Genomic DNA, 129,098 nt, shown 5'->3' with positions numbered 1-129,098 from the left:
TACCAACAACACCACAGCCCACACCATAGAATGGGCCCAGCCAGCACCCACAACCCAGACATGATGACCTACTACCCCCCTTGTTACCCCAACTATGGAACACCAATGTATCCAGTTAGTATGCATCAGTACAGCCACCCCAGTGACTTCCAACAGCAGGGCAGGGTCCACCGTTCACAGCAGACCTTCTGGTCGGACCCGTTCGGGACTTATCCTCAGACTCTCCATAGCATTGCTCAGGTGGAGCAGCAGAGACACTGGCCCCCTGCCCGGACACAGCCGAGCCCCCATGGGGAGGGCAGGGAGAGGGAGGACGGCAGGGAGAGGGAGGATGTCAGGAAGAAGCTGCTGGCCATCTTTAATGGCCGTCTGGTGGACAGGGCCATGGACATGTTCCCCCATCTCATGGACCCACAGAGACTGGCTGCTGAGATCCTCACCCTGAGATCCTCTCAGGGCCTGTGATTGGCTCGTTGCTCTGAGATGGAGGGATTTGTAGTTTTTTTCAGCTGAAAGAGTCTCTCTTGAAAAACTGTCCAAGCTACTGTAAAGATCTGTGTTTCCACTTTAGGGAAACATTGATCTTCCTACTGTATTTGCTTTGCCAAATGTGTTCTTGCCAAGTGTTTCAGGAACTAGGTCGCTTATATTGCCTCTAACATAAAACCGGAGGCAATTGATTGTTGATGCAAGTTGTATCTATTTAATAAATCTTTCTAGACCCTTGAATGTATTCGATGGGTAAAAGTAATGTATTTGAGGAGCAATATTCTTACAGAATGCATGTACATAGGCCTTAGGGCACTAATATAGACACATGTATCAAGATGAATTATGGCAAAAAGAGTTATCGGCACAGTGTGCCATAATGGTGGTCACAGCTAACTGTCTAGTACGGTAGTGAAGTAGATGCTCTATGGGTCAAGTTCATTGAATAACATTAATGTCCAGAGAAGAAGTATAATTGCATTCTTAATAAAAAAATACCTCCTATAATACAAAAACATACAAAATAGATCTAAAGTCAATAGAAATAGACCAGTATAATATTTTTTGCCATTTCCACTATCTACTTTGTATTCATACTGTGTGCAGCAATGTGAGAGCAGATGGCTTGTGTATTATTGTTATAATTTCAGATCGTTGTTTAGTGCCCCGCTACGATGCATTCGGAAAGTATTCAGACCCCTTCCCCTTTTCCACATTTTGTTACGTTACAGCCTTATTCTAAAATTGATTAAATAAATGTTTTCCTCATAAATCTACACACAATAAACAATAATGACAGAGCAAAAACAGGTTTTTAGAAAAATATGCAAATTTATGAAACAAAAAAACAGATACCTTATTTACATCAGTATTCAGACCCTTTGCTATGAGACTCGCAATTGAGCTCAGGTGCATCCTGTTTCCATTGATTATCCTTGTTGTTTCTACAACTTGATTGGAGTCCACCTGTGGTAAATTCAATTGATTGGACATGATTTGGAAAGGCACATACCTCTCTAGGTAAGGTCCAACAGTTGACAGTGCATGTCAGAGAAAAAACCAAGCCATGAGGTCAAAGGAATTGTCCATAGAGCTCCGAGAAAAGATTGTGTCGAGGCACAGATCTGGGGAAGGGTACCAAAAAATGTCTTCAGCATTGAAGGTCCCCAAGAACACAGTGGCCTCCATCATTCTTCAATGGAAGTAGTTTGGAACCACCAAGACTTCCTAGAGCTGGTTGCCCCTGTCAAACTGAACAATCGGGGGAGAAGGGCCTTGGTCAGGGAGGTGGCCGAGAACCCGATGGTCACTCTAACAGAGTTCCTCTGTGGAGATGGGAGAACCTTCCAGAAGGACAACCATCTCTGTAGCACTCCACCAATCAAGCCTTTATGTTAGTGGCCAGACGCAAACCACTCCTCAGTAAAAGGCACATGACAGCCCTTTTGGAGTTTGCCAAAAGGCACCTGAAGACTCTCAGACCATGAGAAACAAGATTCTCTGGTCTGATGAAACCAAGATTGAAGTCTTTAGCCTGAATGCCAAGTTCACGACTGGAGGAAACCTGGCACCATCCCTACGGTGAAGCGTGGTGGGAGACTGGGAGACTAGTCAGGATCCAGGGGGAAATTAATGAAGCAAAGTATAGAGTGATCCTTGATGAAAACCTACCCCATAGTGCTCAGGACCTCAGACTGAGGTGCAGGTTCACCTTCCAACAGGACAACGACCCTAAACACAAAGCCACGCTGGAGTGGCTTCGGGACAAGTCTCAATGTCCTTAAGTGGCCCAGCCAGAGCCTGGACTTGAACCCGATCGAACATCTCTCGAGACCTGAAAATAGCTGTACAGGAATTTAATCCACTTTAGAATAAGGCTGTAAAGTAATAATGTGGGGTCTGAATAGTTTCTGAATGCGTAGTAGGTCTTAATTAGCTGCCAAGGTAGTTTTTTAAATATTCTTCAGTGTGCATGGAGTTATGGTGTGGATACAGGCAATTAATAATTGCAGTTTTCGTATCAAGAACTGAGATGGGTTAGATAATGCACAGTGTGACCCAATAGCAACACCGAGACATGAAGTGATGAAAGAAACAAAACAGCCTAAACAGATGGAATCTGATGTGGAGTATCAGAATGAAATGTTATTAATTAGTCTGTGATAGTATATCTCCCCAAATGTTTATAATGTTTTAGACAAACCTTTACAGATGAAACATGATTTGACAATGGATAATATGTAGGAAAGTTATTTTGTTTTGTCACAGTTTTGGTAGTGGTACTGATAAGCCTTCATCTTTTGGGGGAGTTGTAAGTCTTTCTACTGCAATACTTCTCTTGTGACTCACTGTGCTGTGAGCTGTTCATACGTGCTATTCACTGCTATTATTACTGATGGGAAAATATAATGGTTATTTTGAGAAGGAGGAAATTCACCGAACTGCTGTTGTGGAGAGAAGCAGGGGTTTAATAAATTCATGACTAATTTTGAGGAAATGAGGCCAGAAAACGAAAGGTTGCTGACTTGCCTAGTTTAATAAAGGTTAAATAAAAAATAAAATATTGACTAGGTCGCTTGTCAATACACACACACACTTTTTCTCTTGACGAGGAACTAGCCCAGGGGTGTTTTTTAATCAAACTCAACTGTTATTTTTTTTCAGTGATGAAAATATGGATGTCTCAGGGTGGGGTATTCAAAATCTCCTGAATGTTTTGGCAAATGTCAGGTAAAAAAAAAAAAACTTTCTGACCACTTCTGCCATGGGCACATATTTATGGATGGTTTAGTTCAAATTAAAGGTTCAGTCAAAAAATGACTGAAAACATATGTAACGACCCTATTGTGAGCCAGTTTTTCCCGTTGTGTAATATCTAAATGGGGCGCCAGGGGTGTTTTTTGGTTTTTTGGAAAAACAATGAAGGAAGTAGATCTCTGACAGTGAAATGACTCTACTGTTCTCTCCAATCATTCAATACACCTCACTTTAATTACATATATACTGCTCAAAAAAATAAAGGGAACACTTAAACAACACATCCTAGATCTGAATGAAAGAAATAATCTTATTAACTACTTTTTTCTTTACATAGTTGAATGTGCTGACAACAAAATCACACAAAAATAATCAATGGAAATCCAATTTATCAACCCATGGAGGTCTGGATTTGGAGTCACACTCAAAATTAAAGTGGAAAACCACACTACAGGCTGATCCAACTTTGATGTAATGTCATTAAAACAAGTCAAAATGAGGCTCCGTAGTGTGTGTGGCCTCCACGTGCCTGTATGACCTCCCTACAACGCCTGGGCATGCTCCTGATGAGGTGGCGGATGGTCTCCGGAGGGATCTCCTCCCAGACCTGGACTAAAGCATCCGCCAACTCCTGGACAGTCTGTGGTGCAACGTGGCGTTGGTGGATGGAGCGAGACATGATGTCCCAGATGTGCTCAATTGGATTCAGGTCTGGGGAACGGGCGGGCCAGTCCATAGCATCAATGCCTTCCTCTTGCAGGAACTGCTGACACACTCCAGCCACATGAGGTCTAGCATTGTCTTGCATTAGGAGGAACCCAGGGCCAACCGCACCAGCATAAGGGGTCTGAGGAGTGTGAGGATCTCATCTCGGTACCTAATGGCAGTCAGGCTACCTCTGGCGAGCACATGGAGGGCTGTGCGGCTCCCCAAAGAAATGCCACCCCACACCATGACTGACCCACCGCCAAACCGGTCATGCTGGAGGATGTTGCAGGCAGCAGAACGTTCTTGAGGATTCTCTTGAGGATTGACCACAAGTTCTCAATGGGATTAAGGTCTGGGGAGTTTCCTGGCCATGGACCCAAAATATCGATGTTTTGTTCGCAGAGCCACTTAGTTATCACTTTTGCCTTATGGTAAGGTGCTCCATCATGCTGGAAAAGGCATTGTTCGTCTCCAAACTGTTCCTGGATGGTTGGGAGAAGTTGCTCTCTGAGGATGTGTTGGTACCATTCTTTATTCATGGCTGTGTTCTTAGACAAAATTGTGAGTGAGCCTACTCCCTTGGCTGAGAAGCAGCCCCACACATGAATGGTCTCAGGATGCTTTACTGTTAGCATGACACAGGACTGTTGGTAGCGCTCACCTTGTTTTCTCCGGACAAGCTTTTTTCCGAATGCCGCAAAAAATCGGAAAGGGGATTCATCAGAGAAAATTACTTTACCCCAGTCCTCAGCAGTCCAATCCCTGTACCTTTTGCAGAATATCAGTCTGTTCCTGATGTCTTTCCTGGAGAGAAGTGGCTTCTTTGCTGCCCTGCTTGACACCAGGCCATCCTCCAAAAGTCCAGATGCACTCACATCTGCCTGCTGCCATTCCTGAGCAAGCTCTGTACTGCTGGTGCCCTTATCCCGCAGCTGAATCAACTTTAGGAGACGGTCCTGGCGCTTGCTGGACTTTCTTGGGCGCCCTGAAGCCTTCTTCACAACAATTGAACCGCTCTCCTTGAAGTTCTTGGTGATCCGATAAATGGTTGATTTAGGTGCAATCTTACTGGCAGCAATATCCTTGCCTGTGAAGCCCTTTTTGTGCAAAGCAATGATGACGGCACATGTTTCCTTGCAGGTAGCCATGATTGACAGAGGAAGAACAATGATTCCAAGCACCACCCTCCTTTTGAAGCTTCCAGTCTGTTATTCGAACTCAATCAGCATGACAGAGTGATCTCCAGCCTCGTCCTTGTCAACACTCACACCTGTGTTAACGAGAGAATCACTGACATGATGTCAGCTGGTCCTTTTGTGGCAGGGCTGAAATGCAGTGGAAATGTTTTTGGGGGATTCAGTTCATTTGTATGGCAAAGAGGGACTTTGCAATTAATTGCAATTCATCTGATCACTCTTCATAACATTCTGGAGTATATGCAAATTGCCATCATTCAACCTGAGGCAGCAGACTTTGTGAAAATTAATATTTGTGTCATTCTCAAAACTTTTGGCCACGACTGTACAGTGGACTTTACTGTGTTACCGTAAGTGTTTGATTCTGGTACTTCAATAGAATACTTTTAGGCCAGGCTCCTATGTGGCTACATCCCTCTGATGAAAGATATGATTTGAATCGTGCCAACCTGAAACATTTTGTGTCCTGTCATGCCAACCTCAAGCTTTGTTAACAAAGATGTTCTCACCATCAATGAGATGCCACTCAACGTCATTCAGACACAGTCATCACTGAGAGGGTGTCTGTCTAGATCTCACACACTATGCAAGTATGCAAACAAACATTCTCATGTCACCAAACACACCCGGTTGCACACAGATGTACACCTGAACATACACACATCCAGACTTGACCTGTCATTTTTCCAAAGAAGGCAGAGAGATGTTTGTTACAGTTTTAAAGGTTTAAAACATAATTACTGCCGTAGGGTCACATGAGGACAAAGTGGGGAACAAAGGTTACATCTCAAATGGCACCCCTTTTGCTATATAGTGCACTACTTTTGACCACAGCCCTATGGGCCATGGTCATTAGAGTGTAATTTGGGGCACACACTTCTCTAGATAAGGTCCCACAGTTGAAAATGCATGAGGTCGAAAAAACCCCCCAAACCATGAGGTCGAAGGAATTGTCCATAGAGCTCCGAGACAGGATTGTGTCGAGGCAGAGATCTGGGGAAAGGGTACCAAAACAATTATGCAGCATTGAAGAAGAACACAGTCCCCAAGAACACAGTGGCCTCCTTCATTCTTCAATGGAAGTAGTTTTGGAACCACCAAGACTGTTCCTAGAGCAGGTCGCCCCTGTCAAACTGAGCAATTGGGGGCGAAGGGCCTTGGTCAGGGAGGTGACCAAGAACCCGATGGTCACTCTAACAGAGTTCCTCTGTGGAGATGGGAGAACCTTACAGAAGGACAACCATCTCTGTAGCACTCCACCAAGCAGGCCTTTATGGTAGAGTGGCCAGACGCAAGCCACTCCTCAGTAAAAGACACATTGCAGCCCGCTTGGAGTTTGTCAAAATGCACCTAAAGACTCTCAGACCATGAGAAACAAGATTCTCTGGTCTGATGAAACCAAGATCGAAGTCTTTAGCCTGAATGCCAAGCTTCACGTCTGGAGGAATCCTGGCACCATCCCTACGGTGAAGCATGGTGGTGGGAGCATCATGCTGTGGGGATGTTTTTCAGCGGCAGGGACTGGGAGACTAGTCAGGATCCAGAGAAAGATGAATGGAGCAAAGTACAGAGAGATCCTTGATGAAAACCTGCTCCAGAGCGCTCAGGACTGGGGCGAAGGTTCACCTTCCAACAGGACAACAACCCTAAGCACAATGCCAAGACAACGCAGGAGTGGCATCGGGACAAGTCTCAATGTCCTTAAATGGCCCAGCCAGAGCCTGGACTTGAACCCGATCGAATATCTCTGGAGAGACCTGAAAATAACTGTGCAGCGACGCTCCCCATCCAACCTGACAGATCTTGAGAGGATCTGCAGAGAAGAATGGGAGAAACTCACCAAATACAGGTGTGCCAAGCTTGTAGTGTCATACCCCAAAAGACTTGAGGCTGTAATCACTGCCAAAGGTGCTTCAACAAAGTAGAGAGTAAAGGGTCTGAATACTGATGTAAACATTTTATTTTTAATACATTTGCAAAAATTCTGAAACACTGTTTTTGTTTTGGCGTTATGGGGTATTTTGTGTACAGTAGATTGATGAGGGGGGAAAAACTATTTAATCCATTTTAGAATAAGTCTGTAACGTAACAAAATGTGGGGTCTGAATACTTTCCGAATGCACTGTGTGTGTTTATTAGCTGCCAAGGGAGTTTTTTTTTATTTTCCTCAGTGTGAATGGAGTTGTGGTGTGAATACAGGCAATTAATAATTGCAGTTTTCGTATCAAGACGTGAGATGGGTTAGATCATGCAGAGTGTGACCCAATAGCAACACAGAGACAGGAAGTAGCAACACCGAGACATGAAGTGGTGATGAAAGAAACAAAACAGCCTAAACAGATGGAATCTGATGTGGAGTATCAGAATGAAATGTTATTAATTAGTCTGTGATAGTTTATCTCCCCAAATGTTTATAATGTTTTAGACAAACCTTTACAGATGAAACATGAATTGACAATGGAAAATATGTAGGAAAGTTATTTCATTTGTCACAGTTTTGGTAGTGGTACTGATAAGCCTTCATCTTTAGGGGAGTTGTAAGTCTTTCTACTGCAATACTTCTCTTGTGACTCACTGTGCTGTGAGCTGTTCATACGTGCTATTCACTGCTATTATTACTGATGGGAAAATATAATGGTTATTTTGAGAATGAGGAAATTCACCAAACTGCTGTTGTGGAAAGAAGCAGGGGTTTAATAAATTCATGACTCATTTTGAGGAAACAGTTTCTCTATTAGTGCATTGTCTTACTTTATGTTGTCACTCCTTCGCAATGCTCGTCCCTCAATCAGTGCAGGAGGAATAGTTGTGCTATCTGACATAAGACAATGCACTAATAGAGAAACTGTTTCCTCAAAATGAGTCATGAAAATCTAAATTTTTCCTGGCCACTGTGCTTTCACATCTGCTTTGCTTGCTCTTTGGGGTCTAAGTCAAGTAACTGTAAAACACTTTGTGATTACTGCTGGGCTTAATGAAATGCATGCAATTGTTTTAATTGATTTATCAAACACATCTATAGCCTCTTCAATGCACATGATAAGTGTGTCATTGTGAAATAACCTAAATATATGTATTTCTTAGTTCTCGGGGGCTCTTGGTTTGACCATGTTGCTGATTGGTATGCTCAGAAAGATGAATGTGATACCCTTTCAATGACATATGAGGATATGGTCAAGGTAAATTAATTTCCATAATGATAAGATCACAAAACAGTGGATTGCATATTGGCAAGACTAATCAAACAACAACACAACAACAATTGCTTTCAGGACACACGAGGTGCAGTTGTCAGGATAACAAACTTCTTGGGTAAAAACCTGGATGACTGAACCATTGACACAATAGTGGACAAATCCTCCTTCAGTAACATGAAAGAAAACCCACAGGCTAAAAATGATATACAGCATCCTGCATTTTTTAAACAAAGTGGATCCTTGATTTGAAAAGGTATGGTATATTAATAATGCTCATGCTTGGGTTAATCATTAAGTTAATTTCAATTAATGGTAAAAAAATTAACCAAAGAAAATATAAAAATACTAGTCGATAGTTAGTTGAAATGTTGTTGACAGTTAGTTGACTACTGAACATACAAATAATCTATTTGGGACTATCCAAATACTGTGCATTCACACTGCACCTTATCCCAGGGCTAAGAGCCTCTAAGCCCTGGGCTAAGGGAGATTTTAGCCCGGGGCTAAGCAAGTGTTGCACATTCTAAAGTGGGATAGCACCAACCTTAGCCCTGGGCTAATACCAACTTTTTGGGGCTAGCCCCAGAAACACGGTGCCAAAATATCCAGTGAAACTGGATTGTTCTACGTCTAGAATGCTCACTGTCCAATTACAAAATCTGCACTGTTACTTAATTTACATATGCTCGTGATGCCTGTAATGTGTTCTGCACGCTATTTTGATAAGGAAATTGGTACTATTTCATCCTGAGGACAAAAACCCAAATAACGTGCATAGCGGGCCAGATCGAAAAAATAGCGGGCCAGATCGAATTTCAAAAGTGAAACATATTGATTGTTTCCGAGGTCAGATAGGCAGACAGCAAGGTTTATACAAACAAACCATCACTGTTGGAAACTAAATGCTAGGCTAAAAGCAAGAGCAAATAATGTGCTAATAAATGTCTTATTGCTTATAACATTGGTCACGTGTCAGAGAAAGAATGTTGGTAGCATGTTGTTTGTCCGTTAGCTCAGGGTTTTGGAATACAAGCTTAAATCCTTAGCCAGGGCTAAAGCTTAGTCCAGGCTTAATAAATGCTTGTGCGAACGCAGGCTAAGCTAGCCCAGGGCCAGTCTAGCCTGGGGCTAAGACCAATGCAGTGTGAAAAGGCCTATAAAGTGATACCATACTGTCTGTTATGTCTCTAATCAGGGAAGGTGGGGGACTGGAAGACTATGTTCACAGTGGCCCAGAGTGAGATGTTTGACAAGATCTACACGGAGAAGATGAAAGACCTTCCCCTTGAATTTGACTGGTAGCTGTGAAAAGAGACGTGTCCTGAACACAGAATGGTAGTGAAAGCTTTCACCAGCTTGGTTGAAGATGTCAGAAGAATGGATCCAGATACTTGTTGTTGTGGATCTGACTTGTCAAATTGAACTCCAGTTGTGTGAATTACTCTAAATATGTCACGTTTTGGGGGATCTAGGTCTAACTAGATTGGAAGAAATAACTCTCAAATGACATTGGAGGCGGCTTATGGTAGAGAAATTAAATTATCTGGCAACAGCACTGGTGGACATTCCTGCAGACAGCAAGCCAATTGCATGCTCCATCAACTTGGTTATAAAAAGATGCACATGCAAAAGTTTAACATACATATACACTATTATTAAGATGCTTTCATAATTCATATATACATACTATGCTACAAGAAAATGTACTTTAGTAGCCATGGTTTGCTAGACAAAGCCTGTGGAGATTAATGGTGTTTTTGTATAATGGCCAAAAATAAAGTCTGTGGTACACACAGGTTTAGGAGATCGTATACGTTTTGTCCTATGAGATCATCTTCATCAGCTAACGTCCCTTTTAGTAAATTCTGATGCATTTATGTAGGGTCGGCAGGTAGCCTAGCGTTGGGTCAGTAACCGAAAGGTTGCTAGATCGAATCCCCGAGCTGACAAGGTAAAAATCTGTTGTTTTCCCCCTGAACAAGGTAGTTAACCCACTGTTCCTAGGCTGTCATTGTAAATAAGAATCTGTTCTTAACTGACTTGCCTAGTTAAATAACATTTATCATTTATAAATGTCATGCTTGATATTATCTCATAGAACAAATCGTATAAGATCTCCTAAGCCTGTGTTAACCTCAGACCTTATTTTCGGCGTTTATCCCAAAACCCTATTCTTTCCCCATTAATTTTCACATAGGAACGGCTGAACGAACCAGAGGTAAATCATTTCCGGGTTTTAGAACTGAAAGCTAGCGAACTCTATTGAATACAGTACCCAAAATGCAACGCGTATCTTGAGCCTACTGCGCATGCTCACACCGATTTTGTAATATCTGCTTTTCTTCCCCAAATGTAATCGTTCAGGTTGCAATAATGCAGCTAGATATGAACGGTACTTTATCCGTCCATGATTTTGGCACTGTAAACCGACGTTGACATTTTTGCAGGCGGCGAGACCGCATCACTCAGCAACGAAGGGTTTCTTTTCCTTCGCCGCACTAGCTAGTTAGGTATCCTCCACCCATGTTGAAGCAAGGAATTATGTTGTAACGTTATTTCTGTGGCAAACAACAGTTGTAAACTGTCAGTCTGGTGAATGAGTTAATGGACTGAACGGTAAAGCGAATTGGGGAGTTAACGTAGCTGTCAACAACTTTGACTTTGTAACGCGTTAGCTAACTAGAAGCTAGCTGGCTAGTTAGCCCTGACAAGAAGACAAACATGTGGCAAAGCGTTGGTCTAACTGTGCTGGTTATTGTGGCCACCCTTGTGTGCGCGTTGCTCTTCATGGTGTTTGGTAAGTAACATAATATTTTGCCTTAAATTTTCCGTTTTCTTGAATGTAATGTGAAATATGACTACTCGGACACAGCTGTGAAACGTATTAGCGGTTAGGTACAGTAAGCTAGCTAGCATTCAGCCATGATTATACTTAGTGCTTGCCATGGTGTTGCATATCCAGCTACATGCCATCCATCTTTCTTTAGTGAGCAGTCTTGACCTTTTTCCTTCTCAAAATGTTGAGTAGGTAGATCAAAGTTGTCTATACAAAGAATAATCTCTCAAGCCCTCAATACATCATGTTAGAAGTTTGTCCCCCATAGCTATTATTCATTGGATCAGTTTAAATAATTGATACATATCAGTTGAGTCTCTTTTTTGTGCTTGACCAGTGTTCAGCAGGATTGTCTTGCAACATCATCCAGTCAGGCAGTCCCCTCTATAAAGGGGAGGAGACTGAAGGAGCGTAGCATGGCAATGGCACTAATTTGACCTATAATAATAACCCTATCTGTCTATAATAATCCCAAAGTGTGATGATCAATTGTTGAGGCCCAATTACATTAATTTATACATACCTGTGTGTGGAAAACAATGACTTACTTGATGTTAAGTTTTGGACTTTATCTTGTGTTTTTACACTGAACAAAAATATAAATGCAACATGCAACAATTTAAGATTTTACTGAATTACAGTTCATATAAAGAAATCCAGTTAATGAAATACATGAATTATGCCATAATCTATAGATTTCACATGCCTGGGAATACAGATATGCATCTGTTGGTCACAAATACCTTTAAAAAAAGAAAGAAAAATAGTCAGTATCTGGTGTGACCACCATTTACTTCATGCAGCGGGACACATCTCCTTCGGTTGTGCCAACCCACAGTTTCATCATATGTCCGGGTCGCTGGTCTAAGACGATCCTGCAGGTGAAGAAGCCGGATGTGGAGGTTCTGGGCTGGTGTGGTAACACGTGGTCTGCGGTTGTGAGGCCGGTTGGACGTACTGTCAAACTCTCAAATGATGTTGGAGGCGGCTTATGGTAGAGAAATTAAATTATCTGGCAACAGCACTGGTGGACATTCCTGCAGACAGCAAGCCAATTGCACGCTCCATCAACTTGAGACATCTGTGGCATTGTGGTGTGTGACAGGACTAAACATTTTAGTGGTGTTTTATTGTCCCCAGCACAAGGTGCACCTGTGTAATGATCCTGCTGTTTAATCAGCTTCTTGATATGCCACACCTGTCAGGTGGATGGATTATCTTGGCATAGGAGAAATGCTCACTAACAGTGCCGTAAACAAATTAGTGCACACAATTTGAGAAGCTTTTTGTGCATATGGATCATTTGTGGGATTATCTATTTCGGCTCATGAAACATGGGACCAACACTTTTTTTACATGTTGTGTTTATTGTTGTTCAGTGTGTATATAAAAATAAATTACAACAAATGAATTGTTTGATTCATATACGGTCACTGTTCACTTTCTATTGAGGACTTTTGTTCTTTTTGGCACCTCAGGTTGGTATGTTGTCTGGCAGCTCTTCCTGTCCAAGTTCAAGTTCCTGCGTGAGATGTTGGGCGACACCGGATCTCCACAGACAGAGACCCAGCCGTCCGAATCAAAGAGCAAGCGTACCTCTCCTCCAACCCAACGCCAGAGGCGTCAGAGGGTCATTCCTCCTGAAAGCACTACATAGATGACCACACCCATCCGCTATCAGTCTCACCCTGTCCCCCTATTCACCAACCCTCGTCCCTCTAGGAAACCGTGGTGGACAAAATGAAACCCCTTACTAAATGGCATGATGTCGAATGTCATACTATTCCAATGTCCATGCATACTACTCCCCTTTCCACTACCTTACGACGTCCTCGTCGTAGACACTTGATACTCTACTTTTCTCTCCTGGACACTCTTACTAGACTACGCATAGCTGCTGATGTTATAAAGGCACAAGCCATCAAATCATGGGACGTTCTGTGTACAACTTTTTCACATTTCAAATATGTATTTTAGCTGTTCACAGTATATGTACTGAGCAGCACGTCCAGTCTCTTCACCTGGCCTTAACTGACACTGCAACATGGTCAGCTCTGACTGGCTGACACTGCAATATGGTCAGCTCCCACTGGCTGTCATGCTGCTAACACCTGCACAGGGAATCGCTGCTAACACCTGCACAGGGAATCTGTTTCTCCATGATCACACAAGTGAATTCTCTGTCATGACTGTGTATGTGTGCATTTTGAGAGTTTGTTTATTTGAACATACATGTTTTTGTAGCAAAGCCTATATACTGACAAATCTAGACAAACTGTTGTATAAAACAGGCTCATTTGTTAGCATTTGCTTTCAGAAGCAAACAACTGCTAGAAGAAAAAAAACGGAATGAAACAATTTGTATAACTGACAAAGTTCCTCGTCGTGTTCATTTCACTTTATTTGTAACCAAAGTGCAATGAAAGGAATGTTTATTTTTGTGGTTATTTTATTGTTGGTCAGAAATTAATACATATACAGTGCATTCAGAAAGTATTCAAACCCCTTGACTTTTTCCACATTTTGTTACGTTACAGCCTTATTCTAAAATTGCTATACATTTTTTTTTTTACCCTCATCAAGGGGAAACACAGATCTCCAGATCTGTGCCTCGATACAATCCTGTCACGGAGCTCTACGGAAGATTCCTTTGACCTCATGGCTTAGTTTTTGCTCAGACATGCACTGTCAACTGTGGGGCCTTATATAGACAGGTGTGTGCCTTTCCGAATCATGTCCAATCAATTGAATTTTCCACAGGTGGACTCCCAAGTTGTAGAAACATCTCAAGGATAATCAATGGAAACAGGATGCACCTGAGCTCAATTTCGAGTCTCATAGTGAAGGGTCTGAATACTTATGTAAATAAGGTACTTCTGTTTTTTCTATTTCATCAATCTGCAAAAATGTCTAAAAAACAGTTTTTCTTTGTCATTATGGGGTATTGTGTGTAGAGTGATGAGAGAAAAATGTATTTAATCCATTTTAGAATAAGGCTGTAACAAAATATTAAGTCAAGTGGTCTGAGTACTTTCCGAATGCACTGTATAACGGTTGTTATGGAATGGTGGGGTTACAATAACACAACAAAGATGATATCCAGGCTCCGTATGTACAGTTGAAGTCGGAAGTTTCCATACACCTTAACCAAATACATTTAAACTCAGTTTTTCACAATTCCTGACATTTAATCCTAGTAAAAAGTCCCGGTCACCACTTTATTTTAAGAATGTGAAATGTCAGAATAATAGTAGAGAGAGTGATTGATTTATTTCAGCTTTTATTTCTTTCATCACATTCCCAGTGGGTCAGAAGCTTACATACACTCAGTTAGTATTTGGTAGCATTGCCTTTAAATTGTTTAACTTGGGTGAAACGTTTCGGGTAGCCTTCCACAAGCTTCCCACAATAAGTTGGGTGAATTTTGGCCCATTCCTCCTGACAGAGCTGGTGTAACTGAGTCAGTTTGTAGGCCTCCTTGCTCGCGCACGCTTTTTCAGTTATTCCCACAAATGTGTTATAGGATTGAGGTCAGGGCTTTGTGATGATCACTCCAATACCTTGACTTTGTTGTCCTTAAGCCATTTTGCCATAACTTTGGAAGTATGCTTGGGGTCATTGTCCATTTGGGACACCCATTTGCGACCAAGCTTTAACATCATGACTGATGTCTTGAGATGTTGTTTCAATATCTCCACATAATTTTCCTACCTCATGATGCCATATATTTTGTGAAGTGCACCAGTCCCTCCTGCAGCAAAGCACCCCCACAACATGATGCTGCCACCCCCGTGCTTCACGGTCGGAATGGTGTTCTTCGGCTTGCAAGCTTCCCCCTTTTTCCTCCAAACATAACAATGGTCATTATGGCCAAACAGTTCTATTTTTGTTTCATCAGACCAGGGGACATTTCACAAAAAGGTACAATCTTTGTCCCCATGTGGAGTTGCAAACTGTAGTCTGGCTTTTTTATGGCGGTTTTGGAGCAGTGGCTTCTTCCTTGCTGAGCGGCTTTTCAGGTTATGTCGATATAGGACTCGTTTTACTGTGGAAATAGATACTTTTGTACCTGTTTCCTCCAGCATCTTCACAAGGTCCTTTGCAGTTGTTCTGGGATTGATTTGCACTTTTCGCACCAGAGTACGTTCATCTCTAGGAGACAGAACGCGTCTCCTTCCTGAGCGGTATGACGGCTGCATGGTGTTTATACTTGCGTACTATTGTTTGTGCAGATGAACGTGGTACCTTCAGGCGTTTGGAAATTGCTCTCAAGGATGAACCAGATTTTTTTCTGAGGTCTTGGCTGATATCTTTTAATTTTCCCATGATGTCAAGCGAAGAAGGCGCCGAGTTTGAAGGTAGGCCTTGAAATACATCCACAGGTACACCTCCAATTGACTCAAATGATGTCAATTAGCCTATCAGAAGCTTCTAACGCCATGACATTTTCTGGAATTGTTTAAAGGCACAGTCAATTTAGTGTATGTAATCTGACCCACTGGAATTGTGATACAGTGAAATAATATGAAACAATTGTTGGAAAAATTACTTGTCATTCACAAAGTAGATTTGCCAAACCTTGTTTGTTAACAAGAATTTTGTGGAGGGGTTGAAAAATGAGTTTTAATGACTCCAACCTAAGTGTATGTAAATTTCTGACTTCAACTGCATCAAGCATCTCAGAGTAGGAGTGGTGATCTATGATCAGGCTCCGCCCTGTCCAAATAATCTTATTCATTGTGATCTAAAAGGCTAAACTGACCCAAAGTCAGCAATCCTACTCTGATATGCTTGATACATACTGCCCCAGAACTCCCTATTAAGGCAACAAATAAATAAATAGGCTATTGCTCTGGCTAGCTAGCATCCCAGAGGTGATAACTGGGGTGTATTCAATAGGAACCAAATGGAAGCGAAATGCAGAAACGGGGAGAACCTAAACTTGTCCAAAAATAATCCTTTGTTTTCCGTTGTAAAGTATTTCGCTATGGTGTGCCCTAATGACTACACCCCATGTTACAGGGTCGTCACTAGCTTCCGTAGTCATAAATATGGCATCCTTCCCTGTAGTTCATTACATTATCTCTGATCCAGCTATAAGCCTATAGCCGCCTGACATTGTAAAACAAGTTAATTCTCAATGTAATGGTTTAACGTGTGATTGTCCACATTTCAAGTTTGTTTTGGGCTATTGCTGTAATTTACATTCAGAATAAATATATTTCTTAACTCTGTAAAGAAATACATTTCTTTGAATTGCATTGTTTCAAAGCTGAAACTGGCTATTCAAGAATATAGAATTGACGTGGGGGGGGGGTTGTAAGCATATTTGTTTAACTGTATGTTCAATTTGATGTCACAACACAGACACATTTTAAGGCTTGTACAGCTTTGAGTGTATTATTTTGTCTTGCACATGTGTAGCCAGACGTGAAAGTTATCATTTCTTTGACCCTCCACACTTACTCTGTCATATCTGTATACAGTGACTGAACAACAGGGGGCAGTGTTGCCCAACATGAAACAGTGATGGAGTAAATAACTGTTTTCCAAACTGTAGTCAAAGGGAGTATTTGAAGAGTTTAAAACCAGCCAACTTACATTTCAGATGTAGCTGTATTTAAAGTCTATCAAGCCATGTGTTGTGACTGTGTAATCCCAATTAACCCAGAACTAAAATCTAGAATTTAGTCAGATTGGTAGTCTGTCCATGAGAGATTACAAATGGAATCACAGCTGGGAGCTGCCCAGTGACACGAGTCTACCAGACGAGCTAAACTACTTCTATGCTCGCTTCGAGGCAAATGGCACTAAAACATGCATGAGAGCACCAGCTGTTCAGGAAGATTGTGTGATCACGCTCACCGCAGCCGATGTAAGACCTTTAAACAGGTCAACATTCACAAGGCTATAGGGCCAGACGGATTACCAGGACGTGTACTGCGACCATGAAAATGTCTTCATTGACATTTTCAACCTCTCCCTGTCCGAGTCTGTAATACCAACATGTTTTAAGCAGACCACCATAGTGCCTATGACCAAGAACACTAAGGTAACCTGCCTAAATGACTACTGACCCGTAGCACTCACGTCTGTAGCCATGAAGGGCTTTGAAAGGCTGGTCATGGCTCACATCAACACCATTATCCCAGAAACCCTAAACCCACTCCAATTTGCAAACTGCCCCAACAGATCCACGGATGATGCAATCTATTGCACTCCACACTGCCCTTTTCCACCTGGACAAAAGGAACACCTATGTGAGAATGTTATTCATTGACTACAGCTCAGCGTTCAACACCATAGTGCCCTCAAAATAAGCTAAGGACCCTGGGACTAAACACCTCCCTCTGCAACTGGATCCGGGACTTCCTGACGGGCCACACCCAGGTGGTAAGGGTAGGTAACAACACATCCATCACGCTGATCCTCAACACGGGGGCCCCTCAGAGGTGCGTGCTCAGTCCCCTCCTGTACTCCCTGTTCACTCATGACTGCATGGCCAGGCACAACTCCAACACCATCATTAAGTTTGCTGATGACACAACAGTGATAGGCCTGATCACTGACAACGACGAGACAGCCTATAGGGAGGAGGTCAGAGACCTGGCCATGTGGTTCCAGGACAATAACCTCTCCCTCAATGTGATCAAGACAAAGGAGATGATTGTGGACTACAGGAAAAAAAGGACCAAGCACGCCCCCATTCTCATCGACAGGGCTGCAGTGGAGCAGGTTGAGAGCTTCAAGTTCTTTGGTGTCCACATCACCAACAAACTAACATGGTCCAAGCACCCCAAGACAGTCGTGAAGCGGGCACGACAAAATCTATTCCCCCTCAGGAGACTGAAAAGATTTGGCATGGGTCCTCAGATCCTCAAAAGGTTCTACAGCTGCACCATCGAGAGCATCCTGACTGGTTGCATCACTGCCTGGTATGACAACTGCTTGGCCTCCGACCGCATGGCACTACAGAGGGTAGTGCGAACGGCGCAATACATCACTGGGGCCAAGCTCCCTGCCATCCAGGACCTCTATACCAAGCGGTGTCAGAGGAAGGCCCTATAAATTGTCAAAGACTCCAGCCACCCTAGTCATAGACTGTTCTCTCTGCTACCGCATGGCAAGCGGTACCGGAGTGCCAAGTCTAGGTCCAAGAGGCTACTAAACAGCTTCTACCCCCAAGCCATAAGACTCCTGAACACCTAATCAAATGGCTACCCAGACTTTTTGCATTGCCCCCCCCCTTTTTTTTTTTACACAGCTGCTACTCTCTGTTGTTATAATCTATGCATAGTTACTTTAATATTAGAGAGGCCTGAAACTTTTGGAAACCCTATATATACTAAACAACAATATAAACACAACATGTAAAGTGTTGGGTCCCATGGTTCATGAGCTGAAATAAAATATCCCAGAAATTTTCCATACATACAAAAAGCTTCTTTCTCTCAAATCTGGAGCACAAATTTGTTTACATCCCTGTTAGTGAGCATTTCTCCTTTCTCAAGATAATCCATCCACCTAACAGGTGTGGCATATCAAGACACTGATTTAACAGCATGATAATTACACAGGTGCACCTTGTGATGAAGATAATAAAAGGCCACTAAAATGTACAGCTTTGTCACACAACACAATGCCACAGATGTCTGTTGCCAGAGAATTGAATGTTAATTTCTCTGTCATAAGCTGCCTCCAACGTCGTTTTAGAGAATTTGGCAGTATGTCCAACCGGCCTCACAACCGCAGACCACGTGTATGGCGTCGTGTGGGCAAGCGGTTTGCTGATGTCAACATGATGAACACAGTGACCCATGGTGGCGGTGGGATTTTGGTATGGGCAGGCATAAGCTCCAGACATAGAACACAATTGCATTTTATTGATAGCAATTTGAATGCACAGAGATTCCGTGACGAGATTCTGAGACCCATTGACGTGCCATTCATCTGCCGCCATCGCCATGTTTCAGCATGATAATGCACAGCCCCATGTAGCAAGGATCTGTACACAATTCCTGGAGGCTGAAAGTGTCCCAGTTCTTCCATGGCCTGCATACTCACCAGACATGTCACCCATTGAGCATGTTTGGGATGCTCTGGATCGACGTGTACGACAGCGTGTTCCAGTTCCTGCCAATATCCAGCAACTTCGCACAGCCATTGAAGAGAAGTGGGACAGCATTCCACAGGCCACAATCAACAGCCTGATCAACTCTGTGCGAAGATGTGTCACGCTGCAAATGGTGGTCACACCAGATACTGACTGTTTTTTTTTATCCACACCCCTACCTTTTTTTAAAGGTATCTGTGACCAACAGATGCATATCTGTATTCCCAGTTGTGAAATCCATAGATTAGGGCCTTATTTCTTTATCTCAATTGACTGATTTCCTTATATGAACTGTAACTCAGTAAAATCTTTGAAATTGTTGCATGTTGCATTTATATTTTTGTTCAGTATATCTGCCTTCATGAGCACCTAGCTTGCCTGTGCTACCCGCTCTTCCTACACTGTGGGTTAGTGGTGAGCCAGAGGCAGGCATTTATAAGTTGTTTGGCAAGCAGCCTCTCTCACCATCCCACACAGACACAGATAGGAGCGACCAGGGCTCATAGGGCTCTGGTCAAAAGTAGTGCCCTATATACAAAATCGGGCAACACAGGACCAACCGACCTCCAGTCCTGAAATAGCTCATTCATTCATCAAGCGCTCTCAGTCTCCAGATCTGCAGCGTTAACTCAGCCAAGACTCTCAGTCTCTAGATCTGCAGTGTTAACTCAGCCAAGACTCTCAGTCTCCAGATCTGCAGTGTTAACTCAGCCAAGACTCTCGGTCTCCAGATCTGCAGTGTTAACTCAGCCAAGACTCTGTCTCCAGATCTGCAGTGTTAACTCAGCCAAGACTCTCAGTCTCCAGATCTGCAGTGTTAACTCAGCCAAGACTCTCAGTCTCCAGATCTGCAGTGTTAACTCAGCCAAGTCTCTCAGTCTCCAGATCTGCAGTGTTAACTCAGCTATAACTCTCAGTCTCCAGATCTGCAGTGTTAACTCAGCCAAGGCTCTCAGTCTCCAGATCTGCAGTGTTAACTCAGCCAAGACTCTCAATCTCCAGATCTGCAGTGTTAACTCAGCCAAGACTCTCAGTCTCCAGATCTGCAGTGTTAACTCAGCCAAGGCTCTCAGTCTCCAGATCTGCAGTGTTAACTCAGCCAAGGCTCTCAGTCTCCAGATCTGCAGTGTTAACTCAGCCAACGCTCTCAGTCTCCAGATCTGCAGTGTTAACTCAGCCAAGGCTCTCAGTCTCCAGATCTGCAGTGTTAACTCAGCCAAGGCTCTCAGTCTCCAGATCTGCAGTGTTAACTCAGCCAAGGCTCTGTCTCCAGATCTGCAGTGTTAACTCAGCCAAGGCTCTCAGTCTCCAGATCTGCAGTGTTAACTCAGCCAAGACTCTCAGTCTCCACATCTGCAGTGTTAACTCAGCCAAGACTCTCAGTCTCCACATCTGCAGTGTTAACTCAGCCAAGACTCTCAGTCTCCACATCTGCAGTGTTAACTCAGCCAAGACTCTCAGTCTCCAGATCTGCAGTGTTAACTCAGCCAAGACTCTCAGTCTCCAGATCTGCAGTGTTAACTCAGCCAAGACTCTCAGTCTCCAGATCTGCACTGTTAACTCAGCCAAGACTCTCAGTCTCCAGATCTGCAGTGTTAACTCAGCCAAGGCTCTTAGTCTCCAGATCTGCAGTGTTAACTCAGCCAAGACTCTCAGTCTCCAGATCTGCAGTGTTAACTCAGCCAAGACTCTCAGTCTCCAGATATGCAGTGTTAACTCAGCCAAGGCTCTCAGTCTCCAAGGGCCATTTCTTTCTATTGTTTGTTTTGGAGCCAACCACGAGATGTGCCTGGATGCCATTATTAGCTGACGATAAAGCAGTACAGAGTCTTGTCACCCGGGACCTGAGACTTGGGGGGGAATGACACATCTTCCTGATTTACCGTGTCAATCCGCATTCTGGGTTAAATTAAAACCTTTTAAAAGCCATTCCAGAGCGGATTCCGTTTTCTCGTCTCGTCCCCTGGGATAGCAGTGAATGGAATGCAGCAGGTGATAATACCACTGATGGCCTGTTAAGACCCAGGCTCTGTGAGTTAAGTTTTCTGATTGGGAGCTGATAGGGGTTTGGCATAGGCATCTCCTCCATACCCCTTTACCAGTCCCTTATAGCCACAGGCCCACCTCTCCACAGGGAGAAACTACAGTATATATACAGTGTATTTCAGTCAGGCTGTAATGAAAAGGAGGGTCAGGAGGGGTAGAGGGAAAATAAACAATGAATGTTTTTTAGCTGTATTTTAAGGCTCTGTGTGCATATCCAACCCACAATGCCTTTCATTAGATGCTGTTGCACTATACAGTATGCCGTGCCATAATAGATGCTTCATCTGTGTACAGTGCATCAAGAACTATGTTATGACCCTTAACCACTGTGTTATGACACTTTCTAGATGAAAAGAGATAATGCTAAAGATTGTTTCCAGATCAAGACCAGTTGGGCGTGATGTTCTGTCCTCCTCTCCCACCTTCCTAACTACGCCATAAAGGATGTTCCACAGGCTAACTAAGACTGATCATTTGGCATGGATGGACTCCTTTGTGCTGGCCCTGCCCCGCTTACCATGAAATCCTTTTAGCCCCGTCTTTCATCGTCCCATCCGAGGCTTAGATGGCATTAAAAAATCCTCATTGAATATGACGTGGAATGGAAAATAACATGAGGATCCAGGAGAATACAGTGGGGGGAAAAAGTATTTGATCCCCTGCTGATTTTGTACGTTTGCCCACTTACAAAGAAATGATCAGTCTATAATTTTAATGGTAGGTTTATTTGAACAGTGAGAGACAGAATAACAACAAAAAATCCTGAAAAACGCATGTCAAAAATGTTATAAAATGATTTGCATTTTAATGAGGGAAATAAGCATTTGACCCCTCTGCAAAACATGACTTAGTACTTGGTGGCAAAACCCTTGTTGGCAATCACAGAGGTCAGACGTTTCTTGTCGTTGGCCACCAGGTTTGCACACATCTCAGGAGGGATTTTGTCCCACTCCTCTTTGCAGATCTTCTCCAAGTCATTATGGTTTCAAGGCTGACGTTTGGCAACTCGAACCTTCAGCTCCCTCCACAGATTTTCTATGGGATTAAGGTCTGGAGACTGGCTAGGCCACTTCAGGACCTTAATGTGCTTCTTCTTGAGCCACTCCTTTGTTGCCTTGGCTGTGTGTTTTGGGTCATTGTCATGCTGGAATGCCCATCCACGACCCATTTTTAATGCCCTGGCTGAGGGAAGGAGGTTCTCACCCAAGATTTGACGGTACATGGCCCCGTCCATCGTCCCTTTGATGCGGTGAAGTTGTCCTGTCCCCTTAGCAGAAAAACACCCCCAAAGCATAATGTTTCCACCTCCATGTTTGATGGTGGAGATGGTGTTCTTGGGGTCATAGGCAGCATTCCTCCTCCTCCAAACTCAGCGAGTTGAGTTGATGCCAAAGAGCTCCATTTTGGTCTCATCTGACCAAAACACTTTCACCAGTTGTCCTCTGAGTCATTCAGATGTTCATTGGCAAACTTCAGACGGGCATGTATATGTATTCTTGAGCAGGGGGACCTTGCGGGCGCTGCAGGATTTCAGTCCTTCACGGCGTAGTGTGTTACCAATTGTTTTCTTGGTGACTATGGTCCCAGCTGCCTTGAGATCATTGACAAGATCCTCCCGTGTAGTTCTGGGCTGATTCCTCACCGTTCTCATGATCATTGCAACTCCACGAGGTGAGATCTTGCATGGAGCCCCAGGCCGAGGGAGATTGACAGTTCTTTTGTGTTTCTTCCATCTGCGAATAATCGCACCAAATGTTGTCACCTTCTCACCAAGCTGCTTGGCGATGGTCTTGTAGCCCATTCCAGCCTTGTGTAGGTCTACAATCTTGTCCCTGACATCCTTGGAGAGCTCTTTGGTCTTAGCCATGGTGGAGAGTTTGGAATCTGATTGATTGATTGCTTCTGTGGACAGGTGTCTATTTTACAGGTAACAAGCTGCGGTTAGGAGCACTCCCTTTAAGAGTGTGCTCCTAATCTCAGCTCGTTACCTGTATAAAAGACACCTGGGAGCCAGAAATCTTTCTGATTGAGAGGGGGTCAAATACTTATTTTCCCTCATTAAAATGCAAATCAATTTATAACATTTTTGACGTGTGTTTTTCTGGATTTTTTTGTTGTCATTCTGTCTCTCACTGTTCAAATAAACCTACCATTAAAATTATAGACTGATCATTTCTTTGTCAGTGGGCAAATGTACAAAATCAGCAGGGGATCAAATACTTTTTTCCCCCACTGTAAGAGTGAAGGTGAGGCAACTTATCTTGATGTTAACATGATTGACTGCATCTACTACTAAGTATTCTAAGAATTCCAAGTCTACTTCTTCAACACACCGTACATTTCTGTTGTTGTTACGTTCTCATTTATATTCAAACATGACTAGTATCTTCGTCCGTATGTGAAAACGTGAGCGGTTTACCATCCGGTCGTTATCATATCCATTTTATTTATTTCCACCACACCCAGCACTGGGTGAATGTAAGAGATGAATACCAGGCTTTAGCTGTGAGTTTCACTGTTGGTGCCAATATTGTGTACCAGTCCAGCCATTTTGGTCTGTAGTTACTGCTGTACAATATCCAGTTAATAATATCTCTGACTGGTCCACCTGTTTTTTTTGTGTGTGTGTGTGTACGCTTCTGTGTGGGCAATAACATGGTCGGTGAGCTTTTACAACGCATGGTTATGTCATGTCATGTGCAATGTCTGCAAACAAAGTGGAGCCCACTAGTCTTCCAGCAGTTCTTTTTTTTTAATAAAAAGACAGTCATATGGGTAAGAACAGTCCTTTACTTTGTCTGTTGAGAACCCTACCGCCTTCAATAAAAGAAGTACGACATCAAACCATTTACACAAAGTACTACTGTCATTTCCAGCAGTAGGGTGCCTCAACAATCTACAGGTGAAAATGAAAAGAAAAATGGACAATGTCATCATAAGTTGCTTTATAATATATGAAATTGGAATGTTACGAAAACATGTCCAAGTAACCCTAAAAAGCCACGGATATCACATCTATATATTCATATCATAATTAATTATATAAAACAATCTACACAAAAATAGAGCCTAATATTTACAGAACAGAGAAAACGATACTATTTACAACAGCCCAAAAATGTACTTTTAAGATTAACCATAAGCTATATATATATATATATATATATATATATATATATATATATATATATATATGGTATATAAACGGTATATAAACAGGTTGCTGTGGTGAAATAGGCGGGACCAGGAAGTGACAACGCAAACTATCACAAAGCAGCCATCTGCAGCAGCTGTTCTTTGAACTGTTGAGCGTGGTGTGAGAGATCCGTGACTCTGTCCACCATGTCCTGCACGTAGGCTGTGTTGGGGTAGTGCAGCGCGGCCGTCTTGGTAGCTCCCACCACTGTCTTCAACAGGTCACATAGCACATTGCTGGAGTTCATCACCCGGTTGGCCACTTCGGGCGTGGCTGCTTGCCTGGACAGGGTGTCACCGATGAACACCAGTTTGTGGGCGCTGAGGATGACGAACTTGCTGTGCGCCACGAAGATGCGCGGCGGCTGGCCAGCGCCCACGCAGCCGAAGAAAGCGTCCACTGCGTTGAGCAATGTGACAAAGTGCTGCTGGCACTGCTCCGCATAGAAGCCCAGCAGCTGACGGTCCCGCCCACACAGCTGGGCCCCGCCCCCTGCCAGGGAAGGGGAGGGAGAGGAGGAGGAGTCTGAGGGGGAGGAGGAGGGGCCTGTCGGGTGCTGGTGGGAGATCCACTGTGTGATGTCATTCTCCACTGGTTTGATCACCTCTTGCTCCAACTGTTTGAACTGGTTAATCTGTGACATGAAAGAGTAAAGTGATCAATATTTTTGTTTCCATTTCTCAATTGTCTTAAAATGTACATAACTAGATAAACTGTGTGGTATTATGGAGACGGACATCTCTAATGTACACAATAAACATGATGAAAATACATCCTACATATCAGTTTCATCATGTTAGTACAAGCCACATGGAATTCTCATTCTTCTTCCATAGAGAGCATAACATAATTGCTGCATGATTACAGGAGTGAAAAGGTTAATCTCCTGTTCTATGAGAGTATGTTTGACTGCTCTGCCAGAGTGGGCCAGATGTGTCCTCCTGGCTCTGCTCTACTCTAGGAGGTAGGCACTGTCTCTGAACCCATGAAGGAAAGGTCATCCACTGTGAGCGTTTGAATAATATTGTATGTTCAATAAATTATGTGAACAGTATGAAAAGTCTGTTTGAGAGTGGATACATTTCTCTGCCCACATCTATCAGTTTTATAGAAAACCAATGTGGCGGAGCAACCATTTTTTTGTTTTTCAAATTGAGGAGTGGGCCTTTAATACTGTAAATCTAGTGCATAGAAACAATACTAATACATGAATAGGCATGACTAAGTATGGTGGCCCAGATTGGCCAAAAGAGGAAAGAAGCCTTTACCTGTTCCTGTCCCAGCTGTACCTTGCTCTGCTTAATGATGTTCTCTTTCTCCAGGAGCTCCTTCTGCTGCCGCTCAAAGTCCTCTTTGCCCTGAGGAGAAACAAGAGTGTGACTGAGGAGAAGACCAACCAAAGCAGCAGATTCACACAGCTGAGGGTAGGTACACGTGTAATTCCCAATGCATAACCTGTGATACTATTCCTGCAACTCAGATTAGGATTGAAAACATAGTCCCTCATACAGTCCTACATGTTGATGCTCAGTAAAACATTTGTATGTTAGTTATTCCTTTCTAATCTATCTGTTGTCTTCCTGGATGAACAGATGGGACTACCCAACAGGCAGATACAGCCTGGCTTTACCCACTCTTAGAAAAAAGGGTTCCAAATGGGTTCTTCAGCTGTCCCCAAAGGAGAAGCCTTTTTGGTTCCAGGTAGAAACATTTTTGGTTCCAGGTAAAACTCTTTTGGGTTCCATGTAGAACCCTCTGTGGAAAGATGTGAATCATTCTGCAGAAAGGATCCTACATGGAACCCAAAAGGGTTCTACCTGGAACCAAAAAGGGTTCTTTAAAGGGTTCTCCTATGAGGGACAGCTGAAGAACCCTTTTAGGTTGTAGATAGCACCTTTTTTTCCTAAGAGTGTACTGATAATGCAGCTAGCATGCTCAACACCACCTGATCAGCATTTCCCTCAAAGGTTAAATATTGTGTCAACACACCTAAGACACGGTATAGGAATCTAGTGATTCACATTTAAACTCTCACGCATAGATCAGGGATTATATGGTGATGTGAGGGGCTAACATTTGACCTAGCTACCGTTTGTCTTACCATCTAAATTGAATGCTCGACTGTAAGTCGCTCTGGATAAGTGTCTGCTTAATGACCAACGTTTTATGTACAGTAAATGTAATCTGTGTGGTAGGTCAGGCTAGAGTCAGAGTCAAACATACCTGCAGATGGACGTAGTCATAGTCCTCCATCCAGCTCTTCACACATTTCTCACTATTGTTCATGTTGCCTTTGTCTTGGTTGGAGGACACAGGAAAGGGCTTGGTCTGGCCTATGTAGTTGTCGCTGTCCGAGGACGGGGAGGTGAGAGGATGGATGACGGCTTCCTCTGGCGTGCCCCCCCTGGGGTAGGAGGACCCATCCACGGTTGGTGCCCGCCTGAAGAGCAGCTCGGCGTTACCCCCCACGGAGGAGGCCAGCTGTTTGGCATCGTCGGGCACCGTCCTGGACACCATAACGAAGCGGTCCAGGTTGTCACTCTTGATCTGGTGCTTGGTGCTGCTGGAGGTGGCCAGGGCGTTGAGGGCCCAGCCGCAGTTCTCCAGGCTCTGGTAGGTCTGCAGGATGATCTGCTGGGAGTCCTCCAGCCTTCCCAGCTGCCTCCTCAGCTTACTGTGCAGGCTGGGGTCCGACAGGGCTGTGGCGTTGGCCACAGCACCCCTGCCAAATACCACAAAGTCCGCCAGGGCCGCCCGCACCCTGTCCAGCACGGTGCGCACCTCGTTGGTGTGGCGCTCCATGAAGGGGTAAGTCCTCCAGTGGGAGGAGGAGGCCAGGGTCTGCAGGGCCCCCACAGAGGCCTCCACGGCCTGCTGCAGGCGGTACAGCCTCTGGACTGCCTGGTCCACATCTAGGGCCAGCCGGCCCTCAGCGCTGGAGACCGTGGAGGTGGAGGAGGTGGACATGGAGCTGCGTGTGGAGCCCGTGCTGGAGAAGGACAGGCGGTTCACTCCGTCTGTCATGTCCCCCAGAGCAGGTGGGATGTCATATATGCCCTGGCCCTTCCCCCTGTCCCTGTCCCTGTCCTGGGGGGTGGAGCGGTGCTGGGAGGGGGGCTGCTGCATCCCCCTGGGGATATCATACAGATCGCCACGAGGCCCCGCCCCTGAGAGCTGGTGGGCGGGGGGCGGCACGTCGTAGATGCCTTCGTGGTCGCTGGCGACAGGACATTGGAGGTGGTGGGGTCCGATTGGCTCGGAGCTGGGGGGAAAGTCATAATTGGACTGGGGGGATGGGGAGGGTTTGGTGAGGGTGGGTGGGGGTACGTCGTAGATGCCCTCCTGTTGTTTTTGTTGTTTGAGAGGTTGGGGGAAATCATAGTTCCCCTCCTGGAGGGCTGGGGTGTTCCGGCAGGGAGGCACAGAGTACACCTGTACAGAAAATACAAGCGTTTGGTTGAGTGCCTCATAGACTACAGTATTTAAAAAAAAATGTATTTAACCTTTATTTAACTAGGCAAGTCAGTTAAGAACAAATTCTTATTTACAATGACGGCCTACAGTAAGGAGGGGAGTAGACAGCGCATCAACCAGCATGCAACATAGCTACAGAAATACAGCTTACCATATCAATAACAAACAAGCTTTGCACCACATTATTTCAATTAGATATTGAGGAACTGACAGAACTGACTGTTTCGGTTGATACTATATTTGCAAACCTCAATGCTCAGCCTCCTATTCCTTCCCCATAACTCAGTATCAGCCTGAATACGGCAAAACGCATAAGCAATAAACATCTAGCATTGTCCTGACAGTGTGGAATATGGATTGTGACGTAAATGGCACGTAGCGTGAAAGCGGAGCTGGATAAATAAAAAGAGTGGGCTGTAAGTGATTTCAGTCAGGCTTGAAATCTGCTCCTCACTGCGAGACAGCCGAACCCAACCGTAATTAGGAGCGACGCAAATAACGGGTTCCCACATATTTCACGTTATTACAAACAAACTGATGGCCCTAAGCCTTGGCTGGGCCTAGAACACTGTATCCAGGGTGTAATGTAAGATGGCCCAGACTACATCCCAAATAGAACCCTATTCCCTACAAAGTGCACTACTTTTGACCAGAAGCCCTATAGGGCCTGGATAAAGTAGTGCACTATATAGGGAATAGGGTGCCATTTGGGAAACATCCCCAGAGATGTAATAATTTAGTCCTTGACTTCCCTGCTGGAGTGTTAACAGACAGAGAGAACGCTACTCAGCGAGTTTTGCTCGAACACTATTGGCAGGCAACGCTTTCATTTAGGGAACCGCGAAAATGTCATAAATATGATAATTTGACATATTATTCATTTATTACCAGGCAATTAAGAGGGATAATAGGGCATATATCAATAAATATATAGTAACATTTTCCTTACCTAAATGGCTACCGCTTCCTTTTGACTTTATTAGAATGTAGAATGACCAGGTTATAAACCTTCTATATGTGGTCTCAGTGTGGGTAGTGTTTCTCTGTGTAGTTTGAGTGGTCTCAGACATACCCTTTGCGTAGAGGGAGGGATATCGTAAACCCCTTGTGTCCGGGGGTCCATCTGAGTGGATTGGGGAACATCATAGACTCCTCCTTGGGAGGGAGAATTGCAATGTTGTCCAGGATAAGGCGAACCCATCATTTTCCCAGGAGGAATGTCATACACCTGGAAAACAGAGTGACATTCCCAAATCAGGATACCATAGATTACATTGAATGGCAGAAATAGCAAAGTAAAACACTGAGGCTGTGTCTAAAATGGCTCCCTGTTCCTTATATAGTGCACTATTTTTGGCCAGGGCCCTGGGGTGCCATGTCAGACAAAGCCTGTGTTTTATACAAAGTAGCTAACTGCATAGAGAATAGGGTGCCATTTTAGATTTTCCCTGATGGATTGACATAAGAATTTCTATGTTATGTGTAGAGGTAGTGACACTTACCCCCTGTGGTCTCATGGGAGGAACGTCATAGAGGTCCTGTTGGGTGTGCTGACCAGGGCTGTAGGCGTACGACTGTCCCACTTGTGTTGGGGTCACCACCTGTCCACACCAGGACACACACAAGAAACGACACTATAAGGACCTCTGTCTTGACAACTGGTTCATGACAGTTCCACAACAGTGAGTCTTACAAATTACACACAGTGCACACAGTACCCACAATTCACCTCATACGTCCAATGACTTGTTACTGCAGGCCCTGAGTCATTCTGACTAAACTTATGTATCTCTCTCTCGTGGCTCCAATAGTTGGTTTGTATTCATTAGTGCACAATGGAACGGCAAGTGAAAACCAGCGTTTCTTATTGGAAATGTTCAGGTAGTCCCTCCCTGGACTCCCTTTAAGTATTCTTCTGTTTGGTGCCTAGTGAATACGACCCTGTTCTCTCTGGGTACATCCCAACTGGAAACCTATTCCCAATAGGAAGCTATTTGGGATGTAGCCACGGAACCGTGAAGTAGGGGACTGAGCTGTCATGAGGTGTGGTGCTGCGAGAGAACAGACGTCCCAGAAACATGGGTGTCACGTTGGCTCCTCAGGAGAAGGGAGATGAGAAAGAAAGGAACAGACCGCTTTTTCCTCCCTTTCCATCACTTTTTCACTCGTGTCACATTCCTCCACCTCTCTCTTTCCCGTAAGTGTTAATCACCCTCCCAATCTCTCTTTCTCCCTCCCAAACCTCTGTCAGTTCTCTACTCTTACCCTGTATATCCCAGCCTTCCGAGCTCCAGACTTCCTAGCTGCGTCAGACAGACAGAAGAATGTACGGAATGCTCTTCCCCCTTCCCTGTATCCCGCTACCCCCTCCTCTCTCTCCCTGTCCCTTCCTCCCCCTCCATAGACACACCACCATCACCACACTGGAACATGCAGGGTTCACTGACAGGGCTGGAAAATGGGAACCATACGTATGGCTTCCTGTTCTAAAGACAGAAAGACTCCAGGGAGGTAGCGAGAGGCTGCTTCCCAAATAGAACCCTATTTCATAGGGCTCTGGTCAAAAGTAGTGCACTATATATTGGGAAAAGGGTGCCATTTGGAATGCACAGTGGCTACACTGAGATCTCTATGGTCTCTTCTTTAGTCCCTGTGTAGCCTCCGCTTTTTGAGAAGTTATGAGCTGAATGATGGCATCCATAACCCCAGCATTAGACCCCATCCATCCACCAGACTAAGATGAATGTCTCAGTGGAGAGAGAGAGAAAGAGAGAGAGAGACAGAGAGAGATACAGAGACCGAAAGAAAGAGAGAGGTATAGAGAGATACAGAGAGAGATATATCTCATCTTTATCAAAGAAACATGGTTATAAAGGAAACAGATCCAATGGTTACAAAGATATGGTAGTCCCATCCACAAAACTACCAGGTGTGAAACAGAGAAGAGACTCTGAGGGTATGCTAATTTGGTATAAAGCAGACTTAACCCACTCTATTAAATTAGTCAAAACAGGAACACTTTACATCTGGCTAGAAATTAATAAGGAAATGATCTCAACAGAGAAACATTTCCTCATGTGTGCTACCTATATCACCCCAATAGAATCCCCATACTTTAACGATGACAGCTTCTCCATCCTAGAGGGGGAGATCAACCATTTCCAGGCCCAGGGACATGTACTAGTCTGTGGCGACCTACATGCCAGAACTGGACAAGAACCTGACACCGTCAGCACACAGGGGGACAAACACCTACCTGGAGGTGACAGCCTTCCCTCCCCATATGCCCCCTTAGACACAACTACGACAACATAACCAACAAAAACGGGTCACAACTCCTGCAGCTCTGTCAGAGGCTGGGAATGTACATAGTTAATGGTAGGCTTCGAGGGGACTCCTACGGTAGGTACACCTATAGCTCATCTCTTGGCAATAGTACTGTAGACTAATTTATCGCTGACCTCAACCCAGAGTCTCTTAGAGCGTTCACAGTCAGTCCATTGACACTCCTATCAGATCACAGCAAAATCACACTCTACTTGAACAGAGCTATGCTTAACCATGAGGCATCAAAGCCAAAGGAAATGAATAATATTAAGAAATGCTATAAATGGAAGAAAAGTAGTGTGGAAATCTACCAAAACAACAATTAGGCAACAGCAAATTCAAGCCTTCTAGACAATTTCCTGGACAAAATGTTTCACTGTAAAACGTGGCAGTAGAAAATCTGAACAGTATATTTGACATCTCAGCTTCCCTATCAAATCAAAACATTTCAAGCAGACAATCTAAGAAAATTAACAACAATGACAAGTGGTTTGATGAAGAATGAAAAAACTTAAAGAAATTGAGAAACCAATCCAACCAAAAACATAGAGACCCAGAAAACCTGAGCCTACAGCTTCACAGCACGTCAGAAATCAGCTCAATGTAATTGAAGAATCCATAGAATGTAACCACTTCTGGGAAAATTGGAAAACTCTAAACAAACCACAACACGAAATGTTATCTATCCAAAACCGAGATGTATGGATAAACCACTTCTCCAATATCTTTGGCTCTATAACAAAGAACGAACAGCCAAAACATATACATGATCAAATACAAATCTTGCAATCAACTATTAAAGACTACCAGAACCCACTGGATTCTCCAATTACGTTGAATGGACTACAGGACAAAATACAAACCCTCCAAATCAAAAAGCCCTAGGGGGTTGATGGTATCCTAAATGAAATGATAAAATATACAGACCACAAATTCCAATTGGCTATACTTAAACTCTTTAACATCATCCTCAGCTCTGGCATATTCCCCAATATTTGAAACCAAGGACTGATCACCCCCATCCACAAAAGTGGAGACAAAATCGACCCCAATAAGTACTGTGGGATATGCGTCAACAGCAACCTCGGGAAAATCCTCTGCATTATCATTAACAGCAGACTCGTACATTTCCTCAGCGAAAACAATGTACTGAGCAAATGTCAAATTGGATTTTTACCAAATTACTGTACAACAGACCATGTATTCACCATGCACACCCTAATTGACAAACAAACAAAAACAAAGGCAAAGTCTTCTCATGCTTTGTTGATTTAAAAAAAGCTTTAGAATCAATTTGGCATGAAGGCCAGCTAAACAAATTGATGGAAAGTGGTTTTGGGGGAAAAACATACAACATTATAAAATCCATGTACACAAACAACAAGTGTGTGGATAAAATTGGCATGAAACACACACATTTCTTTTCACAGGGCCGGGCGGTGAGACAGGGATAAGCAGCTTGAGCCCCACCCTCTTCAACATATATATCAACGAATTGGCGAGAGCACTAGAACAGTCTGCAGCACCTGGTCTCACCCTACTAGAATCTGACGTGAAATGTCTACTGTTTGCTGATGATCTGGTGCTTCTGTCCCCAACAAAGGAGGGCCTACAGCAGCACCTAGATCTTCTGCACAGATTCTGTCAGACCCGGGCCCTGACAGTAAATCTCAGTAAGACAAAAACAATGGTGTTCCAAAAAAGATTCAGTTGCCAGGACCACAAATACAAATTCCATCTAGACACTTGCCCTAGAGCACACAAAAAACGATACATACCTCGGCCTAAACATCAGTGCCACAGATAACTTCCACAAAGCTTTGAACGATCTGAGGGACAAGGCAAGAAGGGCCTTCTATACCATCAAAAGGAACACAAAATTCAACATACCAATTAGGATCTGGCTAAAAATACTTGAATCAGTTATAGAACCCATTGCCCTTTATGGTTGTAAGTTCCAGGGTCCGCTCACCATCCAAGAATTCACAAAATGGGACAAACACCAAATTGAGACTCTGCAAAAATAAAAATATCCTCCGTTTACAACGTAAAACACCAAATAATGCTTGCAGAGCAGAATTAGGCCGATACCCGCTAATTATCAATATCCAGAAAAGACCCATTAAATTCTACCACCACCTAAAAGGAAGTGATTCCCAAACCTTCCATAACAAAGCCATTACCTACAGAGAAATTAACCTGGAGAAGAGCCCCCTAAGCAAGCTGGTCCTGGGGCTCTGTTCACAAACACAAACAGACCCCACAGAGCCCCAGGACAGCAACACAATTAGACCCAACCAAATCATGAGAAAACAAAAAGATAATTACTTGACACATTGGAAAGAATTGACAAAAAAAGCAGCAAACTAGAATGCTATTTGGCCATGAACAGAGAATACCTGACCACTGTGACTGACCCAAAATTAAGGAAATATTGACTATGTTCCGACAGTGAGCATAGCCTTGCTATTGAGAAAGGCCGCACTGGCAGAACTGGCAGTCAAGGGAAGACAGGCTATGTGCACACTGCCCACAAAATGAGGTGGAAACTGAGCTGCACTTCCTAACATCCTGCCAAATGTATGACCATATCAGATTAGACAGACCCATAAAGAATTTGAAAACAAATCCATTTTTGATAAACTCCCATATGTATTGGATGAAATACCACAGTGTGCAATCACACTAACAAGATGTGTGACCTGTTGCCACAAAAAAGGGCAACCAGTGAAGAACAAACACCATTGTAAATGCAACCCATATTTATGTTTGTTTATTTTTGTTACATCTGCCCCTGCCACACCCTCTACTTCTCATCCTGGGTCTCCCTAACTTGCTGCCATTCCCCCAGTGTTATCTCCCTCTCTCTCTCTGAGTGGGTGCATGTGATTGTGTGAGTGGAGACAGGTGTGCTGGAGGCAGAGCAGATCCCCACCAGCTGCAACCTGTTTCATAATCAAGACCTCTACAAATAATCAGCCCTGCAACTTCCAAGCTGCCAGATCTGCCTCTGGTCCCTGTCCCTCGTCTCGTCAGTCCTGCTTCCCTGCCCTGGACCCCCGCTCTATGGCTTCCTTGGATTCCGCTATGGACCTGCTTACCCTGCCCTCGCTCCACTTGCCCCAGCCTCAGCCTCAGTCCTTGTTTCCCTGCTATCTGCCCGAGGCTCCCCTGGCCACCCCATTTTCCCCCCGCTGTTCAATAAATACCTTAGTTACCTTATCCCTGTCGCCTCGTCTGAGTCTGCACTTGGGTTCACTTGCTCCGCCCCGCTTATCAATTTTTATTTTTGTACTTTAACTACTTGAACATCGTTTCAACACTGTATATAGACATAATGACATTTGAAATGTCTCTATTCTTTTGGAACTTGTGAGTGTCATATTTACTGTTTTTTACTTTTTATTATTTATTTCACTTTTGTTTATCCATTTCACTTGCTTTGGCAATGTAAACATATGTTTCCCATAGAAGGAGGGAGGGAGAGAGTGAAGGAGGGAGAGATCTGTAAATACCCTCCCAGTGTGATTTAAGGTGCTCATTGTTGGCATTCCTATCCATACATTCAGTTGAAGTCAGAAGTTTACATACACCTTAACCAAATACATTTAAACTCAGTTTTTCACAATTCTTGACATTTAATCCTGGTAAAAATTCCCGTTCTTAGGTCAGTTAGGATGAACACTTAATTTTAAGAATATGAAATGTCAGAATAATAGTAGAGAGAATGATTTATTTCAGTTTTTATTTCTTTCATCACATTCCCAGTGGGTCAGAAGTTTACATACACTCAATTAGTATTTGGTAGCATTGCCTTTAAATTGTTTAACTTGGGTCAAATGTTTCAGGTAGCCTTCCACAAGCTTCCCACAATAAGTTGGGTGAATTTTGGCCCATTCCTCCTGACAGAGCTGGTGTAACTGAGTCAGGTTTGTAGGCCTCCTTGCTCGCACGCACTTTTTCAGTTCTGCCTACAACATTTTCTATAGGATTGAGGTCAGGGCTCTGTGATGATCACTCCAATACCTTGACTTTGTTGTCCATAAGCCATTTTGCCACAACTTTGGAAGTATGCTTGGGGTCAATGTCCATTTGGATGACCCATTTGCGACCAAGCTTTAACTTCCTGACTGATGTCTTGAGATGTTGCTTCAATATAGCCACATAATTTTCCTACCTCATGATGCCATCTATTTTGTGAAGTGCACCAGTCCCTCTTGCAGTAAAACACCCCCACAACATGATGCTGCCACTCCCATGCTTCACGGATGGGATGGTGTTCTTCGGCTTGCAAGCCTCCCCCTTTTTTCGCCACACATAACGATGGTCATTATGGCCAAACAGTTCTATTTTTGTTTCATCAGACCAGAGGACATTTCTCCAAAAAGTACGATCTTTGTCCCCATGTGCAGTTGTAAACCGTAGTCTGTTTTTTTATGGCGGTTTTGGAGCAGTGGCTTCTTCCTTGCTGAGCAGCCTTTCAGGTTATGTCAATATAGGACTCATTTTACTGTGGATATAGATACTTTTGTACCTGTTTCCTCCAGCATCTTCACAAGGTTCTTTGCTGTTGTTCTGGGATTGATTTGCACTTTTCGCACCAAAGTACGTTCATCTCTAGGAGACAGAACGTGTCTCCTTCCTGAGCGGTATGACGGCTGCGTGGTCCCATGGTGTTTATACTTGCGTACTATTGTTTATAAAGACGAACGTGGTACCTTCAGGCGTTTGTAAATTGCTCCCAAGGATGAACCAGACTTGTGGAGGTCTTGTCACGTCCTGACCAGTATAAGGGGTTATTTGTCATTGTAGTTTGGTCGGGGCGTGGCAGGGGTGTGCTTGTTTTGTGTTGTCGGGGTTTTGTTCTATGTTTTGTTTTTCTATGTTGTATATTTCTTTGTATTGGCCTGGTATGGCTCTCAATCAGGAACAGCTGTACATCGTTGTTGGTTATTGGGAGTCATACTTAGGTAGCCCTTTTTCACCTGTCGTTTGTGGGAAGTTGTTTTTGCATAGCTGTGTGTGTAGCCTGCAATACTGTGCGTTCGTTCGTTCATTTTCTTGTTTTGTTTAGTGTTCAATAAAAGTTAAGATGAGCACTCAACCCGCTGCGCCTTGGTCTACTCCGTACGACAGCCATTACAGAACTTCCCACCAACAACGGACCAAGCAGCGGGGGAAGGAGCAGCAGAGGAACTATGTGGACTACAAGGAATCATGGACATGGGAGGAAATTCTGGACGGGGCTGGACCATGGCACCAGGCTGGTGAATACCGTCGCCCACCGGAGGAGATAGAGGCAGCCAAGGCGGAACGGCGACATTATGAGACATTTTACGCGCCGATTGGACAGTGTGAGAGGTAGCACCAATACATTTTTTTGGGGGGGCACACGGGTAGTTTGGCTGGGCCAGGGTTGAGCCCCAAGGCAACTCCCCGTGCTTACCGGAGGCAGCGTGATACTGGTCAGGCCCCGTGCTATGGGGTGATGCGCACGGCGTCGAGGCCGAGCATTCACAGGCCGGTGTGCTCGGTGCCAGCGTCCCGCATTTGCCAGGGGGAAGCGGGCACCCAGCCAGTACGGGTGGTGCCAGTCCTGCGCTCGAGACCGCCAGTGCGACTCCACGGCCCAGTGTATCCTGTTCCCGCTCCTCGCACTAGCCTTGGGGTGCGTGTCTCCAGTCTGGTACCTCCACTACCAGCCCCACACACCAGGCCTCCAGTGCGTAAGCCCAGTCCAACTCGTCCTGTTCCTGCTCCTCGCACTAGCCTTGGGGTGCGTGTCTATTGGTACCTCAACAGCCCCACACACCAGGCCTCCAGTGCGTCAGCCCAGTCCAACTCGTCCTGTTCCTGCTCCTCGCACTAGCCTTGTGGTGCGTGTCTCCAGTCTGGTACCTCCACTACCAGCCCCACGCAGCAGGCCTCCAGTGCATCAGCCCAGTCCAGCTCATCCTGCTCCTGCTCCTCGCACTAGCCCTGTGGTGCGTGTCCTTAGGCTGGCGCTTCCTAAGCCAGCCCCACGCATCAGGCTTTCAGTGCGCAGTCCCCGTCCAGAGCTTCCGACGACAGTACCCCGTCCAGAGCTTCCGGCAACAGTGCCTCGTCCAGTGCTTCCGGCAACAGTGCCCCGTCCAGAGCTTCCAGCAACCGTGCCCCGTCCAGAGTGTCCGGCGACAGTGCCCCGTCCAGAGTGTCCGGCGACAGTGCCCCGTCCAGAGTGTCCGGCGACAGTGCCCCGTCCAGAGTGTCCGGCGACAGTGCCCCGTCCAGAGTGTCCGGCGACAGTGCCCCGTCCAGAGTGTCCGGCGACAGTGCCCCGTCCAGAGTGTCCGGCGACAGTGCCCCGTCCAGAGCGTTCGGCGACAGTGCCCCGTCTAGAGACGGCCCACTGTCTGGAGCCAGCAGAGACGGCCCACAGTCCGGAGCCAGCAGAGACAGCCCACAGTCTGGAGCCTGCTGAGACACTCCTCAGCCCTGAGCCAGAGTCGCCCTACAGTCCGAAACCGGCGCAGCCAGAGTCGCCCTACAGTCCGGAACCGGCGCAGCCAGAGTCGCCCTACAGTCCGTAACCGGCGCAGCCAGAGTCGCCTTACAGTCCGGAACCGGCACAGCCAGAGTCGCCCTACAGTCCGGAACTGGCGCAGCCAGAGTCGCCCAACAGTCCGGAGCCGGCGCAGCCAGAGTCGCTCTACAGTACGACGCAGCCAGAGTCGCCCTCCAGTACGACGCAGCCAGAGTCGCCCGTTGCGAGGGTCCCCAGTCCGGGGTCGACGGAGAGGGACCTTGCTCTGGAGACGTCATGTAAGTGGGGTGAGCCAGGGGTGGAGCGGGGTCTGCGTCCCGCTCCTGAGCCACCTTCGTAGGGGGGAGTATTGGGAAGGGGGGGGGGGGTGTTGCAGAAGCCACCCTCCCTTCCCTCCCATGTAGTTTTGGGATTTTTTTGTTGTTGTGGTTATTTGTTTTGTTGGGCTTTGTTTCAGGTGCATCTGGGGTCTGCACCTTTGGGGGGGGTACTGTCACGTCCTGACCAGTATAAGGGGTTATTTGTCATTGTAGTTTGGTCAGGGCGTGGCAGGGGTGTGTTTGTTTTGTGTTGTCGGGGTTTTGTTCTATGTTTTGTATTTCTATGGTTTTTCTATGTTGTATATTTCTTTGTGTTGGCCTGGTATGACTCTCAATCAGGGACAGCTTTACATCGTTGTTGCTGATTGGGAGTCATACTTAGGTAGCCCTTTTTCACCTGTTGTTTGTGGGAAGTTGTTTTTGCATAGCTGTGTGTGTAGCCTGCAATACTGTACGTTCGTTCGTTTTCTTGTTTTGTTTTGTTTAGTGTTCAATAAAAGTTAAGATGAGCACTCAACCCGCTGCGCCTTGGTCTACTCCGTACGACAGCCGTTACAGGTCTACAATGTTTTTTCTGAGGTCTTGGCTGATTTGTTTTGATTTTCCAATGATGTCAAGCAAAGAGGCACTGAGTTTGAAGGTAGGCCTTGAAATAGATCCACAGGTCCACCTGCAATTGACTCAAATTACGTCAATTAGCCTATCAGAAGCTTCTAAAGCCATGACATCATTATCTGGAATGTTCCAAGCTGTTTAAAGGCACAGTCAACTTAGTGTATGTAATCCTGTGACCCACTGGAATTGTGATACAGTGAATTATAAGTGAAATAATCTGTCTGTAAACAATTGTTGGAAAAAGTACTTGTGTCATGCACAAAGTAGATGTCCTAACCAAATTGCCAAAACTATAGTTTGTTAACCAGACATTTGTGGAATGTTTGAAAAACAAGTTTTAATGACTCCAACCTAAGTGTATGTAAACTTCCGACTTCAACTGTACATCACCCTGTAGGACCTACAGACTAAACTTTTACTCACTACAGGTTAGTGTGAGTCAACCAAGCTATGACAGACTGAAAAAAGCCATGATTCTATTATTAAGACTAGGCATGGGAACCAATATCCATGCTACATTCTATTCTTCTCACTCACACACGTGTATCTTTGGTTGGGTACAAGCTCCCAGGGCATGTGTAACCAGACACACCAGCATAGCTTCCCTTCACACAACGACAAAGGAATGTCCTGGACTAAAAGGTCCTTGTTGCTTTATCTGTAGTTCCTTTACTCACTGTGGTGTGGCTTGTGTGGGAAAGTTGCAGTGAATGTGCATTGCACAAAAGGAGATCTCTGTTTTTGAGTTACTCTCTCTCACACACAGTCCAGAGATGGCTAACATGGTACCTATGAAAGCCAGAAAACCACAGTGACCAATCTGGCTACTCAACAGGTACATGTCAGGCTATGTCCCGAATGGCACCCTATCCATTTTGTAGTGCACTACTTTTGACCAGAGCCTTTTGGACCCTGGTCAAAACAAGTAGTGCACTATAAAGGGAATAGGTTGCCATTCCTTGACGCAGACAGCCACTCTCTACTCCACTCTTCCCATAACGGGGTCTTGTCATTTACTGCCAGACAAACACTGCTCATTTATTTCCCATCTTCACCCACTGTTTACCCAGCAGGCCTTGCCGCTGCGGCGGGCTCTGCCGGGGTACTTGGCGCTCCTAATGGTGGTTGGGTAAATATTGACCTGACTGGTTCCTTTATGGGAATGGGCAGGCGGACGGTGGCATCAGAAAATAGAGTCTTGGTGGGTGAGTGCTGATGACATCATATATGCCAGGGGCCTGTGTAAATACTTGTTCCCACTCAGGTGACGGGATCTGTCCCAAATGGCACCCTATTCCCTATATACAGTAGTACACTACTTTTGACCCGAGCCCATAGGGAATTGGGTTCCGTTTGGGATGCAGACAGGCTCTTTGGGTGGATTCTATCATGGACTAGTCACACAGGACTGTGGGTGTCTACAGAAGGATCAGGTTCAAAATGGTGTCCCCAAGGTGCTGCATGCATTGTTGAGATAGTACTGGGTTGTTCTGAGTGACTCATTGTCCTTTCAGCCCACACCACATTTACTTTAATGTGCTGACAGATTCTAGTTGGGACAGGTTGGGTTTTTTCCCGCATATGATTTCAGTGGTAGTCATCGTGTCATGTTGCCAACAATGACTTCATGGGTTTGATAAATACATACATAGCCTAGCATTATAAGTAGATTTAAAATGTCATTGTCAACTGTTCACTACGACTTTGACCTTTATAAGTTAACCCTGCATTGTGATGACAGTGCTGCTTCAGCTCTGAAAGAAAGCTAGTTTGAGTGTGAATGTTTGTGTAGGTTTGTGTGTGTGAACACTGGAAGGTGTGAGCGTAGGTGCAGAAAGGCGCACTAGGTTGTCATTTCACACCTTCTCATTGCTCATTCACACGCTGATGACTTGATGACACATGTAAACGGTGGCCAGATCACCCTAATGGTGACAATCATATTGCCAGGCAGCCATTGACCCCTGTTAGAACAGGATGGGGTGATTCCATCCATCCATTCCCCCCTATATCACCATCCTTGTCCTGACATCACCACTGTGCCCTTACCCACTCCTCAGTGTGTGTGTGTTGTGTGTGTGTGTGTGTGTGTGTGTGTGTGGCTGGTGACACAGTAAAGCCACCATTCTCTCATATAACTTCCCCGCCCCATCCCTCCTTCATCCCCCTTCATCCCTCCCTTCACCCCCCATCTTCTCATTAGCAGTTGTCAACACAATGGTGTTGTTTCAGCTTTCAGTCACTGAGGGTGGGCAGAAGCCACACAGGGAGCCATGTCAGTACCAGGGAAATTCAATCCGTTGCCATCCAATACACATTATTAATGATATGACTAGTAGCGTGTAGGAGAGTGGCATTAGTGATGTTATTCTTTGTAAATGTCACTCAAAAGGGAAGGGGTGTGGCAGAGTTCCTATAATAGCCTTTCAAGAGGGCACCTTGGTTTACAGAGGGCACCTGCCGTGCTGAATCATGGGCTACGTCCCAAATGACACCCTATTCCCTACATTGTGCCCTGGTCGAAAGTAGTGCACTACATAGGGAATAGGGAACCATTTGGGATGCTACCCTTGTCCTCTTGGTTTCAAGGGGATTTCAAGGGGGCACCTGCGGTTGCTGACTCACAGTCGTATAGCTTTACAGTGTTATTCTAGGTTATTTCTCATCAACGTTCACTTCAGCTGAACACTAATGTTCCCTTCCACAGCTCAGAGCGACGGTGGCCTATATAACAAGGCAAACTAATTAATGCAGGTAATTAAGTGGCCAATCCCACAAGGCCTCAATCAGACATCTCCATGATGACGATGTGACCATGTGGTCAAAGCCAAGTAAAGATTGGGCATTACCAGGGGCGTTAAAAGAGCCCTCACACACACACTTATGCACACATGCTCACTGATTCCATCACTAATAAGGATAATCTTTTATTCCCTCTGATCTAAGACTTTGTTCATCTCAAAATGGGCAGAGATTATACTAATAGGGGTAGTTTTAATGATGGAATGGCCTTTTTCTGTTTACTTTCCAGGAATTTATTAATTATTAAGATGTCCTTTTTGATTTGTGAAAAAGCGGGGAGAAGGGAGACGTAGAATGTGACCTACTAGCTGTCCCTGTCAGGATAGATTTTAAACCGGGGAAAATGGAAGTTACCTTTCAGACAAGCATTTCCTGTCCTCCCTTTCTCCCTCCACTTTCTTACTCCTTGGCACTGCAGAAAGAGCTTTTTTTTCTTCTATCTTTACTTTTCTGTAAGGATTCTCTCTCTCTCTCTCTCTCTCTCTCTCTCTCTCTCTCTCTCTCTCTCTCTGTTGGTGTGCGGAGGATGGACACCAATTCCCTTTGATACAATGGGATTTATGACCTTGCCCTGGGTCAAATCACACAGGCCAGTGATTCGTCACCGCGGTGACAATAGAGAGCAGACACGTGTCTAAAGGAGTGGAGCGCCACAGGAAGGAATAATTCATTTTCCACACATGATTAGAGGGAGAAAATACTTCTGCGTCCCAAATGGCACCCTATTCCATATAGAGTGCACTACTTTTGATCAGGGCCAATAGGACTGGTCAAAAGTAGTCAAGCAATGTCTTGTAAACCTCACAAACAAGCCATTTATTGGAGCTTAACCAGGTTACCTCCACTCTTAATGGCCAACTCAGTTACCCAAGCAGTTCACTTCCTCAATCCTCTGTGACTTGTGGGAGTTTATTAACTCAGTCACACTGTGTTTCTTACTGTTGATCACAGTCCACATCAGCGAATGATAGGATCTCTACATGGGTATAAGACAGAGACAGGAAGTGGCCATAGAAGGAGCGAGCCTTGTCTTGCTGAGGCAGGATGTGAGGAAGAGGACTGGTAGGAGTAGATAAGAGGCTCGGCGGGGCCTTTGAACACAGAGAGAGAAACAGACGCACCTTTGAGAATCAGAAGAACCAGGGCCAGTGACTGATGATAAAACTGCCATCTAACACCAGTGTGACAAAGGGTGGTGCAAGGCAGCTCCTGGCCCCTGTGAGGTGCTCTTTGTGTGGCAGAGAGCCCCAAGGATGGCTCCCAGCTTCGGCCAGCTCTGGGCAAACACTGGGGCCTTGAATGGGGCAGCTGTGGTTGGGGCGCTTTAGCTCACCCTCTCTGAAGGGTTACACAAGGACAGGCAGCCAGGGCCGCAGCATCAAACTGAGTAGCCTGAGAGAGCTAGCTAGAGCCAGTGCCAAACCTCAGTGTGCATTTATATACCAAAGCCCTACGTCACATGAATATAAAATAACCAGTTGCCAATCTGGAATTTCACAGCGGGGTTGGCATGCTAGACACACACACGCACACATACACACACACCACACACACACACACATACAATTAGTTTCGTTCATCCGGATCCCTATGAGCTTCTGCACATGCAGCAGCTACTCTTCCTGGGGTCCACATAAAATGTACAAATGCATGTCAAAGTACAGAATAGTTATAGACAGGAAAAACAGATATTACATTTAATTCAAAATAATACAAAAAGTTAGATATAGGAATGACACCAAGAGACAACAAAAATACTATTTACACACTATTCATATTCCTATTCTTATATACAGTACAGTTAAATAGATCTTTAGAGAGAGGAGAGGCACTGTGATACAACATGTTTATGATCTGTTTTTAAAGCTAAACTTAGTAACAAAGCTGTGTCCTTACACAGTGTCGACACATGGTGGGATATGAGAGGGGATTCTCAGTATAGGAGGCTGTCTGCCTCAATGCCCATAATCATTTGACTCCTTGGAAGGAGGAAGTGTGTCTGTGTGTGTGTGCGTGTGTTCGTTTGTGTTTGTGTGTGTGTGTGTGTGTGTGTGTGTGTGTGTGTGTGTGTGTGTGTGTGTGTGTGTGTGTGTGTGTGCGTGTGCGTGTGTGCTTGGCAACCAGGAAATCCCCCTAACCTCCCTTTTAACCAGCTTAATTAGCCAGAACACCACACCTGAACAGCCCGTAATGCAGTAACCACTCAGCCAGTCAACAACAGAGCTGGCCTGCCTCGTTCTTCATCAACCTAGACCAGGGTAATGTCCCAAATGGCACCCTATTCCCTATGAGCTAGTCAAAGTAGTGCACTATATAGGGGATATAGTGACATTTGGGCCCAGCACAGCTCTGTGTTGGCAAATCAGTGAGTCACTCAGAACTCAGTGGAAAACAACACAGCCCTGTCTGTCTGGACTCCACAGAGCACACAGAGGCATCCTTTGCGGCTTTCTTTAATGGCCAGTATTCAGGAACACAGCTGAAATCTGCAGTGTCACCACTTTGCTAAACATAGATTGAACTTTTCTCCGTTGACACAGTCTCAATTTAATCTCAAACAAGTTGATTATATATTGTAGCGTGTAGACACGAGGTACATTCATATAGACTTATTTAATTGACCTTTTCACCAAAGCCTTAATTCCATTCCCTTAGTAAACTCCTTATCAGTGAGAGGGGAGTGATAGCGATGGTAGGACTGAGTGTGATTATGGTTGTGCCTCAGAGCTCTATGGGTCCTGGTCAAAAGTAGTGCACTATACAGTGAATAGGGTGCCCTTTCAGATGGAGGCTGCATGTTTGCACAGTACAGGTGGGATTGATTGACAGGCCTTTCTGTTCTGAGCTAGTGTCTGTTCTCTGAGTCTCTTGCTCAGCCCCCTGGTGCCTCCTGATTGGCTGACTGGCTTATCGCAGCGCCATTCCTGGCTCCGAATGTGTATCCCAAATGGCACCATATTCCCTACATAGTGCACTACTTTTGACCATGGGCCCTGGTCAAAAGTAGTGCACTATAAATGGAATAGGGTGCCATTTGGGACGCATGGCTAAGCTCCAGGCGCCTGCTCCCTATTTACCCCACAAACACACACCTTAGTTTGGTAACGTCTCTGTTAACTCATGCCTTCCTGTTGAAAATACCCCCGGATAGAAGAAATAACACCAGGTCATTAATCTCCTAAGGGGATGGAATAGAGTGTCTTATCCAGTTTTTGAAGATTTTGAATAAACAAGAAAATATATATATATTTTACATAACTTCCAGTGATGTACCTCCGCCACTCCCTTTCCATTGACTTCCATATGTTGTAATTATTTTTTAAATGTTTTTAACGCGATGTGAAACTACCTCAGAGAAACAGCCAGATACAGTGCATTCGGAAAGTATTCAGACCCCTTAACTTTTTCTACATTTTGTTACGTTACAGCCTTCTGACCATAAGGAGCTACAGAGGGTAGTGCGAATGGCCCAGTACATCACTGGGGCCAAGCTTCCTGCCATCCAGGACCTATACAAGAGGCGGTGTCAGAGGAAAGCCCATAAAATTGTCAAAGACTCCAGTCACAAGTTATAGACTGTTTTCTCTGCTACCGCACGGCAAGCGGTACCAGAGCGCCAAGTCTAGGACCTACTCAACAGCTTCTACCCCCAAGCCTTAAGACTGCTGAACAATTAATAAAATCACCACCGGACAGTTTACATTGACCCCCCCCCGTTTGTACACTGCTGCTACTCGCTGTTTATTATCTATGCATAGTCACTTCACCCACACTTACATGTACAAATTACCTCAACTAACCTGTACCCCCACACACTGACTCAGTATGGTGCCCCCTGTGTATAGCCTCGTTATTGTTATTCTTATTGTGTTACTTTTTATTTTAGTCTACTTGGTAAATATTTTCTTAACTCTTCTTGAACTGCACTGTTGGTTAAGGGCTTGTAAGTTAGCATTTCACAGTAAAGTCTACAGTTGTTGTATTCGGCGCATGTGACAAAGTTTGATTTGATTTATTCTAAAATGGATTAAAACTATTTTTTTAAATCCTCATCAATCTACACACAATACCCCATAATGACAAAGCAAAAACAAGTTTTTTTTTTTTTTTACCTTCGAGAAGGACAACCTTCTCTGCAGCACTCTACCAATCAGGCCTTTATGGCAGAGTGGCCAGATGGAAGCCACTCCTCAGTAAAAGGCACATGACAGCCCGCTTGGAGTTTGCCAAAAGGCCCCTAAAGACTCTCAGACCATGAGAAACAAGATTATCTGGTCCGATGAAACCAAGATTGAACTCTTTGGCCTGAATGCCAAGCATCACATCTGGAGGAAACCTGGCACCATCCCTACGGTGAAGCATGGTGGTGGCAGCATCATGCTGTGGGGATGTTTTTCAGCGGCAGGGAGTGGGAAACTAGTCAGGATCGAGGGAAAGATGAACAGAGCAAAGTATAGAGAGATCCTTGATGAAAATCTGCTCCAGAACGCTCAGGACCTCAGACTGGGGCGAAGGTTCACCTTCCAACAAGACAATGACGCTAAGCACACAGCCAAGACAACGCAGGAGAGGATTCTGGACAAGTCTCTAAATGTCCTTGAGTGGCCCAGCCAGAGGCCGGTCTAGAACCTGATCAAACATCTCTGGAGAGTCCTGAAAATAGCTGTGCAGCGACGCTCCCAATCCAACTTGACAGAGCTTGAGAGGATCTGCAGAGAAGAATAGGAAAAACTCCCAAATACAGGTGTGCCAAGCTTGTATAGTTATACCCAAGAAGACTCGAGGCTGTAATCGCTGCCAAAGGTGCTTCAACAAAATACTGAGTAAAGTGTCTGAATACTTATAGAAATGTGATATTTCAGTTATTTATTTACACATTTTTTCTAAAATGTCGAAAAACCTGTTTTTGCTTTGTCATTATGGGGTATTGTGTGTAGATTGATGATATTTGTATTTTTAAAAAATCCATTTTAGAATAAGTCTGTAACGTAACAAAATGTGGAAAAAGTCAAGGGGTCTGAATACTTTTCCGAATGCATGTATTTATGTGCTTTTATTGATATACTGTAGTGTATAGGTTATTACACGACAGAAATACACAGCTATACTGTACCGCATGGAACATAAATAGACATATAAACAACTGGTGAATCCATTTGCACTGGGCTTGGTTGTTGTCTGTGACCTGAGTATTGTATTTGAGTGCAGAGACCTAAGTACAGGCATCTGGTGCTGCACTGTTTGCTTTTCCATGAGTTGTGCCCCGTTCAGTGCCCTTCTGTGGCTTCCCTGGCCCTACACACAGCTCGCCAACACACAAATAAGCCAAATGGGAGTCTTGCTCTCTCTATGCATAAAAACACTGACCTGTTCTGTGGTGAACTAACATCAGGCCACACCCTGTCCACATTTCATTTACATTTGCAGCCCTGCAATCCCTCTGGCCTGTGACTATGTCTGTGTAATGACTCTCATAAGACAGGTCTGAGGCCAGTGGCGTTGCAGGAGAACAGAACAGCCCATGGTTTAAACTGTAAAGCGTCAAGCCCTGTAGTATTTAATGTCTCCTGTGTCTGCTGGTGTTTATGGGGTTTCAATCCCCTTTGATAATCCCAGAACCCTGAGGTCAGGGGACCAGCTTTAGCTGAGCAGTAACTCGGTCTCTCTCTCCTTACACACACACACACACACGCACACACGCACACACACACACACATGCAGACTCACACGCACGCACACACACATTTGTTTTACTATCCTTGTGGGGACCAAACAAATGATTCTCATTCAAAATCCTATTTTCCCTAAAGCTAACCCTTAACTTATATTAATATTTAAGTTAACCTTTATTTAACTAGGCAAGTCAATTAAGAACAAATTCATATTTTTCATTGACAGCCTACCCCGGCCAAACACTCCCCTAACCCGGACAACGCTGGGCCAATTGTGCGCCGCCCTATGGGACTCCCGATCACAGCCGGTTGTGATACAGCCTGGGATCAGGGACTGTAGTGACACACTGAGCACTGAGATGCAGTGCCTTAGACCGCTGCACCACTCGGGAGCTTTAACCTGCTCCTGGTACAACACCAGGAGCGCTCGCTCACTCACTCACTCACTCACTCACTCACTCACTCACTCACTCACTCACTCACTCCTTCAATTCAATTTAAGGGGCTTTATTGGCATGGGAAACATGTTTACATGGCCAAAGCAAGTGAAATAAACAATACAAAAATGAACAGTAAACATGACTCAAAAAAGTTCCAAAAGAATAAAAAAATGTCAAATGTCATATGTCTATATGCAGTGTTGTAATGATGTGCAAATAGTTAAATTACAAAAGGGAAAATAAATAGACATAAATATAGTTTGTATTTACAATGGAGTTTGTTCTTCACTGGTTGCCCTTATTGAATATACACTGCTCAAAAAAATTAAGGGAACACTAAAATAACACATCCTAGATCTGAATGAATTAAATAATCTTATTAAATACTTTTTTCTTTACATAGTTGAATGTGCTGACAACGAAATCACACAAAAATAATCAATGGAAATCCAATTTATCAACCCATGGAGGCCTGGATTTGGAGTCACACTCAAAATTAAAGTGGAAAACCACACTACAGGCTGATCCAACTTTGATGTAATGTCCTTAAAACAAGTCAAAATGAGGCTCAGTAGTGTGTGTGGCCTCCACGTGCCTGTATGACCTCCCTACAACGCCTGGGCATGCTCCTGATGAGGTGGCGGATGGTCTCCTGAGGGATCTCCTCCCAGACCTGGACTAAAGCATCTGCCAACTCCTGGACAGTCTGTGGTGCAACGTGGTGTTGGTGGATGGAGCGAGACATGATGTCCCAGATGTGCTCAATTGGATTCAGGTCTGGGGAACGGGCGGGCCAGTCCATAGCATCAATGCCTTCCTCTTGCAGGAACTGCTGACACACTCCAGCCACATGAGGTCTAGCATTGTCTTGCATTAGGAGGAACCCAGGGCCAACTGCAACAGCATATGGTCTCACAAGGGGTCTGAGGATCTCATCTCGGTACCTAATGGCAGTCAGGCTACCTCTGGCGAGCACATGGAGGGCTGTGCGGCCCCCCAAAGAAATGCCACCCCACACCATGACTGACCCACCACCAAACCGGTCATTCTGGAGGATGTTGCAGGCAGCAGAACGTTCTCCACGGCGTCTCCAGACTCTGTCACGTCTGTCACATGCTCAGTGTGAACCTGCTTTCATCTGTGAAGAGCACAGGGTGCCAGTGGCGAATTTGCCAATCTTGGTGTTCTCTGGCAAATGCCAAACGTCCTGCACGGTGTTGGGCTGTAAGCACAACCCCCACCTGTGGACGTCGGGCCCTCATACCACCCTCATGGAGTCTGTTTCTGACCGTTTGAGCAGACACATGCACATTTATGGCCTGCTGGAGGTCAATTTGCAGGGCTCTGGCAGTGCTCGTCCTTGCACAAAGGCGGAGGTAGCGGTCCTGCTGCTGGGTTGTTGCCCTCCTACGGCCTCCTCCACGTCTCCTGATGTACTGGCCTGTCTCCTGGTAGCGCCTCCATGCTCTGGACACTACGCTGACAGACACAGCAAACCTTTCTGCCACAGCTCGCATTGATGTGCCATCCTGGATGAGCTGCACTACCTGAGCGACTTGTGTGGGTTGTAGACTCCGTCTCATGCTACCACAAGAGTGAGAGCACCGCCAGCATTCAGAAGTGACCAAAACATCAGCCAGGAAGCATAGGAACTGAGAAGTTGTCTGTGGTTACCACCTGCAGAACCACTCCTTTATTGGGGGTGTCTTGCTAATTGCCTATAATTTCCACCTGTTGTCTATTCCATTTGCACAACAGCATGTGAAATTTATTGTCAATCAGTGTTGCTTCCTAAGTGGACAGTTTGATTTCACAGAAGTGTGATTGACTTGGAGTTACATTGTGTTGTTTAAGTGTTCCCTTTATTTTTTTGAGCAGTATATATATATTTTTTAGGGGGTAGATCATTTCCAATCCCCCATATATTTTTGGGGTAAATATATATATCTATATATACACATACAATATATATATATATATATATATAAATATACATACATAAACACATACATACAAATACACATGGAGGGTTTGTATTTTGTCCTGTAGTTCATTCAATGTAATTTGAGAATCCAGTGTGTTCTGGTAGTCCTTAATAGTTGATTCCAAGATTTGTATTTGATCATGTACATGTTTTGGCCGTTTGTTCTTTGTTATAGAGTCAAAAAGATTGGAGAAGTGGTTTATCCATACATCTCCATTTTGGATAGATAACTCTTTGTGTTGTTGTTTGTTTAGAGTTTTCCAATTTTCCCAGAAGTGGTTACATTCAATTGATTCTTCAAATACATTGAGCTGATTTCTGATGTGCTGTTCCTTCTTTTTCTGTAGTGTATTTCTGTATTGTTTTAGTGATTCACCATAGTGATGGTGTAGGCTCAGGTTTTCTGGGTCTCTGTTCTCTCTCTCTCTCTCTCTCTCTCTCTCTCTCTCTCTCTCTCTCTCTCTCGCTCTCTCTCTGTCTCCCCCCAACCCTCTGTCTCTCCAGGTCTCTTACCTTGCTGGGGGTGTTGTCTGCAGCCAGGGCGCTCCTCTGTGGGGGGACCTGGTAGACATCCTGCCCTGGAGGCACCTGGTAGATGCCCTGCTGACCCGGGCTCTGGGAGGGCGGCACCTGGTACAGCCCCTGGGACGACGACATGCCCACCTTCTGCTGGTAGGCTGAGCCCGTAGGTGACGATTGGGCAGCCGGAGACTGGGTATCGAACATGGGACCAATCAGCAGCTTGAGGCGGTTGCCGGGGGCGATGCCCTGGCGCCCATGCAGCGAGCAGAGCCACCAGCCCTCAAGGCCGCCCGTGTTTTGCTCAATGATCGTTAGGATGTCTCCCTTCCGGAAGGCCAACTCCTCCGGGGATTCCGGCACGTTGTCGTACAACGCCTTGGCCATCAGGTTCTACAGAGAGAAGAGAGGAAGTCAGTCTACATTTAGCAACATACAGTTTATAGTCTTTTAGCCTGTCACTGCTTAAAGAAAAAGACTGTAGGTTGGACTATATGCTAGTCTACAGTGAGCATTGAGCAACATACAGATGAGTTTATAGCCTAGTTTTAGCCCGTCACTGCTTTTAGCAACACGTCTACGGGCTTGAGCACATAGTGAACATTACTACATGTAAAATGATGGTCTTCTAGTTTAACTAGGCAAGTCAGTTAAGAACAAATTCTTATTTACAATGACTGCCTACTCCAGCCAAATCCAGATGACGCTGGGCCAATTGTGCACCACCCTATGGGACTTCCAATCACGGTCAGATGTGATACAGCCTGGATTCGAACCAGTTACTATAGTGACACCTCTTGCACTGAGATACAGTGCCTTAGACCGCTGCGCCACTCGGGAGCCCATATTTCTACTGTTCATAACACAAACTGTTCACACTCCTCTTGTTAGTATAGAGAATTTTGCAGTTTTAAAGCTTATTTCCTGCAATTGTACACATTTTGTCATTGGATGCAAAGAAAATGTTGCAGTTTTAACGCACATTTCCTTACAATTCTATACATTTTGCCATGTCTAATGTGTATTCATATGATATTTGAGTGACTAATAACAACAATATCTATGGGCTAAAAAACCAAAGTAAAAAAGCATTAGCTGACATGGGCTAGTTGATCTGGACATTTATGTCAAGTTATAAATACAGTAGCTCTCCAAGGTATACAATGACTAATATGACAAGGGGAACTAGTGATGCACTATCCAATTTCAACATAGCACCTTGTGCATTCTACTATTACAACTTTCAAAAGTACGTTTTTTTTATGGGGGGGAGGCCCCCCCGCCAACCCCTCGCGCCGCCCTGAGGGAGTGCTCCCCACAGTTTGGGAACCACTGTTCTAGTCCACGAGGTTGTTATGTACAGTAAGTCTTAGAGTGAACTGTCACAACTGTTCAATGTGTAACTTGCAATTACCATGCAAAATTCTATTAGGTCCCATGCCAGATGTCTTTTTGACTGATTTGAACTTGATAGGATTTTCTCAGTCTTTGCTGTGTGTGCTCCAGGGCACGGTTACCCAACCGGTTGGTTGGTGTGCAGTGGTTAAGGATAATGGTTCCCAACCACAGCACTTGAGATATGAAACCCCCACTATTGTGTCTATAGGGGACAGGCACTTAGCCCAAATTGCCCTGGTAAACACATCCATCTGAGCAAACGGACATACAGTATAGAGCAAAATAAATACATCATATAGATATCCTCTGCGCTAGTAAAGCCACTGTGGTGGTATTACTATCTCAACATACATCCACAAAAATGATTCTCATCATCACATCCCAACCAGAGATAAACTGCCACAGAGGGACTGTCGGGATTGAGGTCACCGTGTAACACACAGTGTGCTTCTGCTTTTCACTCGCTATGACACCAGAGAACCCTTAGCTGGGTTGGGCTGGGCATAAAATCTGACACCAAATCTGATACAGTACAAGACCATTCATTGCAGTAACAAACAGCTCGTTCTACAGAGCAATGAATAGAATACAAAAACATATAGGCAGTTTTTAGGGAACACTTGTATGCTATTCCTGCATATAGCCTCTCATTTAAGAATTCAGGCTAAGTCCCCTCTCTCACACACACTCTTTCTTTCTCTCGCCCTCTCAAGCACACGTTATCGGACCCTTTGCTCTGTCACTCAGGACGCCTTCCTTTCAGCCTGACCGTTCCCTGAATGTTCCCCGACCGTTCCATGGCCTTTTCCTTTTTCCCACCCACTCTGATTCACAGGGTTCCCATGTGAACCTTTACTAGACTGGTGGAATCGTTATCTCTCACTGGGCATCTGGCTTCACTAACCGTTGTGTCAGTGCTCTGTCAGAGCCACCAATTACCCCCCACCACCCGGCTGCTTGCCTGCACGCCTGAAGCTCCGCAATACTTGACCCCTTAATGTCACGGCATGCTGCTGGCCAATGGGAGAGGATCTGCTGGGATCTGTTCTTGTTCATTGGTAATCTGATGATGAACGTATTACTGTTTTATAAGAGGGAGGAAGATAAATGCTGATTATTTTGAGTATGAACCGCCTTGTTAACCCCTTATATGAATATAGACATCTACATAAATCCAATTTCATCTATGGATGAAGGTTTGGTCCATTGCTGAGACAACAGTTCTATAAGTAAACTCTTGGCTATAGTGGTGTTCACGGTGCATTTTAATATTTACTGGGTGAGGAGGACTGGAGAGGTATCATTTCTTTGAGGTCACTGCCATAACAGACATGATAACGTCATCATCCTTTGCAGACTGTTGATCTTCCACTAATTACACAGATTAATGCGATCATCTGCCAACACAAATGACCAGACAGTTCATTTTAGCACAAACACAAACAATTACACACACAGTGAGAGAGCTTTGCTCAGCTAAGCTCTGAGAGTGTGAAGATAAGAGCAGTGAGACGCTGATGAAAAACGCTCCACTAATCCCAACACTTCCAAACCACCCACAGTCTGCTAGTGTTCATCTCTGACTGCCAGCATTCAGTTTCCTCTACTGTAGGGGTGTCAAACATATGGCCCGTGAGGGGGTCCAATCCGGCCAGCGGGTGGTTTGAATAAATAATAATAATACAAATATTTACTAATGAATATAAAATGACTAAAACCAAATCCAAACTGTGTAGAATGATAATGGACCTACATTCATACAGTTTCTTGACTGTTTCCAGCTCGCTAATAATCACCCAAATGAAAGCTAGACAGTCAGGGAGCATCGGAAATTCCAAAAATGATGGATAGACTTTGTGATGGTGTTTTTGATGGTGAGGAAATACAACACATTTTCAGTGCAGCCCTTCGGTGGAGAATTTGACACCCCTGCCCAAGTGTCAACAGCTCAGCCTCACACACATTGCAAACACAATCACACCTTTGTTTTTTTTGCAGGTCTGAAGCACCACAAGGACTTACACAGACATGGTATGCTTTAAACTTATTTTCAATTGTTGTTGGCCTAGTACTTCATCTGAACAAGTGATCCCTTATATGAGTGATTCCATAAACCTCAATTTGTTCAAAACACTTTATCTAGATGCAGTCTCTCCCTGCTGTTTGATATCGATCATCTCTCTCTCTCTCCCATAGATGGACGAGACCGGGTACAGAAAAATACCTTCACAAAATGGGTCAGCAAGGTCTTGATGAAGGTAAGAGGTCTTGATGGTTAGAGGTCTTGATGAAGGTAAGAGGTCTTGGTGAAGATAAGATCAGGACACAGAAGACGGCCAGTACATTAATACAGTAGCACAAATCCAACATATACAGTCTGTCATCAGCAGTCATCACTGCTTACTGACAGTGAATAAACTCAAAGGTTAGACTTCTTAGGAGGTCTGACAACTGGGTGAATGAGCGTGTGGAGAAATGCCGTGACAAACACTAGGTCTAACTAACACACATCACCTGGAACACAGAGAACAGGGTGAAACATACACCCACTCACACAAATTCACACTACTACTACTGATGTGTAATTGGAGCAGGTGTGACTGACCAATCAGCGCATGTGTACATATATGCCCGGCATAAACATTGGTTAGTCATAACGAGGTGACTCAGCTGGCTGCTTATCCTCCAGTAAACACGTGTTTGCCATTTGTCAGAGTGCTGGGAGGCCCCGGCTCCTAGGCTCCGACGTAGCCTTACTCTACATGGTGAGAACCAACAGGCTTACTGTAACTTGGTAGTTATCTTTAAACTAGCTGTTAAGTAGCTTGGTGAGAGAGGCATTCCACCGCCTCTCATGACACCAACCATGACCAGGGGCTTTCTAGTCCTTCCCTTACCTAACGTCCCTAACGGCATGGTAACACAGAGTGACCGAGGTTTACTAGAGTTGGAGAGAGATAATGAATCACCTAGGTTTCTCACCAGGTATCTACAACAAACATTCTTCAGTGTGTTGACTGTGTCCGTCGCTTGGCAGGTGGCTTCATCACAAACTGATAACGAGTTACTATCCAGCACCAGTACTTAGATACGACTTTTAAGATAAGAAGTAAACACACACAGAAACAGTGTGTGTTTAGAGATACGTACGCTAATGACTGAAGTGAAAGGAAACCCTGACACCACCTCGTTGGAGATGTGCTTCATGTTTCTCTGTCCTTGGCTAGCTACATCTGGCTAGTGATATATATACTGTAGCCTTGGCCTCATGCTGTTGTCAGTAGAAAGTGTGGAATAGTGATACGTTGAGCTATCCAGACCCACACCTGGAGGCTGGAACACACACACACACACACACACACACACACACACACACACACACACACACACACGCGCGCACGCACACACACACACACAGCCCTCCACACACACACGCACACACACACACACACGCACACGCACGCACACACACAGCCCTCCACACACGCACGCACGCACACGCACACGCACGCACAGCCCTCCACACACACACACGCACGCACGCACACACGCGCACGCGCGCACGCACGCACGCACGCACACACACACAGCCCTCCACACACGCACGCACGCACACACGCACAGCCCTCCACACACACACACACACACACACACACACACACACACACACACACACACACACACACACACACACACACACACACATCTAGCTGTCTAGCCCCTTTCATTCCCCTTAACTTAGACCTAACACTTTTCCATTCATTCTGGAGTGTTCTATGACTCACACACTTCTATATCAACAGGGGTATTTTTCACTGGTGTGTCTCGCCGAAGCACAAATAACAGTTCTCTCATTTGAGTGTGGGAACACGTATACTGAGTTGCTGACCAACCGAAAATAAAAAGCCCTTACGTAACGTTACCACTGAACGGGGCCCCAGCTTTCCTCCCAGTCAATAAGTTTACAGGAAGGGCTCACTGGGTGGTTCTGGCTCAGCCTCCAGAGTACACATCAACCTAATGAAGGTGGCTTTGGGTATATGAGCTCACAAATACGACAGTCCAAATTCCCCCTCTGCCGCAGCCAACTTCACCACCACGACCACACCGCAGCACAGATCTGTGTCCCAGGGCAATGGGAAGGAGGGAGCAGCAGCCCTATGCTGCGTTCATAACCAAGTGGGAAGTTGTAAATACCAGTTGGAGGCATTCACGTGCTTTCGAATTCGTTGAGAAACGCCGGAATGACTAATGGCCAACATGCTGTCAACCATAAACTAAAAGTGCAGCTATCATACTTGTTAACAAATAATAGTGTTAAAAAAAACATGTTAATAGATAGCTTTATATAAATAATGTTTTGTTGTTGTGTTTAATTGCCGAAAATGCTCTAATCAAGGTCATTTCCTTAGTATGTGATGTCAGAGGTCAGCATGTGGGAGAAGTCGGAGCTCAGGGATGATAGACGAGTTTCCCAATAGTAATTACCATTTGGAGGGGCATTCAAGGAGATTTTTCCCAATCATGTGGTATATACCACCTTCCAACTTAGTTATGAACGCAGGGTTAGCTGCATTTAAAGAGACATGATTTAAACCTCTCCCAAGTCCCAACAACAAGTGCCTCCCCCCAAATGTGAGAACATCGCGGTGTTCCCATGAAGTCCAGATGTGGTACCCCAACCCCAGCAATGGGCTGCTAGTGTGAAAATTAGGGCCAGCCCACTGTAACACGTGCACCCGGGGGTGATGGTGGCACATACTGCATAAGAACGGGTGAACCAGCACATCTCATTTGGCCTCATTACCATAGGTAAATATAGAAAATAATTATAGTAATGACGGTAATGAGGACCTGATGACTATGAACGGCCTGTTCCTCTGAGTGTACCCTGCTGCTGAAGCTGAGGGTGAGAGCCAGTTCAAGGCTGTGTCCCAAATGGCACCCTATTCCCTATATAGTGCACTACTTTTGACCAGGGCACATAGGGTTCTGGTCAAAAATAGTGCACTATACAGGGAACAGGGTGCCTGCCATTTGGGACGCAAAGCGAATAAATGGGCCTTGTGAAGGGTTCTAGGTAAAACCGACTAGTGGGACTGGAAGGAAGTTCAGAGATCATGGTAATTTCTTCATTTGGACCGATCCTAGAGCACACTGCTGACCCTCTGATTACTAAGGCTGTTTAAACGCGAGCCAATGTGCTTGTAATAACATAATTACACAGGGAGACTGGGTAAAACCTCACGTCCTGAGATTCTCAGATTCTCTTAAGGCCAGTAAGGGCTATACCACCTCACAACTTAGACTTTAACATTTCTAATGTAGCCGACAAACCTACAAGTCTGTATGTAGGCATTACCAACCATCTATCATGGCATGCCACGTTTCCTTTCCCCTTGCATTAGGGTATGATGCCACGTGTATACAGACAGTACAGTAGTGAATCAATACTACTGTCCAGTTACAGACTACAGTAGTGAATCAATACTACAGTCCAGTTACAGATTATAGTACAGTAGTGAATCAATACTACAGTCCAGTTACAGACTATAGTACAGTAGTGAACCAATACTACTGTCCAGTTAGACTACAGTAGTGAATCAATGCTACAGTCCAGTTACATACTATAGTACAGTAGTGAATCAATACTACTGTCCAGTTACAGACTACAGTAGTGAATCAATACTACAGTCCAGTTACAGACTACAGTAGTGAATCAATACTACTGTCCAGTTACAGACTACAGTACAGTAGTGAATCAATACTACAGTCCAGTTACAGACTACAGTAGTGAATCAATACTACAGTCCAGTTACAGACTACAGTACAGTAGTGAATCAATACTACTGTCCAGTTACAGACTATAGTAGTGAATCAATACTACAGTCCAGTTACATACTATACTACAGTAGTGAATCAATACTACTGTCCAGTTACAGACTACAGTAGTGAATCAATACTACTGTCCAGTTACAGACTACAGTACAGTAGTGAATCAATACTACAGTCCAGTTACAGACTACAGTAGTGAATCAATACTACAGTCCAGTTACATACTATACTACAGTAGTGAATCAATACTACAGTCCAGTTACAGACTACAGTAGTGAATCAATACTACAGTCCAGTTACAGACTACAGTAGTGAATCAATACTACAGTCCAGTTACAGACTACAGTAGTGAATCAATACTACAGTCCAGTTACAGACTACAGTAGTGAATCAATACTACTGTCCAGTTACAGACTACAGTAGTGAATCAATACTACAGTCCAGTTACAGACTACAGTAGTGAATCAATACTACAGTCCAGTTACAGACTACAGTAGTGAATCAATTCTACTGTCCAGTTACAGACTACAGTACAGTAGTGAATCAATACTACTGTCTAGTTACAGACTACAGTAGTGAATCAATGCTACAGTACCGTTACATACTATAGTACAGTAGTAAATCAATACTACTGTCCAGTTAGACTACAGTAGTGAATCAATACTACAGTCCAGTTACAGACTATAGTACAGTCGTGAATCAACACTACAGTCCAGTTACAGACTACAGTAGTGAATCAATACTAATGTCCAGTTACAGACTACAGTACAGATGCCCTTCCTCTATCTGACCTAAATAACTTGTATGTATATGTCAACTGATATATATGTACTGTATGTAAGCATGAAATTGATAGATGTGACTGTAGGCCTATGGTATAGGTATCTCTGTCTTCTCAGTGTCTTGTCAGTACAGAACCTTTTGTATTTATATATTTATTTTAAATGTATGTAGCTCTGTCCTTGAGCTGTTATTGTCTGTTATTGTTCTGTATTATGTCATGTTTCATGTGGACCCCAGGAAGAGTAGCTGCTGCTTTCACAACACCTAATGGGGGTTCTAATAAAAATACAATAACAAAATAACGCACAGTTCAGACATCGAATTTATGGGAGTCAAAACTAAATAGAAATTAAGAGCGGGCTGGCACAGTTAAAAACTTTGCTTGGCGTACTGATTGGTTTATACGGTTAAGAACTTTGCTTGGTATATTGATTGGTTCATACGGTTAAGAATGTTGTTTGGCGTACTGATTGGTTTCATACAACCACTCAACACTGCAGCAGACTTCCTCATTGTTTTTGGATCGTATTCAACCATAACAGTCCTTCACCTATGAATCCAAGTCCATGATTGTGCTTCAGTTTTGGGAGTGGTAGAAAAGCAACCTTTATTTGCATGCAACTAACATATATTAATATGCATTGCCATTTCTCCCAACAGTGGAAGAACTGCTCTGGCGCACTCCAAGAAAAGGCGTGCATTATCCGCAACGCACCGAAAGAGCGGCAGAGGCTGCCGAATTATCGTCAAAAGTCCAACGAGGCATACTTAATGTTTTCAGATGGTACTTTATCCCCAAAGACAAGTATTTTTTTAGTTCGGTGTAGCGATAGAGCGGTGTTTGAACTAACAGTATTGAGATAATCCATAAATGACAAACTCCAGGCTGAAGCTAGCATCTCTGTCAAACTAAGTCAATAGTCTATGAGAGGTCGGTCCAGCCACAGTCATGATACTGAAGAGTCTATTGAGTTGCATCTTGCTAGAAAGCTGAAGCAACACAGAGTAACCACAGCCAAACATACCATGTTCTGTATAGTCAAGATATGAGGGACTCCAGCCCGAGTATAGATGTCACCCACCAACTTCCTTCTCTCATCTGTGATTCACACTATTCCGCCACACAAAGGGTCATAACACCTAGCGATACTATCACTGAAATCCCCACCACCCCCACATATAACAGCATGGCAACTGTACCTTCAACAGGATATGATATTCCATGTTGTGTCTAACTGCAATGCATGCTGGGACAAACCACATGCCATACATTTCACCTTGATATTTTGGCATGATGTCTTCTAGCACCAAACTGAAGTCTCAGTTAATACAGCCTGTGGGTCAAGTTTCCGAAGAAATGTCACATGCTCCGAATACACCTTACAGTGAAATGCTTACTTACAAGCCCTTAACCAACAATGCTTTAAGAAGTTAAGATTTTTTTTAAATAAGTGTTAAGTAAAAAATTGAAAATAAAATTAAGAAATATTTCAACAGCAGCAGTAAAATAACAAGCGAGGCTTTATACAGGGGGTACCAGTACAGAGTCAATGTGCGGAGGCACCGGTTAGTCGAGGTAATTGAGTTAATATGTACATGTAGGTAGGGTTAAAGTGACTATGTATAGATTATAAACAGAGAGTAGCAGCAGAGTAAAAGAGGGGTCTGGGTAGCCATTTGATTAGCTGTTCAGGAGTCTTATGGCTTGGGGGTAGAAGCTGTTTAGAAGCCTTTTGGACCTAGACTTGGCACTCCGGTACAGCTTGCCATGCGGTAGCAGAAAGAACAGTCTATGAATAGGGTGGCTGAAGTCTTTGACAATTTTTAGGGCCTTCCTCTGACACCGCCTGATATAGAGGTCCTGGATGGCAGGAAGCTTGGCCCCGGTGATGTACTGGGCCGTACGCACTACCCTCTGTAGTGCCTTGCGGTCGGAGGCCGAACAGTTGCCATACCAGACTGTGATGCAACCAGTCAGGATGATCTTGATGGTGCAGCCATGCCATTCAGTCTCCTGAGGGGGAATAGGTTTTGTCGTGCCCTCCTCGTGACTGTCTTAGTGTGTTTGGACCATGACAGTTTGTTGGTGATGTGGACACCAAGGAACTTTAAGCTCTCAACCTGTTCCACTACAGCCACGTGGATGAGAATGGGGGCGTGCTCGGCCCTCCTTTTCCTGTAGTCCACAATCATCTCCTTTGTCTTGATCACGTTGAGGGAGAGGTTGTTGTCCTGGAACCACACGGCCACGTCTCTGACCTCCTCCCTATAGGCTGTCTTGTCGTTGTTGGTGATCAGCAAACTTGATGATGGTGTTGGAGTCGTGCCTGGCCATGCATTCATGAGTGAACAGGGAGTACAGGAGGGGACTGAGCACACACCCCTGACCCCCGTGTTGAGAATCAGCGTGGCGGATGTGTTGTTCCCTACCCTTATCACCTGGGGGCGGCCCGTCAGGAAGTCAAGATCCAGTTGCAGAGGGAGGTGTTTAGTCCCAGGGTCTTTAGCTTAGTGATGAGCGTTGAGGGCACTATGGTGTTGAACGCTGAGCTGTTGTCAATGAATAATATTATCACATAGGTGTTCCTTTTGTCCAGGTGGGAGAGGGCAGTTTTGAGTGCAATAGAGGTTGCATCATCTGTGGACCTGTTGGGGAGGTGTGCAAATTGGAGTGGGTCTAGGATTTCTGGGATAATGGTGTTGATATGAGCCATGACCAGCCTTTCAAAGCACTTCATGGCTACAGACGTGAGTGCCACAGATCGGTAGTCATTTAGGCAGGTTATCTTAGTGTTCTTGGGCACAGGGACTATGGTGGTCTGCTTGAAACATTTTGGTATTACAAACTGTCAGGGACAGGTTGAAAATGTCAGTGAAGACACTTGCCAGTTGGTCAGCACATGCTCGCAGTACGCGTCCTGGTAATCCTTCTGGCCATGTGTTCTTGTGAATATTGACCTGTTTAAAGGTCTTACTCACATCGGCTACGGAGAGCTTGATCACACAGTCGTCCGGGACAGCTGGTGCTCTCCTGCATCTTTCAGTGTTACTTGCCTCAAAGCGAGCATAGATGTAATTTAGCTCGTCTGGTAGATTTGTGTCATTGGGCAGCTGGTGGCTGTGCTTCCCTTTGTATTCTGTAATAGCTTGCAAGCCCTGCCACATCCGACGAGTGTCGGAGTCGGTGTAGTACGATTCAATCTTAGTCCTGCATTAACATTTTGCCTGTTTGATGGTTCGTCGGAGGGCATAGCGGGATTTCTTATAAGCTTCCGGGTTAGAGACCTGCTCCTTGAAAGCGGCAACTCTACCCTTTAGCTCAGTGCGGATGTTGCCTGTAATCCGTGGCTTCTGGTTGGGGTATATACCTACGGTCACTGTGGGGATAACATCATCGATGCACTTACTGATGAAGCCAATGACTGATGTGGTGTACTCCTCAATGAAATCGGAAGAATCCCGGAACATATTCCAGTCTGTGCTAGCAAAACAGTCCTGTAGCTTAGCATCTGCTTCATCTGACCACTTTCTTATTGACCGAGTCACTGGTTCTTCCTGCTTTAGTTTTTGCATGTAAGCAGGAATCAGGAGGATAGACAAATGGTCAGATTTGCCAAATGGAGGGCGAGGGAGAGCTTTTTACATGTCTCTGTGTGTGGAGTAAAGGTGGTCTAGAATTTTTTTCCCTCTGGTTGCACATTTAACATGCTGATAAAAATTAGGTAAAACTGATTTGAGTTTCCCTGCATTAAAGTCCCTGCCACTAGGAGCGCCACCTCTTGATGAGCGTTTTCCTGTTTGCTTATGGCCGTATACAGCTCATTGAGTGCGGTCTTAGTGCCAGCATCGGTCTGCGGTGGTTTATAGACAGCTATCAAAAATATAGATGTAAACTCTCTTGGTAAATAGTGTGGTCTACAGCTTACCATTAGATACTCTACCTCAGGCGAGCAAAACCTTGAGACTTCCTTAGATTTCGTGCACCAGCTGTTGTTTACAAATACACATAGACCACCGCCCCTTGTCTTACCAGAGGCCGTTGTTCTATCCTGCCAAAAAAGCTTAAAACCCGCCAGCTGTATGTTAATAACGTCGTCCTTCAGCCAGGTCTCAGTGAAACATAAGGTATTACAGTTTTTAATGTCCCGTTGATAGGATATACGTGCTCATAGTTCGTCTATTTTATTATCGATTGATTGTATGTTGGCTAATAGGACCGATGGTAAAGGTAGATTACCCTCTCGGCGACGGATCCTTACAAGGCACTTGGACCGTCGTCCACGATATCTCTATCTTTTCCTCCTGCGAATGATGGGGATGAGGGCCTTGTCGGGTGTCTGGAGTAAATCCTTCCCGTCCGACTCGTTGAAGAAGAAGAATTCCTCCAGTACGGGGTGAGTAATCACTGTCCTGATATCTAGAAGCTGTTTTCGGTCATAAGACACGGTGGCAGAAACATTATGTGCAAAATAAGTTACAAATAACACGAAAAAACATACACAATAGCACAATTGGTTACGGGATCGTAAAACGGCGGCCATCTCCTTCGGCGCCATTATGACTACCATGAGATCTTTTCACATATCAAAGGTCAAATCTTCTATGGTTGATAGAACCCTTCCAATTTGATGTATCAGGTATTTCACAACTTCCAACATTCCACCAAGACAGCAGTAAAAGTCCAGATGAATGTTGTGGGCAGGGCCAGAATGACAAGTAAAACAACATCTAAAGAGCTCCACTGACCCAAATCACAGAGTTGAGTCAGACAGCCTATTACGTAAAACAAACGTCTTCCAGACCCTTAGGCTAGCCCTCAGTTCATTAGTGTTGGGTTTGTATTGTCATATTGAGGTAACTCGATGTCGACCGCTCTCCTCTCCGTTTCCTCCCCACTCCTCCTTTAACCTGCAGCAGTACTGAGGGATCTACTGCAGTCAGACCAGGGCCCACCTTGCCTAGTCATCTCACGACAACACCAGCTGCCCTGCTCTCTTTCTGTCTGGACACGTAGTCAAAAGACACTCTCTACTACAGAAAACAAGATAAGAAAGTTACAATGGAGTATATTCTTTCAAACGTGTATTGAATGGCCTTCTCCGGAAGGGCTTAGCCTAGTAGTATATTGTGTAATGCAGTCCTTGACATAATTGCAAGTCATGCCAGAGCTATTTCTACTCTCAACTAATGTTACGGTATTCATGTGGTCAAAGATAGGTCTCAGCTCTGGAGAGGGAGGGGGTACTATTGAGAGGAAACGGGGGTGTGGTAGATGCCAAGGGGGAGGGAGGGGATGTGAGTGTATCCCTGTTACCCTTGGAGACATAATCCTTCAAAGCTATTGGCTAAGACGTACGATACGTTTATGGTATCTCTACAGGACCACAATTCATGGCTTTACATAGAAACGAGCTCTAGATTCACTTCACACTGCCAAATCAATTTCACACTCCTCAAAGAGGTCACAAAAATATAAAACGACCTCCTCCGCCATAAACGACCTAGAGCATTTACTCTGTGAAAAAACAAGACTTGTTTGTCAAGTTAAACGAGTAGAAATTATGCAAACAACTAATTTGATAGAACCCAAAATCTATCTGCAATATTAAAACTGTATACAAGACATTGTGCTGTGAAAGCTGAGATTGAAGAATGCCAGCAGGGTGGACCCCCATGTTCGCAGCTGACAAGGTCCTTGTAGTTTGACATCAAGACAGAGTCACAAATGGCTCCCTATTCTCTATATAGTGCACTACTTTTGACCAGGGCCCATATTCACAAAGTGTCTCAGAGTAGGAGTACTGATCTAGGATCAGTTTTGCCTTGTAAGTTATAAGTAATAAGAGCGGGGACCAAATCCTAGATAAGCACTCCTACATGACGGCGCTTTGTGAATATGGCATCTGGGCCTATAGTGCTCTGGTCAAAAGTAGTGCACTATACAGGGAACAGGGAGCCATTTGGGAAACACCCTAATGGCTGTCCAATCTCCACAGGGATTAACTAAGCTGACAGGGGCCTTGCTAGCTAGACTACCCCTGAAAGGATCACCCTGTGAAATGCTTGGCATTCTTAAGGGAGAAGAGCTCTTTCTGCACAATGCCACACACACACACACCACACACACACACCACACACACACACTGAAAAGACTGTGAACTCTTGGTATGCCCCCTGGCAGGGGACAACCCTTGTAGCCAATGAGAGGAGGCACCTTGAAACAATCAAGTGCATCTTTTAACTAACCTTTCCTCCAGAATGTTTTTTCTCATAGGAAGCTCCTTGACCCAACTCCCCCAACCCACCACCATCCCTCTATACACCCAACTCTATTTACACTCCCTCCGCCTACCCACTTCCTATTTCTTTCATTTTCTTTCCCTTTCAATATTAGAAACCCCCCTCCTCCCTCCTCAATCACTCTCTCACTGAACAATGTTTTCTCTCCGCTCTCCTCCGCCCCACTCTCTTTGGACCACTGCCTGGAACCTGAGACTGTAAAAAAAGAGACCGAGACAGAAAAAAAACACACACCAGAAGAACTTTGGTTCACCTAATCACTCTTCACTGGTTTTGGAGCTATTTCTGCCACGGTTATGTAAGTCTCAAAAGAACCAGTGAAAAGGGGGTGGATGGTGTAAGACTATGGGACGGGTGTGTACTGTGTATATGTCAGTGTGTTTTGGATAGGGTGGGAAGGGGTCTCCTTTCCTCTCGTCCCAGAAAAGAAAATTTGTGTCGTAACACCCTTAAATGCCAAGGGCCACATCATTCAAACTCTCTCGCTTTCTCGCAAATACATTAAAATGGGCTTTATTAGCATGGGAAACATATGTTTACATTGCCAAAACAAACTAAATTAATATTAACAAAAGTTAAATAAATAATCAGAAATTAACAGTAAACATTGCATTCTCTCTCGCTCTCTCATTCTCTCGCTCTCTCATTCTCTCACTCTCTCTGTCATACAAAAACACCCCCCCTCTCTCTCTCTCTGTCCTCTCTCCCCCCGTTTCCGTGTTATGAATCCCTTAACCCTACTCACTTAGTCAGTGAGGCAGCCAGAAGTCTCTGTCTGTACAGACTCGTCCTGGGGGGGATTACGTGCATTAGAGGACCTATGAAACTGAGCCCTTCCCCTCACACCTGCCCACCTGTTGGAAAACATCTCTGATGTCACAGACAAAGGCTACTGCCGGATACACCGACCAGGAGCGGTGTGTAGGTAAAAATCAACGGGGAAGCTAAGTCAGGAAAAAAAAAAAACATATTACAACATATGTTGTGATAATTGCGTTGTTGGCTCTATAACCTCTTAGTTCATATGCCTTGTCACCGTCATATATAGGCCCAAGGTCGAGACAATAAGAAGACACAGTGAGTGGCTGAATAAATTCAACCACAGCTTTGTTTCATCACAAAACCGGAGAGCAACCTCTGTCCGGTGAAGTCCACAAAGCATATTGCATGTAACAACCAGTTACATAACCTACAGCATGGTCAAGCAAGTTCATGTTTACACAACTTTTGATTTCAAACACTAGAGTTAGTGCAAGTCGCAAAGAAAACAGGAGCTGCCTCCACTATTCCAGCACCATTTCAACTTCAACATTTCAACATCATCGAATCACCTCTGCTTTGTTTAATACAGTGACAACTAAAAGATTCCTAAAACGATTTAGTCCAATCAACATAAGTTAAATAGCATATGTGTGTGTGTGTGTGTGTGTGTGTGTGTGTGTGTGTGTGTGTGTGTGTGTGTGTGTGTGTGTGTGTGTGTGTGTAAACACAGCTGTGTGTGTGTGCGTAAGTAGAAACACAACGCCAATGCCATTCTCCTCTCTTTCATGTTGACGAAACGGTCTATGACATACAATACACGCTTTTAGTTTTTGTTGTCCTAGGCTACCTGGCTAAAATGCTTGCTCGCTAGCCTAACTTCCTTTCATGGGCAACGATTAGCTAGTTAACATCAGCATATTACATATATCTACATATTGAACCTCCATCCTTTCAGGCCAGAAGCACAACAATGTATGAATTTATGGTTGGATCAGAATCGCCATTATAATCACTGGCCAGTACAGAGAATTACGTAAACCACAAGTCCAAATCCCTATCTCCATCCATGGCTAATTTAGGAAAGGGACAATTTTAGCTAGCTAGCCCACGGAGGACAACAACACAGCAAGAGTTTTGTTCTGTCAATGACGTTTGGCTTTTGTAACCTTTATTTAACTAGGCAAGTCAGTTAAGAACAAATTCTTATTTACAATGACGGCCTACCCCGGCCAAAACCGGACAACGCTGGGCTAATTGTGCGCCGTCCTATAGGACTCCCAATCACGGCCAGATGTGATACAACCTGGATTGATGTGATCTGATTGATATGATCTGATTGGATTCCATTTATACTTTTTTGTTTGTGCCAGGACCATTCACATTTGAGCTCACTCAGTTTAGCTCAACGCTGATTGGCTTTTCTTGTATATTTTTTTTAATCAAGGGATGCCAAATGCTCGCTGGCTTCCCTTACATCCAGTGATACGTGCAGCAACAGTGTCATACTATTTTTGACCAAACGTGATCCAGCCACTTAAGCTCTACTTGGACACATAGGATGCATTCCAAAATGGCACCCTATTCCCTATATAGTGCACTACTTTTGATCAGAGCCCTATTCCATATATCGAGAGTTTGGAACTATAAGGTTCTAGCTGCATTTTTGTCAAAATGTAGTTATTGATGTAGCCTTTTTCAGTTCAATGTTCTCTACCTATATAGTACTCTAAAAACCTAAATTCATGTTGTTAAGTTCAAAAGAACACAGATTAAAATTGCTGACACAAATCAAACCAACGAGGGTTGGGAACTTTGAGGTAAATTATCTCAGAATCATCTTTTTGCAGATAGAACCTTATAGTCCCAAACTCTCGATACAGTCCACTACTTGTGACTGGCCCATGGTCAAAAGTAGTAAACTATATAGTGGAGATGCACGATATATCGGTGAACATATTGGAATCGTCCGGTATTAGCTAAAAATGGCAACATCGGTATCGGCCGATGTCTAGTTTATCCTGTTGGGGATAGGGGGCAGTATTTACACGGCCGGATAAAAAACGTACCCGATTTAATCTGGTTACTACCCAGTAACTAGAATATGCATATAATCATTGGCTTTGGATAGAAAACACCCTAAAGTTTCTAAAACTGTTTGAATGGTGTCTGTGAGTATAACAGAACTCATATGGCAGGCAAAAACCTGAGAAGATTCTGAACAGGAAGTGGCCTGTCTGACAAGTTCTTGTTCATCTTGGCTCTTTTTATTGAAGACTGAGGATCTTTGCTGTAACGAGACACTTCCTACGGCTCCCATAGGCTCTCAGAACCCGGGGAAAAGCTGAATGATATCGAGGCAGCCCCAGGCTGAAACACATTAGCGTGTTTGGATAGTGGCCTGTCAGAGGACCATTAGACTGGGACTCGTGCACGAGGGCACGAGATGTTATTATTTTCCCTCTCTTTGAACGAAAACCACCACTCCCGGTCGGAATATTATCGCTTTTTTTACGAGAAAAATGGCATAAAAATTGATTTTAAACAGCGGTTGACATGCTTCGAAGTACGGTAATGCAATATTTAGAATTTTCTTGTCACGAAATGCGTCGTGCTCGTCACCCTTCTTTACCATTCGGATAGTGTCTTGAACGCACGAACAAAACGCCGCTATTTGGATATAACTATGGATTATTTGGGACCAAACCAACATTTGTTATTGAAGTAGAAGGGAGTGCATTCTGACGAAGAACAGCAAAGGTAATAAAAATGTTCTTATAGTAAATCTGACTTTGGTGAGTGCTAAACTTGCTGGGTGTCTAAATAGCTAGCCCTGTGATGCCGGGCTATCTACTGAGAATATTGCAAAATGTGCTTTCACCGAAAAGCTATTTTAAAATCGGACATAGCGAGTGCATAGAGGAGTTCTGTATCTATAATTCTTAAAATAATTGTTATGTTTTTTGTGAACGTTTATCGTGAGTAATTTAGTAAATTCACCGGAAGTGTTCGGTGGGAATGCTAGTCACATGCTAGTCACATGCTAATGTAAAAGGCTGGTTTTTGATATAAATATGAACTTGATTGAACAAAACATGCATGTATTGTATAACATAATGTCCTAGGGGTGTCATCTGATGAAGATCATCAAAGGTTAGTGCTGCATTTAGCTGTGGTTTGGGTTTATGTGACATTATATGCTAGCTTGAAAAATGGGTGTCTGATTATTTCTGGCTGGGTACTCTGCTGACATAATCTAATGTTTTGCTTTCGTTGTAAAGCCTTTTTGAAATCGGACAGTGTGGTTAGATTAACGAGAGTCTTTAAAATGGTGTAAAATAGTCATATGTTTGAGAAATTGAAGTAATAGCATTTCTATGGTATTTGAATATCGCGCCACGGGATTACACTGGCTGTTGAGTCCCACCTAGCCCAGAGAGGTTAACGCCCCAATGTGCAAAACCAATGTCAAAGCTGACGTGCATACCTATATAACGTAGGTACATGACGTAATGACACCACGTATAATGTTGTCCTATACCTGCAACACATCATTCCTAAACTAGCCCACAATGTCTGTTGTGTGGATCGAGCAGTCATTTGAAAGAGTAACAAAATTTCAGCAAGACAACTCAAAGGCGAAATCCATTAAAGCCAAGATAATGGAATTAATTTCCCTTGACAATCAACCGTTCTCTGTCGTGGGTGATGTTGGCTTTCGCCGACTGGTCGAGCACACACTACCAAGTGCGCTATTTTTCAGATGTTGCCCTACACAGTAATGGCGTCACTGCTATTAGCTTCACAATATACATACTATGGAACACCGTTTGGGTCTTTGCATTTCAAAAAAGATACAGTAGCACTGTCAAAGCTGTACAAAAAAGTCTGCAAACAAGCAAACACCGGCCACGAACGATGTGTTTACAATACCGCGAGAGGTATGTGGCAGGGTCTACAGTCAATCACGGACTACAAAAGGAAAACCAGCCTCGTCGCGGACCACGATGTCTTGCTCCCAGACAAACTAAACAACTTCTTTGCTCGCTTTGAGGACAACACAGTGCCACTGACACGAGCGGGGACCAAACTGTCAAGAAAACAAAGGAGATGATCGGGGACTTCAGGAAACAGCAGAGGGAGCAGCCCCCCATCCACATCGACGGGACAGTAGTGGAGAAGGTGGAAAGTTTTAAGTTCCTCGGCGTACACATCACGGACAAACTGAAATGGTCCACCCACACAGACAGCATGGTGAAGAAGGCGCAGCAGCACCTCTTCAACCTCAGGAGGCTGAAGAAATTTGGCTTGTCACCAAAAACACTCACAAACTTTTACAGATGCACAATCGAGAGCATCCTGTCGGGCTGTATCACCGCCTGGTACGGCAACTGCTAGCTAACTAGCTAGCTAACTATAGCTACTGAAACAGATGTTGTGTTATTTGACACGTCAAATAGTGTTATTTGACGTGTAGCTTTTTTGACACACAAAGACTCAAACGGCGTTCCATATAAATCCTGGTTGAGAATGAAATGACTGAACAAATGAACAACAAAACAGCACAGCAAGTAAGTGAAAGAAATAGGTTTTGATGATATTTTACTGGTAATGGGGACATAAGTAAATGCCAACAAAATAACTTTTTGGTCAGTGTGGTGTGTGTGTGTAATTTAACTAGGCAAGTCAGTTAAGAACAAATTCTTATTTACAATGACGGCTCGGACGACGCTGGGCCAATTGTGCGCCGCTCTATGGGACTCCCAATCATGGCCGGATGTGATACAGCCTGGATTCGAACCAGGGACTGTAGTGACGCCTCTTGCACTGAGATGCAGTGCCTTAGACCGCTGCGTCCATGTGTGTGTGTTAACTATTTAACTGTACTAGAATGCTTAAAAGGCCGCTAAAATTGTAAATATCTGTTATCGGTATCTGGGTTTTGGAAAGGAAAATATCGGATATCGGTATCGGCCAAAAATGTCATATCGGTGCATCGCTACTATATAGGGAACAGAGTGCCATTTGGGACACATCCAGGATTAATTTAATACTTAATACTTAACTTCAGCGCTATGAATAATTCACCCTCAGTAAGAGCGTATAGGGACATCTGATAGAGAGGACATAAAACTTCCTGCAAATATTTAACTGAAATAAAGTGGGCTACATCACAAGACACAGGCTGTAAACTGTAAACCTAAGTGGCTGACTCAGGAGCAGAGAGCAAATAGATTATGGCTACGTCCCAAATGTGCACCCTATTCACTATGTGGTGCATTTCAAAGGGAATAGGGTGCCATTTGGGACACAACCTGTGAAGGGATAGGTCAGTCCGTGACTGACCTGTCACAGCCTGGTGTGCATCCGCCCTTTCCCTGCACTGTTGCGTAATACAGCGAGGTTATCGCAGAATGGTGTTGGCTGTGGCAGGCTGACTGTGTTATTGCTAAGCTCTTTCAGACAGAAGTAGGAGAGTGGAGAGAGGACAGGTCTGCTGCATCAGAGGGTATGGCTGGCAGCACACCGATCCAAGCCCAACAGGGCCTGATAACAAACCCTGTAGCCCTGACCTACACAGCCCTATATTACTCTAGATAGCTTGTGGATAGCTGGAATGTGGTTTTAACCAATCAGCATTCAGGATTAGACCCACCTGTTGTATAAAACCCTATATTACTCTAGGAATGAGGAAACCAGGTTAGAAGAACAGACCAATAATGCAACATACTGTACATAGGCATGCCACAAACACACATAGCACACATGACGACGCAATCACTAGGCCCTTGGGAAAAGCCTGCATGTGCCATGTGCTCAGAAGTGTGAAGTGGACTTCAGCCAAGTGAGTGATCGTCTACTACTAATCTAGATTTGGGGGCTTTTCACCGTGATTAAGGCCAAACAAAGCCTCTACAGCATTGTGTTAACTTTACACTGAAGTCATTGGCCCTTGATAGTAATGTATCACCAGGAAACTACTTCACAGCTTTGCAAGAGAGAGCTGTGAGTTCTGGCTTTTCTAATATGGTATTATGACACAGACTTCAGACCCAAGCACATGTCTCCAATAGAGAAGAAAATAGGATGGAGTGAAATAACACTTAGCTGGGAAAGCACATGATCGGTTATTTCAGTAAGTACAGTACCATAGAGGAATCCAAACAGCACGGACAGTTTCATAACGGTTTGCCAGCTCTCTTGCCAAGTGCCCTACATTCCCCAGATAGTGTGAAGTAGACAAAAGCATTCCATTCAAGAAGATCTGTGAACCTCATACCATAGTAGGAAGTGGATCTTCCCATAAGCTCCAGACAGTGCCAGTGTTAATGGTGAATGAACGGAATAGAACTATACAGAGGCCAGGTTTCCTTGGCTTGAGATTTGAGAGACAGACAGCCCCATGCCTTCAAGGCAGGGTTTTATGTTGATGCTGACACAGGCCCTGATTGCCAGCGCAATCTCAGTTACTCCTTACTTTACAGAGCTCATGGACAGTGCAGTCTATTGATTTATACAATCTAAGCAGCTTTTAAAAAACCATGAATAGGCTAAGTTCTAGAAACATTTATGAATTATGGTTTGCATGTTACAACAGGCTGAGGCCAGTCCTGCATACAAGGCAGAATTGAACACATGATGTCAGTGCTTGGACTCACAGGTCACACCCTCAAAGTAGAAAGGTTAAATCCACTCCACTGAATGTCTCGCTTGTTCGTCAGTCCTTGAGTGTAAACAAAATGTATTTCCCAAACAAAGCTACAGCCAAGGTCGAATGGGCAGCAGGGAGAGAACGCAGCGAGAGAATGAATGCGCCAAAGTATCCTTTAAGTGCTACTAAGTAACTTGAGTCGATGCAATTATTTATTACCCGTGATGAAGGTACAATGGCGTTCCCTGTCAACGCATGGTCATTTGATTGCCCAATAATAAATCATTACCCACCCTTCAGAATAAGCATAGGAGAGAGAATTCTTAGATAGGCAGCTCATTTCCCGCGATCCAAACGTCACTGCGTTAGTTATATAGTGTGGCTTTAAATCCCACATAGCCTACGCACAGAGAAAGTAACGGGACCAATATGTATGCCAATTTAGTTCACAATATTCTTGTGTATGTCTTGTGGAGACCAAAGACTGAACCAAGAGTAGACCAGAGTATCATCTCTGCGTTGACAGCCCAAGTCTGCGGTGGGCTGAATGCAATCTACTTATGTAACATTGTTACAACAAAAGATTGATACAACGGTGTAACATTGTTACAACTATGTTGTTACAACAATGTAATGTTACAGCATCCATTGACATAATCAGTCCATCATTTCAACGCTCTGTTAATCTTCAAAGAAACGGTAACTTGATGATTGCTATTGTATTCACAATATGGAACATTGCTTTGTGGTTATAAACTGTTATGACTTTTTCCAATAAAGTTTATTCTAGAAGAGCCAAAATATTGTTGCTACGCTAGGTTATGGTGACAAACCCAATACATTCATTACACTCTCATCACAGAGAATTTCTGGAGAAGTGATTTCATTGCATTGCATTGAGGCGAGTCACTTACTTTGTACTTCATTTTGAGCGCCTACAGCTCGTCTTCTCTCAGACTCCGGGAAAGTGTAAAATATCCGCTTTCGCGTCAAAGAGAACACATCTGAATGTTTTCTTTGCGATCAAACAGCCATGAAGAGTTGGTAAATGGTAAAGACAATAAAAAGCGAATGTTTCCTTCAGTGATTTCCAATCCAGTTGGCCGTATCACTATGGTTCTGCAATATACTTCTGCTAGCCCGCTGTAGGAGAATGCGTTTACTTACTACATGACTCCCTCTTAGCTCATTTACATAATGCGGTTCTCATTGGTCAGATCCGTACTGGTACCCCCCCTGCGGAGGACACCGAACGTCATAAAATGAATGGTCTGTGCTAAAATGATCATTTCCATGTCTATTGACTAGCAGCAAGACCAAAATGTATTGTATTATAAATCAAGGTCTTATGGGACTTTGCTTGGTGCAAGGTACAGAAGGCTACTACTATGGCCTACTTAGAAAAGTCTTTAGAGTCCTATAGGCACCACATTGAGAGCAGAAATGCAGTTCGACCAGCAGAGCTCACCTGATGCTAGGAATTACATTACTCTCTAATCCTTTGATGAAGCGCAATATTTTACACATCTGAAACTTGAAACATCAAGACATGTATATATGCTGCATAAATGAGCAAAGTATTATTGAGCAAAGGGCCTATCAAAGAGTCAAGTGTTATACCGGAGGAAAGCAGCCACTGCCGTGTCATCCACGCCAGGAATTCTTAACACCTCGGGTGTTAACTGGTTCTGATAGGGGGATGAAACAACAGAATCCATTCATTTTCAATGAGAGAGAAGCAAAGTCGGTGAGAGAACGTTGAGTGATGTGAGCATGGGCGAGGGTGGGTGAACAAGGCGGGACGTAAATTGAGGAAAGCGGAACTGTATGCAAATACTCCACGACATCGCAGCGCTATTGACCAGTCGAAGTTCACTATAGCTTCCAGCCCCTATAGGATTGGCTGATGATACCTAACACTACCTTGCATGCTTGCTAGCACCCACACGAGCGCGAAGCTAGCATGGCGAGGCGAAATACAAGTGCTAATTAATCAAGGCAGTAACCAACCCAACTAATACAGTTCAATCGAAACCATGGTTAACCATAAAATAAGAATAGTTGCCATCCACCCCGCCAGACCCACACAGTCAGACCTAGCAAAAACAAATACATAATACTCATCAGCACCCCCCAAGCCACTGCATGTTGTTCAATTATGATGAAATCAAACAAGTAAGCCTACTATGTTCATTCTACAGCCTCATGCGAGAGGTCAGACCGTTGGAGTGCTCAGGGGACAGGAACAAGAACTAGGCTTACTTGTTTGATTTCATCATCATTGATTTCATCATCATTGAACATCATGCAGTGGCTTTGAAACCAAAGTAAGTTTTCTAAAATGTAGACATGGTCGAGATGGTTTTGTGCAAGCAGGACATGAGTGGAGAAAGAGTGGGTGAAGTTGGTGCAAGACATCCCAGAAGGCTGTCTAGGTATTGTGTCCATCAAGTACATTTTTACATTTTAGTCATTTTAGCAGACGCTCTTATCCAGAGCGACTTACAGTAGTGAATGCATACATTTCATACATTTTTATTTTTCTGTGCTGGCCCCCCGTGGGAATCGAACCCACAACCCTGGCGTTGCAAACACCATGCTCTACCAACTGAGCTACAGGGAAGTACAGGGTTTCATCATAGAACTAGCTTACCCAACATGATACATTTACACACACACACACACACACACACACACACACACACACACACACACACACACACACACACACACACACACACACACACACACACACACACACACACACACACACACACACACACACACACACACACACACACACACACACACACACACACACACACACACACACACACACACACACACACACACACACACACAAAAAAAAAAAATATATATATATATATATTTGAGTATCAGCCGGAAGAGCATTTAGGCCTAACAGTTTTGAGGTTTATGTGATGGAGGGAGGCAAAGGAAGTAGGATTGTATGATGCTTTTTTCAAGATCAGGCTCCAACAGAGTTTCAGTTTCTATAATGATAGATTGTTATTCAGCAATCTTATAAACATACATTTCTGAACTATTTATCTAAATTGTCCATGTCAAAAAAGTGTTAGGCTTGGTTGTTTATCAGTAGCTTCTAGTTTTTGTCTTGACATTGAGTGGACTTTAACCCATAATATTCATGATAACGTGTCTTTTTTCCCCTGATAGACCCACACATGGACCTTGATCATGCTGTTTTCTTATTTTCCCGGCCAGTAAGTTCAACCACCCAACAGCATCTGCAAAGAAAACTCTAAATCAGCCCCCCAAAACAAATGTTCTGCCTAATCACCTACTTTTCTCAAGATGTAATGGTAAATGTATTCTTCAATTATAGACATAAGATGATGAGTTATTGTGCTTATAACGGAGTAATCAAGGAAACACAACCTAAACAACTTTAAATCAAGTGGACTTACCCAGTCTTTGTGTGTGCAGTGTAGTAGTGTAACAGCGCAGATGAGACTTAAGATGTGTCTTCGAGCATGGGGTACATACATACAGTAAGAAAAGAGAGGTGAGAAACAACGCCCTAGTGAGCATCTATCTGAGCTGAGAGAGAGCTTGGCAGGAAGGCCTTCATTTCAACACCCTGTGTCATCCCAAACATGTGGCTAGACACACCACACTGTACTAAGAACAGATATAGCCCTTGGTTTACCCTAGAACTGACTGCCCTCGACCAGCACAAAAACATCCTGTGGTGTACTCCACTGGCATCGAATAGTCCCTGTGATATGCAACTTTTCAGGGAAGTCAGGAACCAATACACATAGTCAGTTAGGAAAGCAAAGGCTAGCTTTTTCAAACAGAAATGTGCATCCAGTAGCTCTAACTCCAATAAGTTCTGGGACACTGTAAAGTCCATGGAGAATAAGAGCACCTCCTCCCAGCTGCCCACTGCACCCAGGCTAGGAAACACTGTCACCACCGATAAATCCACGATAATTGAGAATTTCAATAAGCATTTCTCTACAGCTGGCCATCCTGGCTACCCCAACCCCGGCCAACAGCTCTGCACCCCCCACAGCTACTTGCCCTAGCCTCCCCAGCTTCTCCTTCACCCAAATCCAGACAGCAGATGTTCTGAAAGAGCTGCAAAACCTGGACCTGTACAAATCAGCTGGGCTAGATAATCTGGACCCTCTCTTTCTAAAATTATCCGCTGCCATTGTTGCAGCCCCTATTTACTAGTCTGTTCAACCTCTCTTTCGTTTCGTCAGAGATTCCTAAAGATTGGAAAGCTGCCGCGGTCATCCCCTTCTTCAAAGGGGGAGACACTCTATACCCAAACTGTTACAGACCTATATCCATCCTGCCCTGCCTTTCTAAAGTCTTTGAAAGCCAAGTTAACAAACAGATCACTGACCATTTTGAATCTCACCGTACCTTCTCCGCTGTGCAATCCAGTTTTCATAGCTGGTCACGGGTGCACCTCGGCCACGTTCAAGGTACTAAACAATATCATAACCGCCATCGATAAGGCTTTCGACTCTGTCAATCACCATATTCTTATCGGCAGACTCAACAGCCTTGGTTTCTCAAATGACTGCCTTGCCTGGTTCACCAACTACTTCTCAGATAAGAGTTCAGTGTGTCAAATCGGAGGGCCTGTTGTCCGGACCTCTAGCAGTCTCTATGGGGGTACCACAGGGTTCAATTCTCGGGCCGACTCTTTTCTCTGTATATATCAATGCTGTCGCTCAAGCTGCGGGGGATTCCTTGATCCACCTCTACGCAGACGACACCATTCTGTATACATCTGGCCCTTCTTTGGACACTGTGTTAACAAACCTCCAAACAAGCTTCAATACCATAAAACACTCCTTCCGTGGCCTCCAACTGCTCTTAAACGCAAGTAAAACTAAATGCATGCTCTTCAACCGATCGCTGCCCGCACCCGCCCGCCCGAGTAGCATCCCTACTCTGGACGGTTCTGACTTAGAATATGTGGACAACTACAAATACCTAGGTGTCTGGCTAGACTGTAAACTGTCCTTCCAGACTCACATTAAGCATCTCCAATCCAAAATTAAATCCACAACAAAGCCTCCTTCACTCACACTGCCAAACATATCCTCGTAAAACTGACTATCCTACCAATCCTCGATTTGGGCGATTTCATTTACAAAATAGCTTCCAACACTCTACTCAGCTAACTGGATGCAGTCTATCACAGTGCCATCCGTTTTGTCACCAAAGCCCCATATACCACCCACTACTGCGAACTGTATGCTCTCGTCGGCTGGCCCTCGCTACATATTCGTCGCCAAACCCACTGGCTCCAGGTCATCTATAATTATTTGTTAGGTAAAGCTCCGCCTTATCTCAGCTCACTGGTCACCATAACAACACCGAACAACACCCGTAGCACGCGCTCCAGCAGGTATATCTCACTGGTCATCCCCAAAGCCAAGACCTCCTTTGGCCGCCTTTCCTTCCAGTTGTCTGCTGCCAATGACTGGAACGAATTGCAAAAATAGCTGAAGATGGAGACTTATATCTCCCTCACTAACTTTAAACATCAGCTATCTGAGCAGCTTACCGATTGCTGAAGTTGTACATAGCCCATCTGTAAATAGCCCACCCAACTACCTACCTACCGCATCATTTTTATTTACTTTTTTTGCTCTTTTGCACACCAGCAGTTCTACTTGCACATCATCATCTGCACATCTATCACTTCAGTGTTAATTTGTTAAATTGTAGTTACTTCGCTACTATGGCCTATTTATTGCCTCACCTCCTTACTCCATTTGCACACACTGTACTGTAAATTCAGGACTATAAGCCGCAACTTTTTTCCCACGCTTTGAACCCCGCGGCTTAAACAATGACGCGGCTAATATATGGATTTTTCCCGCTTTCAATTTTTTTTTTTTTAAACACATTCTGTGACGTGCTCAGTTTTTTGGCGGCATGAAGCTTTCATTAGACCAATGAAATTGCCGAATGGGTTAAGGTCAAACAACTTTTTTGTTTACTGTTTAGATTAAATCGAGCGCTTTCAAACTTTCCATCATTCTGATTACGGTAGTCATTTTGTGACCCTCATCATGGCAAAGACACGGAGAAATGCATATGATGCAGCTTTCAAGTTGAAGGCGATTGATCTGGCTGTTGGAAAAGGAAATAGAGCTGCTGCACGGGAGCTTGGTCTTAATTAGTCGATGATAAGACGTTGGAAACAGCAGCGTGAGGAATTGACTCAGTGCAAAAAGACAACTAAAGCTTACTGCAAATTTTTTATTTTTGTTACAAGCCGTGTTTCGTTAAAGCATATTTATTTTTGTTACAAGCCGTGTTTCGTTAAAGCCTGTGTAAAGTTCATTCGTTTCAATGTACCGGTAGGCACCTGCGGCTTATAGACATGTGCGGCTTATTTATGTTCAAAATAAAAAAAATGTTTTAATTCAGTGGGTGCGGCTTATATTCAGGTGCGCTTAATAGTCCGGAAATTACGGTAGTTATATTTTTCTATTGTGTTATTGACTGTAGTTTTGTTTATCCTATGTGTAACTCTGTGTTGTTTTTTTGTCGCACTGCTTTGCTTTATCTTGGCCAGGTCGCAGTTGTAAATGAGAACTTGTTCACAACTGGCCTACCTGGTTAAATAAAGGTGAAATATATATATATATTTTTTTAAGTACAGCAGCCTCATAGAAAAGCAGAAGTTACAGATGTCATTTTAACGTCTAGTTTGATCTACATTTGGTTTAGTTGTCAACTAACGTAAATTCAACATGAAATCCAAAATGTCATCATGTTATTGGATTTAGGTTAAAAGTTAGGTGAAAAAAATTACGAAATTTCCTTACGTTGATGACTTTTCAGTTTTCCACATTGATTTAATTTCACATATAATTTTTTTGTTAAAATGACGTTGAAACAACGTTCTTTCAACCAGTTTTTGCCCAGTGGTTCCATATCTGAAGATATCTGGGGATCTATGCTGCAGGTGTCATATCTCTAACACTTTTCATAGCCTCAGGCTGACTAGTTTGTCTCTGTGGTGGTTTCCATTGTCTATGTATCTTCAGTCACAATGTGACTGGAAAGAGGGAGAAAACACCTGTAATTAGCCACCTTTCATGTGTTCGTTCTCAAATTTAATCTTTCTAATTATTGTCAGCTCATTTGTCACAATCACAGAATCACATGGCCTCGAATAACTCTCATTGTCTGTGCTGCACAGTCATATCCTCCATTATAATACTTCTTGTGGAAACACTCAAAACAGTCACTTGTGTTGCGTGCACCATGCCCAGCTGGAGACCATTCTCTGGTCAGAAAAGCCTTCTCTCTCTGTACAGGATAATAGCGTGTGGTTGTCGAGAATATGCACCTGTTTCCTAAGACAAACACAGCCCTCATTTCCCTCTGTTTATAAGTCACAACATCGAGAAAAACAGCCTGAAACACACTAAAGGTTTGTTTATTCCTTTTTGCACGACCTTCAGCTTGATTGAATGAGATGTCAGAGACTGCCAAGCAGCAGTGCACCTCAACAGTATGTGTCAGTTTATGCAAGAATGTACTCGTTTTTTATACTATTTGTAGATAAGATGGAACTGATAAGGATCCAGAAAGCCACTAGCATGGAGGTCCTGCATTGCATTCTCTGCTAGATTGTGTATCCAACCAAAATCCTCTGTTTGAAGTGTCTGCAGACAAACCAAACAATCAATGGCCAGAGAAAGATTAGTTTTAGCATTCAGGCTCACAGCATTCCTTCGCTACCACACGTCCCAATGACAACAAGTCACCACAGCTGTAGCATTTTGTTCTAGTTCTACTGTAGTGTGGTGGCAGAAGAGTCAATGCAATCTTCTTATAGACACACAGCTCCCAGATCTGTTTGTGCGGTCTTGCCAACTTCATTGCTCTATCATCATGCCAAACAATGACAACAGTGGAGTTTGGCAAAACAGCACAAACCAATCTGGGCATTCACTATCAATGGTATTGCACTACTGTTTTTCAGCACGGACTGAAATAGCCCTACAAATAGCCTGACATGAAAAATGAGCATTCACCCTTTCATCTTTGTGCCTGGTTATCAGTTTTGTCCCGTGTGGCTCAGTTGGTAGAGTATGGTGTTTGCAACGGCAGGGTTGTGGGTTCGATTCCCATGGGGGACCAGTACGGAAAACATTTTATGAAATGTATGCATTCAATACTGTAAGTCGCTCTGGATAAGAGCGTCTGCTAAATGACTAAAATGTAAAATGTAAATGTTTTGTGAAGTTTGGGTTGCATAAGAGCCCTGTAGAGTTGACCTTTGTATAACAGGGCCAGATGGGTCATACGTCTTCCATACATGTTCCATAAGAAGTTCACAGGGTCCTGTGAGGCAAACCAGAACTGGGGCTTATTCACTAGGAAGCAAATGGGCCGAAATGAGGAGGGACTAACCTGAACTTGTCCAATAAGAAACACTTGTTTTTGCTAAATGTTTTGCTACAGTGTGCACTAATGAATACACCCCTGGACTGACGGAGGCAGGAGGCAGGGTCTCCAGGCGGTGTACCCTGACAACAGCCTCTCTGTGCTGGGTAGAAGAGGGTAGAGGTGGCCCTTCGCGGATTACAGGCCCCCCTGTGAATAAGGAGCTTTAGCACTCTCCCCAAACCGCCTCAAGCAGATTTATAGGTCTCCCTCCCTACCCTACCCTACCCTGGCTGCCTCCCACCTCGTCCAACAGGGCCCAGATAGGTGTTGCATCCCAAATGGCACCCTATTCCCTATATGGTGGTACTCCAACATTGCTCATGCTAATATTTATATATTCCTTAATTCCATTCTTTAACTTTTAGATTTGTGTGTATTGTGTGAATTGTTAGATATTACTGCACTGTTGGAGCTAGAAACACAAGCATTTCGCTACACCCGCACTAACATCTGCTAAATATGTGTATGTGACCAATAACATTTGATTTGATTTGCTCCGGTCAGAAGTAGTGCACTATATAGGGAATAGGGTGCCATTTGGGACTCAGATAGGGTGAGGCCCCCTGCTCGACCCCCCGCTCGTCCTCACTGTCTCTTCTCTTTGAGGGCTGTGACCCCTAGTGACCTCGTGGCCTGGCAGCAGTGTGATGGAATGCACGGCCCGCTAAGACAAGGGTGTCTGAATAAGGAGTTATGAGCCTGCCTGGCACACACTGTTCCTTGCTAGGAGCCATTTTGAATTGACACTGAATATATCTTCTCCCCATGTGATTAGATGTGCACAAACAGGACCCCCAGCTGAGTTAAAGAGGTTTCTCTAGAGAACATTTGAGGGATCATGGGCTGCATTCCAAATGGGAGCCTGGTCAAAAGTAGTGCACTAAATGGGAAATAGTGTGCCATTTGGGATGCAGACATCTTGGTCTAGCTGTGTGTACCTGAGGCAGAGGATAGCTGAAATCGTGCCGGTCTGGGACTAGCCCGGTCCTCCCTCCTCAACCCTCAAAGCTGTTTACTTTTCTCGGGATTGTAAAATCTGGATGCTTTTGTGGCAAATCCACTGCTCTGCTGTCTTCTTTGAAACTGCAGTGCAGACATCCCTCCTCTTTGTTTTTTATTTTCTGGCTTATTCTGAAGTCAGTCGGGATAAATGACAAAAACACTGCATGGGTTGTTCTTGAATAATGATCCTATATTGTCTTAAAACGCTTCTGGTTCATTACGTTTCCAAGTAGCGATGCAATTGAAAGCACTTTCTTTTCATGCACAAATGTGATATATCCTTGTGATTAATTATATAGTTATTCGATGTCGCCATGCACAATGACAAAGTATCTTGGATTTATGGAATGGAATTCTCTCAGCATCATTAGTTGAATTACTTGTAGATCAGAGTGAATAGTAATGGCCCCAAGATTAGACCCTGTGGCGCACCAGGAACTGTCAGTTGACTCCCGTTTTACTAGCCCAGCCAATGTAAGGTTTCATTTAGGTCGATTGTCACAGCTATAACTCAAGGAGCTGAATAGATCTCCTTGTCCCAGGCTAACGGCTCCTCTTTATTTGAGCTTTCAGACTGAGGTGGTTTAAATGATACACAACCACCCAAAACAAGGTCATAAAATCCAGTCTGAGAGTTGGATTCCGCTTGATTAAGTAAACATTCAGAGTATTTTCAAATTATGCTCTATAACTGTATGACCCCAAGGTGAGCTTTTATGGCATTTTATGGTATTTCAATTCAGGTCTAACCTTCTCTCCTGTTTGTTCCTTATTTCTTACCCAGTCTCTCATTGTACATTATTATGACACAGCTTCCCGTGTGAATCATTTGCTTCTGTATAACTCTCCATTTCTAGTACAGAGCCAACTGTTCATCATCTTGGCACTAGCCACAGCCAGCCACTGCAGAACCATACTTCAGTGTCAACTCGAGTTTTACAATTTAAAGTCTTCACATCTCATACATTTGGAATAGGTACAGGAGTAAGGATTCCATTGCGCTCTAGCAGGAAAAGCTAGGTATCTACTTCTGAACAAATCCTTGATCATGCAAGTGCATCAGGATAACATACCCCACCTTGAAAGTGTTATCAAGGCCCTACATCTCAGGCAATCATTCAGTCCATTGAACAGAACAGCAAGTCCATACCACCGCTCAATTTATCTACCCAATCACCTCAATACATTTCACAAACACTATGTCTGCGTCTCAAATGGCACACTATGCCCTACAGTGCACCCATAGGGCTGTGGTCAAAAGTAGTGCACTATATAGGGAATAGGGGGCCATTTGGGACACCCACAAGGTGCCTCGGGATATTAAGGTAGGGGGTGTTGGGGTAGCAGGGGTTCAGTTATACAGCCCAGTGAGTGATGAGAGATGATAACGTGTTGACACTTACATTTCCAAGCGCGAGACACCCCATCTGTTTGGGAGCGCGATAAGACCCTCCGTTGGCACGGTGACAGACAGTGTGATGGTGATGCGAAGGACCCCCTCCCTCTGTGTGTGATGAGGTTGGGGGCAGTGGGGAGGAGGCAGAGAGCTGTGAGTGCTGCGTGCAGCTTTTAATCAGGCCACTAATCCCACAGGGTTTTAAAGCAGCTCCATTGTTAGAGTGAGGGTGTGAGTGAAATGAGACGGTTTAAGGTGATCTTGAGACGATGAAGGGGGGGTTGTGTTTGTCTGTCTGGGAGGTCATAATTGTGGGTCTACAAGGGTGGATATGGATATGAGTGTTATCAATTTCATCCAATTATGATTTGCAATGCGTTCCTTAAAGGCCCAGTACATTCAGAAACGTGAATTTCCTGTGTTGTGTATGTATACAGTATTTCCACACTGAGGGTGGAATAATACTGTGAAATTGTGAAAATGATGATCATGCCCTTTTAGCTGTTAGTGTAAGTGTCTGTTTTGGTGGGATGGAGTTTTGGCCTACCTGGTGACATGGTAAATGTGTTACTAGACCAATAAGAAAGAGAGTTCCAAACCTCTGCCAATAACAGCTAGTTTTCTTCTCCCCACTCTGTCCCAGACAGTCCTAGCTAAATTCTTTCTTGAGAAATTACTCTTTAATAACAAGCTATTTTTGTTTATTTTTTACCCTTTTAGTTGAAAACAATTAGAGTAAGGTACTTAAATGTTATCCTGAAATGATTTGATATTGAGACATAAAAAGGGCTGCATTGGACCGTTAACCATGTTTAATAAGCCAGCGGAGGAAGTCTGCTCAGTCTCATCCACTTTACCACTCATCTGTCATTCCCACTGCTAAATATGCAGATTTCTTCCTCTTTCCTTCTTTTCGTCCGTCCATGTCTGCCGATGAATTCTCCCTGTATACTTTACAGACAGATCCAGTGCATGTGGACAGCTACTTTCAGTCAGGGCCAAAGCTATGAAACAATGCCTTGAGAGGAAAACATAGTGGTTGTGGCTGGCCTCTCCTGGTTATTTAGGGATAGTATCCATCCACCCTTTTTTTGTGGCCAGTGGTGGAAGGGGCGGTGCGGGTGGGACTTCTAGAGGCTATAAACTAAGCATCTTCCCAATAGAGTCTGGATAGTGTAGACACAGAGAGGAGATGGTGCCCCTGGCCTTCAAAACACAAAGACAGACACATATACACACACAAAAATGCATGCATGCAAACAGGCACACACACATACATGCACACACGCACACACACAGTAAATCGAACCTTAACCTCTCCCGGGTCCAGTCCTGCAGCTGCCAATTTTCTTTGGAGACAAACAGCCTTCAGCCAAGTGACCTACTTAAGGGTCTTACTACACCACTACATGCTAACCTTTTCTCCTTCTCCCTTTATTCAGCTATCCCTTCTTGCATTCCTCCTCTATATGTCCATAGCTTCACCAGCCTCAGGCTATACCTATATACAGTACACGTCAGACCCAGGCATGTTTTGTTAGCTTAATCTTACCAAAACATGAGGAAGAACAAAAGAGGCTTGTACAACGACCCGGGACAAAATATCTGAAAGTATGCAAGGAAAACCAGTAATAAGCAAAGCAGTGATACCATACAAACCATCCGTGCTGCTAAATACAAATTAAACAAAAAATGCCTTATTAGTGCCTTTGAATAGATTTTAAGAAAGATTTTTTAGAAACAGGAGTTTGGACAGTCTGTGACTCAAGGCCAATGCGATGTTGCCTGGAGAGCAGGCCAGCAGCAGAGAGATATTCTCCGTGCTTGCAGAGCCACTGGGGATGCTAAACACCCTTTTGGCCACTTTTGTGAGGCTGGGCAGAGATGCAGAGTTTTTTTTCTGTAGGTAAGCCTAAAGGCTTTTAGGCAAAATAACCCAATCAAAACAGGAAGCTCCTTGAAAGTGGAAATATGCCAGGCCTATTGGGCCAAAAACAATGATGGCCTATTGTACAGATAATAGTACAAAAATGAACAAAACTTTTAAGAGATCAGATGTTTTGTATATAAATACTTTGCTACAATGATACACTTAGTTATCTAGCCACCTCGTTCCTTTCTTTTAGCATGTGCACTTAGCATAAGTACACCATCAAGCTTTCGGGGAATGTGTCTTTTCAAATTCCAAAATGATTCTTTAGTATGGACACAACATCACCACATTCCCTCTCGTGCTCTTGGTCGTCATCTTTGTAAGTCACCTTGATTTAGCGCCTGTGTGTTTTATCAGTTTCTATATGAAAATATGTAGTAAACTCCATGACAGAAGCTAAAGCAAGGGGCTATAGCAGCACACAAGTAGACTACAATTGTATGCTGGCATGCCCTGAGCTCATGAAGTGAGCTCTACTGGAGTGAAATTGGAGCGGGCGAGAAGGCCGGCGCTCGAGCCTTTGGGAATCTCGCAACGCGCTCCAGTCAAATTGGGCACCATCCACTCACATACTCTGTCTCTGAGGAATGGGTGTGCAGTCTGGGGAAGTTCTTCATCAACTGATTGGGTGTAGTCTGGCTCTCTAGAAGACCAGGGCTGTGTCCCAAATTGCGCCCTTTTCCCGGGCCGTGGTCCAACGTACTATATAGGGAATAGGGTGCCATTTGGGCCGAAGGCCAGGGTGACTATTGCTCAAGACCGTGTCTGTGAATCCATTGCTGTGAAACCATTGCTGTGAAACCCTCGCTGTGAAACCATTGTCTTTTATGTTGTCACTGTTGTTGTTATGAGCCTTCTCCGGTTGGGCCCTGTGTGGTTTAGTACAACCCTGTTGTTTGCGTCCCTGTTTACTGGTGTGGTGTATTTTGATGAGATGGTGGTGAGAGGAACATCTCTGGCTGGGATTACTGAGGCAGTGTTCTATCAATGTGCTAAAAACAAACTGGTGACATCAACCTTTCCAGTTGTGGGGGTGTACTATTTCCCTCTCTTTATCTCTCTCTTTCACTCACATGCACGCACACACACACCTATGCAGACTCACACGCACGCACACACACACACACGCGTGCACACACACATTTGTTTTACTATCCTTGTGGGGACCAAACAATTGATTCTCATTCAAAATCCTATTTTCCCTAAAGCTAAACCTTACCTTATATTAATATTTTAGTTAACCTTTATTTAACTAGGCAAGTCAATTAAGAACAAATTCATATTTTTCAATGACAGCCTACCCCGGCCAAACACTCCCCTAACCCGGACAACGCTGGGCCAATTGTGCGCCGCCCTATGGGACTCCCGATCACAGCCGGTTGTGATACAGCCCGGGATCAGGGCCTGTAGTGACACACTGAGCACTGAGATGCAGCTCCTTAGACCGCTGCACCACTCGGGAGCCTAAACCTTTCTTTTAGCATGTGCACTTAGCATAAGCACTTAGCATAAGTACTCTCTCTCTCTCTCTCTCTCTCTCTCTCTCTCTCTCTCTCTCTCTCTCTCTCTCATGTCTCATGTCTCATGTCTCGTTCTATCTCTCCCTTACCCCTGAATGTCAACCAACCTGGTACCATTCTGTGTTTATAGCAACGTTTAAACCCCATTCAATCATAACATTGACTTGGTTTCTGTTTGGTCTGTTATTTTCCAAAACCGAGTTGGAAATAGGATACTTTGATACAGAGGCATGGAAGCTGATACAACCTATTTTAAAAACATGGAAAAGTAAATAGCATTGCTTCTGACTGCTGGAATCAATACGAGATAAAGGAACAACAACAGAGAGGGGTTTGAAACGTTCCCTCCCTGACAACAACATTACATGTAGATACGATTTCAGTTCTCTGGGAACTATGTCATAGACATTTTTTTTTTCTCACCTTTATTTAACCAGGTAGGAAAGTTGAGAACAAGTTCTCATTTACAATTGCGACCTGGCCAAGATAAAGCAAAGCAGTTCGACACATACAACAACACAGAGTTACACATGGAGTAAAAGAAACATACAGTCAATAATACAGTAGAAAAATAAGTCTATATACAATGTGAGCAAATGAGGTGAGATAAGGGAGGTAAAGGCAAAAAAAAGGCCATGGTGGCAAAGTAAATACAATATAGCAAGTAAAACACTGGAATGGTAGATTTGTATTGGAAGAAAGTGCAAAGTAGAAATAGAAATAATGGGGTGCAAAGGAACAAAATAAATAAATAAATACAGTAGGGGAAGAGGTAGTTGTTTGGCTAAATTATAGATGGGCTATGTACAGGTGCAGTGATCTATGAGCTGCTCTGACAGCTGGTGCTTAAAGCTAGTGAGGGAGATAAGTGTTTCCAGTTTCAGAGATTTTTGTAGTTCGTTCCAGTCATTGGCAGCAGAGAACTGGAAGGAGACGGCCAAAGGAGGAATTGGCTTTGGGGGTGACCAGAGAGATATACCTGCTGGAGCGCGTGCTGCCATGGTTACAGTTACAGTCCAGAAGTACAGTACAGTTAAAGCCATTTTTGTGAGAAGATTGATTTTCTGGATGTCTCATGGGAATTCTTCCTCTGCTCTGTGTTCGCTAGCTACAAACTTCAGTCTTAGACTGCCATCGTTGATGTCTTTTGTGGTGCCATTAAAATGACGGGTGTTGTCTAAAACAGTCATCAGAAACTGGATAATCTCTAACCAATCAGAGACTCAAAGCCAAAACGCAGCTTTATCCACGTGTCTTCTGGCTCTGGGCTAACTCATCAGTTTATGGGACCGATCAGAACGGTTAGAATGTGTTTGTGTTCTAGAAATCCTCGGGAAGGTAATCAGATCCACACTCATTGCGTAGCGTAGTGTTTGACCAGAGCAGGGAGTTTGGGTAGCCATTTGTGACAGTCTTCAATTACAATCTTAATCCCCAACAAGCTGCTGTACACTGACATCACAACTTTCCAGACAGATGCTCTGGAGTAGAAAGAGCGTTCCAAGAAACAAAAGCTATAAAATAGACAAAACTTTATAGCAGACAAAAAAAAAACATGAGGAATGGAATTCATATTATATCAGGCTTAGTGCCAACGATTTGTTTTTGCTTTTGAGTATATCTGGGCACAGGAACTGCGTATCACGTTTATGTTTGTATGCTTCTGGCCATAGAATGGGATCAGCCTTGAGTTTTTCCTTTCAGAAAACATGTCTGTCATCAGAAATCACTTTGTATGACCAAATCACGGACAAAAACCAGTGGAGATTTCGACCCAGAGCTGTGAGTTAGTTTTCTGGAAGCAATGCTTAATACTTATTCATATCAAATATACGTAATTGAAATTCGGAAACACATCATACCAACATCATTACATTGACTTTCTATTTCTCTTCATACTGTATGGTCTATTATGAAGATCCATTGCTGTGTGTTATGACAAACCTCAGCACAATCTCTAATGAAGAAATCACAGTATCCAAAGTCCGTTTTAGAGTAGGATCCTAGATCAGCATTCCTACTCTGAAAGCTTTGTGAATATGGGCCCTGATCTGTTTCTTCCCAGCATAACCCAGTAGCGGAAACATCATTATTCTCTGTGACTGGCTGACTGCATCGCTTCGTCAACTAACTCGAAGAGAGGTCATTAAATTGTAGAGCGCCCTGACTTCTCCCCAGTCAGCAAAAAATATGGAATCCTCATAAAACGCTACTGAACTCTGGCTTAACCAATTCCACAAAGAACTGAGGGTTGCTCCCTACATGGATAGCTATGTTATAGGCTGTATCCCAAATAAAACTGTATTTCCTATTGGCCCTGGTCAAAAGTAGTGCACTATATAGTGAATAGTGTGCCATTTGGGACGTAGACCTTGAACTTGTTGTTTCCAGCCCGAGGGGGCATATTTTTAATAGAAGGGGAATGAAAACAGAGTACGGTACCAGCTGTAAAAATCCTGAGCTGTGTCACACATTCCCCCACACATTCCCCCTCAAGTCCGGACTCAGACTCCGACCAGACTTCCTCTACACAGTCTACACAAATGCCTGGGGGGCTACAACATAGCCATGCTGCAGTATAAGTAATACGTTTATTTTGGATGCATTTTAGGAATGCCTCAATGATAAGAGCCTTTAGGGTAAACTAGGGTAATCTCTGGAGGTTCTTTAGATTTGTAGATTCAAAGAGAGCCCCAAGGTAATCTCTACTTTATTTGATTACATATTCACATCTGTGAACATTTCACTCATGGACATTCAGTCTGCAAATTACCCCTTATGTTTGATGTTACACAAAAACCTTTGAAACCTTTGATATACAGTGAGTGTACAAAACATTAGGAACAGACTGACCAGGTGAATCCAGGTGAAAGCTATGATCCCTTATTGGTGTCACCTGTTAAATTCACTTCAATCAGTGTAGCTGAATGGGAGGAGTCAGGTTAAAGAAGGATTTTTAACCTTGAGACAATTGAGACATGGATTGTGTATGTGTGCCATTCAGAGGGTGAATGGGCAAGACAAAATATTTAAGTGCCTTTGAACGGGGTATGGTAGTAGGTGCCAGGCGCACCGGTTTGAGCGTCAACAGTTTCCTGTGAATATCAAGAATGGTCCACCACCCAAAAGACATTCCAGCCAACTTGACACAACTGTGGGATGCATTGGGGGTCACGATACCTTGTAGAGTCCATTCCCTGAATAATTGAGAGTAAAAGGGAGTGCAACTCAATATTAAGAAGGTTCCTAATGTTTTGTACACTCGGTGTCTAAGCTACTGAAATCTCCTGCTTGCCTTGGCTAGCCTTTCAGGCAGATGTATGCAGTGTACAGTTTATAGATAGAGGGTATGACCGGATTTTCCCCATCGTTGTAGTTGCCAAAAGAAGGATAAAGTCTGACCACAGCCAATTCATCTGATTCATAACTCACTGATACAATTATCCCTGTAATAACTATTTATATTATTTTCAGTGTGACGTTATTTGGATTGCCCAGTAGACCATCCCTTGGTCCTATTGTTGTTTTTAGTCCGCTGGGTGCATTGGAACAATACAGAGTTTATCAGAAAAACATTTATCGTAGAGGTTATGCAATCCAAGTGCTGTGCCAAACCAAGCCACAAATGGCAGTCATTTCATAACAAGATAGAACTTGGCAGGTTCTACTCTCTCACATATCAGTGCCATTGTGCCATTCTAGTTCCCCTGTACAGCAAGGATGCATCCCAAATAGCACCCTATTCCCTATATAATGCACTACTTAAAGGTGGCCTAAAAGTAGTGCACTATGTAGGGAATAGGGTGTCATTTGGGACGTAGACCTTGAACTTGTTGTTTCAAGCCCGAGGGGGCATATTTTTCATTGTCATGCAGAGCTCAGATGCCTCTGTAATTTTGGATATAGCATCCCACATCATGATATGCCCTGGTTTCATTGAGGCGCACAAATACAATTTTAGTATTTCATCATCCATAAGCCTTCAACCCCTGCACTAAACAGGACAATTACCTTCTCAGTCAAGCAGCTTTGCTTCCTCGACATAGACAGTGCATTCGGGAAAGTATTCAGACCCCTTCCCTTTTTCCACATTTTGTTACATTACAGCGATATTCTAAAATGTATTACCTTTTCCTCATCAATTTACACACAATGCCCCATAATACCACTGCAAAAACAGGTTTTTAGAAATGTTTTAGAATACCAATGCATTAAACATAAAAAAAAATGAAATGCCTTATTTATTTAAGTATTCAGACCCTTTGCTATGAGACTTGAAATTGAGCTCAGGTGCATCCTGTTTCCATTGATCATCCTTGAAATGTTTCTACAAATTGATTGGGGTCCACCTGTGGTAAATTCAATTGATTGGACATGATTTGGAAAGGCACACACCTGTCTATATAAGGTCTCACAGTTGACAGTGTATGTCAGAGTAAAATCGAAGGAATTGTGGTCGAAGCAATTGTCGGTAGAGCTCCGACACAGGATTGTGTTGAGGCACAAATCTGGGGAAGGGTACCAAAAAATGTCTGCAGCATTGAAGGTCCCCAAGAACACAGTGGCCTCCATCATTCTTAAATGGAAGAAGTTTGGAACCACCAAGACTCTTCCTAGAGCTGGCCGCCCGGCCAAACTGAGCAATCGGGGGAGAAGGGCCTTGGTCAGGGAGGTGACCAAGAAACCGATAGTTACTCTGACAGAGCTCCAGAGTTCCTCTGTGGAGATAGGAGGACAACCATCTCTACAGCACTACACCAAGCAGGTCGTTATGGTGGAGTGGCCAGACGCAAGCCACTCCTCAGTTAAAGGCACATGACAGCCGCTTGGAGTTTGCCAAAGGCCCCTAAAGACTCTCAGACCATGAGAAACAAGATTCTCTGGTCTGATGAAACCAAGATTGAACTTTTTGGCCTGAATGCCAAGCGTCGTCTGGAGGAAACCTGGCACCATCCCTACGGTGAAGCATGGTGGTGGCAGCATCATGCTGTGGAGATGTTTTTCAGCAGCAGGGACTGGGAGACTAGTCAGGAGCGAGGGAAAGATGAACAGAGCAAAGTACAGAGCGATCTTTAATGAAAATCTGCTCCAGAGCACTCAGGACCTCAGACCGGGACAAGGCTCTGAATGTCCTTGAGTGGCCTACCAAGAGCCCAGACTTCAACCCGATCAAACATCCCTGGAGAGACCTGAAAATAGCTGTGCAGCAACGCTCCCCATCCAACCTGATAGAGCTTGAGAGGATCTGCAGAGAAGAATGGGATAAAATCCCCAAATACAGGTGTGCCAAGCTTGTAGAGTCATACCCAAGAAGACTCGAGGCTGTAATCGCTGCCAAAGGTGCTTCAACAATGTTCTGAGTAAAGGGTCTGAATACTTATGTAAATGTGAGATTTCATTTTTTAATATATTTTTTAAATAAATTAGCAAAAAAGTCGAAAGACCTGTTTTTGCTTTGTCATTATGGGGTATTATGTGTAGATTAAAAAATATTGAATCAATTTCAGAATAAGGCTCAATGTTATAGTACGGTACAGTAACCACACCCCACCCTATAGTTAGGGCAGAATATGCCCCCTACACAAAGGCCTCTCCATTAGGAATGTACTACACAGGATGTAGCTCGCTCTCTCCCAACAACACGGCTAGCGTTTCATTCTCCTTTGTTTACCTGTGTGTCTCTGGTGAATGAACACCATGCCCGCACACACTCTCTCTCACACACGCACACACATGTCACATAGAGAACATCTGTTAAAGCCAAGTCTAACCTGGCTACTGTTTCAGTTATATGTCTGCTCAGCTCGTTTGAGACAGTGACTGTCTATAAGGAGCAGAAACATGGGTCACTGTGGCCGTGCTGGTCTCTCTTTTAGCCAGTCTTTACCTCTCGATGCGAGGCTCCAGCCAAACTTTATTCCCCCAGACGATTGAACCTCAGGCCTTTTCCGGCCTTGCTACATTTAGGTTAGAACTCAGAGGACAAGCTTGCTTTGAAATGAATCCTCGTCCTTGTCATAGAAATGGGAGAAACATTGGTCAAATCATTTCCAGGTCTTGAGCAAACGGAATCCTCCGAATTCTCTATCCCAGCTGTCAGGATGTCTCTATAACAGAAAAAAACTATTCTAGGAAGCCAACCTTTATGAACCCATGGTCGGTTTGCCTTTGTGGTTGTTTGAATTGAAAATTAGCTGGTTGGGTATATTTTGCACATTTGCAGTAATGTTGATTATGAGACACACATTGTCACCATCCCTAAAGTTTCACTTCGTGCAATGACGACAGGGGGCAAGTGGATATTGAGTGATGTGATGTTCTCGTGCTCCTCCCAGTTCATTTTTCCTGTGTCGGAGGCTCCGTCGTCTAGCCTGGTAGTTACGTTATTACTCTCTTCCAGACAAGGGGAAATCCCCCAGCCTCAGGCCCACGGTCTGGTCCACCAACCCAGCCTGCGTCCCAAATGGCACCCTATTATACCTTATTGGCCCTGTTCAAAAGTAGTGCACTACAAAGGGAATAGAGTTCCATGCAGACACCCATGGGAGACCAGAGGCCATGGTCACAAGCAGAGACGAATATGAATCCACATAAATTTAAATGAATGGCTCTGGCCACAAGCTTTGGCTATCAACAACTGTTGTCCTATGGGTCTCTGAGTCACAATGAACAGACACTGTGGTTTTTAAACTGGAACTAAGAGGCTTTTACTAGTGTTGATTTATAACGCATCTATCCCATTGGAGTGAATCGGAAAATAAGTAATCACTTACATCTGTTTTCTTGTCCTAGTATGCTTAAACATATCCGTTTATCAGGGTCGTTCTGGCAAAGCACTAAGGTTGTCAAGGTTAAAGGTATGTCCTGAGGCAGATGAAGGATGTGTCTGTTCTGTCTTGGCTCTAGCGCCTCACGCACTTGTGCTTTTTTGTTTTATATAGGCAACATGCAGAAGATGTTTGCATTGATAGTGTTCAGGTGAACTTCAGGGCAAAAGTCTGATTTCTCTTGGCCTTCTGAGCAGGTTGAATCTTTTACACTTCCTTTTGTTTTGAGTGTAAACCACTCACATGCTGTACTGTAGGTTAGGGAACATCAACTAGATTCAGCCGCGGGCCAATTTTTTCTTGAGTGGATGGTCAGGGGGCCGGAACATAATGACAAATCATTTGTAGATTTCAAGTTGACCGCAAGAAGCCAAAACAGATATAATATTTCATACCTTGCTTACTTTTGTCTACGATCACGTGTCTCTCTATTATGCATCGGAATACTTGGGAACAGATTTCCAAAATTAAAATCACTTGCTGATTTTCTGGTGGTTTTTCTGTCTTTTATGTCCAACAATATGTTTAAAACGCATCAACGACGTCGTCCCCATAGTGACCGTACGTACATATCCCAGCCATAAGTCCAGGCAACATTCGCACTGAACTAAAGGCTAGAGCTGCCACTTTCAAGGAGCGGGACACTAATTCGGACACTTATAAGAAATCCTGGTACATCCTCCGACAAACCATCAAACAGGCAAGCGTCAATACAGGACTAAGATCGAATCCTTCGAAACTGGCTCTGACGCTCGTCGGATGTGGCAGGGCTTGCTAGCTATCAGACAGACACACAGTACCGTGGCTTGGGTTTTCTCTGTGTTGAGGGGACAGTTGGCCTCTACTTTAGAGATGCGATGAGGGGACGACGAGCGGGAACAATTCAACTGGGCACTGCCACCATTACCACTTAGAGAGAGATGGGGTGAGGGATGGGAAAATCAGGACAGAAGAAAAAGGATATCAAAGTGAAACAGTTCTCTAAAGACACAGGAGACAATAATACAAGAAACAACACTTCTGTAGCTTGTCAACTATGTGTCTGTCTATCCCTGTTCTCTCCTCTCTGCACAGGCCATACAAACGCTTCACACCGCGTGGCCGCTGCCACTCCAACCTGGTGGTCCCAGCGCGCACAACCTTCGTGGAGTTCCAGGTCTCCGGCAGCCTCTGGAACTGCCGGTCTGCAGCCAACAAGGCTGAGTTCATCTCAGCCTATGCTACCCTCCAGTCCCTAGACTTCCTGGCGCTGACGGAAACATGGATTACCACAGATAACACTGCTACTCCTACTGCTCTCTCTTCGTCTGCCCACCTGTTCTCGCATACCGTTGGACCATCGAGCCAGTGGCACTGGAATCCTCATCTCTCCCAAGTGGACATTCTCTCTTTCTCCCCTGACCCATCTGTCTATCTCCTCATTTGAATTCCAATCTGTCACAATTACCAGCCCTTTCAAGCTTAACATCCTTATCATTTATCGCCCTCCAGGTTCCCTTGGAGAGTTCATCAATGAGCTTGACGCCTTGATAAGTTCCTTTCCTGAGGATGGCTCACCTCTCACAGTTCTGGGTGACTTTAACCTCCCCACGTCTACCTTTGACTCATTCCTCTCTGCCTCCTTCTTTCCACTCCTCTCCTCTTTTGACCTCACCCTCTCACCTTCCCCCCCTACTCACAAGGCAGGCAATACGCTTGACCTCATCTTTACTAGATGCTGTTCTTCCACTAATCTCATTGCAACTCCCCTCCAAATCTCCGACCACTACCTTGTATCCTTTTCCCTCTTGCTCTCATCCAACACTTCTCACTCTGCCCCTACTCGGATGGTATTGCGCCGTCCCAACCTTCGCTCTCTCTCTCCCGCTACTCTCTCCTCTTCCATCCTATCATCTCTTCCCTCTGCTCAAACCTTCTCCAACCTATCTCCTGATTCTGCCTCCTCAACCCTCCTCTCCTCCCTTTCTGCATCCTTTGATTTTCTCTGTCCCCTATCCTCCAGGCCGGCTCGGTCCTCCCCTCCTGCTCCGTGGCTCGACGACTCACTACGAGCTCACAGAACAGGGCTCCGGGCAGCCGAGCGGAAATGGAGGAAAACTCGCCTCCCCTGCGGACCTGGCATCCTTTCACTCACTCCTCTCTACATTCTCCTCTTCTGTCTCTGCTGCTAAAGCCACTTTCTACCACTCTAAATTCCAAGCATCTGCCTCTAACCCTAGGAAGCTCTTTGCTACCTTCTCCTCCCTCCTGAATCCTCCTCCCCCTCCCCCCCTCCTCCCTCTCTGCGGATGACTTCGTCAACCATTTTGAAAAGAAGGTTGACGATATCCGATCCTCGTTTGCTAAGTCAAACGACACCGCTGGTCCTGCTCACACTGCCCTACCCTGTGCTTTGACCTCTTTCTCCCCTCTCTCTCCAGATGAAATCTCGCGTCTTGTGACGGCCGGCCGCCCAACAACCTGCCCACTTGACCCTATCCCCTCCTCTCTTCTCCAGACCATTTCCGGAGACCTTCTCCCCTTCCTCACCTCGCTCATCAACTCATCCTTGACCGCTGGCTACGTCCCTTCCGTCTTCAAGAGAGCGAGAGTTGCACCCCTTCTGAAAAAAACCTACACTCGATCCCTCCGATGTCAACAACTACAGACCAGTATCCCTTCTTTCTTTTCTCTCCAAAACTCTTGAACGTGCCGTCCTTGGCCAGCTCTCCTGCTATCTCTCTCAGAATGACCTTCTTGATCCTAATCAGTCAGGTTTCAAGACTGGGCATTCAACTGAGACTGCTCTTCTCTGTGTCACGGAGGCTCTCCGCACTGCTAAAGCTAACTCTCTCTCCTCTGCTCTCATACTTCTAGACCTATCTGCTGCCTTTGATACTGTGAACCATCAGATCCTCCTCTCCACCCTCTCCGAGTTGGGCATCTCCGGCGCGGCCCACGCTTGGATTGCGTCCTACCTGACAGGTCGCTCCTACCAGGTGGCGTGGCGAGAATCTGTCTCCGCACCATGCGCTCTCACCACTGGTGTCCCCCAGGGCTCTGTTCTAGGCCCTCTCCTATTCTCGCTATACACCAAGTCACTTGGCTCTGTCATATCCTCACATGGTCTCTCCTATCATTGCTATGCAGACGACACACAATTAATCTTCTCCTTTCCCCCTTCTGATAACCAGGCGGCGAATCGCATCTCTGCATGTCTGTCAGACATATCAGTGTGGATGACGGATCACCAGCTCAAGCTGAACCTCGGCAAGACGGAGCTGCTCTTCCTCCCGGGGAAGGACTGCCCGTTCCATGATCTCGCCATCACGGTTGACAACTCCCTTGTGTCCTCCTCCCAGAGTGCTAAGAACCTTGGCGTGATCCTGGACAACACCCTGTCGTTCTCCACTAACATCAAGGCGGTGACCCGATCCTGTAGGTTCATGCTCTACAACATTCGCAGAGTACGACCCTGCCTCACACAGGAAGCGGCGCAGGTCCTAATCCAGGCACTTGTCATCTCCCGTCTGGATTACTGCAACTCGCTGTTGGCTGGGCTCCCTGCCTGTGCCATTAAACCCCTACAACTCATCCAGAACGCCGCAGCCCGTCTGGTGTTCAACCTTCCCAAGTTCTCTCACGTCACCCCGCTCCTCCGCTCTCTCCACTGGCTTCCAGTTGAAGCTCGCATCCGCTACAAGACCATGGTGATTGCCTACGGAGCTGTGAAGGGAACGGCACCTCCATACCTTCAGGCTCTGATCAGGCCCTACACCCAAACAAGGGCACTGCGTTCATCCACCACTGGCCTGCTGGCCCCCCTACCTCTGAGGAAGCACAGTTCCCGCTCAGCCCAGTCAAAACTGTTCGCTGCTCTGGCACCCCAATGGTGGAACAAGCTCCCTCATGACGCCAGGACAGCGGAGTCAATCACCACCTTCCGGAGACACCTGAAACCCCACTTCTTTAAGGAATACCTAGGATAGGATAAAGTAATCCTTCTAACCCCCCCCCTTAAAATATTTAGATGCACTATTGTAAAGTGGTTGTTCCACTGGATATCATAAGGTGAATGCACCATTTTGTAAGTCGCTCTGGATAAGAGCGTCTGCTAAATGACTTAAATGTAAATGTAAATGTAAATGGATGGAGGAAGAAGGAGAGAGACAGGGAGAGAAGAAAGGAGGAGAAAGAGACCCACAGATTATGATGTTTTTGTTCCAGCCCAGCACTAACACACCTTTCAACTTGTCCGTCACATAGTCCAGGCTGACAGAGGCCTTCCCCGCTGGAGGCAGACTACCTACACGTCTGGAACATGTCTGGACTCTGATTTGTCTCCTCCAATAGGAAGGCCTGCTGGCCGGAGCTCAACACATCATCATACTGCTCCTGAGGGGACAGAGGAACACCGGGACTCATCAGCCTTAAACACAATGAAGTACAGTAGTATACATCTAGGAGAGGGTGTTGTCTGACTGACCCTCTAGTCAGGTCAATGGGGTTCAATGGGCTTTTGACAAAGCAGTGGGTGGGGAACACAGGAGGCTGATGGGAGGAGCTATAGGAGGATGGGCTAATTGTAATGCCTGAAATAGAATAAATGGAATGGTATCAAACACAGAGAAACTACGTGTTTGACTCGGTTTCTTTGATTCCATTCCGCATGCTGCCCATTCAAGTTCAGAACAGTTTGTGCATATATTATGACAACATTTTGTGATGTTTCTGTTCATTTTGGTATACTGCAAGGGTTTTTTTGACTGTTTTTTTTCCTGAGGCAAGCCGAATTCAGTAGTCAAAGTCTACTCCCCTTTGTCGATGATTGGTCAAGAGTAGGGATTCTTGAAGGAAGTGTTTGTTGTCATTCAACGAGAGAGGCACATTTTTTCACTTGAGAAATACTGCACCAACAATTTGCGACTAAGATCTCCTCGTCAAAAACGTAAAAATGAATGAAAGATTTCTGCAGTTATCTTCTATTAATTCTGACTATTTTGAGGAACGGTATACTGGCTACAGCGTCTCAAGATGGATAAGCAGTACTGTTGCTGCTTTCTTCTCATTCTAAGGTATTTGAAGGGAGTATGAGAGCACACTCAGTCAGTTCGCCTAAATTAGTTTGGCTAAGCGCCAGCCGAACCGAGGAATGCTTACGCCTTTACGGGCCCTTCCCAACAATGCAAAGAGAAAGGAACTATAGAAATAATAGAAAAGTAAACATGTAATAAGAAAAGTAATAATACACGATGAGTAATGATAACTTGGCTATATACAAGGGGTACAAGACCCGAGAACAAGTTTCCACTGCTCCAGAGTCCAATGGTGGTGAGCTTTACACCACTTCAGCTGATGCTTGGCATTGCGCATGGTGATCTTAGGCTTTTGTGATGCTGCTCGACCATGGAAACCCATTTCATGAAGCTCCCGACGAAGAGTTCTTGTGTTGATGTGCATCCAGAGGCAGTTTGGAACTCGGTATGGAGTGTTGCAACCGAGGACAGATGCGCTTCAGCACTCGGCAGTCCCGTTCTGTGAGCTTGTGTGGCCTACCACTTCATGGCCGAGGCGTTGTTGCTCCTAGATGTTTCCACTTCTCAATAACAGCACTTACATTTGACCGATGCAGCTCTAGCAGGGCAGAAATTTGATGAATTGACTTGTTGGAAAGGTGGCATTCTATGATGGTGCCACGTTGAATGTCACTGAGCTCCTCAGTAAGGCCATTCTACTGCCAATGTTAGTCTATGGCGATTACATGGTTGTGTGCTCGATTTTATACACCTGTCAGCTTCAGGTATGATTGAAATAGCCAAATCCACTAATTTGAAAGGGTGTCCACATACTTTTGTATATATAGTGTATTTACAGGGATAAAGTGACATATGGTAAACAGTATGCCAATGTCAATTAGGGAACTGTCAAAAGGAGAATAGTCCTTCTTGAAGCCCTGTAGGTCATGTACTCCTTGGTTAACCAACTGCGTATAGTCGGCCAGTAACACTTTACACCAAGTTGCTGGGTCGCTGTGTCGCCTAGAAGAGGGTGTATGATGTTGAAAGTCCCTGACTCAACGAACACTGACTACGAGTACAGAATGTGTTTGCGGGCAAGGTCTGCAAGAACCGGCGTGGCCTCAAGATCAACCAGGCCAGGATGAAATGCTTAGTTCCAGTGAAGGTAAATCTTAATGCTATAGCATAAAATGACATTCTAGATTATTCTGTGCTTCCAACTCTGTGGCAACAGTTTCCTGTTTCAGCATGACAATGCCCCTGTGCACAAAGCGAGGTCCATACAGATCACTGACCTCAACCTCATTGAACACCTTTGGGATGAATTAGAACGTCGACTGCGAGCCAGGCATAATCACCCAACATCAGTGCTCGACCTCACTAATGCTCTTGTGGCTGAATGGAAGCAAGTCCCCGCAGCAATGTTCCAACATCTAGTGGAAAGCCTTCCCAGAAGAGTGGAGGCTGTTGGACTAGCGAAAGGGGGACCAACTCCATATTAATGCCCATGATTTTGGAATGAGATGTTCAACGAGCAGGCGTCCACATACTTTTGGTCAGGTAGTGTATTTTTGTTTAATATATATGCAATATATAACTACTTTGGAATGATACACAGGATATAGGCTGCACAGGACAGGACACCGCTATACTGTAAATACAAAGCACAAAGAAGCAGACCACAACTATATAAAATTACGAAATACAGAAGTTAAACTATAGAAAGTTTAAAAAAAAAGATTTACAGATATAAAACGGAGTCCTAACCTTCTACGAAACATTCTTCATCCCAGTGTCCAGGTAGCTGCCAGCATCTGTGTCAGACTCACCAAGATTTTCCTCCAAAGCCTCATTCTCGCTATACCTGCCTTTTGTCATCTGTTGGCTAGTATACTTGGTTTTGCCATCTTTTTACATCCCCGAGAAGCCCTTTTTATGCCAAAGTGATAAAAGTAATCCATTCAAAATACTATAACACTATATTGTGCTCTGTGTGTTCTGAGTGTGTCCTCTCTGAATCCCAAGCAAAGGTTCACATTTTTCGAAGGAGCTACTCAGTCCTATACAATCCCCCCCAGGTCATCTGCGTATGACTGGAAAGGTTATTTTATTGGCTTAATGACTGTCCATCTTTCATCTTACCCGCTTCCCAGTCTAAGGCTACACAAAAGGTTTAACGATAAAAACAACACACTTTTCGTGCACATAAATCTAGTCATTTGATATTCTAATTCAACCATAAATTATCTGAGAATAGTGACAATAAGCGACTTTTGTTTGTAGCTCAAAACACAGAAATGGAAGAATACCTTGTAAGATGTTTGTTGTTCAGTAAAAACAAAGTATAAAATGTACTCATTGACTCTCTGGGCTGTGAATCGATAATGGTAGGTCACAGACCAACAAATAACATATCCTTATCATGTGTGGAGTCTATGCTTTCACCACCTACCAATGTTGTTCAGTCACCATCATGAGGTCCACTCTCTCACCAGTAGGTCCACTCTCTCACCATCATGAGGTCCACTCTCTCACCATCATGAGGTCCACTCTCTCACCAGGAGGTCCACTCTCTCACCAGGAGGTCCACTCTCTCACCAGGAGGTCCACTCTCTCACCATCATGATGTCTACTCTCTCACCAGCAGGTCCACTCTCTCACCATCATAAGGTCCACTCTCTCACCATCATGAAGTCCATTCTCTCACCAGGAGGTCCACTCTCTCACCATCATAAGGTCCACTCTCTCACCATCATGAGGTCCACTCTCTCACCAGGAGGTCCACTCTCTCACCAGGAGGTCCACTCTCACCAGGAGGTCCACTCTCTCACCAGGAGGTCCACTCTCTCACCAGGAGGTCCACTCTCTCAACATCATGATGTCTACTCTCTCACCAGGAGGTCCACTCTCTCACCATCATAAGGTCCACTCTCTCACCATCATGAGGTCCACTCTCTCACCATCATGAGGTCCACTCTCTCACCATCATGAGGTCCACTCTCTCACCATCATGAGGTCCACTCTCTCACCAGGAGGTCCACTCTCTCACCATCATGAGGTCCACTCTCTCACCAGGAGGTCCACTCTCGCACCATCATGAAGTCCAGTCTTTCAACATCATGAGGTCCAGTCTCTCACCATCATGAAGTCCACTCTCTCACCATCATGTGAGATTTGACCTGACCTTCTCTCTGGACTGTTTGCACATTCATCAGTGGGTTGACCTTTGTGTAGTTTTTAGTTCCATGTCAGAATGAGAGTTTCCTGTAAGTAGTTTTATGGACTCTTATGGACTGTCACAGAGGATAGGAAACCTCATAGTTATCAACTGGCCTTTGTGTTGAAGCTGAGAGTTTTAGTGAGCAGGTGTATGTGAGCTCTCGTCTGTGATCTAACGGTATGAAAGCAATCAGACCTTCAGTACTCATGACTTCCCGCTGGTCCTGCTTTCCTGAGCACATAACATACAATACTACACAGGTACAAGCCTAAACAAACTAATCAACATGTTGCAGTCTGCTTAAGATAATACCACACATACCCCTGCCCACTTACAGTACAGTGCATTCCAAGGATGTCAGTTGGTTCAGGTCTGAAAACTCCTTATTGGATAACAAAGATCCAAGAGCTCCTAGATGCCGGGATGCCTGTCTGGGTACTTCCTGAGTGCTGCCCCTTCCTACTAATGGGCTTGTGTGAAGAAAGAGGAGTACGTGGGAAAGGAGCTTGTTAATTCAGCTTACGGCAGGATTTCTATGGCCGTCTTTCGGAGGTGACAAAGGAGGACGAAAACAAAACCAGCTGGCTTATTCTCTGCCATTGTAACACAATAAACCCCACTGGTGAATGAAGGGCATTCCATGCCCAGTGAGAGAGAGTATTAAAGTAAAGACTCCTTAGTTGAACGATGTTCGGAACTGAGAGATCATTTTAAATCAATCAGAGCAACTTAAGTTAATTTGGGTAATTTACAGTACCTCTGTGTCTTTATGTACTGTACTATTTTCTACATTGTAGAATAATAGTGAAGACATTAAAACTATGAAATAACACATATGGAATCATGTAGTTACCAAAAAGTGTTAAACAAATTTTTGATTCTTATTATTTTAGATTCTTCAAAGTAGCCACCCTTTGCCTTGATGACAGCTGTCACAGTATCTAACAAAGGTGGCGCCCCTCCTCGGTCGGGCGGCGCTCGGCGGTCGTCGTCGCCGGCCTATTAGCTGCCACCGATCGTTGTTTCTGTGTCTTTTGGTTTTGTCTGTCTATCCCGCACCTGTTTTGTGTCTGTCATTAGTGGGGGGTTATTTAGTGTGTATTTTCAGTTGGGGTTCTCGTGCGGGATTGTTTATTGTCTACTCTAGACAGTTGCGAGTATAGCTGTTTTTTCGCTGGACATTGTCTATTGTATTGCCGGGCTGCGCCCCGTGCGCTTTTCCGGAGTGTTTAATTTTTGGGAATGTGTTGAATGTGAATGCACCATTTTGTAAGTCGCTCTGGATAAGAGCGTCTGCTAAATGACTTAAATGTAATGTAATGTAAATGTGTTTTTCCCTGGCGGACTTTGTCACGCGCCCGGTGCCCTACGGCTATTGTGTTGGCATTTATTATTAAAACACTGTTGCTCCGGCCCTCTGCCTCCTGCTCCTGATTCCACATCTCCACTGGTCCTAGACAGCCATGACAACAGCTTTGCACACTCTTGGCATTCTCTCATCCATCTTCACCTGGAATGCTTTTCCAACAGTCTTGAAGGAGTTCCCACATATGCTGAGCACTTGTTGGCTGCTTTTCCTTCACTCTGCGGTCCAACTCATCTCAAACCACCTCAATCGGGTTGAGGTCGGGTGATTGTGGAGGCTAGATCATCTGATGCAGCACTCCATCACTCTCCTTCTTGGCCAAATAGCCCTTACACAGCCTGGTGTACACAGTGTGTTGGGTCATTGTCCTGTTGAAAAACAAATGATAGTCCCACTAAGCGCAAACCAGATGGGATGGCGTATCGCTGCAGAATGCTATGGTAGCCATGCTGGTTACGTGTGCCTTGAATTCTAAATAAATCACTGACAGTGTCACCAGTAAAACACCCCTACACCATCACACCTCCTCCTCCATGCTTCACGGTGGGAACCACTTGTGTGGAGATCATCCATTCACCTACTCTGCGTCTCACAAAGACACGGCAGTAGGAACCAAAAATCTCTGATTTGGACTCATCAGACCAAAGGACAGATTTCCACCAGTCTAATGTCCATTGCTCGTGTTTCTTGGCCCAACAAATCTCTTATTATTATTGGTGTCCTTTAGTAGTGGTTTATTTGCAGCAATTTGACCATGAAGGCCTAATTCCCTCAGTCTTCTCTGAACAGTTGAAGTTGAGATGTGTCTGTTACTTGAACTCTGTGAATAATTTATTTGGGCTGCAATTTATGAGCCTGGTAACTCTAATGAACATATCCTCTGTAGCAGAGGTAACTGTGGGTCTTGATTTCCTGTGGCAGTCCTCATGAGAGCCAGTTTCATCACAGCGCTTGATGGTTTTTGCAACTGCACTTGAAGAAACATGAAGAAACTTGAAAAAACAACGTTTTTTAATTTTCCGGATTGACTGGCCTTCATGTCTTATAGTAATGATGGACTGTTGTTTCTCTTTGCTTATTTCAGCTGTTTTTGCCATTAATATGGACTTGGTCTTTTAACAAATAGGGCTATCCTTTGTATACCACCCTTACCTTGTCACAACACAACTGATTGGCTCAAACGCATTAAGAAGGAAAGAAATTCCACAAATTAACTTTTAAAAAGGCACACCGATTAAAATGCATTCCAGGTGACTACATCGTGAAGCTGGTTGAGAGAATGCCAATAGTGTGTAAAGCTGTCATCAATACAAAGGGTGGCTACTTTGAAGAATCTGAAATATATCATATATTTTGATTTGTTTATCACTTATATGGTTACTACAAGATTCCATATGTGTTATTTCATAGTTTTGCTGTCTTCACTATTAGTCTACAATGTAGAATAATAATGGGCACACCTCTCAAACTTTTGACTGCTACTATAACAAATTGTTGTTGGAATTGGAGTGGACTTTATGATAGTGAGAGAGTGGACCTTATGGTGGTGAAAGAGTGGACCTTATGATGGTGAGAGTGTGGACGTCATGATGGTGAGAGAGTGGACCTTATGATGGTGAGAGAGTGGACGTCATGATGGTGAGAGAGTGGACGTCATGATGGTGAGAGAGTGGACCTTATGATGGTGAGAGAGTGGACCTTATTATGGCGAAAGACTGGACCTTGTGATGGTGAGAGAGTGGACCTTATGATGGTGAGAGAGTGGACCTTATGGTGAGAGAGTGGACTTTATGGTGAGAGTGGACCTTATGATGGTGAGAGTGGACCTTATGATGGTGAGAGAGTGGACCTTATGATGGTGAGAGAGTGGACCTTATGATGGTGAGAGAGTGGACCTTATGGTGAGAGAGTGGACCTTATGGTGAGAGAGTGGACCTTATGGTGAGAGAGTGGACCTTATGATGGTGAGAGAGTGGACCTTATTGTGAGAGAGTGGACCTTATGGTGAGAGAGTGGACCTTATGGTGGTGAGAGAGTGGACCTTATGATGGTGAGAGAGTGGACCTTATGATGGTGAGAGAGTGGACCTTGTGATGGTGAGAGAGTGGACCTTATTGTGAGAGAGTGGACCTTATGGTGAGAGAGTGGACCTTATGATGGTGAGAGAGTGGACCTTATGATGGTGAGAGAGTGGACCTCATGATGGTGAGAGAGTGGACCTTGTGATGGTGAGAGAGTGGACCTTATGGTGAGAGAGTGGACCTCATGGTGAGAGAGTGGACCTTAGTGTGTGCCCTCCAGGGTCTCACCAACAAGCTATTCAGATATGACAGGCAAGTCACTGCTGTTGACGTTTAAAACACACAGCTGCAGAGAATTACTCGTGAAAACAGTTGTCAGTCAAACATTATTGAGAAAAATAACTGAAGCTACAATGCAAACACACTCTCTCTCTCTCTCTCTCTCTCTCTCTCTCTCTGCATGCTGGGAGTTTTTTTGGAGTTTGAGTGTTTGGTGCGGAGGACTCTGTCCTAACTAACTTTCTAGACTCTTTTCTTGATCTTTTTCTTACATTTTTTTCTATGGTGGAGGGTTAATGCAATATTTGTTTTAGCGGTATCCACCGTTTTTTTTCAGAGTTAGGGTGGAAGAAGACAGAGTAAGGTTTCTGGGGTTTGCAAGGTGTGGTATGCGCGATGGCTTCTCAGCCTAGCGCGGAGGAGACGCTGTCGATACGGCATGGATTCAGGTGTGTTCCTGAGAATGGAGTTAAGGTGGAGGAGGTTCTGCTCGCGGTCAGCGAACAGGTAGGAGCTGAATTTATACATTCTGCTTCTAGAATGAACAAAGCGGTGGTGGTGTTCATGAAAAGAGAAAATTTGGTTGGTAGGCTAATTGCTAGCGGAATATTTGTAAGGGATGTGTTGGTGCCAGTTTTACCTCTTTCTACCCCTTCGACAAGAGTAGTTGTTGCAAATTTACCTCCGTTTATTACGGACGATCAAATCAGGAAAGAGCTGAGTCGTTTTGGTAAGTTTGCTAGCGGGTTTCGTGTACTGTCGGCAGGTTTTCAGGCAGCTGCTGTTAAGCACGTTGTTTCGTTCCGGAGGCAAGTGTTTATGTTCCTGAACAACAATGAGCAACAGCTAAATGTGCATTTTAAAGTGAGGCATGGGGAGGGGCTCTATGCAGGGTTTGCCAGCACAGACAGTCTACGGTGTTTTGAGTGTGGGGATTTGGGGCATAAGAGCTTTGCGTGCCCACATAAAGGCCGTAGACAAAGTGAGGGTACAAGCGCCGGTGGGGGAAATCGAGGTCAAAGTGCAGGGGGAAATGAGATGCAGACAGCAGAGGCTGGGCCTAGTCATACCAGGGATGGTGGGGTAGCTGAGGCTGGGTCTAGTAAGGCAAGAGATGGTGGGGTAGAGGAGGCTGGGTCTAGTCAGACTAGAGATGGTGGTGTAGCGGAGGCTGGGTCTAGTCAGGCTAGAGATGGTGGGGTAGTGGAGGCTAAGCCTAGTCAGGCTAGAGATGGTGGGGTAGCGGAGGCTGGGTCTAGTCAGACTAGAGATGGTGGGGTAGAGGAGGCTGGGTCTAGTCAGACTAGAGATGGTGGTGTAGTGGAGGCTGGGTCTAGTCAGACTAGAGATGGTGGTGTAGTGGAGGCTGGGTCTAGTCAGGCTAGAGATGGTGGTGTAGCGGAGGCTGGGTCTAGTCAGGCTAGAGATGGTGGGGTAGTGGAGGCTAAGCCTAGTCAGGCTAGAGATGGTGGGGTAGCTGAGGCTGGGCTTAGCTATGATATGGAGGATGGTGTAAATGATGCTGGGCCTAGTCATGCTATGGAGGGTGGTGTAGAGGATGCTAGGTCTAGTCAGGTTATGCTAGTGGATGAGGAGAGTATAGTGGGGAAGTGTAAGAGACTAGGGGGGGAGGAGGAGGGTGCCAAGCGGAAAAGGAAAAGGGTGTGGTTAAAGGCACAATGGAAATTTTGCCTGTTGCTGTGGGAGATGCCATGACCAGAGAGGAAGAGCAGGTGGTCAGGGTGGGAGATAGAGATGAGGAGGAAAGTGAGTCTGAGGAAGAGGATGAGGAGATATTTTTTCAGACTCCTCTTCAATAGGCCCGGAGCTGACAGCCAGTCAAGCAGAGGGGTCTAAGTACACATTGAGAGAACTGACAAGGTTCCTGAATGAGACCAAGGGAAAAAAGTTAATCTTGAGGCTTTTTTCCCTGATTCAAGAAAGTTTGTACGATCAGTACAACATGCTGTGAAAAATGAGGGGCATGGTGTCCTCTCACCCAGGAAACGGTTTAGGTTGAGGAAGTGGGTCACAACAGTGCGTAAGGGTTTACCTTCGGACACTGTTTAGATGTATATTTTCTTTCTGACACTGGGACTTTTGAGCTTTGCTATTGGTCTTTTTCTCTGCTGGCTTTTCTCCCACTTCTTATGGAGACTCTACGGGTAGGCTCGCTCAATATAAATGGCGCCAGAGATGCGGGAAAGATGAGTGTGTTGGGTGAATATGTAAAACAAAAAAAGTACAGGTGTTGTTTCTGCAGGAGACACATAGTGATGTGTTGAATGAAGTCGATTGGGGGCTCTGGTGGAAAGGGGCAAGTGTGTTGAGCCATGGGACAAATCTTAGTGCAGGAGTGGCAGTCCTTTTTGCACCGGGTCTGTCTGTAAAAATGTGCTCCTCAAAGGAGGTGTGTAGGGGTAGGCTCCTTGTTGTTAAAGCAGAAATTAACAACATGGGTTTTGTCTTTATAAATGTGTATGCGCCTAACACAGGGAGAGAAAGAGGGGTTCTATTTGGGAGTCTTAGACAGGAACTCTCACAGGTAGCGCCTGAGGAGACACTGGTGGTCGGAGGGGACTGGAACTGCACAATGGATTTTACAAAAGACAGAAATGGGGAAGAGCCTCATTCAGTGTCAGTGGGAGTGTTAAGGGACATTATTAATCAGTTCGACTTAGTGGATGTTTGGAGAACTAAACATCCGAACACAAGACAGTACACATGGGTGAAGGTTTTTGGGGCTAGGGTGAGTGCAGCCCGACTTGATCGGTTTTATATGTCTAGGAATCGGAGCAATAGGCTGTTGGGCGCTACCATTCTCCCGGTGGGGTTTTCCGATCATCACATAACCATGGCTCGGCTGTCTATTTCACCAGGGCCCCGGCAGGCATCCTATTGGAAATTCAATGTAAAGCTCTTACAAGATGCCACTTTTTGCGCAGGTTTCCAGACCTTCTGGGAAAGGTGGAGGCAGCAAATAGAGGAGTATGAGTCTCTGAGCCAATGGTGGGATGTGGGGAAAATCCAAATTCGGCTTTTCTGTCAACAATACACAGCTCTCTCATCCTCAGAGGCTAGGAGAGTATTGGGGGAACTAGAGCGGTGTATTAGTGAGATGGAGGTAGAGATGGTGGGGCAAGGCAATGTAGGCCTCCAGGCTAATTTAGCTGAATTACGCAGGGACCTGGGCAGTTTTTTCCAGGTTAAAGCAAAGGGAGCACTTGTAAGAGCTAGATTCTCCATGCTCAAGGAGATGGATGCTCCCAGCTCCTTCTTCTTTGGTTTGGAAAGACAGAGCAGTGAAGCCAAGGGTATGCATTGTCTACGGCTGTCTGATGGGCGGGTGACCTCTGTGGTGGGTGAGATGCGGGAGCGGACTGTGGAGTTTTATACTGAATTGTATAGGGCAGAAGAGTGTGATCCTTTGTGTGCTCAGGTCTTGTTCACAGAACTCCCTAAACTCTCTCTGGCACAGAGGGACGATTTGGACGTTCCTCTGTTGTCCCATGAACTGGCAGAGGCCGTAACCCAGATGTCCCCCGGTCGTGCACCGGGGGTCGATGGACTCCCAGTGGAGTTTTATAAAAATTCTGGGGAATAATTGGACAGGACTTCTTTTGCGTGTTGCGTGAATGCATCGGGGTAGGAGAGTTGCCGATGAGCTGCCGTCGGGCGGCTCTGACTCTCCTGCCCAAAAAAAGGGGACTTGTGTGAACTTAAGAACTGGAGGCCTGTGGCATTGCTCTGTGCGGACTACAAGATATTTGCCAAGGTCCTCTCTAACAGACTGAAGTCCCACTTGGACTCGATAGTACATAAGGACCAAACATATTGTGTACCGGGACGCTCAATCACGGACAACCTGTTCTTAATTAGGGACATGTTGGACTTGTCGAGAGGTTCTAATGTGAACTTTGGACTGGTCTCTTTAGATCAAGAGAAGGCTTTTGACAGAGTGGACCATGAATATCTGTTTAATGTGATGTCTGTGTTTGGGTTTGGGAGGAGTTTTTTGACCTGTGTGAAGCTGTTGTATGCTGGGGCATCATGTATGGTTAAGGTGGGAGGGGGGCTCAGTAGGCCAGTCTGGGTGAGACGGGGCATTAGACAAGGATGCCCTCTATCTGGGCAGTTATACACATTAGCCATTGAGCCTTTTTTAGGCCTGCTACGCAGGAGACTGCAGGGAGTGTGCTGGACAGGTATGGGTGTGGTGACAGGCATAGCAGTGTCAGCATATGCAGATGATGTCTCTGTGATGGTCAGGGATGGTCAAGATATGCAGGCACTGGAGACCAGTCTGAAGGTGTACGAGGGAGCTTCATCAGCTAAGGTAAACTGGGGCAAGAGCAAAGCTCTGTTATGTGGGGCATGGGGGGATAGGGCTCCTCCTCTGCTTCCAGGGGGTTTGCAGTGGGGTTGTGAAGGGCTTAAAGTGTTGGGGGTGTACCTGGGCTCGGAGAGGTGGGTCAGGAAGAACTGGGAGGGGCTGTCACAGGCAGTGGTGTCAAGACTGGCCAGGTGGAGGTGGCTCCTGTCCCAAGTGTCATATAGAGGGAGGGTGCTGATAATTAACAACCTGGTGGCATCTTCCCTGTGGCATAAACTGGCTGTCCTCAACCCCCCCGCCGGTCTGCTCGCAGACCTGCAACGCAAGCTGGTGGACTTCTTCTGGTCGGGCCATCACTGGCTGAGGGGCGGCGGTGTTGTATATGACCGTCCACGAAGGAGGACAGGGCCTGGTGGAACTGGAGAGCAGGATGGCTGCTTTCCGGCTAAAGGCGGCACAGAGACTGCTGTACCATACTGATGTTGGCTGGAGGGAACCAGCATGCGCGCTGCTGAGGAGAGCTGGAGATTTAGGGTTGGACCGGCAGCTGTTCCTCATGAAGCTGGAGAGGCTGAGTACAGCAGGTCTCTCCGATTTTTACTCTGCGGTGCTGAGGGCCTGGCAGCTGCTAAGGCACACACGAGAAGGGGGTGTGGAGCCTGGGCTGTGGGTGTGGGAGGAGCCTATCTTCCACAACCCAGCCATCCCTTTGAGATCGGTCCAGTCGGCCACCCTGCAGAGGCAACTGATGGCAGGGGGTGTAAAAAGGCTGGGTGACTTGAGACTCCTGGGAGAGGAGGGGTGGAAAAGCCCGGAAGTCTTGGCACAGCAAACAGGAATAACGTCTCTTAGGCTGCTGGAGAGATTCCTGGAGGAGGTCCAGGAGGCACTGTCTGAGCCGGTAAGGGGGATGTTTGAGCAGCCAAAGGGAGAGGGGCCACCAATGTTTCCGCCACTGCAGGTGACGGCAGAGACTGGAGACTGGCAAGGTGGTCTGGAGGACTTGTTAGATTTTAACACTCCGAGCCTGGGGGAGTTTGAAGGGGTGGGAGGTAAAGCCCTCTACAACCTCTGTGTTAAGGTGAGGAACATTAGGAGCCTAACAGGAGTGAAGGCACATCAGTGGCAGGGGGTATGTGGGGTGGAGAGTATGGTGGGTTTTAGATGGAGGGGGGCTCTACAAACCCCCAGTACCAAAGAGGTCAGGGGACCTCCAGTGGAGGGTTCTACATGGAGCCCTGGCCACTAACAGCTGGTTGGCACGGGTTGAACCGGGAGTCGGGCAGGAGTGTCATTTCTGTAAAATGAAAGAAACTGTGATTCATGTGTTTTCTGTGTGCACCAGATTAATGCCATTAATGTCTCTGTTGGAATGTCTGTGTGAGAGGTTGGGGGTGGTCTTTACTGTTGGGGTGTTCATAATGGGATACAGGTATTCAAGTAAGGAGAAGGAAAAATGTGTTTTGTTGAATTTTCTGTTTGCTCAGGCAAAGTTAGCTATTTGGCTAACAAGGAGGAACAGGGTCAAAGGTGGGGGGATAACAGACCCTTTATTATTGTTTAATGGGATGGTCTCTGCGCGCCTTAGGGTTGAGTTTGAGTTCTATAAAATGATAAAAAGTGTGGAGATGTTTCAGGAGATATGGTGTGTTGGGGGGGCTGTCTGTATAGCTGGGGAAGATGTTTTGGATATACGGTTGTAGGAGTGGGTATTGTCTTGAGTATTGTGATGTTGGCTTGTATCATGTGGTTGCTGGAAAGGTGAGTATGGTACATGTATGCATTACAGGATGTATTTTTGGTTTTATTTTTAAGGGGGAGGTTGGGTGGTGAGTTTTAAATGAAATGAGAATGTTTCAGTAAAGAAAGACAAAAAGTCAAAGTCTCTCTCTCTCTCTCTCTCTCTCTCTCTCTCTCTCTCTCTCTCTCTCTCTCTCTCTCTCTCTCTCTCTCTCTCTCTCTCTCTCTCTCTCTCTCTCTCTCTCTCTCTCTCTCTCTCTCTCTCTCTCTCTCTCTCTCTCTCTCTCTCTCTCTCTCTCTCTCTCTCTCTCTCTCTCTCTCTCTCTCTCTCTCTCTCTCTCTCTCTCTCTCTCTCTCTCTCTCTCTCTCTCTCTCTCTCTCTCTCTCTCTCTCTCTCTCTCTCTCTCTCTCTCTCTCTCTCTCTCTCTCTCTCTCTCTCTCTCTCTCTCTCTCTCTCTCTCTCTCTCTCTCTCTCTCTCTCTCTCTCTCTCTCTCTCTCTCTCTCTCTCTCTCTCTCTCTCTCTCTCTCTCTCTCTCTCTCTCTCTCTCTCTCTCTCTCTCTCTCTCTCTCTCTCTCTCTCTCTCTCTCTCTCTCTCTCTCTCTCTCTCTCTCTCTCTCTCTCTCTCTCTCTCTCTCTCTCTCTCTCTCTCTCTCTCTCTCTCTCTCTCTCTCTCTCTCTCTCTCTCTCTCTCTCTCTCTCTCTCTCTCTCTCTCTCTCTCTCTCTCTCTCTCTCTCTCTCTCTCTCTCTCTCTCTCTCTCTCTCTCTCTCTCTCTCTCTCTCTCTCTCTCTCTCTCTCTCTCTCTCTCTCTCTCTCTCTCTCTCTCTCAAACCAGTGAATCGCCATGCTTGCCTAAACCACCACACTGCTGGGGCTCCCTACTGAAAAAAACAACCATTGTGTTGGTCCAAAAGACTTCCTGACAAACATCAAGAGACCCACAATACACTCCAACGCCAGGTGTTCATCAGCTGGCTGTGCCTCAGTCCTACCAGTCTAACGGTGGAAGGATGGGGGTTGCTAATCCCTTTCCTACAAAGTTTTGAATCTGCAATGATTACCAAGGTAGATAATTTATTTACAAATGCATAATTTATTATAAATTTTACATGCATAAAACGAAAAAGTACACGCCAGCAATCTTACGGTCAAAAGCAAGGCTGTATTACAGTATGAATATTATGACTAGAATACATCAATTCATTTTGTCTAAATCTTTCTCTATCAGGGCTTACAGATGCCGATGATAAATTGATGTCATTTTATTACAAGAAAAACGATATGACATTCTCAGTTGGAGAAACACATTGTAGCAGAAAGGGGATGTTGGTCCAAAGATAGAGATTCCACTTCATAGCCTGCATGGAAATTTCCTCTAGCCAACTGGGCTTCAGTTTAATGTTTAGTGTCTCTTTGGATGGATTAGGCAGGGGCCCCAGCAGTTTCAGGTTTATTTTTTGGAGAGAGAACTCGGAGAAAGCTCAGATGAGAAAAACACCTGTTGATGACTGAGCTGAGGCCCCCTCAAAGAATGCATCCCTCTAGAGGCTTTAGTACCAGTCAATTTGAGAATTTCAATATCTTTTCCCCAGAACTTTCGGTGATCTATTAATATCAAAAGAGAAGCAAGTTTATGAATGACCACACACTGATATCTCACTTTACTACTTTATATAATGTAGCATGATGATGCACACATAACATGCTCCAGGTGTACACAGGCAGATCAACAATGCTACTGTAAACAAACGATGAGAGGCCATTGTTATAATCAGTGTCTGATAGGCAATAAGAATCTGTGGTGCTGGAGAACCTGTGATGCTGAAAGCTGATAGCCTTGCGTGTCGTGATCACTACAGCCTGGACCCCTCTCAGAATCAGGCAAGGGTCTCCAGTTCCCAATGTTTCCAATGGTCTGCCCAGGACAACAAGGACAGGGACTATCTCCATTCCTGTCTATCCATGGGAACAAAGGAACTCCCTTCAATCAGCAGAGAACCTTACACCGATTCACTTAAAACACAAGAGAGATAAGGTGTCGAACTGTCCGTCACTTCTACGGAGGGAGCTCGGTAGAAGCACAAAGAGTGCATCCCAAATGACACCCTGTTATAGTGCACTATTGAGGCCTGGTCGAAAGTAGCACATTCCTACGAAATAGGGTGCCATTTGGGACGCACTCACAGAGAATAGGGATGACATATGCTCCGTGTTTTACACTATGATGTTATGACACGTGTGTCCCCTTGTGAATAGGGATTAGTACAGGTGTGGTGAGAGGCATGGCCGACTGTCACCTAATACAGCAACGTCATTGGATGTTGCCCGAGTCTCAAGTCACACATTGCACAGAGGGACAGGATAGAGCCGGTCGGGCTGTGACATGGTCTCACTCAGGTCCAGGGCCACGTCACACTCGTTTTTGTTCAAATTATTATTTATTTAATCAGGAAGCCAGCCGCACCAATATGTCGGAGGAAACACTGTACAACTAGCGACAGTGTCAGCATGCATGCGCCCGTCCCACGACAGGAGTCGCTAGAGCGCGATGGGACAAGGACATCCTGGCCAGCCAAACCCTCCCCTAACCCGGACGACGCTGGGCCAATTGTGTATGACCTCATGGGTCTACTGGTCGTGGACACAGCCCGGGATCGAACCCGGATCTGTAGTGACGCCTCAAGCACTGCAGTGCCTTAGACATCTACGCCACTCGGGAGGCAAGGCCACGTCATACTCTGTGTTACACACACTCTGTACTGTACTGACAAATCCTTAAGCACCTAACATGACCCCATAAAGTGTAAGTGTGTGTGTGTGTGTGTGTGTGTGTGTGTGTGTGTGCGTGCGTGCGTGCGTGCGTGCGTGCGTGCGTGCGTGCATGCGTGTGTGCGTGCGTGTGCGTGTGCGTAAGAGAGCTCCCGAGTGGTGCAGCAGTCTAAGACACTGCTTCTCAGTGCAAGAGGCGTCACTATGGTCCCTGGTTCGAATCCAGGCAGAATTACATCTGGCCGTGATTGGGAGCCCCATAGGGCGGCGCACAATTGGCCCAGCGTCGTCCGGGTTTGGCCGGGGTAGGCCGTCATTGTAAATAACAATTTGTTCTTAACTGACTTGCCTAGTTAAGTAAAAAAAAAATATTTAAAAAAGAGAGAGAGTTCAGAAATGTTTATGTGTGTCCATCTGTTTGTTGGGTGTTATTGAATGAACCCAGGGAGCATGTTTACTCCTGTTTGCGTGTGTCTACATATCTGAGGTCAGAGATAAGTGATACAAGTGTAATCTAAGTCTAGGCAGCAATGGAGAGTCTGTGAAATTCACACCTCACTGCAGAACACCCCCCCTTTCCTCCAAACCTCCCCTCCAGACCCTCAATCCCCCTCGTCTCAACACCAATCTCTCACACCGCTCCTCTTCCAGACAGACAAGCCCTGGGGATCTATCTACCTCTATCTCGGAAAGACTGACTGACAGCACAACATGTTCCCATAACAGCTCCAGGACTTATACAGGCCTGAGAAAATGCCACAACGTTGCAGGAATATTTTTTAAAGATTGTTGTTTTGCTGGCAGACAAGAAAGGTGGTCTGTGTCCCAAACGGCACCCTATACCCCTACATAGTGCTCTACATTTGACCTTGACCCATTGGACTCTGTTCAAAAGTAGTGCATTATATAGGGAATATGGTGCCATTTGAGATGCAGACATTATGGTTTGTTGCTGATTTATTTCTCTGTGAAGTTCAGCAAGATGATGTTGCTGCAGATGTTACCACGGCGATGAGAGGAAGGAGTCTGATATGGCCGTCAATAATTTTCCCCAGATGCATCACATCCAAGCTGCCATGTCATAGAAGCCCAGTGTGAAAACGGTTTACAGTTGACCCTCTCACAGTATGACATGCATGGTAACACTGGCCAAACCCCTTTGGGAAATTCCAGAAAAGAAGCCTAAGCTCCATGGTTTTTCCAAGAGATACTGGGATTGTCAAACAGACTTTTTTCCAGTCACATATATAATAAAACATTCTTCCTGCACAAACACAGTTTGATCACTTGCACTCTGGCATCACAAAATAATTATTACTGGAGCTGTACAGTACAGTAGCTGCAACTGTTACAACTTACTTAGCCAGAACACCTGAAGAATTAAGTCCTGCCCTTAGAAACTGCACAGGTAGGCAATCTCTCATCCATTCCCAGTGTGAGAACATTCTACCTACAGTAGTCGCAATCCTCCGCTCATCTTCCTAACTATCTCTTTTACACCATTTGCTTGGGCAGTCAGTTTCTAGAGGAGACGTTACCCAGACATTTGTAATTTATCATTTGACATGGTCTTGGCCTGTCCTGTTGCAGGAGATTCACTAGACTAGTTCCAGTGTTGCTCTGCTCTGGGGGACCTGAAATTTACAGGGATGCTTTCAGAAACCTGGAGAGAACTATGGGATGATTCCTGAGGGTCGGCTGGGGAAAGATGGGAGGATGGGGAACCAAATTCTGGCTGTGGATTTGTACAAAATAGACAATAAACAAAAGAGAGCATTGGAGGAGAGAATCACTCTTCTTTCATGTCTTCCATTTTTGTCTCCTTTTTAGTTTTCTTTTTTCCTCACTGTCATGGCCCTGAACACTAGAGGAAGGCTCTGCCTCCTCTTTGACTCCACATCTCCTGTTCCCAAGTATCAGAAACACATCATAAGAGTTCACTGTTCAGTTAAACACTGATGTTGGTCGGACTACATGGAAACCAATTAGCCAGAAGAACAACGGTTCCTGACCAGTCACAGACCACCTATGGGCCAGACTCATCCCAGTAGCTGTGTAGGAAGGATTAGCTGGCTCTCCCGCTGTGTGCGCGTGTGTGCGTTTGTCTATATTGAGTGGATAGGTCCACCTGGCTACAACCCTGGGGGATACTCTGATGTACCATTGGGTTGAGTAGGAAGAGAGGGCCCAGTGGGAGTGGGTGAATAGGTGGAGGTGAGTGGGGGAGTGAGCGAGTGAGTAGGTGGGTGGAGAGACAGACAGGACAGAAGCTGCTGCCTCTAGATGACTAATGGCTGTCTGTGGTTCCACCTGAGCAAGCAAACCCCCATCATTAGAATCACAGAGACATGCTCTGTCACTGTCAGCCACTGTGAAATGCCTGTCTAAACATGGTGGACACATAGTGTTTTTTATTATTGCCATGTACCAGACATAGGAGAAAATCGGTGGTACATCCGTTGTAAACATATTATAGTAGGCGTTGGTGATACTTCCATAAATTCAAAATGTCTTCCTCTTTCTTGTCTTTGTTTCTGAGGCCTTTCTCTCATGGTCTGGTCTGGAGACATGGGAATGGTGGAGGGGAGATCTCTGGTTGACGTGTCTAGTCTGAACATTCTCACACCAATCTATCCTGCTGCTTTAAATCACATTTCACTAAGTTTACTTTCCCTCAGCCAGGCTAATCACCAGTTAATGAACCCCCCCCCCACCCCCGTCTTAGTGCAAACAACTAATCTGGCTTAGCGGGTGTGTGTGTGTGTGTGTGTGTGTGTGTGTGTGTGTGTGTGTGTGTGTTTTTGTGGCAAACTGTCCATTTCTATTTGTTCTGGGTAAGTACGACCGCACCGCCGACTTAATTGTAACTGCTGATTTGCATTTTACATTTGATTCCCTCTCAACTAAAGACTTTCACAACTCTTGCCTCTGTCATAAACAATTGCACGTCAGCCTCGTCAGACGGCTGCATAATCACATGTTAATGACTCTATCTGATTAGGAAGTTTAGAGAAAAAAAGAAGGAACACCGTTAAAGAGAAACAGAGAAGATAAACTTAACGCTGGCAGAGTCTGGCAGCTACAGCTGGGGTTTGATTTGGGGGACTGACTGATGAGTTTGTCTGTGTCCCAAATGACACCCCTTTCCCTGTATAGCCACGACTTTTGACCAGGACCCGTTGGGCACTATATAAGGGATAGGGTGCCATTTGGGATGCAGGCTGACTGATGAGTTTATTTGACTTTTCTAGCTGAGGACAAATATCGGTTGTGGGCTTCTGTCCCTTCTTAAAACAACGGCCCCCAACTAGCCATAATCTACTTCAAAGTGGCAGCTACAGTCCAGATGGGCATGGTCTGGTGGATGTGTCTCAGCTGGTTTAGTAAGCGACTGTCCTGTTCTGTCCTCGCACGGCCTGGCTGTGACCAAACATCAGAATCTATGAACGTTTAAAATACTTCAAGAGGTGAGGAAACACCAGGAGGCCTTCAGACTTCTGTTAAGGTTTTGGTTTATGGATATTTTATTGTTTTCCTCCTGTATTTGTATAATACACATTCACACACACATGCACACACTTCACAGCAAAAGCTGGTGATATATTGACCCCTGTAGATTCCAAACAGGAACCACTTCAATCAGTGCATAGATTGCCATTCACCAAAGACTTCAAATAAAGGTCAAATTAAGCTTTTATCAAAGAGAGCATGATTAGCTAACAAGGTGTGTGACTTCTCCTCTATTAACACACTCTCTCCTCTCCTCTTACACAGGAGGACACTCTCCTCTTACACAGGAGGACACTCCTCTTACACAGGAGGACACTCTCTCTGCTCCTTTTACACAGGAGGACACTCCCCTCTCCTCTTACACAGGAGGACACTCTCCCCTCTCCTCTTACACAGGAGGACACTCTCCCCTCTCCCCTTACACAGGAGGACACTCTCCTCTCCTCTTACACAGGAGGACACTCTCTCCTCTCCTCTTACACAGGAGGACACTCTCTCCTCTCCTCTTACACAGGAGGACACTCTCTCCTCTCCTCTTACACAGGAGGACACTCTCTCCTCTCCTCTTACACAGGAGGACACTCTCTCCTCTCCTCTTACACAGGAGGACACTCTCTCCTCTCCTCTTACACAGGAGGACACTCCCCTCTCCTCTTACACAGGAGGACACTCTCCCCTCTCCTCTTACACAGGAGGACACTCTCTCCTCTCCTCTTACACAGGAGGACACTCTCTCCTCTCCTCTTACACAGGAGGACACTCTCTCCTCTCCTCTTACACAGGAGGACACTCTCTCCTCTCTTCTTACACAGGAGGACACTCTCCCCCCATGGCCTAAAATTGACCAAGCAGGCATATAGACAGATGGACTAATGGACAGACAGACAATCACGCAGGCAGACTGCCACAGCTCAGTAATCAGGCAGTCTGTGTTTAATAAACAGCTTTGCGGACTTTGCTGCTGTCACTCCGCACAGAAGAATGTCCTTTTACATTGTCTAGTTTGAGCCCTGGCCAGCTTCACAGGAACAGAATCTATATTAAGCCTTTAGCCCTGGCCAGCCTCACAGAAACAGAATTTAGTTCAAGCCCTGAGTCCTGGCCAGCCTAGTCAGTCTTACAGGAACATAATCTAGTTTAAACCCTGAGCCCTGGCTAGCCCAGACAGCCAGCCTTACAGGAACATAATCTAGTTTAAAACCTCAGCCCTGGCAAGCCAAGACAGCCAGCCTTACAGGAACATAATCTAGTTTAAACCCTGAGCCCTGGCTAGCCCAGACAGCCAGCCTTACAGGAACATAATCTAGTTTAAGCCCTGAGCCTTGGCTAGCCCAGCCAGTCAGCCTAAAAGGAACATAATGTGCCCTGAGATTCCTGCAAACCCACCCCACCAACTGCGTCTCCTCTCTCTCTCTCTCTCTCTCTCTCTCTCTCTCTCTCTCTCTCTCTCTCTCTCTCTCTCTCTCTCTCTCTCTCTCTCTCTCTCTCTCTATATATATATATATTCCTCACCTCTCTCCCTCCTCGACCTCCTCCATCCCTCCCCTCTCATCAACCCTCCATGATTAAACAGGCTGTGGCCTCGCTGTATGTTTATCCAATCATTTTCCTCCATTATCCCACAAAGCCGTGCTTCCTAGGGGTGTCTAGCTAGGTTTTTCCGAGAGGTCCGTCGTCATGGTGAAAGCTCTGCGGCTTGGGGTTCACGAGTGAAGTAAAGGGCTTTGCCCCAAATGGCACCAGATTCCCTACATAGTGTGCTCCTTTTGACCAAAAGCCATATAGGGAATAGGGCGCCATTTGGGATGCACAGAAGACGTGATGCCTGGACTGGTGAAGCTTGGAGGAGAGGAGAGAGGTGGATCCTTCTTTGCATATTGGGAATTTGCGATGGAAACCTTACTATTATTGCCATCTGGCTCTGTGGTGATGCTGTATTAAACAGATGTCACCTATATAGAAGTTGGTCCTATGGACCCTGGTCAAAAGTAGTGCACTATAGGAAATAGGGTGCCATTTGGGATGTGCTCTAGACCTGCCTCTCTTGAGTCTTCTGAGTTTCTTCAAGGCCCACTGGGTGCATGACTTTCACCAGCTCACCACTAACAGGAAGAGATGAGTGCCTGAGTCGCCTTTGGGTGGATCATGGAAGGTGTCCCATCCTGCTGAGGTCTGTGAGGAGGCAGTAAGAACAGCTCCATACCTCAGAGGCTGAGTCACTCAAGGCCCAGTGAGTTCTGTCAACATAAACTACATTACCAAAAGTATGTGGACACCTGTTCGTCGAACATCTCATTCCAAAATCATAGGCATTAATATGGAGTTGGTCCCCCCTTTGCTGCTATAACAGCCTCCACTCTTCTGGGAAGGTTTTCCACTAGATGTTGGAACATTGTTGCGGGGACTTGCTTCCACTCAGCCACAAAAGCATTAGTGAGGTCCAGCACTGATGTTCCGGTGATTAGGCCTGGCTCGCAGTCGGTGTTCCAATTCATTCCTAAAGTATTCAATGGGGTTGAGGTCAGGGTTCGGTGCAGGCCAGTCAAGTTCTTCCACACCGATCTCGACAAACTATTTCTGTATGGACCTTGCTTTGTGCATTGGGGATTGTCATGCTGAAACAGAAAAGGGCCTTCCCCAAACTGTTGCCACAACATTGGAAGCACAGAATCATCTAGAATGTCATTGTATGCTGTAGCGTTAAGATTTCCCTTCACTGGGGGACTAGCAGGAAACCATGAAAAACAGCCCCAGACCATTATTCCTCCTCCACCAAACTTTACAGTTGGCACTATGCGTTCCCCTGGCATCTGCCAAACCCAGATTTGTCCGTCAGACTGCTAGATGGTGAAGCGTGATTCATCACTCCAGAGAGTGCGTTTCCACTGCTCCAGAGTCCAATGGCGGTGAGCTTCACACCACTCCAGCTCATGCTTGGCATTGCGAATGGTGATCTTAGGCTTGTGTGCGGCTGCTCGGCCATTGAAACCCATTTCATGAAGCTCCCGAAGAACAGTTCTTCTGCTGACGTTGCTTCCAGAGGCAGTTTGGAACTCGGTAGTGAGTGTTGCGACCGAGGACAGATTATTTTTACGTGCTACGCGGTCCTGTTCTGTGAGCTTGTGTGGCCAACCACTTCGTTGCTCCTAGACGTTTCCGCTTCACAATACCAGCACTTACAGTTGATTGGGGCAGCTCCAGCCGGGCAGAAATTTGACTTACTGACCTGTTGGAAAGGTGGCAACCTATGATGGTGCCACGTTGAAAGTCACTGAGCTCTTCAGTAAGGCCATTCTACTGCCAATGTTTGTTTATGGAGATTGCATGGCTGTGCTCTTGATTTTATACACCTGGCTGAAATAGCCAAATCCACTAATATGAAGGGGTGTCCACATACTTTTGTTTACATAGTGTATATACAGTATATAGGATAGAAATCAGGCAGACCCACACGTGGTGGGATGACACACACACAGGCATGGATGTATGCACACGTATGTACACGTATGCACAAACATACACACACACACACAAATGCTCCCCCACTCACTTTCCGACAGGACACACACCCCTCAACTGGGTGTCCGTGCCTTGGTTTAAACAGCAGGCTGAAGCAGTGACCCTTGCTGGGATCAGGTCCTGCATGCCTTCCTCCTGACTCAGACCAGATCAAGAGAATACCCTGCATACAGGGGGCTTTGAGGCAGGAGGAAGCTAGGGCTCTCTCTCTGCTAAACATATTAGATGGTGAGGAGGGGGAAGTCAGGAAGTCTCACCCCTTAGAATGTTTCTGTTCCAAAACACGCACACATAAGCACACACAAACTACTTTCAAATACAGTTAGCTATCTTAGCTAGAACCTGTCAAATTCCAAGACAATCCAAACCACCCCAGTGCAACTAGTTTCCATTTTAAGACCCTTGAACTATTTTAATTCTAATACTCTCTGAAAACAGAACAGTTAGGTTGTAAATGTGTAGGTCTAGGCCTATAGTATTCGATCCCATCATGTTGACTGGTACTATATATATATATAGTCCCCGTCAAAAGTTTGGACACACCTACTATTTTTACAATTTTATGTACTGTACTATGTTCTACACTGTAGAATAACAGTGAAGACATCAAAACTATGAAATAACACATATGGAATCATGGAGTAAGCAAAAGTGTTAAACAAATGAAAATATATTTTAGATGTTAGATTCTTCAAAGTAGCCACCCTTTGCCTTGATGACATCTTTGCACACTCTTGGCATTCTCTTAACCAGCTTCATGAGGAATGTTTTTCCAGCAGTCATGGAGGAGTTCCCACATATGCTGAGCACTTGTTGGCTGCTTTTCCTTCACTCTGCGGTCCAACTCATCCCAAACCATCTCAATTGGGTTGAGGTCGGGTGATTGTGGAGGCCAGGTCATCTGATGCAGCACTCCATCACTCTCCTTCTCGGTCAAATAGCCCTTACACAGCCTGGAGGTGTGTTGGGTCATTGTCCTGTTGAAAAACAAATGATAGTCCCACTAAGCGCAAACCAGACGGGATGGCGTATCGCTGCAGAATGCTGTGGTAGCCATGCTGGTTAAGTGTGCCTTGAATTCTAAATAAATCACTGACAGTGTCACCAGCAAAGCACCCCCACACCATCACTCTTCCTCTTCCATGTTTCGCAGTGGGCACCACACATGCGGAGATCATCCATTCACCTACTCTGTGTCTCACAAAAACACGGCGGTAGCAACCAAAAATATTTTTGGGGGACTCATCAGCCCAAAGGACAGATTTCCACCAGTCTAATGTCCATTGCTCATGTTTCTTGGCCCAAGCAAGTCTCTTCTTATTATTGTTGTCCTTTAGTAGTGGTTTCTTTGCAGAAATTCAACCATGAAGGCCTGATTCACTCAGTTTTCTCTGAACAGTTGATGTTGAGATGTGTCTGTTACTTGAACTCTGAGAAGCATTTATCTGGGCTGCAATTTCTGAGGCTGGTAATTCTAATGAACTTATCCTCTGCAGCAGAGGTAATTCTGGGTCTTGATTTCCTGTGGCGGTCCTCATGAGAGCCAGTTTCATCATAGCGCTTGACGGTTTTTGCGACTGCACTTGAAGAAACGTTAAAAGTTCCTGAAATTTTCCAGAATGACTGACCTTCATGTCTTATAGTAATGATGGACTGTCGTTTCGCTTTGCTTATTTGAGCAGTTGATAGCAGTTGAGCAGATGCCATGATGGTCTTGGTCTTATACCAAATAGGGCCATCTTCTGTAAAAAAAAATATTTTAACAGGACACACCTGTTAATTGAAATGCATTCCAGGTGACTACCTCATGAAGCTGGTTGAGAGAATACCAAGAGTGTGCCAAGCTGTCATCAAGTCAAAGGGTGGCCACTTTAAAGAATCTCAAATATATTTTGATTTGTTTAACACTATTTTGGTTGCTACATGATTCCATATGTGTTATTTCATAATTTTGAAGAAAAACTCCTGAACGCTTAGGTGTGTCCAAATTTATGACTGCTACTGTATATATACAGAGAGAGAGAGAGTGACAGATAGATACTGAGTGACAGAGAGAGTGTCATGTTGGTCTGAAGAATGGGACCATAGCGCAGCATGTGTATCATTCCACATTTTATTTAAACTGTGAAACTATGCAAGACATACAAATAAACGAATAAACAAAACAACAAACCATGACGAAGAGGTGCAACATACACTTACTCAAAATAATCTCCCACAAAACCTAGTGGGAAAAACAACAACTTAAATATGATCCCCAATTAGAGACAACCAGCTGCCTCTAATTGGAGTTCATCCCAAAAAACAACAACATAGAAATACAGAAACTAGAACCTCACATAGAAATACATAAACTAGACAAAAAAATAACATAGAAAAAAGAAACTAGAACCAACATAGAAATAAATAACCTAGACAAAACCCCCTGTCACGCCCTAACCTACTCTACCATAGAAAATAAAAGCATTCTATGGTCAGGACGTGACAGAGAGAGAAAGAGAGAGAGAGTGACAGAAGGGCCTACAAGGAGGGCCTACAGCAGCACCTAGATCTTCTGCACAGATTCTGTCAGACCTGGGTCCTGACAGTAAATCTCAGTAAGACAAAAATAATGGTGTTCCAAAAAAGGTCCAGTTGCCAGGACCACAAATACAAATTCCATCTAGACAACATTGCCCTAGAGCACACAAAAAACGATACATACCTCGGCCAAAACATCAGCGCCACTGGTAACTTCCACAAAGCTGTGAACGATCTGAGGCACAAGTCAAGAAGGGCCTTCTTTGCCATCAAAAGGAACATAAAATGCAACATACCAATTAGGATCTGGCTAAAAATACAGTGCCTTGCAAAAGTACAGTATTCATCCCCCTTGGGGTTTTTCCTATTTTGTTGCATTACAACCTGTAATTTAAATGGATTTTTATTTGGATTTCATGTCATGGACATACACAAAATAGTCCAAATTGGTGAAGTGAAATGAAAAAAATTACTTTCAAGGGGCACCACCAAGCAAGCGGCATCATGAAGACCAAGGAGCTCTCCAAACAGGTCAGGGACAAAGTTGTGGAGAAGTACAGATCAGGGTTGGGTTATAAAAAAATATTCAAAACTTTGAACATCCTACAGAGCATAATTAAATCCATTATTAAAAAATGTAAAGAATATGGCACCACAACAAACCTGCCAAGAGAGTGCTGCCCACCAAGACTCATGGACCAGGCAAGGAGGGCATTAATCAGAGAGGCAACAAAGAGACCAAAAATAACCCTGAAGGAGCTGCAAAGCTCCACTGCGGAGATTGGAGTATCTGTCCATAGGACCACTTTAAGCAATACACTCCACAGAGCTGGGCTTTAAGGAAGAGTGGCCAGAAAAAAAGTAATTGCTTAAATAAAATAATAAGCAAACATGTTTTGTGTTCGCCAAAAGGCATGTGGGAGACTCCCCAAACATATGGAAGAAGGTACTCTGGTCAGATGAAACTAAAATGTAGCTTTTTGGTCATCAAGGAAAACGCTATGTCTGGCGCAAACCCAACACCTCCCATCACCCTGAGAACACCATCCCCACAGTGAAGCATGGTGTTGGCAGCATCCTGCTGTGGGGATGTTTTTCATCGGTAGGGACTGTAAAACTGGTCCGAAATGAAGGAATGATGGATGGCGCTAAATACAGGGGAATTCTTGAGGGAAACCTGTTTCAGTCTTCCAGAGATTTGAGACTGTGACAGAGGTTCACCTTCCAGCCGGACAATGACCCTAACCATACTGCTAAAGCAACACTCGAGTGGTTTAAGGGGAAACATTTAAATGTCTTGGAATTGCCTGGTCAAAGCCCAGACCTCATTCCAATTGAGAATCTGTGGTATGACTTAAAGATTGCTGTACACCAGTGGAACCCATCCAACTTGAAAGAGCTCGAGCAGTTTTGCCTTGAAGAAGGGGCAAAAATCCCAGTGGCTAGATGTGCAAAGCTTATGGAGACATACCCCAAGAGACGTGCAGCTGTAATTGCTGCTAAAGGTGGCTCTACAAAGTATTGACTTTGTGGGGGTGAATAGTTATGCACACTCAAGTTTTCCGTTTTTTTGTCTTATTTCTTGTTTGTTTCACAATAAAAATTGGTAGGCATGTTGTGTAATCAAATAATACAAACCCTCCAAAATATATTTGAATTCCAGGCTGTAAGGCAAAAAAAATAGCAAAAATGCCAAGGGGGGTGAATACTTTCGCAAGCCACTGTAGTTCAATCTGTTATAGAACCCATTGCCCTTTATGGTTGTAAGTTCCAGGGTCCGCTCACCAACCAAGAATTCACAAAATTGGACAAACACCAAATTGAGACTTTGCATGCAGAATTCTGCAAAAATATCCTCTGTGTACAACGTAAAACACCAAATAATGCATGCAGAGCAGAATTAGGCCAATACCCGCTAATGATCAAAATCCACAAAAGAGCCTAAAATTAAGCGATTCCCAAACCTTCCATAACAAAGCCATCACCTACAGAGAGATGAACCTGGAGTCCCCTGAGGAAGCTGGTCCTAGGGCTCTGTTCACAAACACAAACAGACCCCACAGAGCCCAAGACAGCAACACAATTAGACCCAACCAAATCATGAGAAAACAAAATGATAATTACTTGACACATTGGAAAGAATTAACAAAAAAACTGACCAAACAAGAATGCTATTTGGCCCTAAACAGAGAGTACACAGCGGCAGAATACCTGACCACTGTGACTGACCCAAACTTAAGGAAAGCTTTGACTATGTACAGACTCAGTGAGCATAGCCTTGCTAAGGAGAAAGGGTAGACAGGCTATGGGCACACTGCCCACAAAATGAGGTGGAAATTGAGCTGCACTTCCTAACCTCCTGCCAAATGTATGACCATAGTAGAGACACATATTTCCATCAGATTACACAACCCGCAAATAATTTGAAAACAAACCCCATATCTAATGGGTGAAATACCACAGTGTGCAATCACAGCAGCAAGATATGTGACCTGTTGCCAAAAGAAAAGGGCAACCAGTGAAGAACAAACACCATTGTAAATACAACCCATGTTTATGTATTTTCCCTTTTGTACTTTAACTATTTGCACATAATATGACATTTGAAATCTCTTTATTCTTTTGGAACTTTTGTGAGTTTATTTACTGTAAAAAAAAAAAAGTTTTTTATTTCACTTTTGTTTACTATCTACGGTGCCTTTGGAAAGTATTCAGATCCCTTGACTTTTTCCACATTTTGTTAGGTTACAGCCTTATTCTAAAATGTATTAAATATTTTTTTTGCTCATCAATCTACACACAATACCCTATAATGACAAAGCAAAAACAGGTTTTTAGAATGTTTGCTAATTTATAAAGTATTCAGACCCTTTACTCAGTACTTTGTTGAAGCACATTACTTTGTTGAAGCACCTTTGGCAGAGATTTCAGCATTGAGTCTTCTTGGGTATGACCCTACAAGCTTAGCACACCTGTATTTGAGGAGTTTCTCCCATTCTTCTCTGCAGATCCTCTCAAGCTCTGTCTGGTTGGATGGTGAGTGTTACTACACAGCTATTTTCAGGTCTCTCCAGAGATGTTCGATCAAGTTCAAGTCGGGGCTCTGGCTGGGCCACTCAAGGACATTCAGAGACTTGTCAAGAAACCACTCCTTCATTGTCTTGGTTGGGTGCTTAGGGTTGTTGTCCTGTTGGAAGGTGAACCTTCGTCCTAGTCTGAGGTCCCGAGTGCTCTGGAGCAGGTTTTCATCAAGGATCTCTCTGTACTTTGCGTAGTTCATCTTTGCCTCAGTCCTGACTAATCTTCCAGTTCCTGCCGCTGAAAAACATGCACACAGCATGATGCTGCCACCAATAAACTCCCACCATTTTAATTTTTAATAAATTAGCAACATTTTCTAAAACCTGTTTTTGCTTTGTCATTATGGGGTATTGTGTGTAGATTGATGAGGGGAAAAAAAACATTGAATCAATTTTAGAATGAGGTTGTAACGTAACAAAATGTGGAAAAAGTCAATGGGTCTGAATACTTTCCGAAGGCACTGTACATACAGTTGAAGTCGGAAGTTTACATACACCTCAGCCAAATACATTTAAAAATCAGTTTTTCACAATTCCTGACATTTAATCCTAGTAAGAATTCCTTGTCTTATGTCAGTTAGGATCACCACTTTATTTTAAGAATGTGAAATGTCAGAATAATAGTAGAGAGAATGATTTATTTCAGCTTTTATTTCTTTCATCACATTCCCAGTGGGTCAGAAGTTTACATACACTCAATTAGTATTTGGTAGCATTTCCTTTAAATTGTTTAACTTGAGTCCAATGCTTCGGGTAGCCTTCCACAAGCTTCCCACAATAAGTTGGATGAATTTTGGCCCATTCCTCCTGACAGAGCTGGTGAAACTGACTCAGGTTTGTAGGCCTCCTTGCTCATTAACACTTTTTCAGTTCTGCCCACAAATTTTCTATAGGATTGAGGTCAGGGCTTTGTGATGGCCACTCCAATACCTTGACTTTGTTGTCCTTAAGCCATTTTGCCACAACTTTGGAAGTATGCTTGGGGTCATTGTCCATTTGGATGACCCATTTGCAACCAAGCTTCAACTTCCTGACTGATGTCTTGAGATGTTTCTTCAATATATCCACATAATCTTCCATCTTAATGATGCCATCTATTTTGTGAAGTGCACCAGTCCCTCCTGCAGCAAAGCACGCCCACAACATGATGCTGCCAACCCCGTGCTTCACGGTTGGGATGGTGTTCTTCGGCTTGCCAGCCTCCCCTTTTTTCCTCCAAACATAACAATGGTCATTATGGCCAAACAGTTCTATTTTTGTTTCATCAGACCAGGGGACATTTCTCCAAAAAGTATGATCTTTGTCCCCATGTGCAGTTGCAAACCGTAGTCTGGCTTTTTTTATGGCGGTTTTGGAGCAGTGGCTTCTTCCTTGCTGAGCGGCCTTTCAGGTTATGTCGATATAGGACTCGTTTTACTGTGGATATAGATATTTTGTACCTGTTTCCTCAAGCATCTTCACAAGGTCCTTTGCTGTTGTTCTGGGATTGATTTGCACTTTTTGCACCAAAGTACGTTAATCTCTAGGAGGCAGAACGCGTCTCCTTCCTGAGCGGTATGACGGCTGTGTGGTCCCATGGTGTTTATACTTGTGTGCTATTGTTTGTACAGATGAACGTGGTACCTTCAGGTGTTTGGAAATTGCTCCCAAGGATGAAACAGACTTGTGGAGATCTAAAAAAAAATTCTGAGGTCTTAACTGATTTCTTTTGATTTTCCCATGATGTCAAGCAAAGAAGCGCTGAGTTTGAAGGTAGGCCTTGAAATAGATCCACAGGTACACCTCCAATAGGCTAATTGACATAATTTGAGTCAATCAGAAGCTTCTAAAGCTATGACATAATTTTCTGGAATTTTCCAAGCTGTTTAAAGGCACAGTCAACTTAATGTATGTAAACTTCTGACTCACTGGAATTGTAATACAGTGAATTATAAGTTAAATAATCTGTTTGTAAACAATTATTGGAAAAATGTATTGTGTCATGCACACAGTAGATGTCCTAACCGACTTGCCAAAACTATAGTTTGTTAACAAGACATTTGTGGAGTGGTTGAAAAATTTGCTTTAAGGACTCCAACCTAAGTGTATGTAAACTTCCGACTTCAACTGTATGTAATTTACCCCACATCACAGTAATGTTTACATTATGATAACCCTAACCCTAACCCTAACCCATTATGATAAACAGTGTGGTCAAATAACACTGCATCAATGTGCCAGAAATGTCAACATGCTGCTCAGTATGTTCAACTCAATATAGAAACGGATAGGTGATCATGGAAAGAACAAAATAGCCATCACTCAGTGACAGATCTCACCAACCACAAATGTTCTCTGTTTGTTCATGCACAGAGTGCACCCATGCCATGAGAGGCTTTGCTCGGAAGATGCCCTGTAATTTTCAACCATGCAGTCAGTCAGTGGCTGTCTAGCTGACTGGCACAGTCCAGTGCCCATGACGCAATCGCTCTCCATGGGCAAAGCTAGTGCTCTGGAAATGCGTCCTAAATGGCACCCCATTCCCTATGAAACCTGGTCAAAAAGAATGTACTGTAAAGGGAGTAGGGTGCTATTTGGGATGCAGGACACGCTTCTGTAACCCATGGTACAATTGTGTTTACCCAACCTTTTATCATTGGA

General features: G+C 44.7%; 3 protein-coding genes across 5 annotated transcripts in view; 2 read left to right on the top strand and 1 right to left on the bottom strand.

Annotated features, from left to right (window-relative positions):
- Positions 1-1,374, top strand: part of LOC106570386 (endoribonuclease ZC3H12A) — a 15,823-nt gene extending 14,449 nt beyond the window's left edge. For both annotated transcript variants that reach the window (XM_014142650.2, XM_045694837.1), the window contains exon 6: positions 1-1,374. This exon is cut by the window's left edge and continues 560 nt beyond it. In XM_014142650.2, coding sequence (XP_013998125.2) covers positions 1-465 — 465 coding nt within the window. In that variant the 3' untranslated portion in view covers positions 466-1,374.
- A 9,211-nt stretch (positions 1,375-10,585) lies between these two features.
- LOC106570364 (small integral membrane protein 13) lies at positions 10,586-13,679 on the top strand. The gene is made up of 2 exons (XM_014142592.2): positions 10,586-11,144; positions 12,662-13,679. The coding sequence occupies exons 1-2, from the start codon at positions 11,069-11,071 to the stop codon at positions 12,838-12,840; spliced, it is 255 nt and encodes an 84-aa protein (XP_013998067.1). The 5' UTR covers positions 10,586-11,068; the 3' UTR covers positions 12,841-13,679.
- Positions 13,680-24,075: 10,396 nt separating this feature from the next.
- Positions 24,076-73,118, bottom strand: LOC106570363 (enhancer of filamentation 1-like). Of its 2 annotated transcripts, none has more exons than XM_014142590.2 (7): positions 72,859-73,118; positions 50,212-50,610; positions 29,515-29,613; positions 29,085-29,240; positions 26,762-27,970; positions 25,807-25,896; positions 24,076-25,172 (listed from the first exon to the last, which is right to left on the bottom strand). In XM_014142590.2, the coding sequence occupies exons 1-7, from the start codon at positions 72,868-72,870 to the stop codon at positions 24,609-24,611; spliced, it is 2,529 nt and encodes an 842-aa protein (XP_013998065.2). In that variant the 5' UTR covers positions 72,871-73,118; the 3' UTR covers positions 24,076-24,608. The 2 variants fall into 2 exon arrangements, with proteins under 2 accessions (XP_013998065.2, XP_045550792.1); XM_045694836.1 differs by lacking the exon at positions 72,859-73,118 and adding an exon at positions 71,952-71,970.
- Positions 73,119-129,098: the final 55,980 nt, after the last annotated feature.

Source organism: Salmo salar, chromosome ssa14 (assembly GCF_905237065.1).
Source record: "Salmo salar chromosome ssa14, Ssal_v3.1, whole genome shotgun sequence".
Taxonomy (NCBI): Eukaryota; Metazoa; Chordata; class Actinopteri; order Salmoniformes; family Salmonidae; genus Salmo; species Salmo salar.
This window is presented reverse-complemented; position numbering and strand designations above follow the sequence as displayed.

Bases quoted from the DNA above. Each gene is read 5' to 3' on its own strand.
- LOC106570364 (XM_014142592.2), top strand. From the start codon at position 11,069: ATGTGGCAAAGCGTTGGTCTAACTGTGCTGGTTATTGTGGCCACCCTT. The intron at 11,145-12,661 runs GTAAGTAACATA...TTGGCACCTCAG, and splicing joins GTTGCTCTTCATGGTGTTTG to GTTGGTATGTTGTCTGGCAG.
- LOC106570363 (XM_014142590.2), bottom strand. The intron at 29,241-29,514 runs GTAAGTGTCACT...TCTGTTTTCCAG, and splicing joins CTCCCATGAGACCACAGGGG to GTGTATGACATTCCTCCTGG. The intron at 25,173-25,806 runs GTAAAGGCTTCT...TTCATGTCACAG, and splicing joins TACAGCTGGGACAGGAACAG to ATTAACCAGTTCAAACAGTT.